Source organism: Perca fluviatilis, chromosome 1 (assembly GCF_010015445.1).
Source record: "Perca fluviatilis chromosome 1, GENO_Pfluv_1.0, whole genome shotgun sequence".
Lineage (NCBI taxonomy): Eukaryota > Metazoa > Chordata > Actinopteri > Perciformes > Percidae > Perca > Perca fluviatilis.
This window is the reverse complement of record NC_053112.1, coordinates 36,311,977-36,430,670: the sequence shown is the minus strand read 5'-3', so window position 1 is coordinate 36,430,670 and position 118,694 is coordinate 36,311,977. Positions and strand designations below refer to the sequence as shown.

Below are 118,694 nucleotides of genomic sequence, written 5' to 3'. Positions count from 1 at the left end.
TATACCAACTAGGCAGAGTGAATAAAAAGCAGAATAGGCATCTTTAACGTCTTAAAATAGAGCTGAACCTCAACTACTGTTCATTTTTCTGGGGGCTCCGTCCAATTCCCTAAAGGCCCACTGGCAGTCCCTGGATCCCACTTTGGGAACTAATATTACAACTAGTTTACAGTATGTCAAAGCAAACAGCTTACAGGGAGCACTAGTCTTAAATGCTCTCCTGTTAATTTTTTTTATCATCAATATATGGCCTCCAAACAATTTTCTGGAGATGTTTTGTTTAATGTTTACACTCCTTAAAAACCAGTCCTGCAGTAGGAGCATCGAGAGGCTAATACTCACTACATGCTGGAAAACAAATTTGGAGGCATTAAAAATAGACAGACAACTTTGCTATTCTTAGGCCCTACTAGCGGGGCAAAACATTTAAATGTGCTGTGTTGGAGGAAAAGCCATGTTGTTACCTAAATTAAAAGGCTTCATCCTCTGTGCAGTGGCCATTTTCGGACATCTCATATGATCTCAATCTGATCAGGAAAACGGGAGAGAGACTGAAGGATATTAACCGAGATACCTGAGGTTGTTGTTGAGTTTCGAGATCGGAGCCACTCAAAAAGACCCAATCCACGCACATGGTCAGTGCTTGTGTTGCTAGTTAGCTCCAGCTAGCAGAGGATAATTTTGCACAAATATTGCTTCATGTTCCATGAATTTGCATCACTTTACAGCCTCAGCTGTACTAAATATTACGTGCAATATCATGGACATAATCATTGAACATTTTGAATTTACCATGTACACTTACCTGCATTGGAAATGTAATATTGTACACACATAGCTATACGCCATTTCTCATACATATTATAGTAACTTAGCACAAAAAGTAAGGAAATTTGTGTTTGGTAGATTATTTCTCTGTGGTAACAATGCTTTTTGGCAATAAATCTTATACCGTTGGAAAGCCTGTTTAGCATGCATTTGTGGGATGAGCAGCAGCGCTGAGTATGTGGGTTGCGCCCATGAAAAATTTGCCAAATCTTCTCTGCCAATGCCAAACTGCTTATTCTGCCATTGACTCGTTTTGGTGGATTGGATGATTGAAGTTTGAAGAAACAAGACATATTGGCAATTTAACAATTTATTCATTTCACAAACAGGAGCCTCAGTAGCGTGTGGAAGAACCATACACAGCCACAACAGCCTGGCACCTCCTCCTCATGCTGGTCACCAGCCTGGTCACACACTGCTGTGGGATGGCATCCCATTCTTCAACCAGCATTTGTCGCAAGTCAGCCAACGTGGTTGTGTTGGTCACTCTGGCACGAACAGCATGCCCAAGCTGATCCCACAAGTGTTCAATGGGGTTGAGGTCAGGAGTGCTGGCAGGCCATTCCATCCTCCCCACGCCCACATTCTGGAGGTAGTCTCTGATAAACCCCGCTCTGTGGGGGCGAGCATTGTCATCTCTGAGGATAGAGTTCGGTCCCAGACTGTGGAGATATGGGATGGCCACTGGTTGCAGAATCTCATCTCCATATCTCTCTGCATTGAGATTGCCTCCAATGATGACAAGCCTCGTTTTTCCAGTGAGGGAGATGCCGCCCCACACCATCACACTGCCTCCACAAAAAGGTGTTACTCTATCGGTGCAGCAATCAGCATAGCGTGTCTTCTCCACACTTTGACTAATTATATATGTCTCTTTTTCCAATCCCCCAAACACCAAACAAGTCAATGGCAGAATAAGCTGTTTGGCATTGGCAGAGAGGATTTGGCAAATTTTGGCAACCCACATACTCAGCGCTGCTGCTCATCCCACAAATGCATGTCCCTTACAAATGGGGCACCATTTGAAAGGGAACTAAACAGGCTTTTCAACAGTATAAGATTTATTGCCAAAAAGCATTGTTACCACAGAGAAATAATCTGCCAAATACTAATTTCCTTACTTTTTGTGCTAAGTTTATATGTCCAAGAAGCAACCTTACCACTAACCTTGTTTATATCTGTTACTGAGATTCTGTACTTGCACCTTTACTGATATTTTATCTTTGCACTTTTTCCTACTTTGCACTGCAGCTGTTGCACATCAATTTCTCTTGGGATAAAAAAAAAAGCTTTATCTTCTTATCTATCGTATCTTATCTTATCTTTAGTGGACAAGTGGAAATTGTTATCTGTGGAAGGTGTTAGATAGGAAGTCAGGGGATCACCTACAGTAAGTCAATCTGATTAGTGAATGCCTGCACCAAACTGTGGAGCTATTTAGCTGTGGACCAAAGTGTTGGATTTACAGACTGACGGATTTATCACTAGGGTGGCTACAGACCAAGATTAGATTTAGACTCAAAGTAGGGAAACACTGTGCAATACCCAATCAACGCCCACAACAGAAAAGACTCCTCACAGCGATCATAACTGTTACAGTAGCAGCATACATCAGGCAGTCAGTGTATCTCAACAACAGAGTTAAAGACATCTATGAAACATTTAACCACACAAACACACAAATCTCTATGGCAAACGTCATACTCTCCCAGAGAAAATAAATTGATAAGCATTGTTGAAAGCCTTTGTGTTTGTTTGCGAGTGTGTGTATGCGCGTCGGTAGTAATTGGTTGTTATTGGGTCTTTCTGGCTATGTTTCCACTCCCACTCTTATTCGTTTTTTCCTCTCCTTCCAGCTCGTCTCATCCTTCTCACACTTACCGTCTCGTGTAACTCATGCAAGACTCTTTCTGCTCCACAGAATAATTTCATGCATTTTTTACTCCATCTCTGTCACTGTGGTGTGTTCAAATGATGGTTTACATTAGTCACTGAAATACACACACACACACACACACACACACACACACACACACACACACACACACACACACACACACACACACACACACACACACACATACATTTACACACACTCAGGCAGAAATACATTCCCTCTGTTATCAGTTGAGGATGGGTATCTAGGCCAAACATTATTATCAGTGTGTTGTAGGTGCCCCTTGGGTGTGTTTCCATGGTGACCATCACATAACATTATATACGGAGAAGTGTTTTATCCCATGTCATTGTCACAATTACACACACACACACACACACAATGTGGGAATTTGATTACAGATCAGTAATCGTGACCAATCATTGATATTGCCATTGCAACCACCTGAGGCTACATCCTGATATAAAGTCCAAACTCACACATACTGTACATGCACACGTGCAGAAACACATGAGCAGTGTGACACTGAGCCTGCCTACTACTCTACTTGTACTTGTACATAGTGTTAGTACATGAAGAGCATGCACACACACACACACACACACACACACACACAAACAAACAAACACGGCAGGGTCAGCAGCGTCAATGTCAACTTCTTAAAGTTTCAGTTTTCAGAGCAGGGGGACAAAGGTGACAACAGTAATTATATATGTCTCTTCTTCCTCGTTAAGTTGTTACCTTAATGTTTATAGATATACAGTTGTAAGCATTTGAGTATGTCAATGTTACAGCCCACAAATTGCAGTGTAAATATTTTGTTCAGACAAGTTATCAATAAAATATGTATGTGTACTTTATGTGTGAAGCACAGAGAATAGGAGGGTAACAAAATTGCATTTAGGAGGGACCTAGAAAGAAATGACACTGTAAATACTGTATAAAGTTCTTGTCACATATTAAATAATTACAGGCTACATACCAGGGATCAACAGGAAGTGTAGGAAAAACAGGGTGTCAATACTAATATTCTGATAAAGTACTTTTTAGTTCTGGTATAACTACATTGTTCTTGGGTGTCATGTGATGTTTGGGGATCACGTGTTGGTCTGTCGGTAAAATTTTGTACACATATTCTTTGTTCCCAGACAAAATAACCTTAATGACTTTGCAGATCGGCTGACGTTTCCTAGCGCCACCATGAGGTTTACATTTGGAGTTTCAGGTCAAATGTCTCAACAACTACTGGATGGATTACCATGAGACTTGGTGTTGACATTCATGTTCTCCTCAGGATGACTTGTATTAACTTTGGGGATTCCTGAAGTTTTTATCTAGAGCACTATCATCAGGTCAACATAGGGTTAGGGTCTTTGTCTAGTTTGTTTTTTGATCAAATACCTGCCAAACTAATGACATTGCCATCACTCTCATCTGTACTTGCCTGTTAAGTGCTAATTAACAAATGTTAGCACACTAACACACTGAACTAAAATGGTGATGTGTTAAAGGAATACGCCACCGTTTGTTGAAATAGTGCTTATCACGGTCTACCCTGGCTGTAGATAGGTGGGCCAACGCATTTTTTGTCTCAGTGCAAGTAGTTAGGTTGTTTTTTTTGTCTTTTGTTGGCTCACTTTTACTCACAACATGCTAACCGGCAACATGGATTCCATTCACTACGCTAAGCTAAATAGCGGTGGAGCTGCCGGTGTTGCACCGGACTAAAACCATGCATGCACAAAAAATGCGTTGGCCCACCTATCTACAGCCAGGGGAGACCGTGATAAGCCCTATTTCAACAAACGGTGGCGTATCCCTTTAAACATTATACATGCTAAACATCAGCAACTTAGCGATGTCATTGTGAGCTCAAAGCGTTGGTCCCGCCAAAGTACAGACACACAGAGTGCTGTGTTCTCTCAGTCTTGAGAGGTGTTGATTCAACTTGATCATCATTTTGGGACGCTCAAGTTGATGGTAATGGTATTAGGGTTAGTTACTCAATATTTTGACTGCCCATATTAATATAAATGGGGTGTCTGCCATAGTACCCTGTAACAATATTATTATATTACTGGGTTTCCTCCCCCAGGGAAGTTTTGAGCGTCAACAACTTCATTGTATGCATTTGGATACACTTTTATGCACCAATTTGCGGTGGAAATACCTTTATTTAGCCAATGCGAAGAAAAAAACCACAGATGACAGTTCAAAATATATCAAAAATATAATGGAAAGTATGTTGTTGCTAGTCATTGGGCATTTTTAAGTGGGTAATCCTGGAGCTTTCTTAGTGGGTATACCTTGTATACCTGCGTATCACGTAGACTACACCATTGGCTAGGTATTTTATTGATAAATACAAAATATTTACACTGTAATCTGCATCTGTATGACCAAAGTGAGAGCTGTGTCCGGGTTCTCGGCAGTAAGTCGGACTTGTTTCAGGTGAGGGTTGGCCTCCGCCAGGCCTGCGCTTTGTCACCAATCCTGTTTGTTATATTTATGGACAGGATATCGAGGTGTAGTCAGGGTGGGGAGGGGTTGCAGTTCTGTGTTATCTCATTGCTGCTCTTTGCAGATGACGTGGTCCTGATGGCATCATCGGCCTGTGACCTTCAGCACTCACTGGATCGGTTCGCAGCCGAGTGTGAAGCGGCTGGGATGAGGATCAGCACCTCTAAATCTGAGGCCATGGTTCTCAGCAGGAAAACGATGGAGTGCCTACTCCAGGTAGGGAATGAGTCCTTACCCCAAGTGAAGGAGTTCAAGTACCTTGGGACCAGAGATGGGAAGATCTACTTGAGTACAGTAACGAAGTATTTGTACTTCGTTACTGTACTCAAGTAGATTTTTCAGATATTTTTACTTTACTTTACTATTTATTTTTGTGGCGACTTTTTACTTTTACTCATTACATTTTAACACGAATATCGGTACTTTCTACTCCTTACATTTTAGAAAACTGGCTCGTTACTTTAGTTTTGTACAAAAGGTCGTGGATCAGGAGTGATTGTGAGTGCATGTCGGAAAATAGCGCGGACACGCGGCTACTTTTACTTTTATACTTTAAGTAAATTTCCAAGCATGTACTTTGTTACTTTTACTTGAGTAAAGAAGTTAAATCAGTACTTCTGCTTTTACCAGAATATTTTTTAACACAAGTATCTGTACTTCTACTTGAGTACGAGAAGTGAGTACTTTTGCCATCTCTGCTTGGGGCCTTGTTCGCGAGTGAGGGGACAATGGAGCGGGAGATTGGTCGGAGAATCGGTGCAGCGGGTGCGGTATGACGTTCAATTTATCGTACTGTTGTGACGAAAAGAGAGCTGCGCCAGAAGGCAAAGCTCTCTACCGGTCAGTTTCCGTTCCTACCCTCACCTATGGTCACGAAGGCTGGGTCATGACCGAAAGAACGAGATCCAGGGTACAAGCGGCCAAAATGGGTTTCCTCAGGAGCGTGGCTGGCGTCTCCCTTAGAGATAGGGTGAGAAGCTCAGTCATCCGTGAGGAGCTTCGAGTTGGGCCGCGTCGCTCCGCGTCGAAAGAAGCCAGTTGAGGTGGTTCGGGCATCTGGTAAGGATGCCCCCTGGGCGCCTCCCTAGGGAGGTGTTCCAGGCACGTCCAGCTGGGAGGAGGCCTCGGGGAAGACCCAGGACTAGGTGGAGGGATTATATCTCCAACCTGGCCTGGGAACGCCTCGGGATCCCCCAGTCGGAGCTGGTTAATGTGGCTCGGGAAAGGGAAGTTTGGGGTACCCTGCTGGAGCTGCTCCCCCCGCGACCTGACACCGGATAAGCGGACGAAGATGGATGGATGGATGTAATCTGCATTGTGCAAGCTAAAACCTTACTTAACATTTGTAATCACAGTAAGACGTTCGTGTATAAAACAAAGTTAGAGTCACAAATCAAAGATGCAAGCATCCTTTTCACCAGCATAATAGGCTGCTCCGACATTTAGCTGTATTTTAGTATTTAACTGGAGGGATTCTACCTGCACTAACACTACTGACATCCTTTTTATCAGCTCTAGGAATCACAGAAATCTATCAGACAATACATATCGGTATCCTACCCTCCTCTCTCTCTCTCTCTCTCTCTCCCAGCTTTTTCTTGTATCGTGTTTGCAAAGCATAAATGCACAGTGGTCCATACAAACGCATGAGCAATCATGCACACACAGCCAGCATCATCCTCAGACATTACTTTTATGACAGGATAAGGGAGTGATTAGGTTGTGAGCCAGGTAGCGGAGATGCAGCTTTTCTGACTATCGACCAAAGTGAAGTTGCTTAGCAACCTTTGGCCTTGATGACAGGAAATGATGTCATGTCACAAGCAGACGCACGAATACACAGGAAGATAACAGGTGCACACATGGCTACGGACGCAGACACACGTGTGCAGAGTGAACCTGGCAGGACGGCAGATGAGAGGAATGTCAACATGTTGACATGATAATCTGGGCAGGGGTTAAAACAAACAATATAATAATCTTCTCTAATGGTCTCACTGATCTCTGAGTCCATTAAGGATGACCTTAAAGATATACATACACACACACACACACAATATGCATGGACTAAGCTGGGAATGTGCTTTTATGTACTGCTGTTTGTGGAAGAATTCATCTGCTGCTCTCCCATTTCTCAGTGTTCCGTTGACCGTCTGTGAACCCATCTCCTGCTTTCAGCCTGTTTCCTGTGTGATCCAATAGGGACGCCATCTCTCTGACTAGGTACGAATTAACATGCACACACACACACACACACACACACACACACACACACAAACATGAACCTTAATGCTGCGTGCTCTTGGAGAGAGACAGGTGGTGACATGTGGGGTTATATTTTGGAGCTGAGGCATATGAGAGAAGATTCTTTTCCACTCCCATGCTAAACGTTGTAGGACTTACAGCTCCACACAGTGTTCAGTCTGTCTCACTGCACTCCTTTCCTTGAGGGATGCTTTACTTTAATTATTCATGTTTGTAAATTAATGAGCTGCCAAAGACCCTGAGACTCACCATTGTGTTTGAGGAACTGCTTTCGAGGACATACTTCATCCTTATTTCCAAATATATCCGATACTCGATGCGCTGCAGTACATCTCTGTTCCTTCATCGCCTATCGGGGTGGTGTGTGTTTATATTTTCGTCCCACTTGTACTTCGGGATTCTTGTAACAAATATCAACACTACAATATAATTAAAAAATGTGGTTGAGTCGTTATGTCCATATTGCTACTAAACTATTTTATACTTGTACATGCATTTTTATTTTTTGTTTCAGCTTCAGTGTTTTTTTGTAAGCTCAACTTTATGATAATGGTAATTTCAAGTTGGCATTACTTCAATAATAACAAATATGTTAATTTGTTATTCAAATTTTTAATTCAATTCAAAACGGTTGATTGGTCAGTAACTACATCCTTCCAATTACCCCCCCCCCCCACGGTACGGTAACTTACTGAATCTGAATACAACAGACAAACTACTTAATTGACGTGTCGCCTTGTAACAAGCATTCTCATTTTAAGAATACAGAAATGGTGCAATGTACACAAAAAACGACTAGCCAACTGTCATCAGAATAAAACTGCACACAATTTTAAAGGTGATATTGACAGTCAGAGTGCACTATTATATTGAAGTCAAGTGAGTGCCTCAGAAATTGAATTGCTAACATACCTGTATATGAGCACGTTTTTTTTTACCTGGTAATACTATTGTACTACCAATACTTAGTTACTGTAAAAAACTGGATTGTGGTTTACTTAAACAGCCTAACTCATTAATGTGTAATTAAGCTGTTTGATACGCTGGTATATTATATATTTCAGAGAGAATAATTCATTTAGTATAGTTCCACTATATTCAGTTGGACTGTTGCAAAGTAAGCTTTACTTCTGTAGGTATTGTTTCATTATCACTTACATCACTATAACCATTATGTGCAACATTTAAGTTTAAGCACACTGTTTGCATTATCATTTCAACGGACAATATTTTCACTGATATTTTCTTTTTTCATCAGTGTGGGTTGTGATCTCCTTTTGATAGTAACTTAATATAACCGGAAACTTTGCCCTTTTTTTAATCACCTTCTATCCATCCTCATAAAAAAGTTCTTATTACTAACACTTGAAACATTTTTGTGTTGCACTTAATAGTCCAAACTTTGTCAATTTACACAATGCAATTAACCTTCACTTGTGTGGTCATGACACAACTAGGAGTTCAACCATTGATGAAATACAACTCAGACATTTCCATGAGGTCAAAACATTTTAATAAAAAAAAAAAGAAAAAAAAGAAGGAATAACTCATTTATAAGAACACCAGTCCTCCAATTTGTCCCACTTCGGTCACATTTTACTTTCACACCAACACACACACACACAATCACTCCGACGTAAGATGGCTACTGCACCTTTGGAACAAAAACATGCCGACTGATTTGACATTAATTAACACAACCTAGATTTATACAATCCAGTGTAGCATGGATACATAAAGGTTTGTTTTAACTTAAGGAACATATACTGGTGATTCTGCAAGTTTTAGCACATCAATCACAAATACTATAATGCTCATCATTTTCCAAAACAAACTACTGGCTTTCATTCATATTAAGTTTGGTAAAAAAAAAAAAATCACCACTCAGCTATTTAACCTTGCATAGATGGGTAACCTATCCAAGAACATTTGGATGCCTTAATGTTAAATTTACATGAATTTAAAACAAAATTGGCATGATTTGAAACCAATGGCTGAAAAATGAGAATGTTGAGAATGGTTAGCAGTAATGGAAAGCATTAATTCTTTGTACTTAAGTGTGCTAAACATGCAAAACCGCTAGTATAGTCCTTAAAAAAAAAAAAAAAAAAGAGCTTACAACGGCCCTCATAGCAAGGTTATTCAGCATTTAAGCCTTGAACAGCACACAGGGATGTGAGCAAAACAAACGAGCGAAAATTATTATTGTGTGAAGCAACAGTTCATCTCTACTTACAAATGAGTCAGAGGCAGAGAGACAGCAATTATCCTCTACTAAGAAGCAATCACATCCCTGAGTACAGTGTTGGTTATTCCTATCGTTTAGATTCACTGCCACGTGATCAGTTATTATCGTCATCGAGTCCTTCCTGGCCGGCTCTAGGTTGATCACTGGATAGTGCAGCGCAGCATCTCTCCACAGTAGTTCCTGACCCAAAGTCACAAGGAAGAGGCTCACATTGAATATGTAACAAACCGTAGCAGCGGCCATAATGCTGCAATCCAAGCACAACAAAGTACCCTAAGTAAGTTTGAGGACCTGCAGTGACATTAAGTCAATTAACAGCCAGACAGCCCTCCAGTTTCACAGACAGCCAAAGACTTGTTTCATCTATTCCCTGGCACATGAAGCAGCATGCCAGTGTTAGCCAATATTTCTTTTTTTTTTTTTTTTTAGATACACCATTATCTCCTTATTAACAAAGAAGGTTACAGATTTTGGGCAACAGTCTTAACTAAGCCCCTTGTTAGCACGGAGCCCCTTCCTCTGCTTTCTCCATTGTCTCCTCTTCTACCGCCACATCTTTGTCTTTGCTCTTTTTGTGTTTCTTTTTCTTGTGTTTGTGCTTGTGGTCCTTTTGTTCTCCTTCTTTGTCGTGGGTGCTGTGCTTCTTGTGCTTCTTGTGTTTTTTATGTTTCTTGTGTTTCTTCTTCTTCTTGTCCGCCGCGCCACTGTGGTTGCTCTGGCTGGGGCTGGAGGGTTGGCTTTGGGACGGACTGGGGCTGCCGCTTCTTCCTCGGTCCGGCTCCGAGCCCTCGCCTTCGCTGTAGTCGGGCACAAAGGCCGCCTCGTCTGTCTCGCGACCCAGGTCCGAACACAAACGCTGTCTCCTGGGCTCTGGGCCGCGGCTCTCCTCTCGTCCTCCTCCACCTCTGCCTTCTGCACCCCTTTCCTCCTTCCCCATCACTCCTCGCCCCTCATCTCTTCCTCCTCCTCCTCCTCTCCCCTCCTCTCTCACGAGTTTGGATTTGGTTGGTTTGTCAGAATTTGTCTGTGCTGTCCTGCCACCTTTACCCTCTTCCCTGGGTGCTTTCCCTTTTTTCTCTTCTCTCACTACTCCTCTCCTCTCCTCCCTCGTAGCATCCCGGCCTTCGCCCCTGGCAGGTTTAGGTGCTTCAGTCTGCCCCTCCCTGCCTCGGCCCCTCTGTGGCACCGGTGACGGGTCTTTGGGTGCACTGAGTCCGTTTTCCTGGCCTTCTTCGTCATCTTCTCTCTCCCACTTGGAGCGAGGAGGAGGCTGAATGAGCGGCTCCTCCCTGGCCGGGCTGGGCGTCTGGCTGATGCTCGGGCTGCGGCCACGGCTGTTCGCGGGGCTCGATGGGGGCTGCTCTGCGGGTTTGGAGGATACGCTCTTCTGATCTTTGTCTGAGTCTCGCTTTGTTTCTTGAGTTGACCTAGTGCTGAGGGAGAAACAGACATGTCAAAAAAATAAATAAAAGAACTGCACCGACTAGGCATTGCACTACTACAATCACTGGACAGTTTAAAACATAAATGATCAAAATGGATGCAGCAGAACCAGAGAGATCACCTTTTTTATTCCACGCATTCTTCTCCCTTGTGAAAACCTGCCGCTTACATTACCAATAATGCAATTTTGCCGCTGACAGTTCGGTCTGAGATCTGGATGCTTTATGCTAGTAGTAGCTAATGTAGTCTCGAGCCGCTAGTCTCCAGTAAAGAAGAGCGGACTACAAAGCTTTAAACAACCTTTTACACATATTTGACATGGAAAATCAATCCTCTTAACACAATAACCAATAAAGCCGGGTATACAAAAACACTTTTTCCTGGGCTACAAGTAATGATTATATTCATTATTATCAAATAATTGGCTGATTATTTACTTGATTAATTGTTTGATCTATAAAATGTCAGAAAATAGTGAAATCCCAGGTGACTTCTATTAAATTGCTTGTCTGCACTTGCTTAAATTGCTTTTCACAGATATTCAACTCTATTATGACAAGACAAAGTAGAGCAGCAAATCCCCATAACTGAGAAGTTGGAACCAGAGAGCTTTTAATCGATACAAATAGTTGCCGATTTTCTGTTCTGGGATAGCTCGGGTGCCGCTGGAAATTCCGCCAGATGTCCCTCTTTTTGGCCGGATATCCGTTACCTTCCTCTTTCTTTGTGTTGGCGTTCTAACCTCCGGTGGATTTGTGAGGACTATGGTTAACTGCTCCTCAGATCTCTGCAGGGTAAATCCAGACAGCTAGCTAGACTATCTGTCCAATCTGAGTTTTCTGTTGCACGACTAAAACTACTTTGGAAGGTACACATGTTCCACCAAAACAAGTTCCTTGGCGCCATTGCTTTGTACGACGCTAAAGAAATGCCAATTAACCTTAGTATTTCTCCCATCCTGGAATGCTGTGTGGACTAGCCAGACCCTCCTCCGCAGCGCTGTGAAGGAAGGTCTGGTAAAGCGAGACAAATTTTCTGTCAATCAATTAAATTGTTTGAGCCGTAGTTTTTCATTTAACAAAAGAAGCCTACGTTCTCAAATTTCAACATGTTGGAAATGTGCTTATCCGCTTTAGAGTTGGAGACGATAGATACCAGGGACCCAAAAAGTTGGTCCAGCTTCTTTTTTTTTTCCTTTTTCTGGTAACTAATCAACAGCTGACAGATAATAAACTTGGATTCAAAGCTAGTGTATTTCCAAGCAACACCACTCATATAAACTTTGATCCTATTATGATCCTGAAGGAAATTAGTTTTGCAACAAGGGATTTAACAAATAACTCACAGGATGCACCCAATACATTTTTTTTTTTTATTTTTATTTTCTTTAAATGAAGGAATGACATTAACCTAAAACTAAATAAAATAAAAAGGTGAAACAATTAAAAATGAAAAACCAAATGGTCTCAAAAATAGGCACAAGAGACTCACCTGGTGGAGCTCACGGTGTGGCTGGTCAGAGCCTTTCGGCTGATCCTGGGTTTGCTCTTCACAACAGACTCCTCGCCACCTTTCACTGCTGGAACAGGACCAAGGAGAAAAAGGAAACACAGGTTTAATCAAGGCTTCATTAAATGGCACAAGGCAAAATTAAAGTTATCATCTCTTCCCACACACACACACACATACAGTTTATGTTACAATTACCTTCTCTGTGAGCAGCAAGTGGTTTCTCTCCTGAGGGGGCACTCCTCTCTGTTCTGTCCTTGGAAACACTCCTGGGAAATAAGAGTAGGATATAATTACACATATTAACAACTGTGTTTGCTGAACCACACTATATAACCACTATATCATGTTTTCTTTCGATCATGGAAATGGTTGGTGGTTGACAAGCAGCAGGCAAACTAATTGAACAGACCTGTCAGATTTAGCAGATCGTTCTGACCCTTCGCCTCTCTCCTTAGACGACGTGCTTGGCTTCTCCTGAGGGTCTGTCACGCTCCTGGAGATGGCCGTTTTCTCTGCGATGGTCATTTTATCCAGAGAGACCGACCTCCCTCCTGCACTTCCACCGCTGGAGTTTTTTCGCTCTCTCCTCACGGACCGCTCTCCTTCGGGTTCTCTCTCCACTGTAACTGCTATCTTCTGCGAGCCTGAGACCCTGTCCCTCTGTCTGTCGGACGCAACGCCTCGGTCTCGGTCTGATCCTGAAGCCCTGTCTCGCTCTCTGTCCAGTCCTGAGCTTCTGCTCGCTTCTCGGTCGGAGCCCTGCGGTCTCTCTCCAGCACTTCCTGGTCTCTCTCTGGAGACTCCCCTCTCAGCAGATGCTGCCTGCTCTTTTCTTCCAGAACCTTCTGCCGTACTGCTGGGTCGGTCTCCGTCACAGATGTTAGCGGCGGCTGATCGGTCCGACGTGGAGGTCGTCTTTTCAGGACCCGACGGTGCTCTGTCCGAAGGGGCCGCGTCAGTGCTGCCTTTTCTCCCCAGATCTCGGTTCAACTTGATCCTCCTCTGGGCCAGGGGCTTCACCTGGTAATAGACCAAAGTACATACAAAATGTTACGAGGGGGTTAGTCTATATCCACGGCGTTCCACTTCCGGGATAGCTCCGGTGCCGCTGGATATTCCACCGGATGTCACTCTTTTCGACCGGATGTCCGCTACCTTCCGCTTCCTTTGTGTTGGAATTCTAACCTCCGGTGGATTTGTGAGGACTATGGTTAACTGGTCCTCAGATCTCTGCAGGGTAAATCCAGACAGCTAGCTAGACTATCTGTCCAATCTGAGTTCTCTGTTGCACGACTAAAAACTACTTTTGAACGTACACATGTTCCACCGAAAAACAAGATGTGCCGCCCATGACCATTAAAGAAACGCCAACGAAGCAGAGCAGGTTTTTCTCCCATCCCGGAATGCTGTGTGGACTAGCCAGACCCTCCTCCGCAGCGCTGTGGAGGAAGGTCTGGCAAAGCTTGACTACGAGGGGGCTAAATCAGAACTTTTATGGTAAAAAGTTCTAAAATTATAAATTGATTAATGGCTGGGATTATTTAACAGCAATGTGGATTTTCAGAGGGGAAAAAAGCCATTTCAATGTTTACCATTTTTCTTTTGTTTATTTTTTTCGTTTTATAAACTATTACTCATTAACTGGAAAAAAAAAAAAAAAAAAAAAACTTTAATGAATGAATTAGGACTGAACTAAAGATTATTTTCTATATTAATCAATTGGTCTATAAAATGTCATAAATGGTTAAAAATGTCCATCGCTCCAAATCCAATCCAAAATAAAACCCGAAATATACATCCTGACATCCAAACAGCTTGTTTTGTCGAAGCAACAGTCCAAAACTGGAACATATTCCATCTACAACCTAAGAAGACTAAAAAGAACAGAAAATATTCTCATTTTTAGAACCTAAACCATTAGCTGCAGCCCCTGTGATGGTGTGCAGTTACTTGATTAATACAAGAAAAGAACTAAGTGAGTGTGATTTGAACCAATGTAAGAAAAATACCACATTATGAGTGGATAAACACAAGCCACAGACCCACCTGAAGGTCCATCAGAGGTCTGATGGATCCTCGTTCTGCGTCTCCCCGGCCCATCTCGCGGCTCCCTGGCAGAGGAAGAAGACCAGGCCTCTCTGAGGGGGGTGGGAGTCTGTGGAGCGGGGGCTGATGAGACATGTGAGAGTGGGAGAGGAGATCCCCTCCACCCCCTAGCCCATCGATTCTCCTCAGCTTTCCAGGCGGAGGTCCGAGTAAGGAGCGGCCCTCCTCTCCCATCCTCCTCCGACTGTCCGGGGAGGGGGGTCGGTGGAGGAGTGTGTGTTGATGGGGGAGGGGAAGGAGACCACAACCCTGTGGAAGATCTCTTCTCCCCCTCATGTCGTGGCCAGGTCGAGGGCCGTCATGAAGGGAGGCATGATGCAGAGACAGGTTCTGGGAGGACAGCGGGGGGGTCTTAAGCAGGGCAGGCCTCACAGCAGAGCTTTTACCCTTTTCCTTTTTAGGGGTAGTTGAGGTGGGGGCATCTTCAGGTTTGGTTTTAATGGTCTTTAACGGTTTCGTGGCAGAGGAGGAGGAGGAGGATGACGAGTCTTTTTTGGTCACCACTCCCTCCCCAGTCTTCTTCTTCACCCTGTCAGTCTTTACCTTCACAGCCTCCGTCTTCACTCTGGCTTTCACCTTTTGACTCCTCTCTTTCTTCGTCTTATCAGACGGAGTCTTCGATGTTGACTTAGTTGAGGTTTTAACGGGCGCAGCAGTGCTTTTAGAGGCTGGAGCCTTGGAGGTGGCGGCTCCAAGCGAAGCCTTTGAGGACACGGGAGGAGTTGTAACGAGTGAAGGGATTTCGTCCATTGGTTCGTCTCGGACAGGAGTAGCATCACCTCGGTCTACTGACTGATGCGATGACTCCGATTCCTCCCCGGACCTCTTCTTTTTTACTTTCTTTGTCTTCAGGACTTTAGTGCTGGACTTGGTCCCTGACGAAGAGGATGGAGGATGGTGAGGGGGAGCACCTCTTTCCTCTCTCCCTCTTCTCCCTCTCCCCTGGGGGGAGTAATCTCTCGGTAATGGGGACATTCTGTCCCTCTCCCGGTCTCTGCTGCCGTGACCTCTGTGATGAAGTGGGGGATGGGGATGGGGATGCTGGTTGTCATAGTCTTTGTAGTACTTGTTGTACCAGTCTGCATACTCCTTCTCCCACTGCCGATACCTTTCTCTCTCCCAGCGCTCGTTGCCTCCAGGACTTGAGCCCTTCAGTTCATACGGTGGGAGCTCACGAGGAGGCGGCTTTCGTCCACCTGGGCTGCGGGTCCGGAAGCCACCAGGGCCAGGGGAGCGAGACCGGGACCGAGACCTGTAGGGTCCCGCGCCTTCCGCTCCCTCCCAGCCTCCTGGCCGGTAGGGGGGAGGAGACCGCGGTGTGCCAGAACGCCGATACCCATAAGACCTTGAACGAGAGCGGGACCTTGTCCGGGAGCGGCCATAACTGCGTCCGTTGCGTCTAGAATAAGGGGAGCGGGGATAAAACCGGCCATGGGAGCGCGACCGGGAGCGAGATCGACTGGGAGAATAAGAGTAAGACCTGGATCTTGATCTGGATCTAGAGCGTGAGTAAGGAGAGCGGCTGAATGGAGAGCGACTGTATGACCGGGATCTTGAAGAAGGAAGGAAACAAAGGGGAGAAAGAAAGCAGATTATGCAACAACAAAAAAATAAATAAAATCACAAATGGCTTTAAGGATTATGCATATGTAATTAAAAACTCAAACGAATTTCGATATGCTCTCTTCATGAAGTTACCTTGAATAAGACGGTCTTCGTCTCTTTGGTGCATTTCTGTACTTCATAAGCTCTTTGTGGAAGTCTTTAGTGAATTCATCCAGTTTAGATGTAACTCTGTGGATACAAAGACAAAAACAAACTTTTTAAAACTACTTCAGTGTAAAGCTTGAATAGTTTTTATCTTACTGAATTCACAATCCCAAACCTGAGCGATGTTAATATTCTGTGCACATTTTACATAAGCAATTAGTAACCGTTGGTGTTTGAAGACCCAAAATTAAAAAAGAAACCACTCACTTGTCCTGTCGGTGGTGCCGCTGTCTGTAGAAATCTTCCTTAGAGAGGGGGGGCTGAGCAAGCGGGGGTAGAGAGACAAGAGGGGGCTGGGTACCAGGGGCAACCCAGGGAGGGTTGAGCCCTGGTGGACCAGGGGCATAAACCGGCTGGGGTTGGTAACCCATGACAGGAGGCATAAGTCCAGGGCCAGAGGTGTACAGAGGTGGAGGGTAGGACTGTGGTGGGGGCGGGTACATGGACGGCGCCGGGTACACTGGAGGGGCAGGTGCAGGAGGTGGAGCTCGCTGAAGGTGAGTGGAGGGGTGCTCTCCTCTACCTCTGTAAAACCTGGTACAAAGAGAGGGACGCAAACCATTATGAAACTGACATAACAATACAAACTTTTAATAGATCAGATTGTCCACATAGATGGGTCTAACCTGTCCCAGGGTCTGCCCCCACCTCTGTGAGAGGGCTGTGGCTGTGATTGGGGACCTAATAGAGCAGAGAGAGTTAGTTACAGAATGTCTTTCCTTTAAGCTCACTTAATCTCCTTAAATTACCTGAATTTATCCTCTTACCTGGAGGATGAGGTGGCCTTATAGGTGGCGGGTGGCCAATAACCGTTAAATGGTAGTTCTGTGGGAGAAATCACAGTGAGGAAAATGTAGTTACCTCCAAGAGAGGTTACAGTTTCTCATCTTCAGGGATGCACAAGTATGTGCTAAGGATGGTCAAAAGTCTGTAGGTTTTCAGCTCAACTTGGCGCATACTAAATATGATTCCTTTCAACAAATGCAACAGCCTAGGGTAAAATATGGTGTTTGCCATTGCTAAATAGGCCAACATGCAGTGTCCAACCCGGCTAGTTTACAATATACCAGGGTTGCAACTAACGATTATTTTCATAGTCGATTAATCTGTTGATTATTTTCTCGATTATTCGATTAGTTGTTTGGTCTATAAAATGTCAGGAAATGATGAAAAATGTGGATCAGCGTTTCCCAAAAGCCCAAGATAACAGCCTCAAATGTCTTGTTTTGTCCACTACTCAAAGATATTCAGTTGACTGTCACAGAGGAGAGAAGAAACTAGAAAATATTCACATTTAAGAGGCTGGGAGCAAAGAATTTTTACTTCTGTCTTAAAAAATTACTCAAACCGACTAATCGATTATCAACATAGTTGGCGATCAATTTAAGAGTTGACAACTAATCGATAAATCTTTGCAGCTCTACGATATACTCATGTATTCTTTATTTTAGGGATGGTGAAGGCTCTCTAAATAGAACTGTTGTATTAGAAAAAATATACTTGTCAATTTTTGCATTTGTAAGATTAATATTATCGGTTATCATCATTATCAAAAATTTGATAAGGTGAATAAATAAATAAAAAAAGTAAGAAACCGCAGGTAATCTGTACGGCCATGTTAAATCTCTTGCTGTAGTAAATGCTGCTAAAAGTCAGTGAGGTGTTATCAAGCAGTAGCTTCTAGGCGGACTCACCTGTAATCCACTTTCTGAGGTTCCTGATGAGTCTGGTGTCACAGTAGGTTCTGGATCGGTCTCACTAAAGCATAAACAAACAGACACATTAGGATTAGTGACAATGGCTCTTCACTTCAAACGTCACTTCTTGAGTATGTGGTTTGACGTTGGTGTATAAATCATATCTTAGAGTAAACGTACCCTGGTGGGGGGGGTTCACCGTGGCTGTTGGATTGCATAGGGGAATGGTGGTCAGCAGCAGGTGCAGGGGCTGGTGAATCAACTTTTTCTTCAACAGCAGCAGCATGAGGAGGGGTAGAAGCAGAAGGAGCAGCAGGAGCTTGCGGAGGAGCGGGGGCAGGAGTAGGGGCAGGGGCAGGGGCAAGAGCAGGAGCGGGAGCAGGGGGCGGGACCTGTGCTTGAGGGGCAGGAGAGGGTGCACTTGTAGGAGGAGGTTGAGTGATATTGGCCAGCAGTGGGTCCTGCTGTCTTGAGTGCAGTGGCCTGACCAACTGAGGACGCGGTGGAGGCGGGGCCGCATTTTGGACTTGCTTGCGCACGTGTTTGGTGTATCCCGTCTCATTCTTAAAGTTGTTCACAGCCTGCATGAAGAAAAGCAGATACACAGTTTTAAATATAAAAAAAAATAAAAGTAAAGTAAAATGACCAAAAGATGCACTACATCAAAATGCATTTGAAGGGTGTTACCTGTCGAAGAAACTTGTTGGCAATGAGATTGTCAGGTGAAACATCTGACTGTTTGCATGTGAAGCAGATGTGCTCCTCTGAGTCCAACAAGGTAGTCCTGATACCTGAAAACAAACAGTCCTGAATTAGACAAAAGGTTCACATTCATTTGGCTAACACAAAAAAACTTGTCGTCTCTATGATACGAAAATAACTTCCTCTCAACCTGCCCAGTCTACATATATTTCAGAGCATAGTTTTCTACTTTTTCCAAAAATGACTTTACTTTTCCTGAAATTGAGGGTGAAATCATTCCAAAACAGTGGAACATGAAAATGAGAGTTTCAACAACTACTCAACATTTAGCATGTCCTGGGGCTGCAGTGCTTTAGAGAGGCCACTGTTGATTAAATGGGTATTTCTGCCATTTCCACAGTGGATTTCTTTCCCTAAACATCTGTTGACCGAAACACAGACTAATATGTTTGAGATCATTTGTGTGTGTGACAAACATTAGTTTTGACTCCCTACTTTTATTAGTTTGTTTTACTTTTTTTTTTTTTGTCCTGTGTATATTGAGATTCGTATTACAAACACACAAAACAAGTAAGCACTCACAGTCGTCGCAGTAACTGTTTCCACAGCAGGGTATAACTACAGCATCTGTCATCAGATCATTGCAGATCGGACACAAGAGTTCATCAGGGATTGGGTCTGTATCATCCTCAGATGATGACTGGTCATGTGGAACAAACGGAGGGCGCTCCTTCTTTCCTTGTGCATATGCCTCCCTGTATTAACACAGATTTGTTTTTGTTTTTTTAGTTTTATTAGTTACTAGCAAAAAAGAAAGCAGCTGCAGCAGTTAACCTAAGTTTGTGGAGGACACAGATATAAAATGGGTTATGACGACGACAAATACGACACTACGCCATGTGCTATATGAGTAAACAGTGTGTATTTGTGGGTGTCCTCGGTTGACACATACGCATCTATTGCAGGTATAGCGTATTCTCCAGTGCTGGTTAACATGGCTCCCTTGGTGCCTGGCTCTGCTTTAACCATGAAGCTCTGAGGAATGCCCTTACTAATCCTTACTGGCTTGGGACCCTCTACACTCTTATCCTGGACCTAAAAAGTCAAGAAAAAAAAAAAAAAAAAGCAATCATCCAAAAAGCTTAAATCCTTACTTTATTTGTAGTTACACTGCAATGTAGTAGAAATTCACACCACAGATTATGGAGAGGAAAAAAAAGATGCATGATAATTACCATTAGCAAGGGGCATTGCCGGATGTAGTGACCAGCCTTTCCGCAGCGAAAGCAGGTATAGTGAGCAGGTGGAGGTCCCACTGCTTTCTTGGAGTAACTATAGAGAAAAGTTCAATAAAAAAAAATAAAAAAATTTATAAACTATATACAGCTACATGAGCTAAAAACATGGAACACAAATCTGTCATTAATCAAGTACAAGAACATTGTGTGTGTGTGTGTGTACTAACTATATTGGGTCATATTCATGATTGGACTGAGACATCATGGCTTTAATCTTGTCCTCCTCTGATGCATTTGCGTCAACCAGGTTAGCAGTCTAAAACACATAATGGAGCGAAGGGGAAACCGTTAAGGAGGATATTAACCCCACAAGATAAAAGAAAACACCTATTCAACTTAGGATATATTTCCTGGAAGTACAGCCAGCATGTACAGAAACAGTACCTTGGCGAGTTGGGCGAGGGACATAGATGGAGAAGAGTCAGTCTGCAGGAGAATCAAAGTAGAGATATTAAAGGTTTAAAACATAGTATCTAATAGACATTAAGTGGAAGATAAGAGCCCAGATAGTTCCCCACCACATGTGTCCAGTCCCTTAGAGTCAGTCTCCATTTAAGTCTTTGCACCAAAATTAAAGTCTTTGTTGAGGACTTTAAGCATGAAATAATGCAGGTATCCGAGTGAGCATTTTACTCAAGACATGGTTTACAAGGCTTGTGCGAGATGTTCATCCCTCGGACAGCATTGAGTCATAAGAGTAGTAGTTAAAAAATAAATAAAAATAAATCTAAAAAACAAATTGTCTCTATTCAGAGCTGTTTATATTAAAAATATCTAAATTGTTAGGAGAGAAAAAATTAGGAAATTAACCAAACAAGGGAATGTAATTACAAATAATGAGGTGACTTTTTTTTTTTTTTATAAATGTATCCGTTCTAAAAATGATGTCTATTCACTGGCCAGGTCAAAAGTATAACCACTCATACACAAAATGCATCTTCTGCACATTTCGTGGCAAGTTTTAAAGATTTACCGTTTTGAATTATCAAATCAAAATTGTCACTGTATGGAAATCTACAAACAAAACTACAAAACTGCATTAACATTGAACAAGTAAAGCAAACTTGTACTCCAACAACTCTTACATATTTACAAGTCTAGACCTGTTTCTATTCTGAGTCTTTAAGTCATAACTATGGTTAATTTCCAAGAGCATCTGCTTAAACACTTCAAACTGTCCTCACTATTTGGGCACCATCAGCAAATTCAAAATGTACACTACTGGCACATCCCTCTGTAGAGATCCTAATGCTTCTCTTGCTACGGTAGAGAGAGGGGGATTTTCTCAAAGGAATACTTGACATTTAATTTTAGCATGCAGTTTTTGCACCGACTTGTAAAAAGGAGGTTGTCATAGCTGTTAGAAGCTTTCATCGAAACCAGTCAAAGACTGCTTTCTGTAAACTAATGAGCTTGCAGGGAGTGGCGTCAAGCTGTTTCAATAAAAAAATGCAAACACTTTAAAGTGTCAAATATTTAGAGCTGATAAAATACAACTTTAAAAAAAAAAGAAAAAAAAGATGAAAAAAAGAAAAAAAAGACTACAAGGAGTCGTCAAGTGTTCCTTCAAAATGTTCCCTAAAACAGCTCCTACACCACTACAGAGTGAAGGGTGAAAGCAATTGGAGGGATGTTTCTAGGAGTCAATGAACCACGAGAGTTAATGCCACATTTCCACTACATGGTATGGCACGGCTTGCTTGCTCGGTTTTGGTTTTCCATTAACAAACGTTGTGGATTTGGGACCACCTCAGTCGAGGTTCCAAGCGAGCTGAGTCAATACTAAAAAGGTTGTGGTAAGAGTTAAAAATAATACAGACCACTGATTGATCAGACAGAATGGGACATCCTGCACAAACCTGACATTTTTAAATAGCCAATGTCACTCACCCCAGATTATTATTATTATTATTTTTATTTTATTTTTTTTAAATGGCAGCCGACAAAACGACATCATACACTATGCCTTACATTCCGCCGTACAATTAACGAAGTGCAGACATCGTTGTTGATGAAAGGATCCATGTAGAGTGTCATGTAAAAGATGGCATGGCATTACATGCGCCGTGTAAGCTGAGAATCCCACAAACACTGAGAGGGTACTATCCACAGTAGAAAACGCAATAGAAAAAAGCACTTGCTAATTAAAGTGAGTTGAGTCAAACCATGCAGTGGAAATGAAGCATAAGTCTCATGCACGAACAAAAAAAAGCCATATTCTACAACGACAAACAAACATGCCTGCCCCGCCTAATACTTAAAAAATAAAAAAATAATTAAGTGGGCAGGGCAGGCTGTCCATCATGATATGCAGGGCTCGGAGAAAAGACTGGGTATTGCAGAATGCTGTGGAGGGAACACACAGGGATCTGGTGCAAGCGGTTCTGACACTGAACCACTGAACAACTTTATTGACAGGTTCTGCAGCTTACAGCTTACAGGACACACTACACCAGTATACTTCTCACTGCAGCAACCATGGAAGGCCTCCAGAGATTAACAAGATATTTACTTTACTGATAATGTGTCATAGTACTTTGTGATCACCTCACAACATTATACGTCAGTGGCCAAGGCACAGCATCTCACGCATTAAAACTAGATTCTTACTGATCCCCCAAACCACAGTAAACAATACACCTGTTCCTTTGTAAAACAGACACTGAGGAATCTGTATGAATTCAAAGCATTTAACTCATCAGGATAAAAATTGGTGAGCTTTTAAGGTTTAAGGGTTATGTGCAGTCCATACTCAATGCAGAATAGAACATCTTCATGGTGAAATTGTACAGGACAAAACAACTGACATTGTCAAATGTAACTGAACAACAGATTTAAGTATATTAAAGTTTAGCAGGATAAGCTTAAAATAAAAACACTGGTGAATTTCTTCCACTTTCACTCACACAACTTTAGTCTTGTAATTGTAATCAAAGTTAATTACAATCAATCCCAGCCACACTTTACTTCATTGGGTTCTTAAACCACATAAATATTAAATATGTTCACAGAAAATAAAATGACAATGAATTACCAATACAAAAATACCACATTTTCCGTTTACAAACCCCTTTAAAATACATTTGCCTGGCCTGAAGCAGGCTACAAAACCATTTCATTATGAAATACAGTCATTAACAGTTTAAATGATTTTGCAATCAATTATAAAGTGGCAACAGTTCAACAATTGGTCAGTTCAGAGAATTAAATAAAAACAATGGTGGCTAGTCGGTTGTTTCTCACTTTAACCTCATCTCATTCAGCAATTTTAAACTTTAATCTGCTTATTTCAAAACAGAAACCCTGTTAGAGAGAAACAACAAACTATTTTTTTTTTTTTTTTTAAATGTGGTGACTCCAGGAAACCCTCCCAAAAAGACATCACATAACACATAGAGGTTGAGATCTCAACACAAATGTAGCCAACACACAGTGAACAGAAGATACACACAACTCAATCATTGCTGACAGAATGTTCTCAAGAAAGGTGACTAAAGTCAGAAAGAGGGGGAGAGGGAGAGAGGTAAGAGGAGAGAGTGTTGATTTTGGGTTTGTTTTACATACGGGTCTAGAAGATCCCACCACAGCTGTGTCAGAACGATCTCTGCAGAAACAAACCGCACAGAAAGACGTCAGTTATTGACATGACTCAAGAGCAAACTTAAGAGCGACAGGACAAAGTTTTCAACTTTAACCGTTAACAGAAAGACCACCGATCTCTGCTTAAAATCTAGTTAACTTTAAATGATTAGAGAATGTACTGCTCAAATCATGATTCCAGTGACACTTTTATATATTTTAAGTATACTTACACAATGAACGTCCTGCCAGCAGGTTTTACTCCTCCAAGCGGAGTGCGGCGGACGATCACGGACGAGTGTTTTGGGATGTGGGCCTCATCATCGGTGTATTCTACAAAACATGACACAAATTATCAGAACTCAAACATTGTTCAGTAGAATACGCAGTATAGTAACTTGGGTCTAGAGAACTGAACAGCTGTTCCAAGTTAATTACAGTGTCTAAACACAAAATGGCTTGCATCGTCTCATAATTTCAACTAAGCCTGTGAAAAACAGAACTGTGACAAAAGGTCATATCAATTGATAAACTTTTTGTTTAGTACATTTTTTTATCAATAATTTCAAATTGGGTAGTTGCTGATACCCTAATAATAGAAAATTTGTATTTTGAGAAAAGAAACCTGGCCCAGGAAAAGCTTGATATTGTTAATTTATACAAGTATTATAGAGCTAAAACAATCAACAGAAAATGTATCTGCAACTATTTGGAAAATGTATTTATGAATTTATTTTTTTGCTGGTCTTATGTGATGGTAATCAGATTTTTTGAGGGTTTTGGACTATTGGTAAGACAAAAACAAGCAATCTGATGATGCCAACTTGGGCTCCGGGGGATCGCAATAGGCACGTTCTATTTTATGACTTGTTATACCCCCAAATAATTAATGGAAAACATAACTGGCAGATTCATTAACAATTAAAGTAAGCATTACTTCCAGCCATGTTGTATCACAATATATAGCCTAAATATATATCCTGACCTTTTTTCCCCCCACCAATCCTACTGTTCCACCACCTGTTAGCTACTGTTATTACTCAAAATAATGGATGACATGTTCGTGACACATTTGGTGATGTGTCAGCTGATCATATACCTTCTCGAGTCTGCGCGTTGGTGATCTGCAGGTCGCAGTCTGTGGCCTTGAGGCGCTCTCGGGCCATAATCTGCCTTTTAAGCTCGTTGAGGGTGATATGCAGCCCATCGAAAGTAACTGTGTTGTAGTCCAGTTTGGAAGAAAACTTATAGTGAACACACGACATTTTAACAGGTCTAAGCACTTAGGTCAATCAAGCACAAGGAAAAAAAAAAAAAAAAGAACACAGGCCTGATATGATAACAAAATAAAACAGCGTCAACACTGAACACAGCTAAATCTGGTGACTTTAATAGGTAAACCTTCTTTATATTCGCTGAAACAATGTAGACAAAGAAAGTACTAAAATAGGGAAGGGTTCAGCTCGCAGATGACGAAAGGAGTCCTTGTTATTGCCAAAGAAAAATAATCGAGATGTGAGACAAGAGCGCCATTGAGAGGCGCCGCGTGCCTCGTCAGTTCTTTAAAGTCCAATAGAACATAACAGGGTGCCACCAAATCCAAGAGAGTCCATGCAGCAGCACAAAGTAAATCTACCTCAGGGATTTGAATGAGGCCAAGTCCGTAGTGAATTGTCTTTGGTGGAAAGCCCGGGCCGCCGCGCTAAAAGCCGCTAGTGCAGCTAACAGCGGGCCTGGGATTTCACGAGCATCAGTCCTCGAATGTGTTGCCTTTGGGGACAGTTCTTATTTGTCAAGTCAAGACAAACTCTACCGCGCTCCACAAAAAGTCCACAAATCTCCTTGAAAGCTTCCGCCACGAGTCCACAGATGTTACGTTATCGCTGTTGGACCTAGAAAAGATTATTCCGAAAACGTGATCTACCGTGTAAATGTCATATTAGCTAGTTAGCTAATGCCAAGGCTAACATGCTACACCTCGCCACACTCAACATGAAAACACTACTTCCCTAACAAAAGCTAACGGCGCTAGGCTAATAATGTTGCCCACGTTAGCTAGCTGTCGAATAATCAAACAAATCCACCAGTTAGGCAGTCAGTGCGCAAAGGTTCCTCTTCAGTACGAGCTTATCTTTCATCACGAAACATTGAAAGCTGTGTATCCACATTCAATCTTCAATTTAAATCCATAAAATCCATTTCGGTGATCCAAACTGCCCCTGTTCTGGTTCTCTCCTCGCTGTTTCATCAAAATGGCGCAGGGCGGAACCGGATGTATCCAGGGTTCTTCCAAAGAGTACACATGAAGGCAAGATCTATATCAAAATGGAAGCACGATTTCAAAACATTACAATTTTTTTTTCTTCTTCCCCTTTTTGGCAGAAACCGGCTTGGTTGTGATTTAGCACATGCAAAGTGTCCACTGCTATTTCGTATTTATTTATTTCATAAATTAATTGATCCAGCTACAATTTGTAGCTTAGCCAACTCGTTGTACCTTTGTACCAGCACATCCTTTGCGTGGCGTTGGCAGGGCAAGGGGTTTCAAAATACATGTGCTGGTGTTCTTTGGTTGTTCGATGGTGTTGTCCTAGAGGGTTTGTTGTTGTTAACTTTTCTCCGTCAATGAGCCTAGTTTTGACTACAGGGTTGTTATCGGTGGGAAAAGGCGAATACACCGGAAAACACAATTCCTATATGACCTCATACAGTTATTTGCTTTGCCTAGCTCTTAAATATTACTATATTCTACTTAGAATCTGTTTAATACTCCCCTACAGATCAAGTCAAAGGAGTCCTAAAACACTCTATCTAAGGTAGCGTGGCCGAGCGGTCTAAGGCGCTGGATTAAGGCTCCAGTCTCTCCGGAGGCGTGGGTTCAAATCCCACCGCTGCCAGGTTTTTGTCGTGATTACTTCTTAAAACATTATAGAGTTTCTAATCAACAAGCGTGGCTTCTTCTTGTGGATAATATACACTGTGAAAAAGTACATACATATGAACATATTTGAAATGTTTGCTTAAAATGTGTTAGCTACAATTGATATGGCATATGTAGTCTCGCTTTGCCAGTCCATACTGGACACACTGCGGAGGAGGGTCTGGCTAGTCCACACAGCAGGCACGGCGCCAGGATTCCAGTTTTGGATGGGCCAGACCAATTGTGGGTGGGCCTTAAATTAAAAACGTTATCAAATCCCTGTTTAACCTAATACAAATGACTGGCTAATATACTGTTATATATATATTATGTGCTTGTGCTTACATAATAAAGATTGTAATAGCTTGAAGCTATTTATATGTTGTTGCATTGTAAAAAGTTTCGGTGCAAAGGACGGACCTATCCGCGATCGCTCTCCTTGGTTCTGCCCAAAAGAAGAGCGCTTTGGAATCTCCATTACGCACCATACCTGGCTGTGCTATAACGCATCTGTCCTAACCTAAGGCCTGTAGACTGTAAAAGTGGTCAAGAATCTAGTATTTCCCCAAAACATAGTTTAGTTCTGCTCGTATAACATGAGGCCGAATATTTCACAATTCTTTTCAACTGTTTTAAGTTTTCAACAATATACAAATCAACAACACTGCCCGACAGTTTCAATCACTACTCGGCCACAGAACTTGTTCATTGACAACGTCATCTGTCATGTAAAACAAGACTCAAGTTACTTTAGTGTGATGATTCATGTTATAAACATGTTTAACAAAAATAAATAAATCACATTAACAAGCCCTAAAGCATTATTGGCCACAACAAGAGAAAACCATGAGGGAACAACAACTTGATAACAGTAACAGGCTGTTATAGAAATAGAATTGCGCCTGCAGCTCTGTAGCGGGTTATGAATTGATTATTTTAATCCATATATCTCATATGACGACATAATACAATACAGGCAGAGTAGCCACATACCTTACTGTTATCTTATTATCTACTGATACTTTAGCACTGGTTGAGTTGCGGGCTCATCCACGGAAGACCGATCCACAGGGCTATATCCATAGGGGCTATATCATCCACTCGCGAGGCAGAGGCAAAGGCACTAGCACCGGCGCTGCTCGCGCTAACCGCGCCAGCATCCTGCGGTGGCCGAGACAAAGATGTGCTAGGTGTTGTGGATCTCAGCTCTCCTTCATCTCCTGGTTGCAGCGATGACTCTGAGACCGCTCGTGCACGTTTAAGGTAGCCTACCTAAACAACACTGTTGCAACCTTGTCCTTTACTGGAAATGATTTTCACACTCTCATATGGAGCTAGCCTAGCATACCGACAAGCTACATCCGATCCGAACCTCACTGTCTGCTGAACTTGCTTTTTAAATTGTTTTTGAAAACTAAACATTTAGACAATTTTAGCACAAATTATTTGCTGATTTTTAATAATTCTTCACCAAATTATAATATATTTATTAATTAATGTTTTTTGAGGAAATGTTTTGGGTGGGCCTGTTGAAAAGTGGGTGGGCCTAGGCCCGTCAGGCCCACCCATAACGCCGTGCCTGCCACACAGCATTCCAGTATGGGAGAAAAACGTGCTCTGGTTTATTGGCATTTCTTTAAACCAATCACAATCGTCATGAGTAGCACTAAGCTTCGCACGGAGCCGCTGCAAAATAGCATCGGGAAGGAACTTGTTTTGGTGGAACATGTGTACGTTCAAAAGTTTTTTTAGTCGTGCAACAGAAAACTGAGATTGGACAGATAGTCTGACTAGCTGTCTGGATTTACCCTGCAGAGATCTGAGGAGCAGTTAACCATAGTCCTCATACATCCACCGGAGTTTAAAATTCCAACACAAAGAAAGCGGAAGGAGAGAAAATACATGCATCTGGCGGAATTTCCTGCGGCACCGGAGCAATCCCTGAAGTGGAACGTCGAGGATATAGACTATGGCATCTGTAGCCTAGTATATGTGATGACAATGATATTATTGTGTGGTCAGGTCAGTATATGATGGCACTGAGCGTATTCATCAAAACCGCCTTGAATGGTCGCCTGCATGATGCTGCTGCTGCCATGGTAACGCCATGGTATTCAGTATGCTTGCTGTTATGCTGTTATAGACCTTTGAAGCTGTTAATACTGTCCTATCATCGTCTCTAACACAGCATACTCATGCACGTTCACACATACGAAGGCCTTAATAATTTTCAGCATGGCTGGGTGGGGAAAAACAGTTTTTTTAAATATTTGTTCTTTGCGTGGACATTTGCTTCTGTACCCACTTATGCAAGGGCAGATATTTGAATGTTCGCACACACACACCTAAGATGTGCCCTGTACAGCACAAAAGCACCAATACAAAACCATGAACCGCAATTATGTCTCTCCAACGGACATTTTGTGTTGATTTATAAGCTTTAATTTATGTAAACAGAGACTCAGTGAACCATAAGGGCAGAACGTTTTGTCACACTTATGCTCAATACACACTCAAACACACAAACAGACACAGCAAGAGGCAGATGGAGAGATATCTAATGCATTTAATGGGGTTTCGATGTTGAGCTTAGGTCCACAAAAAGGAGAACAGGAACTGGACATAGTTAGTTACATTATGTCAAACGGGTGGTTTATGTGTGTCTTGTATTTCTGTTATAGTTTCTTATTTTCACGAACAGCTCCTCCTTTCTGTCTTTCTCTGCATGACTGTCTGTCTCATACACACATTCCTATTATTGTACACACTCATTCGCACACACACTACAGATATACTGTGAATATAGCTACTCTAATGGCATAGCAGAATGGCATACAAAGAGCACAAAATAGGTATTTTTCAGGCAAAAGTCCACATTCTCCAGATTCCAGCTTCTCAAACATAAGGTTTAACTTAATTTCTCTGTTTTGTATCATTGTAAATTGACTATATGTGTGTTTTGGACTGTTGGTCAGACAAAACAAGCAATTTGGAGGCGTCACACTCTGGGAAATTGTCATTGTGATTTATTTCACTATTTTCTGACTGATTAGTTGATGCAGGCCTATTCCGGTCTCTGAAGTCTTTCCTCTTTCTTTACCAAGAGTTTTGAGAGGACTTCCTTTCATTTAATGTTCTCCTCTCACAGAAGTTCCTCTTGTGTTTAATCTCTGAACATCCTCCTCTCAGACAGGCGTGGTCCTTCTGTTGCCAGCACAGTTTCCAGGCAGCATCTCTGTGTTGTCGTGCGCAGCTTCAGTAGTTAAATCATCCACAGCCATGTCCATCTTACCGTCTTTGAAAGGTGAGGTTAAGGTGTAGAGCATGAACTCTGAGCCCACTGTCACTGGTGTTGGCAAACTTTCCATGGCTTTGGATTCAGCTGAGAGCGACGGCTCTCTATCTCGCACCAAGGATGATCGAAAGGACTGTGAGATCGAGTCCCCTGCACTGTTGCCCCTGTAACTGTATCGGCGTGAGCGGTTCTGGTAGCTACGGTTCCGGTAGTAAGATGAGCTGCGAGAGATGGGCGGCTTAATGAGGGACGGCCGGCCTTTAGTGCGCAGCTGTCGGTGTTTTTCTATGAACACATGAACTGCAAGGACGCCCACCATCTCAGCGAGCACAAAGGACAGAGCTCCAAAATAAAAAGACCAGCCATAGGAGTAGCTCTTCTTATGGTCGCTCTGGCTGGGGTCCCCTGAGTTTGCTGATATGTACACGATGATGCCAATAATGTTACTGAGACCTGGAAGAGTTTAGAGAGACGGAGAGGGTCAGATGCATGATGAATACTGTAAATACTTGCATGCACATTAGCTTTGTGTGTGTCCTGACCTGCAGAGACAAAGAGTATACCCGCACTGAGGATGACATTGTAACGTGACTTGTAGAACTCGCTGGCAGCTACACACACACCTCCGAGAAATAATAATCCCACACTGAGGATGGGGAAGAGGCTGGAGGCTCGTACTGCTCCTGAGGAGAGGAGAGTAGAATGGGCTATTTATAACATTTGAGTACCTGAGAGTTCGGTGTTAGATCTCACAGTTGTGCACATTTGTTACCCACGTAGTAAATACTCTGCAGCATCCTGCTCATAGTCTCCATCCTCAGCAAAATGATCAATGTCTTTGCAAACGCCCCGAAATGTCCCTGCAGGAAAGACAAAGAATTACAGTACATCCATTTGATAACTGCTTTGGCTCTGTGTCATTTTGCTCTGTATTATTTTATAACTTGACATACAAACTTTAGCCCATAATATATAGAAGTCACTTGTGTCTTTAGTCTGGATCAATGGAAGTACATTTCCAGGATAATTGCCGGATGTCCCTCGCCTTCCGCTCTGTGTGTAGCTGTTTGCTTCAGGAAACAGCAACAATCTTCGAGCTGGCAAGCTACGTGGTGTAAATGGTTTTGAAGAAAATTTAGCTAATTTAGCTAATTTAAATAGCTGACGTTACTGTATTGTGCGAACAGTTAACTTCATTTTATATTGCACGGGGCGTTTTCTTTTGCGAATGCAAATGTTCCACGAAAACAAGTTCCTCCCCGAGACTTTTGTTTTGCAGAGCCACTGTCGCTGCGTCCGGCCCTTTAGCGTCCGCCCAAGACGATTGTGATTGGTTTAAGGAACTGCAAACAACCCAGAGCGTTTTCATTTTATTTTAAAAGATTAAAAAATCTGCTGCACATGTTTTGTGCTCTCAGTAACCTCTGGCCCAGAAGTGCCCTTTCACATTTGCACACACAGGGATATATTGATAAATGTGCCGCTATGCGCTGCACTGATTGACCAGTATTGATGATGTGACTCGGTCGCCATGGTTACCAAAACAAAACTCATTCAGTAAGCTACAACTCAGCTGCGGTGAACAGGTCAGAGATGAAAGCTACTGAGAGAGCATTTATTCAAATCATTGTCAGGAGACAAAGAGAGATGAGGTAACATGTTGTTTTGCATAATTTTTCTCACTCTTAGCAAGAATAGATATTTTCTGACCACTTGTATAATGCAGCACATTTGTCTGCCAGCTTAGCACCAGTAGTCTTCACTCAAAGTGTTAACTTTGAAGCCAGGACAGTTTTTGTAGCTTGACATGAAAATAACCTCGACTCTGGAAGATACTATCCCACTATTATTGTCTGTAGTGCTGAGTTTGATGAGTGCACACAACCATACGTCAACCTTGTCTGTCCTTGTGCATTTTTATTTTGTATCACATCTTTGTTATGCCTGTCATGTCACTATTTATTGTTTATTTATCAACACTGCCGCCTCATCCTATAATTATTTATTGTGTATATACACAGAAAGCCTTTAGCTTCCCGTCTGTCTGTCTGTCTGATTCTGGCCTTTTGTGACGCGCGCACGCACACACACACACACACACACACACACACACACACACACACACACACACACACACACACACACACACACACACACACACACACACACAAACAGGATGGTTGAAGCATTGATGTCCTCTGCATGCTTTGTTACCTTTCCATTAAACCATTTTGGAGCTTAGAGATAGAGGGGCAGCGGCAGACGGAGGGAGGGAGGGAGGTAGGTAGGGAGGGAGAGAGAGATAGAGAGAGAGAGCTGAGCATTTCCATTTCATTCAGAAAATTAGCAAAGCAAAGCAAACAGAGGATATAGGTTATAGTTATAGAGGAAGAGGGGTGCTATTAAAAAGCAATGAATAATTGAAAATGTCATTTCCATTCCATCCACATATGCCAAGCCTAGACAACTCCTCTCCTCTCCTCTCCCTCCTCAAGATGCGAACATTAATCTATATCAAACCATAAATCCATCTGAACTTAAGCTCTGATGGTTTACCATGCTCAACTAAACAGTTTTTCATGAAAAGGTAAAAACAAAGACGTAGCCACAAATCTATTTTTTATATTACAGCTTTTGGCTCAAAAGGCTGCTACAGGCTAGTTAATGTCTGTTGAGCTCAACAATTGAGGAACTAGCTCTCCCTCACTATCAGTGCTTTTAAAAAGCTTTTAAAAAGCCACCTTTATGTACATTTCTGCAACTAGCCCAATGTTGTTTTTTTATTGTTTTGTCTTCATTTTGTTTTCATTCTCATGTTTGACCATCAGCCCCAAATTCTATTATTCTGTGGTAGTCGTTACACACTTTGTAACTCTAGTTTTCAAAGCTAGTAAGGAAATGCATTTCACTTACTTACTTATTACATTATTTAATGCAATAATTTGTGAACTTTTTTTGTCTTTTGTTTGTAAAAAAAAATTCTTTATCACCACACTTTGTGTGCTAAAAGTGGTTTCCTTAAGTACTAAGTACTTTACTTGAGTATTTCTCTTTCATACTTCTACTGCACTACGGTTCAGAGGAAAATATGGCACCTTTTATTTGACAACTATCATTAGGCTACTGGTTACTTACTGGTTAACAACTCAACAGTATATAAAATAGAATAAAATACTATTCACACATCAAATAATAATAACCCAATGATATACTTTATAATACTATAACACTCCTAGGGGTCATTTGTCTGCATGTAGTTGCAAGTAGTTTTACTTTTGATACTACTACTAGTAGCCTACATTTTGCCAATAATACTTACACACTTGTTGTAATGGAGTATTCTTACATTATGGTATTACTACTTTTACCTACAGTAAGTTAAGGATCTGAAAACTTCCTCCACAACTGGGTGTTATAAATAATGTTTAACAATATTATTATTTATAGTCAATTCTGCAAGATCCTAAATTTGGCTGTGATGACAGAACAGGGTTCTCCCATGATGCATAATAACAATAATAAGCTGTTATAATTGGCTATCATTATAATGTAGGCTGTATTTTCTATCTATATTCATATAAATGTTCAATATGTTTGTTTACCAGCCACCAAGGCAAATTCCTAGCAAGTGTTACTTATTTTGCAATAAACCCGGCCTTTTCAGATTTTCAGATTTTCAGATTCTGATTTCTGAATTAGCATTCATCACCCAGTATAGAGACACGGTGTACGTTCTCTCTCCTGTGGGAACCTGTAAACCCATACAGTTGTGACAGTACAGCTCAGACAGGAGTCATGTCCTACCCTCGGTGCAGCAGGTCCTCCACAGACCGGAGTGGGTCAGGACCTCCTCGTTCTTGCGGACGGTCTCGTTGTCGTTCAGGTTCTTGGAGCGGCACACCCCGCGGGAGTACAGCCAGTAGTCCGTGCCCACTGCGATGGTCATGAGGCTGAAGGCGCAGAAAGCCCCCGCCGTGGTCAGCAACATCTGCATACCCCGGTTACACAGCCTCATGTCGGCCCAGGCTCTTCCGCGTCCTCCGCACCGAGGAGTCCCCCAGTGGACGAAGGCCAGCGGGGTTTAGAAACTGTTAGAAACTTCCCCCCCTGTGCCTGAACTTTGTGTGGATCCAGTCAGCTGAAGATAACTCCGATTCTGTGCACATCTTCTGTAACCGGATACTCTGTATTCTAGTTGGATTAGTGCAGGTTTCAGGACGGGTCATAGCCTACATGCATCAGGCTTGGTTCACTGAGTCGGGATGTTTCCATGTCAATGCAGGAGAGAAGTCAGTAGGCTGGTAGTAGTAGGCTACAACTGATGAATCAGAGAGGAAAAACAGACCGAGGGGCGAAAAGTGGAAAAAGCCACAAATCCTTGGTGAAACAAAAAGTTGGTCAGAGAAAACAGCAGCAGCAGCTCCAGTGGACGCAATCTAGTTTGTTGTAGCTTCTGCATGGCACAAACTGCAGGGTAATCCTACCCTCCAGTGTGTGTGTGTGTGTGTGTGTGTGTGTGTGTCTGTGTGTCACTAAGCATAATAGATCAGTCTGGGTCAGTAGTCTAAACCAGTTCAGTTCAGCACCGTGGACAGCAGCACAGTGGTCAGAGCATGTTATTGTCTTCATTTATAGACATGTATATATATATATATATATATATATATATATATATATATATATATATATATATATATATATATAAATTATGATTAATTTGGTTATCATGCTATCCATTATCATAAAAATGCCACATACATTTCTGCATTAATTAACTAATCACCTAGAATTTCTTTGATAGAAACCTGATACTGTGTTTTACTGCATTATTTTTGATTATTAATCACTACTAGCGTCTTTTTAGGAGAATTAGGCCTATCTCTGAATAAAACCAACTAGGCCTAAAATATGTTTTTACCCAAAAGTGCAAAGGGAATTATTACACTTTTCCCCCCCAGACTTTATTCATTTTCAATTTCAGTTAAAATGATCTGTTTTCATATTCCACACTATGCTCATTTATCTATATTTCCAATATCGTAAATTGTATTACTTTTTTTATTATTAGAATTAAAATTGAGGGTTACTACAAATATTTAATGATACCAGCAAAATATGAAGTGTGAGCAACACTGGATGTTGATTAGATATTTCTGACTTAACTGAACTGTGATGGCTGTGATCACTTGGACCCCTTTTCATTTAATTGTATTTAAACTTGTATTTTTCTTGATACTTTCATACGCATACCAAAACTCAACCACTGATTGAGACCAATGAATAATAAACCTTCATTTTGATGAATTGTCAAAGTCAATTGTCAAGCAAAAATGCCAAACATTTGTTACGCTTCTGCTTAGGTTGCTGCTTTCCCCTATTTTATATAATTGGAAACTGATTAAGTATAGTTTTGATCTGTTTATTGGACAAAAAAAGACATTTGAAACCTGACCATAAGATATAGGCCGTCAATTTCACTATATTCTGACATTTTACAGACTCAACAATTAATCAAAACCTTATTAAATACAGTAATGATATAATGAAAACATGAGTTACAGACAATTTTGTCTTTTTTTGTGTGTCAAACACCGGTCACTTTATGCCTTGAAAGTTATTTTTTCGAAGCAGTCTGCCAATCTCTTTGATGATCTGACAGGGATTATATTTATTTTTTTACCCAGTATATATAATGTACAACAGAGTAAAACACAAGAGCCACAGTTACTGAAATGGTATTATGATAATTCACTTTAATGTAGGTATCATACTGTAAGTGTCTCTCACGCGCAGGTAAAGGTGGCGCATGCAACACACGTACACTGTCCTGTTACACAATTTCTTCAGATTGCTTTATAAAAGTTGCCCTCTTCTCCTGATCCTCTTCTTCTCCTGCCTTTTGCATAGTAAACACTTTATTCCCCCCTCTTTTCCCCTCTCCCTCTTGTCCTACTTATCTCATTTCCCAGTTCATTTACTCCTTAAATCGTATCGATGTGAATGAGAGTTGGGGACAGGTGAGGAGAAGGAGGAGAAAGGGGAGATATAAAAATGGGGAAACAAAGTAAAAAGTGACAGCTGAGTGTTGGCAGGGATAGAGACCAGGGAGAGAAAGTGAGATGGGGCTGTGAAGTAGTATATTATAACATGAAAACAACTTCTAGCTCTAGATCCCATTCTTATTAACACATACACTGAAACACAAGTCATACAGAATTATTACATCTATATATATATATATATATATATATATATATATATATATATATATATATATATATATATATATATATTCATTTCACAGAATCTCATATTATTCTTGTCAAGGACAGCAAAACGGTGTTTGCTTCGTGCTTTTTAAAGCAAACTTTTTAGCATATTTCGACATTATTAGAGAAGGCGTACACAGCATTCGGAGTGGAAACTCAAATTTGAGCATGGGTATTTCAAAACTGACTTGCATTGATAAACTCAAGACATCAGGCTTTCCCTCTTCCACAATGAGAAATGCAAATCTTAAGGGAACTACTGTACCAACAAATATGGCATGCATAGAGGAGCTGCACCACAAAGACTCTATAGGCCTACACAGCACTTAGTACCCACCGTGTACACAGCGCCAGAGAGAAAAGAGAAAGAGAGAGATTAAGCAAGAGAAAAAGACAGAGACATTTTTACATATCCGCATTTTGGTGGGGGGGGGGGGTTACTCTTCTTTTTTTTTTCATCAAGTTTGGAAGACGAGACGTGCTTAAGACTAAGTTCAGAACTAACTTAGACATGAGGTTATAAATCAGGACTTTTAAAACCATTCCTTCCCTCCAAATGGCAGCCTGTCTGCAGCGACGTGTGTGTGTGTGTGTGTGTGTGTGTGTGTGTGTGTGTGTGTGTGTGTGTGTGTGTGTGCATGTGCATGTGTACATATGACATATTGATCATGGAATGTTTATGACGCAACTTTTACAGGCCGAAGAGAAGAAAATCAAGTACACAAACGCACACTGTTGTTGATCGATAAGAGCACATACGCACGGTTTCACATTCACTGTGACTCTTTGCATTGACCTGGTCCCCACGAGGTCCTGTGAATACTACACATGCCCTGGAGATTTCTGGAAACTGGCCTGTGTTTACTGGTCAAACTCAGTCCCAGTGCGACCAACCAGCAGCTAAAGCCAGTGTGTGGCGGTTTATCCTATTTGTGGGTTGAGATGTGTGTAAATGAGAGGTTGTGGCTCTAGATGCTGGATGAGTCCTCGATGGATGTAACTGGGCGGTACGGGTTGGATTAAAGTCTTATTTGGGCTGCGTCTAACCAACAGGAACTCCTCAGACTTCTATTATGAATTCAGGGTTGGTGTAGGAGAAGCCTTGAAATTCATTCTGGTCCAGATTCATAATGAAGAGCTTGTCCGTGGGCGTCAACTCCACCGCCATCTTGGTGAACTCCTTGTCGAAGTTGCCGACGTCACGGCGAGATTTCTGCAACAGAGAGAGAGAAAAGTGGGGAGAGAGAACATGTTAGAAAAATAAAGTTGAAAACAAGCAAAAAGAACAACTTGCCCATAGAAGCACAAAGATGGAGGGTAGAGAAAGAGGCATGGGAGGTTAATTATTTCAGCACACGGAAAGACAATAACCTGTAGAGTTGGGATAAAGTCTTGGTCATTGAAGTCACAACTCTATGAATCGCAGGCTCAAGTCAAAGTCCTATATGTGTTTAGAGTCCTAAACATGTCACTATGTGCCCTTTTACCAGATTTAATACCATTTTAAATATATAAGCCGTTGTGTACAAACCTCATCAATTTGAATGCCTTTTAAAATGTGCATTCACTACTTTCAATGAAAGCTTTCCAATATTAAAAAGCCAAATGATCAGATATATATTTGGCATGTTATTTTGTCCAGCATTCAGGCTGTGGACAGGACTTTTGAAATACGGAGGTCAATGGACCAAAGTCCTCCCATGCAACCCACCCTTCACCAAAAAATAAAGCTCATAAAATGTTCGGTAACACTTTATTGTCATGACACATGAACCCTAATCCCAACCCTAACTTGTCATGACAAAAACCGAATGACACTTACTAAAAGAAGCGTTATGTCATAAAAGTCTATGACACGTTCATGACAGTGTCATGTCACGCTTATGTAGATACCTTCAAGTAAAGTTTAACCAAATGTTCACTATATTTTACATTAAATAAAAAAACCTTCTGCTAACCGTAGCTGTGAGCTTTAGCTAGAGTCTTTAGTCTTTTTAATAAGTCCATATTCCAGTCTTTTGGATTGCTTTGCAGTGTAGGCACTTGTTTCCCATGCTGGAATAGCAACTTTTTCTCCAGGATTTTCCGCCATTGAATCAGGGTTCCACCATCTGACGGGATGTGCAAGTGCATCTGCATTTGTAGAACAGCCAATAAGAACGCCCTCTCTCTGAAATGACCTGTGATTGGCCAAAGTCTTCCGTCACAGGCTAGATTTTCTAAAGCCTAAAAACAGATCATGGTGGTGCAGAAGTCTAGTTTTCTCTCAGACCACTTGAATTACAATATGCTGAAAGGTTATTATGGAATTTTGGGATGCAAAAAAACTGCCTTATCCCAGCTTTAAATCTGAGTGAAGTCATGAGTCATTGGTGTGAAATTGTGAGTCGTGTTGCATGTGTATTTTGCTATGGTTGAGTCTAAGTGCAGTCTAACCCACACCTCTGATCATCTGTAAACGGTGGCACCACAAGGAGTCTAGACTCAGCAGAACACACTACAAAAGTCGACAAAAACACAAACACCCTGCCGACGAAACCCAGAGACACAGTCAAAAGATGAATAAAGACCCACCGAAACATTTCAACAGCACAAATGCAGAAAGATCTAAGACAAACTTCCAAAGCCAGAGAGAGGAAACGTTTTAGTACAGACAAGGATCGATAAAATAGACCAGCTGCAGACCAAACCACAACCGGAAAGGATTTCACACAGGAAAGGGAAGCAGTGAGCCCCAGGCAAGACACATGACACACACACACACACACACACACACACGACACACACACACTTTAGTTTCCTACCTCCTCCTTTTGTCTCATCTCACAGGGCTTCCAGCTGAAATGAGGAGAGTTTGAAACTTTCCCACCTCTATCACCGGTCCAAGAACTCATCACTAAGTCAGCTCATTTTTGTGTATGAGGCAGGTGTGATGCTGCATATTTTAATCTTTGTTTTGTGGACATTTTATGTTACCCTCTAATGCAGCTTTTATAAATAGTATATGTGACAATTAGTTGATATATAGTTATATATCAGGTATAGTTGAACACATTGTTATGTAGTAATCTCGACGAAGATTGACACTATAACATGGTTGTAATATTATGAAATATAGATTCATGTTTTACATACATTTAAAATATGAAGTCTTTATTGTGTGAACACATATACATTTTTTAATCATTTATAAATAATTCTTCTTACTCCATGGCAAACACCATCCATTGATGAAGGCCATGAGATGCAACTGAATACTCCGGGAGAAATTTAGTAAGTGGACCTTGAATTTTGAACAAAACTTTGAAAACCTTTAGATTTGGTTTTAAGGCTAAATGGTTTGTAGATGTTTGTAAACAGTTGGTACACCGTAAGGATTTGTTCATGTGTGCAATAAAATATCATTAAATATGACTGTGATATTGTGTCATTCATAAAAGAGGAACTCCACATTCAATCATTATTATTATTCCTTTTAACTAGCTAACAAAAAAAAATCCATCCTTGGAAGAGATCCTGTCTCAACAGTAGGTCGTGTGGCTTAACTTCCTATGTTTAGATAAGGACTGTTTTTGAAAAGTGACTCATTACCATCATTTATCTAATATTTCTGTATTTCATAGGTCTTTAAAAAAAAAACATTTCCCCATTAGTCCTAAACCTTTGCCAGCTAAACATCATGGTTCGACAAAAACTGAGTCGCTTTTAGTTTTTTTTCCTGTGCTCACTAAGTAGTAGTAGAAGAAACAAAGGTCAATTTCTAACAGCAAGTGCTGCAGTTTGATGTAGAATATGAAGAGTGTTTACTCTTCATATTCTACATGGTAGAATAGGAACATGCTTCATTTTTTCAGAACGACCAATGAATGAAATGTTGAATGAGAAATTGCAATAAGTTACAAAAGCCTAGTGGAACAGAGGCTGAGGTTGAATGGAAAATTTGTTTTTACGCTTCCGTTTTTGTACATATTAAACAAATAAAACACAATGTCTTTCCCCGTTTCCAGTTTTTATGCTAAGCTAAGCTAAGATAGTCGTCTCTCCTGGCTTCAGCTTAGCTTCCACATAGCAGAGTGGAACTGATCTTCTCAGCCAAACCAAATAACCACATTTTGGGTGTAGCAGCAGTAACAAGGCAAACACAGCAGAAGTAGTCTGGTAGGCACCAGTGAGTATATTATCAGTTTCCAGTCATACAGGACAATTACACAATCCACAGAAGCATCTCTCTCATCCAGAACAATTTATCCAAATATATCTTTGATATAGAACTCCATATATAATAATTTTTTTCTCCGTCATATCTCTCGTTATGTCACGATTGATTCGTCACCATCATCACAATAAACGTTTACTTTTTCCACCTGGCAGAATCAATCGTCTTTATCAGTGAGCATCATTGTGTATCTGTGACGTCACCATGATGCCGCCCGCCTCCACTTCTCGATACGAGCTCAAAGAACAAGATTTGACACATTGTTACAACCCTGCAGTGTTACACAGTTACAAAAAAAAAGATAATACAACCTGCCTCACAATGAACACACGTCTTCATTCATTTTATATATGAAAATTACTTTCCGAAGGTATTGTATTGTTGGAGAACAGATAAGCTATAATGCATATTCTAATAATTATACATGTACTGCAAAATGGCACAAGATGGCTGCGCTTCATCACAGTTGTTGAGGACAATATTTTTCCAACTCCTCATGATTCTGAATCCTATTTTGGCACTTTTGGACATCCTAACAAACTACCAGCTTCACAAGACTCGGCATATGTGAAATTCTCCCAAAACAAATGGTTGTTTACAAGCTTAGATATGTCTTTAAAAAAACACAGTGTAATGTGGTGAAGCTATCAGTGATGAATCAGGAGAAAAGTAATGAGATTTCAATTAAAAAAATCACTACCTTGACGCAGACCTACACTCTTGCTGACCACATGTATAAAGACTTCTATCCTCTGACTGGTTACAAAATTAAATCAGCAAAAAAACAAAAACAATTAAGCTCACCACAATACTGACTGAACAGAAAGTGTAGAATATTTGGTCCTATAGACAAAATAAAGTCAACATTAGGAAACTGATTAGTAATCAAATAATCATAGCAAAGCAATTGGTCAATTTTTACTTACTTACTTACTTACACTGTATGAATATTACCAAATATGTGCTCATAGTACACTCATCAATATTACTGATAGGTCAATATGCAATCACAGGGAGGGTGACACGAAGACAGAGCAGGTTCGAGTCGGCCCTGACGTGGGCCCCCAACATGAACCTGCTGGTGTTGAGCAGCCGGGCGGCGTTCAGGAGCGAGCAACATTTGTGCACTAAAGATTGAAATACAACCAGTAGAGCTAATATGGGAGCAGCCAGTGTCACATGACGTGCTTAACCACAGTAAACTGAAAAAAATGTCACAGCTGGAAACAAGACTAGTCTGCTACTGGCAACTTGACACGTGAATATCTGATTAATTCTCCTGATTGTTTGCGTTTGAGCAGCGGTCCTCATTTCCATCGGAACTTTCTGTTAAGAAATAGTATTGGTATATTTAGGGAAATACGCTTATTCGATTTCCTTTCTGAGAGTTAGATGAGAGGATTGATAACAGTCTTATGTCTGTACCGGAGACAGGAGGCGATTAGCCTAGCTTAGCATAAATATTGGAAGCTGGGGGGGCGGGGGGGGGGGGGAAGAGACATCTCACCTGGCTCTTCTCAAAAATACAACTCCCAGAACTAAAGTTTACTAATTAAGAGGTTTGATTTGATTTGTTTAATCTGTACACACAGAAAACAACGACAATGTGTTTTTTACGGTGAAAACTCTTGAGTGACCACAACAGCCTTGCAGGTAATGAGCTTTAGAGGTGCTAGTAGGCATACGGTTTTATTTTGGAGAAAGAGAGAGAGCCAGGCTAGCTGCTTCCCCCCCCTGCTTCCAGTCTTTATGCTAAGCTAGGCTAATTTCCTCCTGGCTCCAGCTCCTTACTTTATGCAAAGACATGAGATCGATATGGGTCTTCCCTTCTACGTCTCGGGGGAAAAAAAGCGTACTTCCCAAAATGTTGAACTATTCCGTTCACCCTGCCTGGATATGACATCATAGGGATTGTTTTTTTGTTGTTGTTTTATTTTTTTAAATGTGCGTTTCCGGAGGTGTAGGGGGTTACTAGTGCAAGCCCAGTGATATGTGGCATGGTCAGTGAGTTGTGGGAGGGTACTCAGGGTTAACAAATGAGAAGCCGTGGAATTCTTCCTGGTCCAGGTTGGCTATAAGCTCCTGATCTGGGGGGGTCAGCTCGGGGGGGTGGCGTGTGAAAAAGCGATCAAAGTTCTCCGCATCACGCCCACACTGCCGTGGAGAGGAGAGAGGTGGAGAGAGAGAGAGAGAGAGAGAGAGAGAGAGAGTTGGGGGGGATGGAGTGAGTTTGATGACGGATGGAAGGAAAAAAAGGACAACGACAACAAACAGAGAAAAAAGAGAAATACAACTAAAACATGGCATCAACCAATCAAATCACTCACAGCCGAAACTGTGGATTTCCATTGGTCCGCATGTGATCCAGTGACATCTCAGCTTCATCATTGGTGACTACACTACACAAATCTTAGCTCAGCATTTGTCAGAGTAGTGACCAATGGCAGGCAATGGTTTGGTTTGGTGCATGAGCGATCTAATCTATAACTTACCTTGAAAGTTTGACTAGTTGGAGGTTATTTCCTTCCTTACGGTTACGTATTTCTGAGCTAATCAGTGAAGTTGAGGTATTATTCAACAGCTGAAGAGAGTGTGTGTGTAATATACTCACAGCTTTAGGTTTGAAAGGAGGCTGGACCTCTTTATTCTCCAGTTTTTCCCAGTCTATGTAGCGAAAGAAGGCGTGTTCCTTGATGTCTCTCTCCCCCTCTGGACCGCAGCCCAGACGCTTACCTGGGTGCTTTGTCATCAGCTAAATTCACACAGATAGACAAGGATAAGAACAGTTTATGTGTGTTTGTGTGTTTGTGTGTGTGTGTGTGTGTGTGTGTGTGTACTGTATACTGTGACTGATCACTACACACTAGCTCCCCTTCACTGCATTAAGGGGGAAGGGGCAAAGAAGCAGGTAAACTCCGTTAAGGATGCCAAAAAACTGAATTTATGTAATTACCAAAATTATGAATCTTTTACTGACCTACATCACAATTTTCAATAAATGTATATAAACTGGCAATAGCTACACCAAATCACAACTTTAACCAGTCGATCAACTAATAGCCCAATATGTTTAAAAGTAACTCCACAGATTCTACACGTCAAAGTCTGTATGTGGAAAAAGTTGTGTAAAGCCTTTTGTGGCTGTGTAAAGTCTGATAAATGGCCTCAAGTGAAGTCAGTTGGTGTTACAACAGGTTGAATTTTTAAACAGCCTAGGGCGTGACACGCTGGCTTAAAAGCAGTTAAAATACTGACAGCTAAAAGGTGTAGTGTGACAGTATTTCACTGGAAAGGAGTCTGCAGCTAAAGACACAGAGGAGACTCTCTGCACTTTGAGACAGCATGGATACTGCTGCTGTCTGATAAACAGTGTTAGTGTTGCGTTTATGTCCGGCTCCATAAGCTTGTGTTGCGTTCAATCTTGTTGTAAAATATCCTTCTGCCATCTAGTGTTTCTTCTTTTTGTTGTTTAACAGCAAATGACTGGTAAAACAATTCTTGTTATAAGTTATTGTTATTACATTTTAAATTAATCATTTAAATTTAACCATATTGCCTTAGAAATAAACAAGCCTTTCTTTAATCTTTATTTTTTTATATTTAAAGATAAAATACTAATTCAGTTGCACTTGTGATAAGAAGACACAACTGCTGTTTTGCACAGTTTATATAAATATAGGAATATTTTTCAGACATTTCATTCTGTTAAAAACAATCGTGAGAAAATCGTATTGTGAACTTAAAATTGTGTATCGAATCATGAGTTGAGTGTATCATTACATCCCTACTATCCATGGTGAGACTGACAGAATTCTAGGAGTGCAATGTTAATTTGGCGGAGTAATCCTTTTAAATAATAAAACTGCTCAGTTGGCAGAAAATACAGTGTGTGACATCTAATAAAAATATTGAGAAAAATATGCCACACATTGGTTACACTGAATGCTTTAGAAGTGCAATGCTGAATCAGTGGAGTACTCTTTTAACTGGTCCTACTGCACTACCTTGTTATTCTTACGCACTTTGACTCCAAACTGAGAGCCCTTAACATGGCGCACTCTCCAGTGTTCAGAGTGGATATGGAGAGAGGTTAGGGGCCACATTAAGACTGACTCTCTCTATGTATGTGCATTTGAAAATGTGCCCTCACCCCCTTGCATATAGCAACAGCCTCTTTGGACATGGATTTCGGGTAAGAGACGTGATGCTCCATGATCGACTGAAACAGCTCATCTTCATCCTCCCCGTCAAAAGGCGGCTGGATAGGCACAAATATACATCATCATTTTACTTGTCACAATTGTTCTCGATAAAAAAAAAAAGTAACTATAGTGATTGGATACAAACCTGTCCAGCAAGCATTTCATAGAGCAGTACTCCAAAAGCCCACCAGTCCACAGACTTCCCATAAGGCTGATAAGCTATGATCTACAAGACACAATGGTGGAGTCCTGAGTACCATTCAGGAGTAAAAACTTAATAAAAAAGAAAGTGCACCATCAACTATCTCACAGCATGTAAACACACCTCTGGAGCGATGTAGTCTGGGGTTCCACAAAAGGTCTTTGTGGTGATTCCATCTAACATGTTCTCTTTGCACATGCCAAAGTCGGCTATCTTTATATGGCCTTCAGCGTCCAGCATCACGTTGTCCAGCTTCAGATCCCTGACACACACACACACACACACACACACACACACACACACACACACACACACACACACACACACACACACACACACACACACACACACACACACACACACACACACACACACACACACACACACACACACACACACACACACACACACACACACACACACACTTTTATTCTGAAGTGATTTTAAACTGTACATGCAGACTCGAGCTGATGCACAGAAGGACTCACCGGTACACGATGCCTTTTGAGTGAAGGAAGAAGATTCCAATGGCAATCTCTGCAGCATAGAACCTGAAACATAAAACAAACACTAGCTTTTTTTGCATTTTGTTGTTTCGGTATCTCTACTCAACTGTGCAATGACAATAAAGGTGAATCCACTAAAAGGCAGCTGCAAGCATGTGACAAACACGTATACGAGTGCTCATGTTAACAGCTAACTACAACAACAACAACTCATTCTTTCATAAAGGTTCATCTTAAACTGAATTAGTACATCCTTTAACATTTTAGGTTATCAGATCAGCCCAAATGGCTTTCCATATGGAAAGGGTACATACATCTATCAATAAAATTGAATAGAATCAACTGACAAAGCAAACAGAAGCAGAGTAGATAGGGTGGGGGGAGGGGGGGATTAATTAGCAGTAAGAAGAGAAAAGGGTGCACAACAAACTGTGTGTGTGTATATATGCTTGTGTGCTTGCATGCGTGTGTGCGTACTCACACAGCATGAGGCTCCTTGAACTTGCCAACCTGCTGGATCTGGTACATAAGGTCTCCTCCATTTATATACTCCATGACGAAATACAATCGGTCCTAGAAGACAAAGAAGAAGAGGAGAATATATGATCAGTGTTGAGTTTGCGTGCTGCCATGTTTCTGCATGTGCTTATCTTTGTTAATACAAGATGTTGTGGACCCATACCATGGTTTGGAAACAGGAGTGCAGCTGAGTGAGGAAAGGTGGTTTCCCAGCCAGAGCGAGCACTCTCTTCTCCACCATGGTGCACTCCACGTCATCGTCCTGGATCACCACGTCCTTCTTCAGGATTTTGATGGCGTACAACTCATCGGTGCCCTTTCGCTCAGCCAGCATCACCTGAAGAGCAAAAAGCAAATAAATGATCTATACAGTGATTTCATTTTGTTTTAAAGCCACTGGCTTCCATATCTCACCATAACAAAAACACTACCAATTTGCATCACCTTGCCAAAGCTGCCCTTGCCCAAAACCATGATGAAGTTGAAGTCCGAGAGCTTGACCCGGTCCTGATTACCATTGCTGTCATACTTGCACACCGAGGAGGAGGAAGAAGAGTCTGTGGGCTTCCCTGGCCCCACCCTCGCCCTCTGGAGAGAGAAGGAATAACAGGTAAAGAACAAGATTATGAGGGAAGAATAAATACGCCTCATATAAATAAATAAAAACAAGGATAACGCAAATTAAATCTGTCAATTTGTTTCTCTGTTTCTGTGCGTCTCACCTCAAACTTTTGCCGTAGCTCCTCATTACCGTCTTCTCCATCTGGCTGAACGGGAACATTGAAGTATTCCCCTTCTTCCTGAGACAGCATCTTAAACCTAAACCCCAAAATAAAAACAGAGAAATAATATCCAGGATTATCACTAGACTATGACAAATAGCTCTTAAACATTCACACCCCTGTTCCCTCTGCCTTTGTTATTTCTGTCTACATCTGTGTAATTTTTCCAGTTATACACCATATCCTGACACCTTACCATCCATCTACCCCTTGTTTCTGTAGCTCTGAGATCCCAAAGGACAGAGATCCCATGAAGTCATTCCTGCTGGTCAAATCCCAGTCCCAGATCTCCACTGACAGACGGCGGTCCTTGTCGGTTTCTTTTAGGTGGCTAAGAAATGAGAGACAAAAGGGGGTGGGGGCAGTCAGATGAAGGGTGTTCTAAAAAAAAAAAATAGGTAAAGAAATGGAGACAGGGTCACTTTTTCATGAGCTCCAGTTAGCTTTGTGCTTTTGTGACTGAAAATGGGGCCGAGAGAACCTAAACAAGTCAAGTTCAAATGATGCCGAATATAAGCTGAAGCCTCAAAACTCATCTGCGATATGACTCACAAAATGAAGGTCTCGTTCCAGGTGGGGTTTAGGCAACATTTGATGGTCTTGGTCTTCTGCTTGCTCTCACTCTTGGGATCTGGAATCAGCTTGAGCTTCACATAGGGGTCTGACAGGCCGTTGGGGTCCATGGGCACCAGGTTCCTGGCCTCTTTGACTGCAAGGGGTTGACGAGGACATGGTTACAAAAAGTGTCCGATAAAGAAAACATCCCAAGATAATACACACTTTAGTGCAACGGTTTAGTCTGGAATTTGTCCTTTCCAGAGGTGTTGGTGATGAGAGTCCTGCCCTAAATAACTCTGGCTACATTTGACAACACTTAACAACTGTTTAGTTTCTGTTCCATAATCAATACATAGCTGTCTGTGAGAGGATGAGCCAGCACGTGGACGCATGTTCCAGCGGCCATTTGGGTCAATCGTTGTATCATTGATCGACTAATGGACTTTCCAGTTCTGGTCTTAGGCTGATAGAAAGCTTTGAGAGGCAATCAGAGTGTGTGTGTGTGTGTGTGTGTGTGTGTGTGTGTGTGTGTGTGTGTGTGTGTGTGTGTGTGTGTGTGTGTGTGTGTGTGTGTGTGTGTATATAAAGAGACAGAGTGCACTCACTGGTGACAGTGAGAGTGTTGTCAGCGATCTGGGCAGAGATTTGGAGGCGTCCTCTCCTCTCGGTGTGATCTGTCCCACACAGGCTCGGGACGTTGGTCACACACCGCTTGTGGATGTTCATCATACAGTCTGAACACAGACACACAGAAATGCATGAGTTAATTATATTTATATAGCCCCAAACAGTACACAGTACACAGTACAACCCTCAATCCTTAAACTCTCAAGTCATTATCACAATGCTTTCAGTACTATATAACCAGATTAAAGACTCTTCAGTAATTCAGTGTTACACTTTGATAAAATGGGGGACTCAAAAGAGAGAGATTGAAAAAAAAAAGGTCAAAAATGAAGAGCAAAGGCTGAGAAACCTGAACTTTAAGTCCCAGAAATGTTGGATCCCACACTTCCCATAATGCAACTTAATAGCAATGTTTCATTAGACCCTCCCCGCCTGATAAACACAATTTTATTTTCATCTTAGATTGCTGTTGATTCATTTGCATTGAGTAAAGCTACACAGGAAAACCTAAAAACACTTTAAATAGCGCATGTCTTAATGATGAGCACTTAATAAAAAATACCCCAACACTCTTTATGTAATTTCTCACTCAGTCCACCAGATGTCAGACTGCTCTGATGTACACAGCTCCACAGTTTACTCCACTCAGAGGTGGAGAGTGAGAAGGTGCCTGCCTCTCCATGATGACCTTTCTTATGATAACGTCTTTTGATTAATTGTATTTTATATTTCCATCAGACAGAAGAAATAAGAAATATATATGCATGTAACTTATACATTTCTATCTGGCTCCACTCAGCTCCACTGTCCATTAAAACTTTATAGAGGAAAAAAAACAAGTGTGTGATGGTGTGTGATGTTGCAGAACAACACATCTCATCATGTAAGCAAATCTAAAATATATATGAATCCCTTGCTTGTGTATAGAGAGTCTTGGGACATTGTTTTAGGTCCCTCCAGTATAAAGCCTGCAGACCAAAAGTTGTTAGGGACTTGATCTTAGTTGGTGACAAGTGAGAAAACCGCTGTGGCTTCCTACAACTCAGAAACTTAAAATAAATATTGATGCTTCAAAGAGGCAACTCCTGTCAGCCATCAAGAGGCGTGTCTCGGTTTGTTTTCCAAGTTAAAATTTAGCCAAATCATGATCATAACCAAACTTCTCTCATCTCTAATCAGTGATGTACTGTAAATATCGAAAATATCCAAACAACCCGAAGAATATTGAGAAAAGAAACAGAAAAAGTTCCAATATTTTGTTTGTTTGTTTGTTAATATGAATACAATTTACAAGAAGCACAGAGCTCCTAGTCAAATGTTGTTTGTTTACGTGATTAATATATAACCTAATAACCCCTTTGAGAACAGTATTATATAAGCTACCACAGTATTTTCAGTACCAAACACTTTAACACCAACCTATTTCCTTTTCCTTTTCGCGTACATCTGGTGACTAAATATAAATGAATAAAAACTGCTTCTAAGGCCAAGTCAAAGTCCATCAAACACTGTGTACTACTGCACACAGGTACAATGAGGAACTGTCTACCCGCTAAATAATTGCTGGAGATTGCATTACAGTGATGTAGAACACTTCCTGTTAAGGTTTTTGTTGCCAACAACAGGGAAAAGCTCAGAAATAAGTATAACACAAGAGTATTTACTTACTGTTATGAGAAGCTGATAATATCTATTTAACTGTCTGTCATTAGGACTCATGAGCAGGTTAATTATTGTAAATGATGTATGCAATGTAAAGTCATAATGTGTTTTTCATTGAAAGGTTTTAGCTGAACTACAGTCCACATATCACAAGCAAGGAAAACAGTATTAATTGGAATGACATAAATTACATTTTAAGCAGTCATTACTCTGATTTCTGCCCTATGGCCTAGACACACATTACAGTTTTAAATCTATTGAAGTGTGTCAATATGTGAAAGAGTTCAATGTATTTGTCTAAGAAGTGAATAGTTTGAAATGTATACTTTTGTGCAAAAGGCGGCATACGGGCAATAAAGCAGGTACAATGACAATTTCTGTTTACGGCCCTCTAAAGCACAAGCTTTCATGGGTGTCACATGCTCAAGCTGTGTGATCACACACACATTCATAGATATTTGTATACGTACGGTCACATTTCATGCCCTGGTGTATCAGCCCGTAGAGAAGGGAGCCACAATGATCACAGAACGTCGGGCTGGAGTAAGTGTGGACCTTAAACTTGTGTTTACTACGAGGATCCTGCAGAGGCACAAACACAGAGAGGAGAGAGAAGTAATTAAAGTCATTATTTAAAGTCATTCAGGTCATTTCATTTTGTTTAGCTTAGACCCCACTAAAACGATTAAAAACTGCAGTTTCAGTTGTTCCCAGTCGTGTTGTTTGGCGGTTTTCAAAAGTATGGTTCACCAAAGTTGCAAAAATAAGCATGTCCTCCATTACCTCTAGTGGTATCTAACCATGCAGATAGTTGAGGTTTTATTTGCACAGGTTTTGAGATTCCCTATATGGTCAAAAGTATGTGGACACCAAAAGATTACGATACTAAACAATAATCAAACTGTATAACGTCCATTCTTCTGGAAAGGCTTTTCACAACATTGTGGAACCTGGCTGCAGGGATTTGCTTCCATTCAGCTAGATGTGCATTAGTGAGGTCGGCTACTGATGATGAGTGAGATAAGGCTCAAATTCATCCCAAAATGTGCTGGATGGGGTAGAGGTCAGGGACGTTTTTCCACACCAAAGTGGGAAAAAATGTCTTTATGGACCTGGATTTTACACATGGGCATTGTCACGTTGAAACAGGAAACCGTTTTCCCCAAACTATTGCCATAAAATCGGAACCTCTTCATTGTCTAAAAAAATTGTATTTTGCATCATTATAATTTTCAAACTTTTGACCTAGTTGTCACTCTGACACACCTGTCTCATGTTTTTTTCTGTTCTGCATCATTATGATTTACCTAAGGGCACCAGAAGTACACTCGTACTATACCTTTGACCATGTAGTGTATGATAATGAAATAACTTTGGTGATATAAGAGATTGGAAGGAGTAAGAGATTAATAAACATCAGTTATTCAACTTCAAAATCTATGTTGCTGACTCACAAAAAATGTGCGTGTGTGTAAATGAATGACAGATGTTATCTCATTAACCTGAGGCAGCCAGGCAGCACGTTCTCTCTTTACTGACATTTCTGATGTGGGGCTGACAGCTCAGCAGGAGCACAACTGTCTATGTGTTCATCTAGCCACACACACACACACACACACACACACACACACACACACACACACACACACACACACACACACACACACACACACACACACACACACACACACACACACACACACACACACACACACACACGCTAATGTTATTAATAAACATCACTCAACAGCAAAATAATCACTAACTGTGTGTTTAATAAATATCTAACTTGAACACCAGCGATCTGCTTCACTGTGGACTCCCATTTTCTGTACTTACATCGGAGGCAGGTCCCTTGTCGGCCCCCGGACAGGAAAAGGTGACAAATTCATGACAGCGCTTATGGACCACAAAACAGCACACTGGTGGAGGGAAAGAGGGGGAAAAAAAGCAAATGTCAAACTCAGGTTTACTTGCAACGCCAAATGAGGCGACACAATAGCAACAAAGAGATGAATCAATATGTCAATTATGTGGCATTAGTCATTGCACGACAGGCTACTCATATTTCAGCAGTTCCCATTTGTTCCTTCCTTGCTGCAGACATCTATGTTTAGTTTTATGGCTTCAGTTTAAGATGGTTTTAAATTTAACCACAGCATGGTGGGACATCTCCTGATCACACCTCATAAGATTAAAGCTGCTACAGGAAACGTCTCGCGGAGGCAGCAGGCTCCACACACCTGGTGACTGTTTGTTCCTGCTCTCTGCTTGAAGTTGTGCTAAAATCATTCAGTGTTGTGATGGACTGAAATAAATACCCTGCATTCTATCAGCATAATATAGCACGTGGTTGCTGATTCTGATCCCCTTTGTAAGGAAATCATTTTTATAAGGAAACTAAATAGACAAAAAGAGCTCTGGGTGGGTGCCCTTTTGCTGGCGGTTAAAGGGTAACTACCGTTTTTTTTCAACCTGGACCCGATTTACTATGTTTTCGTGTCTAAATAACTATTGGGAACAACAATCTTTGAAATTGGTCCAGTATTAAGCGAGACTGCTGCAGTCGGCAGCAGAGAAACAAGCTACAATGTAAGTTAATAGGGCAATTGTGCAGTTTGTATTTATGTTCACAAAAGTGCTTGTTTTGCCGCTGACAGGCTCAGATTAATCTTCTAAGTGTCTGACAACATTATGGATAGGATTTCTAAGGAGGTCGACCTTTCCGTTTAAACATAAAAACATCAGTGAAATTGCGTTAAATCCACCAGACTGTAGATGTAAATGTCATTTTAGCATCGTAAAATACACTTGATTCAAAGTCGACCTCAGCAAAATAAAATTATGAAGAGCCGTTTTGGGTCGTCTTTCCACTTTTAAAACCATCACAATTCTAGTTTTGGTTGAAATAAGCACATAGTTTACCAATTTACATGCGAAAATGTTGGCTGTAAACTAGGGCTTTGACTTTTGCCCAAAAAGCATATTTGAAGTTTGTTTGTTTATTAATATTCGAATATTTATTAATAATATTTTGACCATTAAATGCCTTCAGTAAGACCTATATTGTTATCAATATACACTCACCTTAAAGATTATATATTAATATTGATATTGATATTAGGAACACCTGTAATATTTCTCGTTAATGCGATTATCTAATCAACCAATCACATTGCAGCTGCTTCAGTGCATTTAGGGGATTGGTCCAGGTCTAGACAATCTCCTGAACTCCAAACTGAATGTCAGAATGGGAACGAAAGGTGATCTAAGCAGCTTTGTACGTGGCATGGTTGTTGGTGCCAGACGGGCTGGTCTGAGTATTTCACTATCTGCTCAGTTACTGGGATTCTCACCCACAACCATTTCTAGGGTTTACAAAGAATGGTCTGAAAAAGTAAAAACATCCAGGATGCTGCAGTCCTGGGGGGTGAAAATGCCTTGTTGATACTAGAGGTCAGAGGAGAATGAGCCGACTGATTCCAGCTGATAGAAGATCAACTTTGACTCAAATAACCACTCGTTACAACCGAGGTATGCAGCAAATGAGTCAATCAGATGAGTCTCGATTTCTGTTGAGACATTCAGATAGTAGACTCTGAATTTGGCGTAAACAGAATGAGAACATGGATCCGTCATGCCTGGTTACCACTGGGCAGGCTGCTGGTGGTGGTGTAATGGTGTGGGGGATGTTTTCTTGGCACACTTTAGGCCCCTTACTACCAATTGGGCATCGTTTAAATGCCACAGCCTACCTGAGCATTGTTTCTGACCATGTCCATCCTTTTATGACCACCATGTACCCATCCTCCGATGGCTACTTCCAGCAGGATAATGCACCATGTCACAAAGCTCGGATCATTTCAAATTGGTTTCTTGAACATGACAATGAGATCACTGTACTAAAATGGCCCCCATAGTCACCAGATCTCAACCCAATAGAACATCTTTGGGATGTAGTGGAACGGGAGCTTCGTGCCCTGGATGTGCATCCCACAAATCTCCATGAACTGCAAGATGCTATCCTCTCAATATGGGCCAACATTTCTAAAGAATGCTTCCAGCACCTTGTTGAATCAACGCCACCAAGAATTAAGGCAGTTCTGAAGGCAAAAGGGGGTCAAACACGGCATTAGTAGGGTGTTCCTAATAATCCTTTAGGTGAGTGTAGGTCTAAGTTGTAGATGTTCTGTCCACCAGAGGGCAGTGTATCAGTCAATGTCAATAGGCAGGCAATGATGTTTTCAGAAGAAAAACACACTGCCACGACTGTTTTTTCTTTTTTAATTAAAAGTCAGACTCTGGATTAAAAACAAACAGTATGCTTTCGACAGGAAGTTCGGTGCTTTCACCGTAGCCTACGTAAGTGGTCTGATGTTTATACTTGTGCGCTGGTGTGTGCGTCGAGCCGGCGTGTGTGTGTGTGTGTGTGTTAGAGTGACGGTGATTACCGGTAGCTTCAGAGTGAGTAGCGACTCATAGTCATAGTGAGAGGAACAAAGTGTCTCCCCTGTTCTTTCGGACCACGGTGAGATACCTGTAGCAGGAAAAGTTCACCCTCTCCTTGATTTCACGTTGTTTATGGAGAAGGAGAACCAGGAAATGAGTCGGGGGAAATGCAAGCCACGGCCGAGCGATGTGCGTCGCCGCGACGTGTAGTTACATTTTGAAATGCGTGGAAAAAGCCTCGGAATCAAACACATTGACAAAAAATAATGCCCATAACAGGTTTGAATATTAAGGGCTGCCTAATATTCGTTGGAATATAATTATCTTTTTAAATATTCAAATGATATTTGAATAACGAAGTTCAGAGTCAAAGCCCTACTTTATACATGCTAAAAGTATTGTTTTTTTAAAATGGAGTCTGGTTGGTTTAGCGCTATTGACCTCAGAGCTGTTTCTGGTTAAACAGAAAGGTCTTAAAGAGGTTTTAAAAGGCCTATCTCTGTCCATAGTGTTGTCAGACACTTAGAATAGTAATCTGAGCCTTTTAGCGGCAAAAACAGCACTTTTAGTGGACCAAACTGACGCTAAACATTTGCCACATAGGGTTAGATTGCAGCCCAGTCTGTAGCTGCCGGGTTACAGCGTTCACGCTCAATACTGCACCAATTTCAAAGATTGTTGTTCCTATCAGTCACTTACACACAAAAACATAGGAAAGTAAATAGGGTGAAAAATAATGGTAGTTAGCCTTTAAGACAGAAGTTCTGGGACAAGGGAAGTACATTAAATAAGATGGATGGGAACTGAAGCACTGGTGGAATGTAACTACCTAATTAAAATTTACTCAAGTACAATTTTGAGGTACTTGCACTTAACTTGGGTATTTCCATTTTATGCTACTTCATATATACATTCATTTTATAACTTAACTAGTTACTTTGCAGATGTGGATAATTAAAACAAAATATAAATCAACTAATGAATGATGATGTATAGATTAGGCTACCCAGCAGTAATTAGAATTAAAATAAACAGATATTAGGGTGTATTCAGTTCTGCGGCTTTGAATTAACTTTTACTCCTTTTAGTTAAGAACACTAGTGTCAAAGGGCGAGTTGGAGATGATCATTCATGCTTTCATTTCCTCTCACTTAGATTACTGTAACAGTCTTTTCACCTGTTTGAGTAAGAAGGAGCTTTACCGTCTCCAGGCTGTTCAGAACTCTGCTGCAAGGCTTTTAACTCACATTAAAGTGATGGTTCGGAGTAATTCACCCTAGGGTCCTTTACACCATGACCTCGAGCCAAACACCCTCCCAGAAGCTTTTTTCACCTGGGTCGAACATTGGGAGAGTTAGTTAGAGTAGCGTTATCAGCTGAATAGCTTAGCGCAAGGGCTAATGGACCCACGTTTGTATCTTGTAAGTTACCCCACTAATAATGCCCGAAATGATACCAAACGTCTACAAGTAGTACAAATAGGTTATGCTCTCATAAAACGATGGATTGGAAAGTTTGTAAGTACACCAGAAGTTTATGAACACTTGCCTGCTCTCTTCAGCTCTCGGCTGCTGCTGCTGTTGCTGCTACCTGCAGTTAGACGAGTGCTTAGGGCCGTCTACAACACCGAAAAGAGTTACAACAAAAATATTTATTAATTCAATGATTAAATAAGGTAATGTCTCCAAACTTACCTCAATTATTACTTGTCTCCTGCTAGTTATACTACAGCACTTACTTAAAAAAAAAAATTTAATTAATAAATATTTTTGTTGCATCTCTTTTCGGTGTTGTAATTTGTAGACGTCCCTAAGCACTCGTCTTACAGCAGCAACAACAACAGCAGAGAGCAGAAGCCAGCAGGCAAGTGTTATTTACATAAACTTCTGGTGTACTTACAAACTTTACAATCCATCGTTTTATGAGAGCATAACCTATTTGTACTACTTGTAGACGTTTGGTATCATTTCGGGCATTATTAGTGGGGTCATTTACGAGATACAAACGTGGGTCCGTTAGCCCCTGCGCTAAGCTATTCAGCTGATAACGCTACTCTACGCTAACTCTCCCAATGTTAGACCCAGGTGAAAAAAGCTTCTGGGGGGGTGTTTGGCTCGAGGTCATGGTGCAAAGAACCCTAGGGTGAATTACTCCGAACCATCACTTTAACAAAAGAGCACACATCACACCTGTTTTAGCAGCACTTCACTGGTTACCAGTCCATTATAGAATTCAATTTAAAATCCTGGTCGTTACTTTTAGAGCCCTGCACGGTCAAGGTCCTCCCTACACTTCTGACTTGATTCAGCTTCATACACCCACCTGTAGTCGGAGGTCATTAGGTCAGAGGCTATTAGTGGTTCCCCGCACTCCGTTTAAAACTAGAGGGGGTCGATCATTCCAAGCAGTGGCTCCTAGGCTGTGGAATGTCTTGCCTCCCTTTCTACATTGTGTGAATTCTGTCGAATCTTTTAAAAAGCAATTGAAGACTCTGCTATTCAAGCAGGCTTTTAGTTAGTCAAGGTTTTTTTTCCAATGGTTGTTTATGTTTTCTATTTGTATTTAAATGTTCTTGTATTTTAATTTGTTGCATTGTATTACATTTTATTGTGAAGCACTTTGTGATTTTTATCTGTGAAAGGTGCTAAACAAATAAACTTTACCCACTTACTTACTTAGTTGATATTGCGATGATGATAAAAATACAATATATTATGCAGCCCTATTTTACTTGTAACAGAGTTTCTTTACACTGTGGTATTGCTATTTTACTTAAGGATTATTATACCTGCTGCTGTAACACAGTCATTTCCCAGTTTGGGATTAATAAAAAGTCCATCCATGAGATCCAAATACTTCTTCCACCACTGAACTGAAGTACATATAATACATGTTTCTAAAATGGTCTCGGGCTGCATTCTTAAAGTTGATGATTTAAATTGCTGGTCAGGGAGTTTAATCATTTCTTTGCTGAAGCATCAGACTTCTCGCTTGCATCATTGTCCACAGCTAATTTTGTGATAAGAGCTCAGGCAGACTCACGAAGCAATAAAAACCCAAATCTTAATAACAGGAATGTAAAGATAGGATTCACAATTTTAAGTTCTCAATACGATTTTTTTTTAAACAGAATGAGCTGCAGACAAATGACTGGAAATATTCCTGTATTTATATCAACTGTACAAAACAAATGCCACACCCCAACAGCCCTGAGAAGCTGAAATGCAAACTTTGTTATCAAGTAAAGTAAACATTCCAGATGTTTTACATGGGAGCACACAAAAATCCCTGGGTGCTTTCTTCTTTTCTTTTTTTTTTTTTTTTTTAAATAATGGGACAGAAATTTTTCCTGTGAATTTCTGTGAATCATCATTTAACATGGGATACATGTATATGAACATTTCAAACAAGACGGAGATGTTTACAAGACGTGTCTTATGAATGCTGCAGAGATCCAAACTGCTATTGTTGACAGGAGTTGAGTAGGAGAGAGGGACAAGCTGGTCTGATCAATCCCTGTACATTTTACCACGGCTGGAACTAACAAATCAAGCTGACACACTCAAATAGCTTGTTTTGTCCAACCAACAGTGCAAAACCCAACGAGACTCAGTTTGCTGAAGGACAGCAAATATATTCACATTTGAGAAGCTAAAGTCCGTGAATGTTGAAAGGACTCAAATAATTAACGGATTATTAAAAGCATTGTCATTTTCTGTGGCTCAGCTCATCGATTAATCAACAAATAATTTACAGTTGAATGTAGCGTTAAAGGGGAACTACACAGTTTTTTTTAGCTTAATTTACCTTAAGTGAACAGCTTCGGAGTCAATGGAATGGTTACATGACTTTTTTTCGGGTTGAATGGTGGTCGTCTCGCTCCCCACTAGCGCCTGTGAGCGGAAAAACTGCCCTTGCCTCAGCGTCAGGAAGTATCGCGTGACATCAGGTCTCGCGATGTAACGAATTGCTTCACGGCACTGCGCACATGCACACCCCCATCCAGGAAACAGCTAACAAGGTAGCGATGGAGTTTTTCACACTATCGTCACGGCTGAGCCGGCTAAGAACAAGCAGAAAGCTAGAAAAGCATTGTCGGAGGAACAGAGAAAGAGGAAACGGCAGACTGACCGAGCAAGTTTTTACACAGTGTTGCCAAATATCTATTCAGAAGCTGTAGGGCGAGCGCTATAGAGAAACCTGCCAGCAAAAAGCGAAACAGCATAGCGCCGCTTTAAAACTTTAACTTTAAAAAGTTTGGAGACATCAGTAATAACATTAAACTAGAAAGAAAGCCTTGCTGTTGTATGCCTCCGCCAACTAGTGCAATTGTAACAGTTTACATCCATGTCCGTCCAGACGTAATATATAGTACAAAGATATATAGTATAAAGATGCTTTACACTAGGGCTGCAACTATCGATTCTTTTTGTAATCGATTAATCTAGCACTTTATCGATCAATTAATCGGCTAATTTTTACCCAAACTAGGGAAAAAACATTTTCGGAAAAAAAGCAACATTTGTACTGCCTACATTGCTTACGATATCATCTCTCAAAAAACTAAACATATTAAGTGCATTTATACCATGTGTTTATGCCATATTACATTGTTTTTAAAGATTTTTTTTTTCAAATGATATCAACCTCAAACTAAGGCATACATTAACATACACAACATTACATTACGTTGTGCAACTTAACTTTCAGAACTACAAGTTTCAACCTGAGACTGATCTGTATATACAGTAGGCCTATATGTAAATATTAGTTATACTCAACCTATTTTCATTTATATATTTGATTATAATGTCACACAGCTCTGTTACACTTATGTTATTAGGCTTCATCGCTGTTTTCAGACGAGAGAGAGAGAGAGAGAGAGAGAGAGAGAGAGAGAGAGAGAGAGAGAGAGAGAGAGAAAGAGAGAGAGAGAGAATCAGCTCTTTAGATCAGATTGTGGTCACCACTACCTATTTTCTTGTCTTTGATTTTGGTAGTTGTTGCGTTTGGTGTAGTTTCATCGTCCATACGACTCTGTGATTTACTTTTGTCGGGTCCTCTTCGTGGAATGGATGATTAAGTTAGACGTCATGCTATTATCGTGGTAAGCTAGTTTGATTTTGCAGTAGACATACTGTACAGAGTTTTAGTTTTAATTACGTTTGAACGGACACTTTGTCGTTTTCTCCAGCCTCTCTTCTCTTAGCCCCTCGCTATTTACGCTCTGGCATGTGTCGCCAGCAGCAGACTGAGCCGCGTCTGTGCGACAGTAATAATGCTCCGTGCGGAAACACCGTCCGTCAGTGATACAACGTTGGTAACATTGATTTAACGAAGCTTCGAGGCAAGTCATTTTGCATCGAGGATTTTTTGTAATCAAATTATTCGAGTTATTCGAGGAAACGTTTCAGCCCTACTTTACACACATCTTTAAACAGGCAGCATAGAAGATCTACAGTAAACAATCACCAGTTTGGCGCTAAATAATAGTCAGAAAAGCGTTTTTGCTGAACATTATGTCACAGTGAAGTTGACCTTTGGGAAATTAAATGTCATCACTTCATCATTTTATCCTAATAGACATTTGTGTGACATTTTGTCATAATAAGCTAATTAATTCTTGAGTTATGGCCAAAAATGCGTTTTTGTGAGGTCACATTGACCTTTGACCTCCAAAATCTAAATCAGTTCATCCTGAAGTTCAAAAGGGAGGTTTGTGCCAAAGTTGAAGAAATTCCCTCCAGAAAGTCCTGAGATATCACGTTCCCAAACATTAGACCGACAACCCAAACACAATGCCTCCGACTACATCAGAACATTGGACTAATAAGAAATAAAACTACATCAGTTGTCAAATCCACTTCTTGTTTACAGCCACAGCAGAAACTGTTCCAAACTATATGTAAGCTGTTAAGTTATTAGTTAGATTAGTCACAAAATGAATCAATAACTATTTGGATTATCCCTTAAATCAGTGGTTCCCAACCTTTTTTCCTTGGCGCCCCCCTTACTTATGTCTAAGAAAAGCTGCCCCTCCCCCGGAAACCGAAGTTGAGGTAACTCTCAAGATAGAGCCTTACTTTCTTTTTTGCGTTATCAGCACTTTTACGTTTCTCCGCCATGTTTCATTCATAAAATAGTGATGCCGTGGCGGCAGGAAAGACGAGGATGATAACAGCTAGCAGCTGACCTGATGACAGCAAGGGTCCCAGGTTAAGAGGTCCTGGAGGTTTGGCCTACTAAGTAGCTTGCCTACAATTTTAAGCGAGAACAAAAATATATAGTTTTTATACAGACTTTTGTATACATTATATATTCTAGTGTATTATCATAATTTGTTTAACATGTGCAAATATATTTTTTTTACCTCAACCTCAAACCAGATAAAGACTTGCGCCGAACCACTGCCTTAAGTCATTTATCAAAAACACCACACATTTATTGTTCCAGCAACCTAATTCATACGTTTGTAAATTAATTATTTTCGGATTTTGTAGCGTTGGTTGAACAAAAGTAATTTGAAGACATCACATCAGGCTTTAGGAAATTGTGATTGCCATTTTTTAATACATGATCTGATATTTTAGAGATGAATCAATGATGATAATTCCTGTAAGCTGCAGCCCTAATAAAAAAGTGACACTACTGAGTATTAAATGTTCAGAGGTGGAGAAGGTAGGTTTGATATCTTTGAGCAGAGCTGCTACTGATCCGACATCCAGCTGAGCTAAGATCAGATGATCGTCGCTAAACCTTTAAACTGCACACTCTGGGTCAGATGGAAATACAGTGCACTCCATCCCTTTACATTTTGATCAGTCACTTTCTACATAGGAACATAGGACATGAACATGACCAACACCAAAACTCCATTTAGATAAATAAGGCAAATCTTCTGTCTTCTGTACTGTAGCCCAACTTTGTGCGTTACTTTAGCCTCATATCGCTGGTGTAGCAATGCTGATTTAAACCACTTCCACTTTACAATGAATTTAAGTATTAGAAAAAGAATTAAGACATCGATGCGGGTCACATTTCAACACTGCTATGACAAGATTATCCCACGTTGCAACAGCCAGTAAGAACACACACACACACACACACACACACACACACACACACACACACACACACACACACACACACACACACACACACACACACACACACACACACACACACACACACACACACACACACACACACACACAGCTCTAGTTTAATCTTAATTATTCACATTGTCGTTACATTTTCATGAGGCACCGTGGCAACTGGCAGCACTTTCCACGTCTTTCTAGCAGTTAAGCAACAGAGTGCTTATGTTTGTTCATGCGTGTGTTTGTGTGCAGACGAGAGGGTGGGTCACATCCGTGGACACCTAGACTCACTGTAAATTTAGGTTAGTGCAGTTTCAACTCTAAGGCCTCAACATATCAACACAGATAAAACAGAGGCTGATGATAAACTGGGTACAACATGGAACTCTGTCCATCTGTAGTGCTCCACCATGCAAATAAAACGCAAATAGAACGGATGAAGACAAGAGGAAAAGAAAGAGTGAAGAAGAAAATAAAGTCAAACAGAGAAACACACGTGCATGTGTGTGCGTGTGTGGGCAGGAAGGGATGGGGCACAGCTGGGTTTTGAGGCGATGTGAGGGGGTGGAGGATTCATTTGTGTGTTTGCAGTGTGTCAGAAAGACCGAAAGAGAGAACTGGAGTAACAGAAAACACAGTGAAGGACGGTGCAGTCACACTTTATAGCTTTTTGTTCATAAATCTGCTCTGTCACTTACACACACACACACCTGTGCACGTACACACACACTACTGAAAGACAGGCCTAGTGACCTGCCAAGGAGGTCTTGCTCTGTTGCCTAGCAACCACGCTGAGCCCTACAGTCGAACACGCGCGCACACACACACACACACACACACACACACATCCACACACACACATCCACACACACACATCCACACACACACACACACACGTTTTATCTGACTGACAGCGATTACAGCAAATCAGAGCCGATCCAAAAAAAGACTCCTGCGATGGATTGCCAGGATGACAGCGGGCCGACAGTTTCACACCAACAGGAGCATCAGGAAGTTCCTCCATCTTGGATGATTACCAGTCCACAAACCACAGACGGAGACACTTGTAATAATCATCACTCAGGCTTGAGCTTGCCTGAATAAACTGAACCGTAGCGATAAGATCCTGCTACCGAACAGCTCACTGAAGAATAGAACGCTAACGTTCACATCATATCGTTTAGACCAGGGGTTTAACGTTTTTCAAGCCAAGGACCCCCTACTTGATATATTGTATAAAATGAAATTGCATATTAAACTGGGCCTACAATAACCTGTGGGGCCACCTAAAACCGTTATACATACCTTTTTGCATATAATACTAAGCTATTAAAATAGCTAATCATTTTATAAATCATGTTTTAATGTTAAACATACATGTGGCACTGTGAATCCTTATACTGTATCTGTGGATGGCCTTAGTGTCATTCTTACCTATAGGCCAGTAACCCTATCATCAGTGGGGATTCATATTTGATAATAATATGTTGAATTAGGGCTGGATGATTAATCAAAAAATAATCGAAACCGAAATTCAGAGCCTATAACCGACGTAATTTTACCAAGTCGATTATTTCGGTCTTTTAATCCTATTAATATTTCCGTGCCGCCCACTGTGTGTTAATGTACTTTCCCCTTAAAACATATTACGGCCGCCGCGTCTGTAGTCACGTGACTCCGCCCGTTTACATTAAAACTTAATTTACTTTTTTATTTTTATTTCATTTTAAAATCTACAGTTGTAGATTTAAGTTCAGTTGTTTGAAATATTTAATAAATAAGCATTAATTGCTATCTGTGTGTTGTTTCCTTATTTTAGAATCACAAAGATAGGATTATGCACTCTTTCATTAGAAAAAATAACCGTGAAATATTTACAGTAGCCTATAAGAAAAGATTTTTTTTTTTTTAAATAATCGTTCAATAATCGTAATCAAGGTAACTTCTTCGATTAATCGGGATTATGATTTTAGCCAAAATCGTCCAGCCCTATGTTGAATTCATTTTTGAATTCATTTTTGGAAAATAAAAAAAAATAAATAATAATTTGGAGGCCTGTCTGCATTGACTCTGAGGACCCCCTAGGGGTCACGGACCCCCTGTTGAAGATCCCTGGTTTAGACCATAATTACGAGCAACTGAGTCGGACAAAACGTTCACGTCAGCCTTTTAGTCATGATTCTGAGCTGGAGATATTGGGAATTTCTAAACCGTGACGATATCGCCCACTTGGTGAAAAGAACTACGTCAGTGTCAACACACTGTTGGCAAAATCTCTGTCAGTTACATCTAAAAGAAAATCCAATATTAATAGTACAGCAATCGATTTAGTAGATTTAAAAGAAGCTGTATCTGGTTCTACTTCTTAAAGAACTGCTACAAAAATATAGCAGTAAAACAAGGAACCAATCTAAGGTTATTTAAACCACCAATATTAAAAAGGTGCTCTAAGTGATGTTGGGTGACGTTACTTCTTGTTCTTGTGGTCGTTCGAAGTATCATCAAACAAAACGGAGGCTAGCTCGCCCCTCCCTCCTCCTCCTCCTCCTCCTCATCATGTCCCCTCCCCCTCCCTTCCGTGCTTCCTGAAACAGTCATGAACACGCATTATAGAAGTGGCCTACGTGCTAACGCTGCTGCGGTGATGGTTCAACCAGCCCCTTCTTGTCGGTTATTGGCTGGAACACTTATGTTTGGTGGTGCAGGTTGGCCACTTTGTTTTTGTTGCCATTTGTGGAGCCTGGGCTGTCTACAGAGACTGCGTTTTTTTTTACAGTGTGTTCAGGGGACAGGCAGCTAGCGGATAGTGAGGAGATGTTTGCTGTATGGTATAAAAAAATGTTGTAGCCTAACAAACGCTTAGAGCACCTTTAACCAAATTTGTTTGGAACACTTGGGGGCAGCGGAAACAAGCTTTTCTGTGTGCGTTGTGAAGACTTGATTTTCACAATTGAGACTTTTAACACAAATGTGCGAAAACAAAAATTCGAATTGATTTTTTTTTTCGATACATCTCCCAGCCATACTTGGGTATGGGTATCGAAACGCGGTATTAAACGAGCACTGGGGCTAAATTATTAAAGACCGTAGTATTGATAAGCTCTCGCGTTACTGGTTCTGCTATCGGTACTTTTTAACGTTTTGGTGTAATTGATTATCACGCTGCAGCATATCCTTTGCTCTCTGTGGCGGAGCTGAGCTCCTCCAACTATGCTCGGTACTGTAAGTGCAGTAAAACCTTTGACCTATCTACCAGCAGTACCTGCAGGCAGTGAATCACCTCTGCAGAGGGAGGAGGACAGAGGACAGGATGAAGGACTAATACTGACGGATGTCTGTGCTCCCCATTCTTTCTAAACTCAGTATTGGGGTGTCAGTTTGATATTTTTTAAGTGACTTTGCTGTTGTAAACTTTACTGTTGCTGCTCTAGAAACAACATTTTGTTATATTTAAAATAGGAATAAATTCCAATCCTGTTCTGAATGTATTCTTTTTTTAAATATATATATTTTAAAGCAATTATTTAGTTATGAAAAATAACCGTTTAGTAGTATCGATAAGAATAGCAGTATTGATCAAATCTACAATACCCATCCCTAGCCGTACTTTGAGACCGAACAGAAAACACCTGGGCCCTGTTCATATGCGGCTAAACTAATCCCCACCAACATGATTCTTGTCAACGAGACATTTCAAATTAAATATTTTTTTATTACTAATAGGAAGACAAAAAAGGTCTTTGGAGATCCATCAAAAGGGCTGCTTGAGCATTTAAGCATCTGAGTGGATGGACTGGTGAACGTGTTTGATTGACAGCTAAGCATTCAGGCGAATCAGACGGAGATACAATGTGAAAAAACTTGGGCTGATAACTGTAGCTTGCAAGCAATGAACAGACAGTGTATTCATTGTTGTTCCCCCCCCCCGGTGGTGATTAAGAAAACAGGAACATACCCATTATCATACAAAGCTTAATAACCAGGACACACCAGCCAGACGGCCGACCGTCAACAGAAAAGCCAGTCAAAATGATCAGTCTCCCCGTGTTGGTCCAAAAAGTGCCACAGTCGTATAACAGCAGGTGGCGCTAATCTGTATTGTTGCCCAAAAAATGAAAACCGGCAGCTGATTGGATGAACGCGTCACATGGGTTTGTTTTCTCCGGAAATTCAAAGCCAGACTGTCATGGCAACCGATCAGGATACGATCTCATATTGTACTAAAATAGTTCACTGAAACATGTTTCTGAAAACATTTTAAGCGAGACATAGGTCATGCAGTTCCTGAATCTGTCTTCATTTCAGCTCAACAAAGGTCAGTTTAAAAGATTTTCGACACGGGACGACGGCACGGGACACACCGAACAGACTCGAGTCACTGACCTCGCCAGACTGTCCCAATGGCCGATTTTCGGCCCTGTGTGTCCCGGGCTTTAGACACACCTAAAGACTATCTGAAACCTACAGAGACTTTTCAAACGACGCAAGATTGCTTCCACCAACTTGCATGGATGCTTTAGACTTTGATATTCAGTAACGAGCATAAACCTTACGACTGAGTAAGTACATTTCTCTTAACAGAACTATGCTGCATACAGTGAAGAGCATTAACGGCTATATAACATGCACAGTGCTTGTGACATGACGAGGGCCAGTTGAGTTCATATTAACAGTTATCAGCACGTAAATCACTATATACTCTGTGTTGGTAAGACGAATTAAACAAATTGAGGGGAAAAGAAATAAATCTATATAAAGAAATTTAAGTTGCAGCCCTACCGATCAGTAAAAACAATAATCCGTCTATCCCTAATATGGATTCTTTTTTTTCTTTTTTAAAATCATATCCTTAAAATTATCCTGAACCCCAAAAACTGCTGAACATCAATCTGCTGTTTGCTGTGATTTGTTCATTTCATCGTCATCTCACAACATTCTGTGTAGTTCTCCAGACATTTTAACATCCAGTCAGCCCATCCTGACATTTTCAGAGCACTGACACTGGATCTGTCGCCTTTGCATCGTGAAGGAGTATAATGACAAGTAGGCGCTGGGCTGTGGACAGGCATACTCTAAAATATGTGTTTGATTTCTCGGCCACAGTGTCACAAACATATCTTTTTTAATCAATATCTTTAGACTGGCTGGCCTATCATCCAATCAATAACAAATATACTACTTCAGTCCCTGATCAGTCAATGATCAGGATTAAAAGTCAACCGCAACCATGGTCCTAGGGCTGCTCCCTCTTAGTCGATAAGTCAACTAATCGGTCGTTTTGGTCTTAGTCAACTTAGATTTCTTTAGGCGATTAGTCACGTTTTATGCTTTTTTCATGCTGAATGACTTTTTTTCCCAAGAAAAGTACGAGCACATCTCTGGTAAACCCAAGAATTAAAGTGGTGCTTTTGCATTTACAGATCTGTCGAATAAATCAACTAATCGATTAGTCGATACAATTGAATGAGTGTTAGTCGACTAAGAATTTCTTCAATCGAGCACAGCCCTACATGGTCCAATCACTAACAATGACATTTCAAGATGGGGAAACATGCAGCATTTTTTAAGATTACTGTTGGCATTCTTCCTGTATTTGAGCCTTTTCAGTTGTAAAGTGGACACAGAGGCGATATAAACTCTTACACATAGGCTACTCAAGATTTGCACATTTGATCATTCTTATTCTTGTTGAAAAGCAGATTGTATCTGTTGCCAATGACTGGAGGCCAGTGGGGCAAGAAGTGGAAAGATCAGTAAAAATCACAAGCTTCCTCAACAAAACCCCAAAAATGTTTTGCTCTAGCCAGGCAGCTAGGCTACTTGTGCATTTGTTTGATTACATGTTTTTGTTGGCGAACATTGATGTATCAACACGGATTGTGGTTTATATGTCACACAAACTTAAACAGGGCAAATACACCACCAAATAGACCATGACATGAGTCATTTCACAAGCTACAATAGCAACGATAGCTTGCTAGCAAACTACCTGCTAGCTACCTATGCAACCTAGCTTCAACCCTCTCTGCCTGCTGCCTTGCAGCCGGTGTTCTGTTGCGGTCTTGCGTGTTGTTTTTGCGACCACGCCGAGGCAAAATTTCGCTGGCCGAAATTCACAAGGTGTTTCGCTGTGTGGAACCCTACCGTTAAGCTCAATTTGGATTTATTGCTCAGATCCGAGTATTTTGTACTTTGTAAATTCCTATATGCCAGTTAAGACTGAGGCCACATTGCAAAAAAACAAAAATCCGACCTTTAATCTGATTTTAGACCCAAAGTGGCATAAATCAGAATTGAAAAGATCAGATTACATGTGATTTGTGATGTTTACACGGTCATGAAACAAAAATCAGATCAAAGTCACATATAAGCAACAACCACAAAAATCTGATTTAAGCCATTTTTGCCTGTCTGACCACTTTGGTCCAGACTGAAATATTGCAACAAATATTAAATGGATTACCATGAAATTTGGTTCCAACATTCATGGTCCCCAGAGGATGAATCCTACTGACGTTGGTGATCTCCTGACTTTTCTTCTAGCACCATCATCAAGTCAAATTTTTCATTTGTCCAGTACTTTGGTTTTTGATCAAATACCTGCAAAACTAATGGCATTCCCATCATCCTCAGCGCTACTTTGTGGTTAGTGCTAATAAGCAAATGTTAGCATTCTAACATGCCTAAGTACAGCCGCACAGGGAAGCAACATCCACCAGCGAAATGCTGGTAAAATATACAAGTGGCTGGTAGATTTGCTTCACTCACAAGCTCAAAAAACAAGGGTAATCTATTGAGTGGCTGGTAAAATTTGAACATTCACTAGCCATTAGGCTTGTGGACAAAAAAGTTAATTTTGCACCCTGGCGGCTAGGGTGGCTGTAGACATATAGTCATGTTACCAGTGTCAGCTACAGTGCAAACAGAGCCTTAGCTCCATGGTTAGCTCACACTCATTGCACCTCCATGTACACACATTTCATTAATATTGACTATGGCTGCACGATATATGCTATAGCGCTGTTGAATATTGCGATCACGATATTACTTGCAATAAATAAACAGATGATAAAGTGTACTAATTTCTGCATTTCAAATTGCTTGTTGAATTTAAAACAAATTTTATTTAACAAATTGAACACTGAATTGAACTTAAAAAAAAAAAAAAGACATTTAACATTTTAAAGTGCAGTTTTCTACTGATAATCTCTTTCAACTAACACAAAAATAGAAAAAAGAATTGTGATAAGATCGTCAATCGTGATCCTGCCTGTAAAAAATTGTGAAACGATAGTTCCCACCCCAATACAGAGCCATCATTAATGTTATTGTTAACATGTGCAGTTTTCCAACTATAAGAAGTTAAAATGTCTGCTGTGAAAAAAGCGTTTATAGAAACGTAATAACGCTTCTAAAAGCTGTTTTTTTGATGAAATGCTTTTTGTCCGCATCTTTTTCATTCTAAAGACAACCATTTACCATTTGCTGCGTTTTCAATGTGGAGGAAAAAAAGTGGTTTTTACTTTTCAAAAATCAGAAAACTTCTTGTGAAACTTTACCTCAACTCATCTGATATGACAACCGAGAAGTAAATTGACTTGTAAGTCTTTAGTCCAAACTCTGATCAGACATCTGGATTGCTCTTAAGCAGGAAATGACAAGAGAGTAACTTCCCCTTTTTCCTGTCAGTGCACACAGGTGTGCACACACATACAAATGAACACCAATAAAAAGAAAGCTGAAGGCATGAAAGGAAGGATAAATCTTAACCCGCAAAGCAGGTATTCAAAACACACCCAAACAGATACACACAAGTCAGAACAAGTCTCAACCACATGCGTGACATTCCTCCTGACCAAGAAGTGTGTGTTGATGACTTGTATAGGAGTCTGTGCACCTCCCATGCATACTGAACTGCATCTACAACACCCTTCCAGGTTCTCTAGGCTAACTCTCTTTAAGACACCACTGTTCACACAAATCTTCAAACTTTTTTTCTCATGTTAGGTACAATAGAGGGAAAGAAATAAAACACTGGTATATAGATTTCAAATGAACATAATAGTTTTTCACTGTTTCTGGTGGTTCAAAGGCTGGTCCGATGACAAGTTGAAATGTGAACCCTTTGTGATTAAATAGCATTTAAATGACCATATTTCAAGAGAGGTCTGTACTAGTTGAAATATAGTCATTAAATGCCGTTTAAACAACGGCACAACAACTGCCCGGTTTAATTGTGTTATGACCTGCAAGTCACCACATCAAAGCCTCATGCCATAACATGTTCAAACAAACATTACCACTGAGATTGCAAGTACAGTATATTCTTGACCTAGAAAATAGCATGATATGATACCATCGAGATCCAGAACCGCTACTAATGAAATTTGAGGGGAGACCGTTTTGCCAACTGCTGTTTCAAGAGTCAACTTCCAATCTCAACTTTAAAGCAAACACGAGTCATTGGGGTGACACCGGCTCGTTTACACGCAAACCAATCTTCCACTATTATTCCGAATATGACAATATTCCAAATTTGATACAGGTCAAGTAACAGCATACTCCGGTTGGATATTCCAAATAAGGCCTTTTTCCTAATATAGCATTTTCCGTTCAAGACACGTGGGAAATTCAGGTATTATTCAGGTTTTAGAGATATTTCTTTGGACATGTATACAGCACATTCGGAATATGCGTCTCAATCGGGGTTTTTACCGCAGGCTTATGGTCAGCTATGTGCGTTGCTATGGTTGCTGTACACAAACCAACCAGCCAATAGTTTGCAGGTTGCAGACCCGATAAGAAGGACAAACACAGATCCTTTTAAACCTTATCAAAGACTTGGATATCAACAGGTTTTTGGATATAAGCACACATGGCTACGCCGACCTTTTCAAGAAGCTGGTTGAAGAAATGAAAGAGGAAGGCTGTGTTCGCACGGTCCAACAAGTCCACCGCCACTGGTAAACTTTGAAAAAACTAATCGTATTTTGCACAGCTACATGTAAACGGGAATATTCACTTTCATTAGCCACGTAAACAGCTTGGTCAGAATATCGTGTTTTTCGGAATAAGGGCAAAAAAATGGAAATCCTTATAATTTATTTTTTACTAATCTCTCTACCTGACTCTCAAATTAAAAAGGTTCTGTACTCGATATTTAGAACTTTAATATAGCAGCAAACAACTATGGCTTCCTGGGCAGAGAATGAAGTCACACTCTCTCTATGTGTGTTGTAATCAGAGTTTCTTTGTTCTTTGTTTTAATAGCCAGTCGGGCCGAGCATGCATGTTAGCACATGTGACCGTGACAAAACGTTGGTATTTCACAAACTGGGGAACGGTCTGTGAGAGCTGTGTGGAGGCAATCCACACAATTTTCAGTATTTCATATAGTCCTTAGGGAAAGGAAAATCCAATAAAATAGGATTCACAAGCTGTCTCTCATTGTTTCCTACCGGTCATAACAGTAGAATATGATTTGGTGAGGGTCTGAAATTTGCACCCACCACTGATAAAAATTGTCAGGCCATCCAACAGAAAACCATCTTTAGTAAGGTTAGCGTATGATTGGACAGAGCTACACATTTGAAAGACGTTCGCAACTGCTTTATAAAAGCAACAATATCTATTCGTTTGGTTAGTCAAAGTTCACCAAATTCTTACCAATACCCATCAATAAAAAGACGTGCAAACACTCATTACTGTATCAACTTTACCAGCTACATCACATATCAATTTCATCTTGAAGGAATAGCTCAGTATATAGCATGTGTGGTCGAGCGAGAGAGTGACGGTGGTTGCCCTCACAGCAGACAGGAAATTAAAAATAAAGTTGTCTAGTGGTAGTACATTGTTTTGTTTGTTAGCCAAAGTTAAATATTGTCTGTATGAACTAAAATGTATTGATGGTATATTCTTGCGGGCATATTCATGTATGCGCGTGCATGTGTTCAGTACCCTCCAACCCCCTAAAAAAAAATAAACCAGAGGGTTCCCCTGAAAAGCCACAGTGTAATTAAAACACTGCGAAATACCATGCAAGCAATGCTTTTGTGTAAATATATCTAACATTGAACAACAACATGCTTTACATTAAATGATGTCTAAATGACCTAATAAAAATAAAAAGTAGCTTAAATGCTGTTAAAACAGCAGTTAAGTTAGTTCATTTGTTTCTGTGTCATGCCAAACATTTGGGATTATAAGAAACTGCTGTATGTCGGACACAAAAACAGACATCAATCCTCAAAACATTATATTCACATAATCATAACTTCAGGTATTATAATATTGTATATTTATGTACACAATTTCCAATCAACTGTGCACCGAATAGCAGAAGAAAGAAAAACAGCTGTTTTATTCAGGTAAAAAGGTTTTTTCATTATTGCCCAGGATTTCTCCAACTTCAATGTTTCAGTTTCCTAAGTGAACAGCTAACTCAGTCTTTGTGCAGCATCCATGTTCAAAAACTATCCATTTCTGTTTTTATCTAACTGAACAATATACTAATACTACTAAAAGGGATCAAAGCAAACAGAATGGTCCTCATTCATTGAGACTGCACACTGGACAGGTGTGGGTTTTTTACAGTTACAGCATGAAGTGGTACAATAGAGCTCAACAGTGTGGTTCCAGATGTAAAAATCCCATTGATTTTCTCCATAAGCCATAATGTCTAAACCATCCGAGGTAGACTGACCATGACATATGTGGTTGTAAAATTAAAATTTCCACTCCTGTAGAAGCTAGAAGTCTGTATGAATTCAACCTTGTTTTACGAAAAACATGTTTTATCCGCAATCGTATGGAGAAAAACTACACTGCCCACAATCCTAAGTGTAACAGCAACGTCTGTGATTGGTCCAACTCGCTGTTACCATAAAAATGTTTACCATACCCTCGAAACCGCAAATGGGTAGAGCGAGCTTCTGCCATTGTCTTGTACCTTTGCCTTTTTTTGCCGTTTTCAAAATGTTTTTTATTATGGTAACTTCTAGGCAAGTCCCGCTCTACGAAGCAGCCCGGTTGGGGTTAGGCACTGACCTTGAGTGGTTAAGGTTAATATAGCCGATTGGTCAGGGGATAGGACCTGAACAAATCGGGTTACCTTACCTAGTGTAAGCATGGACGCCTGGCCAATCGTAGCGTGTGAATGCTATTGAAGGGCGGGCCTTGCCTCGAAGTTGTGTGGGTTCCATAATAACTAGGGGTGCACCGATCCAACTTTTTCAGTCCCGATACCGATACCAGGGCTTTGTGTATCTGTCGATACCCGATACCGATCCGATACCGTTAATGAATTAATAATAAACTGTATACCTTCCACATCATACCTTCCTTCCACCATGTGGAAGACACTAAAGGCACCAGACCTTCCTAACTAAACATTACTTTCCTAACTAAGACAAAATAACATAGATGTAATGTATTGAATTCTAATTTATTTGTTATTTAAAAAACAATTGTGCATTCAAATCGAAAATATAATGTAATCAAACTTCTTAAAATAAATTTAAATACATAATAATGGGCCATCAATAATGGGCCACCTTTATATAGGTTTATAATGGCTTATTCTACTGTCAGGAGTACATAGAATATCACAAAAACATGTTAATGTCATCATGTTTACTAAAAGCTTTGATTAAGGGTTTGCTTGGCTCCACAACATTATACAATAACTTTGTATGAAGGGGAATCCATGAAACAGTTACAGAAGCTAAACTATTTGTATTATACAAACTGCAAAGTAGTAAAATAAACTCAAATCGTATGAATAGCCTACACATACAAACAACTTTAACACCGTTTCCCTTTCAAAACTAAATAGTTGTAAGCTAGTACTGTATAACCACTACCTTGGCCACAGGTAAGTTAGGTTGTTGTAGTGGGGTTGTAGTGGGGGACTGAACGTAGCTCGCTGTCAGCCTCCTTCGGCTGTTTGAATAACGCAACTAGTGTTGGCGCGACGGTATTTCAGCGCAGGCAAGACATTTTAAATCCAGAGTTTTAATCAGTGTTACTGAACCAGTCTTTCTCAATGGTCTGTAGCGGGACCGGAGGTGGATTGCGTTCATAACGTTGCTCGCTGCATGCTTGAAGTGACAGGTCTTTAACGTTACAGCAACGTTAGCAGCGGCCGAGTAACGTTAGAGCGACGGGCAACAACCGTGGCTAAATTATGTCCGATTTGTTAGAAAGAAAAAAAAATTGAGAACAACAGACGGCTCCTCTCTTGAGCACACGTTGTTCTGGTGTATCTCCGGTCTTTCTTCATCCTCTAGCTAACTTTCTTCTAGGTTCTTGTGCAGTAGCGACCGTAGCCTCTCCCAGCTTAACAGACTGTTCTGCTACCTGGCTAGCTAGGCTAGCAGCTGTAATGTTACCCAGCATGCCATTCGGCGGTGTAGCTACATTTGTGAATGTAAAATTAGTAGTGTTAGAAACTGTTTAAGTCTCAAATTGTTACATGCTTTGGTGTTTTATCCTTTTAAGAGAGTTAGTTGTGGGTTATTAATTGTTGTGTTATAAAGTTACTACCATGAGTGAGAAGGGTACGCAGTTAACAGGGGCCCCGGTGCTGCGACGGAGTGTAAAAAAAAAAAAAACTGGATCGGCCCGTGGATCTGTTAATTTTTCCGATCCAGCTATTTTTGCAATATCGGGGCCGATATCCGATCCAAATATCGGATCGGTGCACCCCTAATAATAACCATTGACATATATAAAATGGACCAACAGAGCCCGTTGCTCTGGACGGAAACCAGTGAAGGATATTAGAAGCACTTTTCCGGTGAGCGCTGAGCGTTACTGCGCAGCCTCCAACTGAGAGAGATGACGTAAATGTGACATGAGCAACGTGTCTGAAAGTTGTAAGTCTTCTGGTAGCTGTGCCAAGAGAAATCTCAATCATTCCCAATCTTACAGAGACGGCGAGTGTAGGTATATGTAAGGAGATAACATGGGCACAAGCTAATTATTGCTAACTAAAATGCTAGTTGACATCAGTAATTAAACCTAAACAGCTAATGTAAGTCGAAACTGCCTGCGAGCTTCTCCTGTGCTATACGGTAATTCCTCTACTGTGCGACAGTAAGTCACTTGGTTATGACACAATCGTTAGCCTATTTTTACAAAAACGTCTACTACGGAGCCATAACGTGAGGTACAAGGTAATGGAGCCTTTTATACATTGTTGTGTTTCTTTAGAAATAAAAAATGGACAAATAGAGTCTTTAAATGCTTTAGATGTAAAGTTATTCGCTGTCAAAGTGACGTCAAAATGAATGGCAGTCAATGGAATGCTAACGGGAGGTGATCGCTTTGTAGCATCAAAATGGCACCATAGGAGGTTCGAGTTCTGAAGCAAAGCTTACCCCCTTGATAATAACGCATCAGCTACAGCCCAGGTTGTTTGGAGTTGCTATGGCAACACGTGACAGCAGCCTGCTAGCATAGCTTTAGCTCAGCAGTACGACCAACAATCACTGATATAATTGCAATTTGGCATCTAAACAAAATCAACAATTAATATCAACAGTCATACCCCTATATATACACACCTTAAATGTAAGCAATTAATTGCGGTTAAACAGCAGAGAAATGTCAATTACGTGAAACAAAATCGTGATTAGGCAATGATGTAATAACTGTTACAGGCCTAGACTAGAAGTGAATCAGTCACACCACAAACAAAGACCAAGTTGGCAACATCAGTGCCGTCCTTTTTGCAGCAGTATCCCACCACAGGGATGCCGTTGTACACTAGGCCTACTCTGACAGTCAATACTCACAGTGACCGGCGTCTGATTTCACGCACGCATTTATGTTGTCAAGGAGGTTTAATAAGAACTGCTACACATAACGTGCACTCAGTTAACACTCGGTGTAGGGGAGCCTTTACGATGAATTGACCGTGACGTTTTAAAGCATGGTTAATAGTGAAATCGGTTAATCGCTGCATCCCTATTATTGTCATAGATTTTGAATATCGTAATATGGCAAAGTGATTTCTTTTCCTGATTTTAAAGGCTGCACTGCAGTCAAGCGAATTTTCTGAACTCCTAAAAAAAGCTAGTAAGAGGACCTGAGTTTTTTTGGGTCAAAATTTAACCCAGCTTAACCATAGATGCCTCTACCTTTGACCTACAAATCACCAAATCAATGCTTACTGGGTAGCTTGATTTATTGATGGATGGATGGATGGGTGGATTAACTCCTCTATACCTTCACTGTGAACAATGATCGCTGACTCACAACATCACATATAGACACATACATAGACCACACATAGACCACTTATAAAAGAGGCTGTCTAGTTATCACTTAACTGTTGGAAACTCACCACGAAACCCAACCTGACAGCAGCTCTACCTGTGCAAGGCTGCGATTGGTCCGTGCTTCCTAAAGTGTGTTTTCAGCTCAGGTTATTTCACCACACTAGCTCACTATAGTCCGGCGGCAGCTCGCACATAAAGTGCTAATTTTCTAACCCCCCAATGCATTTTCTGTAAAAAAACACCAAGCCTGTAGCCTGAAGAGATGAGGGGACTTTTGTTTTTACTGCTAATACAATTACACAACTTTGCACAACTCTTCCCAGTAAATTAAGTCTTAAGTAAGAGCATAGTGTGGAAACTTTGGTTATTTTCTTCATAAACCTCACATGACTAGAGCCAGATGAGTTTAGATGGGTGTCTGAGATCAGTACAGAGGAGGAAGTGATACTGCGACCACAACATTTGCTGCATTACTGTAGCATGCATGTTTTTGAGGGGTGTCACTATATTGTGAGGTTTATAAAACCATTTTGTGCAGAAGTCGGTGTCTAGACTGCCACCCCTCACCACGAGCAGCCGCCCACCCTCGGACACACATCACCACCCACACACAAACCCACCATTTTACAATTCCAATCAGATGTCAGGCTCGGTGTTAGGGGAGAAAAGAAGCTCGAGAAATCTAACTTCCTGGTCTGTCTTCCTCCCATTTCTCCTTAGTCAAAACCAGACACGTCTGCTTTCACCACTCCACGGACTCTTCTACTCTTACAGCTCACTCTCTCTTCAGCCTGAGCCTCTTCACAGTGTTCTCACTCTCATTTATTACTGTTGGCAAGCACCTGCTTTGAGTTTGACACCTGCCTGCCAACACCAACACGCTGTCAACAAAAGAGCCCACAGGTCACTCTAACAGTGTGCAGACCTGCGGCCCTGAACACAACAAACACACAGCAACACTCCTTCAGACAGTGAACATCCGTCCACACACCCACAGCCATATGCAGCAGAGGGATTTGTGAATGAGCCACAGCTCTTACCTTGGCACTGGAATCCCTGTTTCCCAAAGCCCCTGTGGACAGAAGACAGGAATGTGAAATTTGGGGAATTCACAAGACATGCACTGACAATGATGCACGCACACACATACAGATATCGAAGCACACATGGACACACACACACACACACACACACACACAGCTGCAGCAGCAGCAACAGCAGCAACAGTGGGGCCCTGTGTCTCCAGCTGCATTCCGCCACCAGACCCTCCAGTTTCAGAGATGGGTGTCGGGTCGATGCGGTAAACGCCGAGCAGCAGCGACTGCTCTGCGGCTGCCGACAACGCATCCCCCACCTGACAGGCCCGTGGTGTTGTCGCATTGTGGGAAAACTGGGGGAAATGGCGCATCGCAGTGTTTGTGACAACGACAATGACTGAAACACTGCGCTGTCTGAATACTGTCAGTGTGGCAGGAGGCCGTTCAGAGCCGCAGCAAGTGATTCACCTGTGTCCTTTCCCCTCACTCACACACTCACCAGATGAAGTCCGTGCAGTGGCTGCAGAAGGTCGGCTGCTTGAAGAAGCGCGCGATAAACTTGTGGTTCTTCACCTCGTGCACATTCTTCTGGCGGAGAGCTCCCTGACGGGCGAAGCCGCGCGCGCTCTCCGGTGCCTCTCCGTCGCTGCTGGGGTCAGCCATCTTAACGAGGAAGCGGCGGCGGCGGCGGTCCGAGAGGGGCGAGAAGAGCGAAGAGAGAGAGAGAGGGAGGGAGAGACGACGGAGGCAGCGGGGGAGAACCAGTCGAGGTGCAGGTTCCTCCTCCTCTCCGCCCCGCTGACCGCCTCGCTGTCGCTCGTGCTGCCGGTGTTTTCTCGGGCTGTGTCCAGCTCGCGCTGAAGCTGCTGCTGCTGCTTCTTCCGGCGGGTCCCCGTACCGCGCGCCTGCTGCTTCCCTGTTCTCTCTAATGTGTTGCTGCTTACAACTCTCTCTCTCTCTCTCTCTCTCTCTCTCTCTCTCTGTACCTTTTTGACCATACCCTTGTCAAAACTACCACGTGTGCGCGCGCAGTTGTTCACACACCTATGAAGCAATCCTTGTCAACAGCAACACAAGTACTGCATACATTGTGCAGTACTTGTGAATTATGACTATGACACACACACACAAGGCTGGATCACTGACCTGACAGTGGCCCTAAAGCCTCAGCTTCAATTGGTTTTAATAATTTGATAAATCACAAATGTATTTAACTGGGACGTAGGCCCAACACACAGGCAGAATGGAAGTCAGTGTGGTTTCTTTTTTTTAGAGCTACAACTTTAATTAAAGGTGTAAAAGTGTTTGATGCACCAACTCAAACGCATGATTTCTTACGCCATCAAATGTGTAATGCCAAAAAACAAAAAGAATGTCATTAAATGCATCTGTGCAGCTAAAAATTGCTGGTATGATTGCTTGGCATGTGACAAATGATGAACACCTTTTTTAAGCCCCTTTCTCACATTAGACCTGAACATAACAGGTTGGAATATTCGCTTCTGTCATTCACACATAACCTCCTACGCATAACATGACCATTCCAGAGACATTAAAGGCACATTCCGTAACCTAAATGTAATCAACAGGGACACCCCAGCACCTAAATTCATGACATATTGGAAGACCTTTTAATAAAACAGATGAACTAAATAGCTGTTACTGTAAAGCAAAACCACTGAGTGTATTTAAGGTATGAGGTATGTATGAGTTATGTTATCTTGTTAAATGTTTTCATTTTTAGTTTGTAGTTGGTATTGTGTCATTAACCTGGAATTTTTACTTGGCCCTGGTTTTCTGTGTGCTATTTTCAATTAACCACAAATGTATTTAGGAATATGCAACAAGTAAGCATAAAACTTAGAAACAGCAGGTCTTAAAACTTTTGATACAAGGACCCTCTTTACAACAAAGCCTCAAGATTAGAAAATAATGCTGGGCTGACTTTGAAGCCCCTTACGTCATATTCTGCTTTTGTGTTGCATATTCTTATTATTATAAGTTTACTGTCTCAAAACCACATATCAGGTGCCTATATGAACATTGTAACAGGATTTGGTTGCTGCAATCATTCCTCTTTTTCATACAGGCCATAAAGTAAACCCTTTCTAATGCACGTCCAATGTGATGGGGGACAGAAGCCACAGCCCTCATTCTGCACAAAAATACACAAGTTGATATGAGGCTTTACTGAAATTGGGCCTCTTCTGAAGTTATAGTCTTTTTAGTACAAATCCCCCCCCCCCTCAAAAAAAGTCAAAAAAAAATACTTGAGAATGAGATAAAATACACTTGTTAATTATCTCAAGACCACTCTGATTTGTCTTGATACAACTGCGGAGGTCTCGGGGTCGGCCACCAAGCACAGCAAGACAGGGCTACAACATTACTTAGGCATGATATTATACATATTTTATGTTAAGTGGGGCAAATTCCTTAACACACCTACAATTAATAAAGTCACCAAAACTGATTGACTTGCAGATTTATGGACTTTTGGCCTGGAGCAGTTGCCAATTTTGCCCGGTTGGTAATCCAACCTTGTATAGGCCTACATGGCCAGATTAACCTGCTAAATTGGTCCCTACATCTTCCCATCCTACCTGCCTCTATGCAATGTGATTCTGCCATTTTTGCCTCTTTGATACATTTTTAGAAATAGGCTACACTTATGTTTCATTAAAGGGACAAAACACTTTAAATTTGTTTGTATTTCTGACCTATCTTTTTTAGATTAAAATATAATCTACCTATCTAATTCTTTTTTTTCAGAAATTGTAGTAGTATTATCAGATATCCAAATAAAGATTTTTTGTTACACTTTTTTTCTGATAATGTTAGGCTACTTATATTTTACTGATATTTTTTAGATAATTTTTTTTTATCGATAATGAACAGGTAAATTTCCAATACAGTGTTTCCTTTAGGATTTTTTTTTAGCAGTGAGGGCAGGTCTGTCCCTCCCCCACGTCCCTCTGCAAAATGTTTTACGTATGAAACTGAATTGACACTACGCTGTAACACAAACAAATACATTTATTCACCTCTATTCACACACAATGAGGCACATTTTCATGTGATTGAATTGTATTTTTTGAGGAACTATGGGGCACTTAACATCTACAACCGGTCTACACGGACCCACCGCGGTGACGTTTTTGGTGGAGTTGTTTGTTTAATAGTCAACTCGTAAGAAAGCGAACATTTTGACAATAAACCAGTCCTTCCAGAATAGTTTTTTTGTGATTGTTCCGGGCAAAAATCCTTGATTATGCGGCACGTTTTCTTAAAAAGTGGAAGGAATATGCGGGATATTTATGCAATTTTATGTGATGAAATTGCGGGAACTTGCAAAAATTGCGGGAACTTGCAAAAACTGCGGTTTGATGAAAAAGAGAAAAAACACCCTGCCTTTCGATGATGTTCACGTTGCGTAATTACGTCGCGTAATTACGTCACTTCATAACGTTCCCATGGCAACAGGGGAAAATGGCTGCCTTTGTGTGAAGTAAACGTAACATTTTTCAACTTTCTGCTAAGATATATGTGACTTTTTTGCAACGAAAATGTGGGGATTATGAAATCATGCAAGCCCCGCATATTTTGCGCGGAAATCAGCAATTTATGCGGCGAAAGTGCGGCGTATTTGAAAAAAATACGCCCCCCCGCATAAATATGCAGACTTTGGCTGATTATGCAATGATTACGCAATCGCATAATCGCGTTTTTCTGGAGGGACTGATAAACTAGAGGAAACACTGCAATAATAGTACAGGTTTAGACTTTTTTTTTTTTAAATCACAACACCTTATACCTCACAAATACAGAACAAACATCCCCAACCTCCCCCCATCCCATGGTGACCCCTGTCCCTGATATCTCGACCTCCCCAAGAAACAAAAAGGAAACAATAGGCTACAAACGTACAGGTATAATACCCGACATGATAAAAAAAAATAGTCAAATACTTTTATGCTGCATTCTTTCTTTAAGTTTTCTGACTAGCTCCATGTACCCGAGCCACAGATCTCTCCATCATAACTATGTCTAGAAAAGAGTTGGCCCACTGCTGCCACGACAATGTGTGAGGCGTTTGCCATTGCAAAGCCAACATTTTCTTTGCTGCAGTGAGACCAGCCCATAGCATACGCTTCTGCTATAGAGACAATACTAAGGCAGAGTCATCATTAAGTAAAAGCTAGGTCGGTGACAGTGGCATTTTAACTCCAAGCAGATCACTAGAAGTGGGACTATATGTCTCCAAAAGGCAAACACATAACATTTTGGGACACTCCCAAAACATATGTATAAGTAACTCTGAGACATCAAGTGTACATAGTTACATAATTAGGAGATGGGATGATTTTTATAGCATGACGTTTTCTTGGAGTAAGATACATTCTGTTCATAAATTTAAAATGTATTAATTGGTGATCAGGGCTTTTGGAGGTATCCTGTAGATTATAATTATAAATTGTAAATTATAATATTTCTTCCAGATTTTTTCAAATGTATTTTACTACTTTTCTGATATTTTACAAGTGTTAATGCAAGGTATCTGTAGCCGTTTGGCATTTTTCTGAAGAATTTAATTTCCCATTTGTTGAGAAAATGAAGGAGTTCATAGAAAGAAATAAAAGATTCAGGTGAATGCTCTTTGCTAACCAAGAGAGATGCTTTACAGAAATAAGGTGAAATACTAGATAAATAATTAATCTCAACAGTGGTAAAGGTGATCTAGAAATGACCCTGAGAAAGGTTACTTACAACCTTGTTTATCTTTTCAAACCATGAGTATGTTAGGCTGCAGAAATTCAAGGGTTGCATTTACAGGGTGTAGCTGGAAGGGAAACTCTGTGAAGACCTGTCCAGGTTGTCGTTCTGAACATGATCCCAAATTCAGTCTCAGTCACACTCACACAATTTTTCTGTGACTACACACTTTCTCTTTATCGCTGCCAACTGAAGAGGTGACGGTGCAGTGCAGCAGTGAACATGGCCTGTGGTGGCAGAAGAAAAGACTTTGCAAGTCTTCATGTGCTCGCCGGTTTGTAACTTTGGGAAAAACCTCCTTAGTTAAAGTAATGGAAATGAGCTTTCTGCTGCATGTAACAAAGCAGAATCTTCCAGTTTAGATCTTATCTTTACACTTTTAGAACTAAAAGTTTCAAGCTAAGAGTTTCCTCTTTTTCACAAAGCTGCTGAGAGAAACTTTTAGTAAGGTATAAAGAGAATAGCCCGGTCCTACCTACTAGACTCTCGTACATTTCATTTGTACAGAGAGTCTGGCCACTCTCCATTGACAAGTGTTAACTTCCTTGAAGGCGGGTACTCTGTTGAAGTTTAAAGCTATTGGATCTGCCCAGAGCCACTCTGGATCTGCCGTAACCAATCGCTAATGTTTGGTCGTGACGTCGGCTTAGCATTGCTAGCGTTCGCCTTAGCATCGTTAGCGTTCGCCAGCATCATTAGCGTTCGCCAGCATCGCTAGCGTTCGCCTTAGCATCGCCTTGGCATCGCTAGCGTTCGCCTTAGCCGACTCCTTCACCACTAACGGAGCGAGCTGGAAAACCCAACTTTTCCCGAACCCCGTGAGGAGGAGGGCCACAACATCATGGCCACCAACACAACTCAGCAAAGATTGTTCTTGCTCGGGCTTTAACTTCTGGATATTCGGCAGCGTTGCCAAAACGGACCGAATGGCTTCGCTCTCAACTCAAACTAGCGTACGACCTCAACGTCATCGTTCTCAGCCACTCCCTCTGTTCGCTGATTGGACCGGAAGTACGTAGGAGGGCAGAGCCAGGCTACAAAGAGAACTGCTAAACTAAGAAAAGAGACAGGTTGAGCCCGGTGATATATGTATGACATCATATTTCATGAGTGAAATTCCTTACAACTGTGTCCACAGGGATTGGTTGACAGGTGACTGGTCCGTGTCAGTGAAAGCAATATAAAATTGTAATGCCAACTTTAAATCCATCTCAAATAGGCTTTTTTTTAAAGGTTTATTAATGTTGTAACAATACTACAGTGTGAAAATATCCTGTTACAAGTAAAAGTTATGCATTCAAACTATTATTTCAGTAAAAGTAGGGGAGACCGGGGATGGTTGTAACACGGGTCAGTTGTAACACATCCAATTTCTCCAGTCAGGAGGAACACGTCTTGATTCAATCTAAACGTGCTCTGCTTAGTCCTTATTCCACATGTGAAGAAGCAGCACCTTGTGACAGACACTGCACATATTAAAAAGAAAAACGAGCTTTTAGGTAGGAAAGTATTTTTTTTAACCTAATTTATTTTTGTGATAGCCTTGCCATCTTTGTAGTTAAACTCAACAAACCTAAATCTTGTTTAGTGTGTGTCTATATGGATATCTATTAGATATTAAGAGTCCGGGATACAAAATGTTACAACCTCCCCCTACCTTGTATTTATGTGTCTTTCTTTAAATTCCAATCTTGGAAAAGAAAGACGGGTGCCTCTCAACACGTACACTCACAAATATTATGTTAAAAAGTCATTTAGGTGTTGAATAAAAGTTTCAATGTCAAGTTCTTGTCACAATCCTATTTTCATGATGTTACATTTCACCCCAGTGTATATCATAATGTTACATTTTACCTCAGGGTATGGTACAACTAACCCAGACTATGGTCAATTGTCACATCTTACTCTTTGTGTTTGAGAGTAAACCATGCATTTTCTGTAAGGGTTGCAGAGATAGCAGCTACACAATTTAATAGTAGACACATGTAACTAGTTTGTTTCACATTTTCAATGCACTGGCTTAAAAGAGCTCCAACATGCAGACAGAAATGTCAAAAATGTCACCGGTCTCCCCTACAAAAGTATTACCATCTAAATATATTAAAGTAGCAAAAGTAAAAGTACTCATTATGCAGAATGGCCCAGTTGGTTTATACTTTGTATAAAAAATCTTAATCTGTAAAGTTACAAATAGCTAAAGTAGGGGTGTGCAAAAAAATGGAATCACATTTGTATCGCAATTCACGCTTTACCGATTCAAAATTGATTAATTTATTGTAGGTCTACTGAAATCACATGGGAAAAGTAACTACATGTACATACTGTGAATCGTTTTTTTAATTGAGAATCGTTTTTGAATCGAAAATCGATTTTGAATCGAATCTTGCGCCTAAAAATCGATATCGAATCGAGACATTTTCTGAATCGTGCACGCCTAAAGCTGGAAAATAAATGTTGTGGAGTAAAAAGTACAATATATGTAGTGGAGTAGAATTAGAAAATAGCATTAAATGGAAATACTCAAGTAAAGTACAAGTACCTCAAAATTGTACGTAAGTACTGTAGGCCTACTTGAGTAAATGTTACATTCCACCATTGGTAATTATAAGTCATAAAGTTAAATAAATGTAGTGGAGCAAAAAGTACAATATTTTCCTCTGAATGGTAGTAGAGTTGAAGTATAATTTATAGCAGGGGTCTTTGTTTGTTTTTTAGGCCAAGTACCCCTTAGCTGAAAGAGAGACGGAGTAGGGACCCCCTACTACTGTACATATATTGTATAAAATTGAGTTGCATGTTAAACTGGGCCGGATGGATGAAAATGAATAGATATATATTATTTATACATCATGTTTTAATGTTAAACATATATGTGGAAGGCACAGTAAATTCTTAAGCCTAACTGTATGGCTACCTATATTAAGCTTATCTTCAATGTGTAAATGAAATGGTTTTCTTTTCACAAATAGGCCAAATTATCTTTCCTAATAATAGGTTGGATTCATATTATTGTATAATTTCAGACATATTTGAATTTTGAAAAAAGAAACTTTCAAAAACATGTTAGACACAATATGGCGGCCCCCCTGCACTTACTCTGAGGACCCCCTATGGGTCACGGACCCCCTGTTGAATATCTCTGACTTATAGTATAAAATGGAAATACTCAAGTAAAGTAAAAGTAGGCTACCTTAAAATTGTACTTTAATACTTGAGTCAATGTGTTTAGTTACTTCCACCATTACAGTCATTTAAAAAGAATCAATGTTAACACGTAGCCTACTTCGACACACGAAAATACGACGTTTCCAGTGTTGGTGTAAATTACAGGTTATCACAATGACAGTAATAAAGCTACTACAAATGATGATCGTTTCCAATGAACAGTTAAGATGCTGCTCTCTATAAAACAATTACAAACATTTCCAGAAAATGAGTAGGAACTCAGGGTACTCATAAAACAAAGCGTTACTGTATAAAAAAGTAATTTGCTTAAATATTTGACTCAAAGTGTGCGCAGATCAGAAAGACATATAGCTTGTTTTATTAACTTTAATATTGCGCCCTCTTGTGGCTGAGTACAGGAATGACATGTAGAGCTGCGGTTTGTGTAACCAGCTGCAAGGCCCGCCCACCAGACCACGTCCTATTGGTCAGCACAACGCAGAGAAACACATTGATTGGACACCGTGTAAACTTTACGTCAGAGCTCCCGGAACACAATCTCCACTTGGAAATATAAGTAGCCTACTGTCCGTGTTTTGTTTGTCTCCAACTAACAGAGCAGTAAGAACCAGTCCTCACCTTCTACATGTTCATTGAAATGAAGTCTTAGAAGAAGATTAGACTGTGGCGTGAATGTGTGAGGCAGGATAAACAGTGTAACCTAACATTGTCATTCAAACTGCCTCCAGGTATGCCGACGTCTCCTGTTAAAACGCGGATCCCTCTCACCAGTTTCGGTCATCTCATAACAGAGGTGAAGGTGAGAACAGGATTTGACTTTTGCATGTCCAGGCTGCTGTAGTGGGCTGAAATTAAATAGGATAAGATGATTAATAGAATGGAAATGTATCAGTTTTGACAAATCTATTAATTTAGCAAATACTTGCATGTCCCTGTTTTATAGGCTGTAGGCTATATTGTAAATTAGGCTTTAATAGCCTACCTTTTATTTGACTGTGGTTTCGAGAAAATAATCACTATCAATATCACTTTATCTCTCTTTTTCCTTTTTCTTTTCCTCTGATAAATTTACAAATGTGGAGCATCTTTTAGGCTACGTCCTGAAAAAATATAATCTTCATTGATACGATAAATAAGATAAGATAAGGCCTTATCGATCTCCAGAAGTGAAATTGGCTTTGCAGCAGTACAAGACACAGTTTAGAGGTAGGAAACGCACATGCAAACCAAATGTAGCAAATATCTGGGCAAATACATGTGCAGAAGTAAGTAAGGATCCCAAAACAAGTAGCCTATATTAAAAGGAAAAATTGTAGGCTAACATTAGAACGATATGTGCTCTGATAAATACAGGCATTTGTCATATTGTTAAACTTATGAATTACAAAAAATAAACTTAATTGAAAACCCATTTAATAAAACATGAATTGTTAGATGCAGCTGCCCTAGACTGACATTCGGGGTGAGACCACCTGCTAGTGAGTTAATGCAGCCTATTTTTTTTCATGAATTCATGAAATGTAGGCTACACATTTCACTTGCTGAAAAAATACATCTTAAACCTGCCCTAACTTTTTTCCGGCCACTTGAGGGCAGCGGAAACCAGTTGAAACCATGGGTTTAAGCCATTAATGCATTTCCCAAAAGAACCAGTTAGTCTTCAACCTTGAAGTCTTTTCTCTCGTAAAATAGAAAATACATTTATGAAAACCCTTCTGATAAAGTATAAATCTCACCTTTCTGTCAGTTATCCAAATAAGTTTTCTAGTTTGGCTTCTACGTTGCCTCATTTGTGTTGCGCCTGACCGTAATGGGCTCCGTACTGCCCCCCTGAGGCAGAGGCAGAAGGGTGGGCAACACCCACTGCTACTTGACGGTTGGTGAGAACTGCAGTTGTAGAGGATGGATTTATGGTTAGAAATCTGCTGGGTAGCTTGTGAATCAAAGTAAAAAAAAAAATAATAATAATAACAGAAATATGGCATCACAATTTATTTGACTAGCCTATATTTAGTATTATTAATCAGAATCTGCAAAGTAGCCTAACTAGTAGCCAAATTCGTGTTATCGAGTAAATGTAGTGGAGTAAAAAGCAGAATATTTGTCTTGGAGTATAAAGTAGCAGAAAATGGAAGTACAAGTACCTCAAATTTGTCCAGTACTTGAGTAAATGTAGCATACACTTGTTTATAGAGCCTTTTCACTGAAGTAGCTGCCTACTGTGGGCAAAATCAACACTATGAGACCTGGGAGACTTTTCACTTTTGAAATATTTCCCTAAGCAGTCTCAAACACAGAAAAGAAGACTGGAAGTTTTCAGGATACTTGATAAATATTTGTCACTATTTCAAATATTCTGGGTATATCTTAAAGGTGCTCTATAAGCGATCTTGGGTGACAGCACTTCTTGTTGATGTTCAAAGTAATTTCAAACAAAACAAGGCTAGCTCACCCCTCCCTCTTCCTCATCCCGTCCCCTGTCCCTCCCTTCCATGCTTCCGCGCACTACCCCACGCTGGAAGTCTGTTTGTTATGTTTTTGTGGTGCAGGTTGGCACAATTTGTTGCCGTTTGTGAACCCTAGGCTGTCTACAGAGACTGCGTTTTTTTTTTACAGTGTGTTCAGGGGACAGGCAGCTCGCGGATAGTGAGGAGATGTTTGCTGTATGTGACAAAAAATGCTGTAGCCTAAAAAACCGTGTGACATCGCTTTAGAGCACCTTTTTAAACATTGTGATCTGAGACATCGTGACCAAAAAGTCACTGTGCTGAACCCTCATCCAGTGATGATTCAAAGCACTCCACCACAGATGTGGGTGATAAGGATTTGTAACGGAGGTGTTTTGATATGCTCATTTAGAGCGTCTGATTTCAGCTCCATCTAAAAGGAGACTGTCATTGTAGAGTATCCATGGTGATAAGATAGTCAGTTATTAGTAATTTAGAAATAAAGGGTAATTATTACACTCTCATGACTGAACCCTCTCTCCCAGCATATTTAAAAAAAATAAAAAGCCCCCACCCCCGGCTCTAGCCTAATATTTAGCACACAGCCTCGAGTGGCATTGATTTTCCCATCCAACTCTTGACAACAAAGGGGAGCAGCAAATGCATGTGTCTGTTGATAAAAATCTCCTGTGTTAACATCATATGCCACAAAGAAATGTGATTACTTGTACAGTGCAAAATAAACCCGTAATATTAAAAAAAAAAAAATTTGTGTGTAGTTTCTCTGCCATGCAGTTTTTTTTAGCTTTATGTACCTTAAGTGAACAGCTTCGGGGTCATTGGAATGGTTATATGACTTTTTTCGGGTTGAATGGTGGTCGTCTCGCTTCCCCCCTTAGCGCCTGTGAGCGGAAAAACTGCCCTTGCAACTTCTGGCTGGCGAGCCGCCGGCCTCAGCGTCAGGAAGTATCGCGTGACATCAGGTCTCGCGATGTAACGAATTGCTTCACGGCACTGCGCACATGCACACCCCCATCCAGGAACCTGTTAACAAGGTAGCGATGGAGTTTTTCACACTATCGTCACGGCTACGCCGGCTAAGAACAAGCAGAAAGCTAGGAAAGCATTGTCGGAGGAACAGAGAAAGAGGAAACGGCAGACTGACCGAGCAAGGACTCAGACACGAGTAAACATAGGAGCTGCCCAATATCTATTCTGAAGCTGTAGGGGGAGCTCTAAAGAGAAACCTGCGACGAAATGGCCAAAACTGCATAGCGCCCCTTTAAGAAGTGCCCTTGAGCAAGGTGCTGTCAGCTGTAGGGCTGCTGCTCTGCCGCCACTTCCACTTAATGTGGGTGTTCAAGGTTCAGTTTGTCTGCCAAAGTGGGACACAGATTTACATTTTATTAAACTGTTCTCGATAAAAAACGAGCAAAGCTGCTGTTTTCTAAAGGATTCAAACAACCGTCTTCCAGCCCGTCATGCCCCAGTCAACAACGTGGTTTCACGTAGCTGAATCTGTATCGGGCTTGAGGGGAAGAAAAGGGGTTCCTCTCTACTCGGCTAATAACCACTGCAGAATAAATCAGCATTACTGAGCATAGCAACCTCGTCAGCACTCTGCTTTCGCCCATGGCACGCTTCATGCAAGTGTAATGTTCATATTGCAAATTATTCCTCCTCTTCACATGAATCCTTATATTCTGCATTCTCCCCCTCATATATCAGATGTTAGATGAGCACTTCACTTCATGGAATTTAGTGTTCTTAAAGGTCCGGTGTGTAACGTGTTGAGTTGTTCATTATCAAAATCGGTGTTGCCTGTTCACAAACTTTCTTTTTCATGAATATTTACCACCACCATCAATTCCAAGTATTCCTTTTGGCTTGAAATTTTACATTTGCATTCGCATGAGCTGGGGTAGACGCTCCATATTCATGCTCCATCTTGAAATACGTTAGCCAGTAAGGGACATACAGGACATACTGCTCCGCCTTTTGCGTTTTCGCTGTCACATGATAAACTCCCAGGTGCTGCTAATAGGTATCGTAGCTTCCTGGCCCCGGCAACTTTGAAGAAGGAAACATGGAGGACCACACGCGTTCAAAATCCAAATTTCAGGAGCAGGAGTCTTCTTCTTCGCCCAGAAAAAGAAAAAGGAGATTGAAAAGAGCAAGAGACCGGCTTTTTGAAGCGTGAAGGCTACCGTAGCTGTAATACGTACTTTGAGCTGCTTGGTGCGAGAGAGTGGATTGCAGTATATGATCTCAACGCTAGATGGGAGAAATTCCTACACATTGGACCATTTCAATTTAATGGGCAATGTAAGAAGATGACAAGCGTCCAGCTACATTTTTAAAGTGATGATTTTTTTTCACAATCGTCCCGGGCGGCGCTAAGGTCTGGACACAGCGACAGTAGCTCTGCAAAACAGTCTCGGGAAGGAACTTGTTTTAGTGGAACATTTGCACCTCGCAAAAGAAAACGCCTCATACAATATAAAATGAATGAATAAATATAAAATATAAAAGAAATGCCGTAAACTTATTCTTTGTAAATCTTTACAATCATTCCCCGAACGAACCACGTTTACTTAAAATCTTGCCATTTTCAGCGTGTAGCTCGCTAGCTCTAAGGTTGTCGTTGTGTCCCGAAACGAACAGAGTTTGAGAACGGCAACCCACAGAGAGAGCAGAACATGATGCCAGGCAATTATTCTGGAAATATACTTCTGTTCATCCAGACTAACTGTCATGTAGCACACACATAGAGATCCTTTACAGGAATAATATAACATTTTAAGGAATGCACTTTTCCCTTTATTGGTCAGAGTTTGCAGCTAGCCTGGCTAAAAGAAAGCTTTAAACACATTCTTAATTTTTAGTGGCACTGCTACTACATTGCACATATCTGTACATGTTGTTCATACACTGTTCATATTACATAGCCATATTTATTCTAGCTCTTATAACACTGCAATATATTTCTTGTCCTGCCTATGCACCACCTGTCTATACTTGTATATCACATTGCACTTTTCTGCTTTTTTTTTTTGCACTTCTGGTTGGACACAAACTGCATTTCGCTGTCTTTGTACTTGTACTCTGCACAATGACAGTAAAGTTGAATCTAATCTAATTTTTAGTGACAGGATTTAGATAAATATGTGTTCAGCAGTTAGGACAAAAGCCTGACGTTGGAGAATTCAAACATAAAAGATTAAATACTTTATTGCCACACACCTTTGTTAAATATCTCAACACAGAACAAAAAAACAATTCCAGCATAACAGTCAAGACACATAAAAAAAAAAAAAAAAAAACATAAAACATTACATACATCCATGCATGAAAGATTGTAACAGTCCAAGAGGAAAGTCTGGTGCAAAATTTAGATATTTTGTTAATAAACTCAGCATATGCATTAAAAGAAAAAAAACCTTCAAACTCTTCAGTCAAAGGGAATTACAGCTTTAAGCTTTTATCACAAAGCTAAACTCTCATGGCAAAAAAAGACTGTGTAGAGTCTGTGGAGAATGAGCTCTGTGCTGCCAGTCCAGATGATTAGCTGGAGCTGTATGAATAATTCAGTTTATTCTAATTCAAAAGTGTGGGTTGAATGTGACTTGCATGACCACAAACCAGTTTGTCATCCCAGTTCTGCCTGGTCATGCCTCTCAACAAGCAAAAGTATTATTTGTTGTGCTTGCAGCTCAAACTGACTCTGACACTTGTGAAGAAATTGCTCAATTTCTTATCACATAGTTTTCAAATTGAGTTTGTGTTTTTTGCCTTAGTTATTGAGGTTTTATAATGTTTGATAGACTGATTTCCATCATTTTTATGTGTTACTTTTATTCAACGCTAACTTTTTAAAGTGGTTGCTGCCTTGGCAATCAGGCCTCCGCTTTTGGTTGCCGAAATTGACAATACGGTTGCCATCTTCTAACCGTAAACAAACCGGGAACTATATTCTCAGGCGGAAGAATATAGTACTTGGGTGGAGTGATATGCTCGCAGCAAGCCTGTCTGAGAGTATAGTTCCCGATTTGTTTACAGATAGAAGACGGCTGTGTCTCATGTTACGTTGTTTTTTGTACACGCTGTGACTCTACAAATCACAACATGTAAACAGGAACATGTTGGCGTTATTTTGTCAATTTTGTCACAATTTGGAGCAGTAGGCTAGTTGGAACCAGTTACCTACAGGATCTGTGCTAGGCTAAGCTAATGCTGGAGCCGTCAGACAGCGTTACAGCACGCACGGAGATGAGAAGGTTATGTATCGACTTGTCTAACTCTGGGGGTTACGGTGAATAAGCTAAATTCCCAATAAGTCCGTGTGTTCCTTTAAAGCGCCCATATTATGCTAATTTTCAGGTTCATAATTGTATTTTAAGGTTGTACCAGAATAGGTTTACATGGTTTAATTTTAAAAAAACGCCATATTTTTGTTGTACTGCACAGCTCTCTCTCACTGCTGCAGATCCTCTTTTCACCTGGTTTCTGTTTTAGCTACAGAGTGAGACCTCTTTTCTTCTTCTGTACTATCTTTGATTGCACTCGCACATGCGCAGTAGCTCAGATCATAGGTCACGTCAGCTAGCTCCATAGACAGTAAAAGAAAGCCTGTTTCTCCAACTTCAGTCAGTTACAAGGCAGGATTAGCTGGGAGACTTCTTCTAAACGAGGGCGCACATGTAAGTAGTTCTTTTGTAGATTATGGTGAACTTGTGTGTGTTGTAGCAGTGCTTTGCTATTGAGAACGAGGTAGCATGCTAGCGCTAACGCTACGAGCTAACGGTTGCGGTTAGCCAGCTCGTTTCGGCTTGTGACGTCACAAGCCGTGTCGATTTTGAACAGCTCACCAGGAGACTGAAGGCAGGACACATTCAGAAACCGCATCTCACTCAAAACAGCATGGATGGATTTTTTTCAAAGTTTGTTTTTTTTCATAATATGGGCACTTTAACAATAATTACTTCTTTCACCAGTAAATTGCTGTAAAATGCCAAAAACCAATGAGAAAATGGTATTTTACAATAACTTTTGAATGCACCACGAGGTTTACCAGTTTTGAGTAAACGCAACATTTAAGAAACACAAATATTAAACAGGTAGTTGCCAACATATTGAACCGTTACTGTTGCACCCTGTGTGTACAAAAGAAAAAGTCAAGTAGTCTGGTTGCAGTGCTTCCTCTTACAGTGTGTGGGTTGTTGGTTTTTTTTTTTTTTGTGTGTTTCAGAGGCAGCTGCTTGGCATTGAGGCCCCGACTTCTGTGGAACTGATTGGTTGGAGGAAATACTTTAATAGCTACACTCTGCAGGGTCGCAGAAATGTACATACTACACACACGTATACACGCACAGGCTCCATTCACTATATGAACATGTATTATGTTTTTATATATCAAATGCCCTCAGTCAGAAATATGTCTTCCTCTGCTTTCTTACAGTGCGTCTTGGCTACTTATGGGATCTTTGCTGTAACAGCTGCTGCCTACTGGATGCACAGACAAAACAACAAAGAAAAGCAGGCGTCCAGCTCCACGGGCTGAAACATGGACCTCTAACAGTCCCGTTCACTAATGATCAATTATGATGTGAAGAAACCGAAGGAAACGGCGTGACGCTACCGCCGAGTGTGAGAATGTAGCTGCAATCTACTTTGTTAATAAATGCTCAACACTGTCTGATCATTATTCAGTGATATGAGAAGCTGGTTACCATGGCATCAGAGAGAGAGAGAGAGTGAGAGAGTGTGTGTGTGTGTGTGTGTGTGTGTGTGTGTGTGTGTGTGTGTGTGTGTGTGTGTGTGTGTGTGTGTGTGTGTGTGTGTGTGTGTGTGTGTGTGTGTGTGTGTGTGTGTGTGTGTGTGTGTGTGTGTGTGTGTGTGTTATCATTGTGAACCCCACAATGTGTCCATCTGCCATTGAAGAAACTGCAACCAAACCACAATTTTATTTATTTTTAAATAGCCTATTGTTTTATTACATCAACATGTTTAAGGTTAAGGCAGGGTTAATTTCAGCACAGGAAAAGTGTGTGTGTGTAAAAGTAAACTGCATCCTTGTATCCTGCACATGAAATGTATTTTGCATTTAATAGTTTGCATTTAATAATTTAGATAAGTAGGTAAGTAAGCTGCATGCAAAAGTATTTAACTACTTTTGCATCCAGGGCTCAACTGTCACTGACACTTGTAATGCTTGATATACTGAACATGTTCCAATGCATCAATCATTTAGTTTCACATTCATTTTGACGGAAATAAGTATTTTGCATAGGCTATAGTTCATTTCTGTGAAGTTCATTTCTTTGTTTTGCATATAGGCTAGTTCAAAAGTAAAATGCGTGAGAGATCCTTTCATTTTGCACATTGAATGCACTTTGCATTTAATGGTGTAATTAAGTTGGAGTTTGAGAAATATGTAAAGAACTAAAGAGGCTCAAAAACACAAACACACACACACACACACACACACACACACACACACACACACACACACACACACACACACATCTACTTCTACACACGCGCACACACACACACATACCCTCTGCTGGCAGATCACGTGATTTAAGAGAATCCACGGGTTGAAGTGAAAGCGAAAGCAACCGCACCTGAGTATGCGTGCGCGTGCGCGTGTCTAAAAATGAATCCCTCCTTTAAGGGTCGGGTTGATGGGCATTGTATTATGCTACAACTCAGCATATTGTCAGGCTGTTCTAAAGTAGCGGCCCGCCTCCAGCATAGCACTAACATTAACCGAAAGTAAGATGTTTCTTCTCATGAAGAGCTGCGACCTCCGGCAGGAAAGAAGCTGACTGAAGCTCACTGCTGCTCGGACTCCACTAGACTCTGACGGTCAGTCATTGCAAGTAAGTGAGCTGTTTCATGAATACACATTTCACTGTACAAAAGTTTTTTTTTTGTGTGTGCCAGTCATGACACATGTTTCTCCTTCATTCATGTAAAGTCAACAGGTTACCAAACTATAATCCAGAAAACACACACATCTCATATCAGAATCTGACGCTCATTTACTGCAGGCTACATAACTTTAAACAGGGATTGGATTTGACAGAAGCTAATTAACCCGTTTTGATTTCCCTTAGAGGTGGGAAGTTATGACAACCTCTCCCAGTCACAATCAACTCCTAGTTTTAGATGAAACCAGACCGATCCCAGTGTCATTAACACGTCATATATCACCCCATTCAAATTCCATAATGTGTAAAATAATAGTAATAGGCATTAAAATGACCTATTCCTTTGTTTTGTTAGCACTTTTTCTTTGATGTTTGTTTATTTCTGAACTCTGAATTTTTTTGGACACATTATCACACATTGCGAATTTTTTTTTGTGATGGTTTCTAAACTTCAGCACTTTTGAGCCAAGAGTTAGGTTACTTTAGCCAGAGCCATGCACTGCTGGCCAGATTTCAAAAGCTAATGCTGCTATCTATACACTGTTCATTCACCATTGAGTGTAAACCTACTCGTTCAGCTAGAAGTTAAACCACGTAGTCCTAGTTTCCTTTTACATCCAGTGTGATTATGTACAGAACCGAGAAAAAAAAAAGAGTGTGTTATAAATGTTCTAATACTGTCAGGCTGCACTGTGTGAGCTGAGAGAAAAAAAAAATGAAAAAAAGATCCCGGAGTTAGACGACTTACTGGAAACTGATTACAGCTTGATGCAGCCTTCCTCTTCACAAAAGTGACCAATCAAGTTTATGAGATTTAAACTGAGATTGAAATGTTTAGTGAAGCAGCCAGATACATGAGTGGTATGTTCACGTGCACTCTTCAACATGTCAGAAAAGAGGTTAAGTAAAAAGTAAAATAAAACACTGACTTTAAGTATCAAAAGAACAACCAATGACTACCTTTGACGCAGTCTTGCTATGAAGCATTTTAACCTAAATTTGAAATAAAATATTGAATATTAAACTTTATTTATACAGTAAAGCATTTCTTCATGAACGTTGTAAAATGCTTTAAAACGTGCATTATAACAGAAAAAGAGACAACTATACTTATATCCTTATATAGTACTTACACTATTCAGAAAATCTAAGGATTATTAAGTACAAAAACTTAAGTTAGATTTATTGTGTTTTCAGTCTGCTGCTTTTATGTTTTTTTTTTTAAGGCACTCTTTATGACTTTGCTCTGGAAATAAGCTTTTTAATAATGCACTTTTTAAAATTTGACTTACTTTTTATGATAATTGCAGTGTGTGTATACTAACATGTTGGAATATTTGTACACAAATGAATGTAGAGCAAAACAGAGGAAATCCATAGATTTTCTTTCTTCTTTATTCTTGCTTGACTGAGAAAGTGAAAGTGTTTTTGCTATCTCTAATTATTGCATCCGCCCTTCCCTTTGATTATTTATTATAAGTCTCATGGCCTGATTATGCATTGGGCGAGCGCACACACACACACACACACACACACACACACACACACACACACACACACACACACACACACACACACACACACACACACACACAAAAAACACGTACCTGTAATTGATATATTCATAGTAGAAATGTATCAAATGACGTTGTGAAACTGGTTGTTTGTAGTGATGAAGCTACAGAGAATTATCAGCTGAATGAATCTGCAGCTCTTTTGGCTTTACAGAGCGTTATAGTGAGTTCCAGCTCATTGTTGTCCAGACGCAACTTCTTTTTGGTTCACCCACGCCACTCGCACTGTGTCATTTTCTGCTTCAGCAGAGCAAAAAAGCTCTAAAAACCCACTGAACATTATCTGCACCAAACAACAGACAGACACAGTTAGAAAACTAACTGGTAAACATAGTGGAGCATAAAGAACAGATACAATTCCTCCGGAGTTGGTGAAGAAAAAAAACTTAATTTAGATTTAGGGCTATAATCTGGCCAAAGAGTCAGGCCCAACCTGGTCTATATCCACGACCTTCCACTTCCGGGATTTCTCCGGTGCCGTTGGAAATTCCACCGTAAGTCCTTCTTCTCGGCCGGATGTATGTTACCTTCCAGTATCTATCTATTTCTATCTGTCCAATCTGAGTTTTCTCTCGCACGACTAAAAAAACTTTTTAACGTACACGTTCCACCAAAACAAGTTCCTTCCCGTTTTTTTTTTTACCGTGCCTCTGTCCAGCGCATAGCGCCGCCCATGACGATTGTGATTGGTTTAAAGAAATGCCGATAAACCAGAGCACGTTTTTCTCCCAATGTTGTGTGGACTAGCCAGACCCTCCTCCGCAGCGCTGTGGAGGAAGGTCTTGCAATGCGAGACTAGGCCCAACCCTACATGCACCCACATTGTTTCTGTCCAAGCCCAACGCAAGCCCTAAAAACCCCAAATACCACTTTTTTTTTTTTAATCCATGTGTTGATTAGATATCAAGGACACAGTCCCTTTATTATTCATGGCATTACACATACTATAAGTATATACATATAAGGTCTGCATTTAAAAACAAAACGATGGAGCCTTAATAAGGAACTGTTTGCTAACAAGTTTGTCATGTCTAGATTAATCGATTAGTTGTCAACTATTAAATTAATCGCCAACTGTTTAGTTAATTGATTAATCGGTTTGAGTCATTTATTCATAAAAGAATGACATTTTTTTTTTAAATCTATGATTCCAGATTCTTAAATGTGAATTTTTTCTAGTTTCTTCACTCCTGTATGACAGTAAACCGAATATATTTGAGTTGTGGACAAAAACATCATCAAATCATCTGAAGATGTCATCTTAGACTTTGGAAAACACAATCAACAATTTTTATTATTTTCTGAAATTTTATAGAGCAAACAACTAATCGATGAATGGAGAAAATAATCAACAGCTTAATCGACAATGTTAGTTGCAGCCTTATCATGGGATCTTAGAATGTGATATGTCAGTGTTGTGTTAACAACTGGTTTCCACCATCCTCAAAAACATGACTTATTGCAGGTTTAAAAAGCTCATCAGATCCTTCAGTGACAGTCCGTCAAGGACAGATGGCTGAGCAGCTAACCCTCCAGAAGTTTGTGATGATTTTGATAAATCTTGATTAAAAGCAACATGGAGTCTGTAAGAGGACTGAGCCGCAGATGAACAACCAGAAAGGCGTCAGGGATGGAGGATCTGCCAGTGAAAAGTGGAGGAACTGGTGCAACGGGTGGTCAAGAGGAGGATTCTCCTTGGTAGGATGGTCAGAGACAATCACGATAGAACAGTAGTACAAGGCCAAAAGCAGAGCTGCGCAGCTGAGACACAGAACCAAAGTCAACCCGCTGAAGAACCCGCAGGACCAGAACGAGCCCAGAGCCCAGAGAGCCAAGCGCCGACAGAGAGGCAACGAGATTTACTGCACTGGAAAGAACTCAGCGTCGAGGAAGAAGCTGAAACCTGGTGCCAGGTTAGTACTCAATGTTTGCTCACAGTTTGTGAATTGTATTGCTTTGGGATATAGATTTGTAAACTGTGCGCAGATGGCTGGAGAGAGATAAAGTCAGAAATCAAACACCAGGATTTCATTCTTTAACGTTACTTCCAGTTGTGGAAGAAGTACTCAGATCGTTGACTGAAAGTAAAAGTAGCAATACCACAGTGTAGAAATACTCTGTTACAAGTAAATAAAAGTCCTGCATTCACAATCCTACTAAAAATGCACAAGTATTAGCAATACAAATATACTTAAAGTATCAAAAGTAATAATAGTACAAATTATGCAAAATGACCCATTTTAGAGTAATACTTATCACACAAATGGATTATAGTTATTGATGCCTAATGTGAAAGCATCACTTTAATGTTGCAGCTGCTAAAGTTGGAGCTATATTTAACTATCTTAATGGCGTTTTCTATGAATGATATGAATCTGCAAAGTAACTACAGCTGTCAAGTAACTGTATTGGAGTAGAAGGTAGCATAGAATAGAAAGTAAAAGTACCTCAATATTGTACTTACCACAGTGCAGTTTCCACGACTGGTTACATGTTTTCTGTTTATTTTGGGAGGGAAAAATATTTTTAACATCTGGAAACACTTAAAAAAAAAAAAAAATGGTTATGAGATGATTCATTACTTTATCAGTGACATAAATATAATGGACTTTCCATGTTTTGGCTAAGCATTTGTAGGTTTTAGTTCCAGTCAAACACTACATCACAACAGCAATACTGAATGATTTGTTACCATGCAGGTATGCATGTGCAGACTGTTCATATGAATGCAGTGCTTTAATTGAAAAGTCAAATATCTGAGTTTATCTTTGGACTTTGAATGTTGGCATGGAAACTTTGTAGCTTTTTTTGGGAGAAATATGACACCAGCGTCTGAACTTTGTAACAGAAATTTGCAGATTACATAATCTGCAAGTTTCTGTTACAAAGTGTCTAAAACACTTTGCAGAGCATTATTATTGTTATTCATGCAGTACAGCGTCTCTGAAAATAATGGTTAGAAATTATATATATATATATATATATATATGTGTGTATATATATATTTAAAAACAAAACTGTGGTAGGATAACAAAAACTTGCTAAAATCAGTTTAGACACATAATTAACAACTTTATGACAGATTTCATTTTATCTTTATTTGACCGGGACAGTGCATATTCATAAACATATCTGTGAATATGCCAGAATAAGCCAAAAGGCTAGTTTTCATCTGCAGTCTCTGGCTAGATGTTACCATAGACTCCCTGAAAAGCATTGATAGGCATCCTAAGATGAGCATGACATTAAACACAAATATAAATACATGTCCATGCTGTGTCGTTGGCAGTAACTTTATTTATATTTAAACTATTTATTTATAATACCTTCTCTGCTGTAGCCAGTCACTGGAGCTGATGCTGCGAGCTTGCCCACACACCTCCGTCCATTCAGCAGCGCAGCAGAGTACAAACTAGTGAAACAGACTTACCAGCGGCTCCAACACAGTGGTTACTACTGGGGATCCATGACCATGGAGGAGGCACACGAAATACTCTCACGGGCACCCCTGGGTACCTTCCTCATCAGGTAATCTACCAGAAATTATGATTTTTTTTTTTTTTTTTTTTTTTACTAATGGTTAAGATCACAGGATGTTGACAGAATCCCAGACTGGTTTATGTCTAAGTTTAGTCAGGATACTGTTTTGAAGCCATTTAAACTAACTTAAATTTTCAAATGCTATAAATTTGAATAAAACACCCAAAATTCAATTAAAGTAATCATTCATTTTTACCTGCGAAGAAGGTTGTATACATTCCATTACAACGTACATCCATGCATCCATGTTAATTGGGGGGCAATTTGGGTGAAAGAAACCCATATTTATGATATAAAAAACTTTGAAAATGGGTCAAATTTGACTTGAAAATTAAAATTTTAAATTTATTTCTTATTTATTTAAAAAATATATATACAGGTGCTTTATTAAAGTTCACCCAGTGTAGCTCGTTTATGATGTAAAATATCTACAACATACAGTATGTATATGTTGCAGTTACATTCATCACAACCTCTGATGAAGAAGTGTGCACACAGTGATTGCATGTATGCTGCTGTGTTTTTTGCAGAGACAGCGGCCAGCCGGATGTTTTCTTCACTCTGAGTTACCAAAGCGATGACGGCCCGACTAGTGTTCGTGTCCAGCTGAACAACCTGCTCTTCAGTCTGTACGGCAGCCACAGGACTTTTGCTTCACTCTTTGCTCTGCTCACTTATTACACCAGCTCATCCTGTAAGCTGACAGTGCCCTATCGCAAGCAGCGTCCGGAGCGCCTGAAGCAGATGTGCAGGAGGGCTCTCATGGGCTCTTATGGAGCAGAAAATATAAGCACCTTACCTGGACTCAGCACTCAAGTTAAAGACTATGTTAATGCGTACCCTTGTTGTATATAGACATGTGTGGACAGAGTGCCTGTCGTTGGTGATTTAAGTTAAACAAATATTCTGTATTTGTGTTTTTTTTTATTTTATTTTATAAATAACACAGACACAGTTTAAGTATTTGATCTGCAAGTTGTTGACGAGTTATTTGCACACATTGTCATTGTTTTTTTTACAAAGAATTTATGGTACAATTTTCCATGATCCATATCAGTTGTAACGTCCATAAAAATGTAAGATTTGCTGCTGTTTAAAGGGGGGCACAAAAAACATCAAAAGAAGCTGAAATATCACCAACTCAGCATGTTTTGGCTGAAATATTAACAACCGTTTGTTTCTGGCCACATGAGGAATCAAAGTCTAACAGAAGCCACGAGTTGCCCGAGTTCCGAGCTTGGAAATCCGAGTCAGGGGGCATGTTCCCGACTTTGACCTCGGAAAATCCTGGTTCTGAGTTCAAATAGAACACACTATAATTTTCATGAGAGAGCAACAGGTTGTTTTTTTTTAGATTATCACTAAATTAGAGCCCAACGTCTACATATTTTGTAATTAATTTAATCTCAGTATTCTGTTAACAATATCTGCAGTATTATTGAAATATGCACGCCTCATTTGAATGAAGGTATAATAAGTCAAAATAATTAACCTGTTAAAATGAGAAAACTATTTTGTTATTCCAAGACAACGTGATAAAGTAGTGCATCCACATTTGCTCTCAGCTTCTGTAGTTTTGGTCTCCACCACCTCCTAAAAAATATCTGTTTCTTGCTAACTTATTTTCCTAGCTAGTGAGCAGAGGTGTCAAAAGTATTCACATTCATTACTCAAGTAGAAGTATAGATACTAGGGTTTGAAAAGACTTCTGTAGAAGTTGAAGTATCAACTCAAGCTTTTTACTCAAGTAAAAGTGTAAAAGTACTGGTTTCAGAACTACTTAAAGTATAAAAGTAAAAGTAATGTAAGGGGGAAAAAATGCCAAAAAGGACAAACGCTTAGCCCGCCCCACAGAGGCCTAATAGTGCACTACCCCACCTACACAAAAAAACATATTTTCTAAAGGCCATAATGACTCTAATAATGTTATATTAAAATCATACTTGCAAACTCAGAAGGCCTGAAAAAGGTGACACATCTCTTCTGTGTTTTTCAGAAAACAGCAACTACAGTCTGGTGTTAGAATCCTCTCCAGTGAAACACAGACACATTTTTATACCGTTTAGCTGTCAGCATTTTAACCGTGTTTACTCCAGCTGCTAGCTAACGGTAGGCTAACGTTACCTGCTGTCGAGTGTAGCGTTAACTAGCGTCCCGTGCGGCGATGTTTCAGTTCCCTCTAACGTCTGTTTTCGGAGCATCAGAGAGAAGCACAGTCATTTAAGTGGCACCGAAATAAGGCACCGAAATCCGCGTTGCTATTTGGTCTAGTAGATAACGGTCGTTAAGGCACCGGTGCCGTATTAGCACCGGGTCTGTGCAGGTACGATGGATCGCGTACAAACCAATAGGGTGTTGGAATGGTATCTATTTATACTTCTCATCCAACCAAAATCAAATTCACTCTATCTGGATGCCGCGATTTATCTGGATAGGTTGTTTTGTGTGTGTGTGTGAACGATGACAAGTCGGAATGAAAACAAGCTGAACTGAAATAGGAGAAACAAGGCTATTTTTAAAAGGTAAGGAGTAGAAAGTACAGATAATTGCGTGAAACTGTAAGGAGTAGAAGTAAAAAGTCTGCTGTAAAATAATTACTCCAGTAAAGTATAGATACCCAAAATTTCTACTTAAGATAACAAAGTATTTGTACTTCGTTACTTGACACCTCTGCTAGTGAGTTGCTTTAGGTAACTCTGTCTCCTGTCTGCCTGACTGCTAAAGGTGATGAGAGCAGTGGAGACTCAATAATAATACAACCAAAACAATCTGCTAAAAGAGGCTAAAAAGCGCCACAGTAGACACAATAGAGTTGGTGATTATTCTCTTTTGGTTTGTGACTAAGAACAAGGCCTTTCACATGACTTGTACCCATTTGATTTAGTTTTATTAAAGCAATATTGATTAATGCAGTTTTAAAGTTTGGACTCCGATCACCTTTTCATCACCGCTTGAAATAAATCATTAAATAATCAGTCAATCAAATCATCAATATTATTTGTCACATAAAATCTTATCAGGTACAACAGTCAAATGTTATCCCATCAGCTGCTTAACGTGAACACTGAATGTAGCCATCAGATCATGTGTATGTTTGCGAAATGTTGTTCATGTTGAATAAATTTGCGTCTTTACTATGCAACCTATAATGCATGTGAACACAGGCCAGGAGTATTTGTGTCCCTGATTGTGTAGCAAATAATTTGAAGTATTAAGATTAATTGTCTTTTTATTTCTAGTCATGTTAGCGGTGGACAGCAATGTCGGTCTGTCAGTCCCACCACTTTGGTCCAGACCGAAATATTTCAACAATTGGTTGGATTGACATGAATGTTGGTACAGACATTCATGTCTTGACATAACCTCTAGCGCCATCCTTAGGTCAAAAATGTAATTGTCACAATTCTTCCGTTTATGACCAAATACCTGCAAAACGGATGAAATTCATCCGCCTCAGCTGTACTTTTTTCTTTAGTGTTAATTAACAAATGTTGGCACGCTAACACGCTAAACTAAGATGTTGATGAACATTCCTGCTAAACATCAGCCTGTTTATTTTGTCACTATTACCATGTTAGCATGCTTATGTTAGCATTAAGCTCAAAGCACCGCTGTGCCAAAGTACAGCCTCACAGACTTGTTAACATGGCTGTAACCCCAGTCACAATTTTATAGGCCTAGATAGTAATTGTAAAACGGGTGTATAATATACTTATCTGTAAAGTATGTTTTTTGTAGTTAGCGCACAAGAAAACAACACATTTTATTATTTTATACTAACAGGTTAGTGTGCCATTGGAAGTCAATTGAAGTGTGACTTTGGAAAGCCGCTGCATGCCAATTAAACCTCACAAAGACCAAATGTATTTTCAAAGATTTAATACCGATTCATTTTTTTTTCACCTGGATCTTCCCGGTGCTGTCTTTTTTGCAACTCCTCCATTGCAGCACACCTAAAATCAAGCCTTTTTAATGCTTTAGGATACAACTTTCTAATTTTGTTATTCCAAATAGCCTACATTTTGTTTAATCTCATTGTAAACAATGGGTTGGTGTGGGGGACTGAAGACAGGCCCCCATAGTGGGTTATTCCGGCCATGAATGAAGCTGACTCTCAACTGAAGTTTCCCAACACAAATATACACAGCTTAAGCAGTTATTCAGTTTTGATTGAGTACCAGTCTTCTGTCATCTGTTCCACTTCCTGTCCTAAATCTGTGTGTCAGTGGCCCCTTTAGTCTAAATTAGCTCTGCATGAGGGACACACACACACACACACACACACACACACACACACACACACACACACACACACACACACACACACACACACACACACACACACACACACACACGCACACTTTTCCTGTCCTCAAATTACCCTTGCCTTAACCTTAAACAATGTTGATGTAAAACCATCACCACTGTATACAGGCCAGGCCAGTTTATTTGTATAGCACCCTTAAACAACAAAGCAGTTAAAAGTTCTTTACGACATATAAATGGTAGGCTAATTATGAAAAGATATGAGTGTAGGATAATATAAATATAGCCCTAGCCTATATAGCCTATAGGCTAAATGATTTAAAAAATAAAATAATTTGAATACAACTAAATAAAAGGGAGTAACCAGTATGAATGAATAGCAAGATATCAATGAATAATACCAGATTTAGTTAATAAAAGCCAGTTTTTTTAGATGTTAGATGTATCTATCTGAGTGTCATGGGTCCGCGCGATCCCGGACTCCTGACTCCCACTGTCCCGCGCTCTGTGCGCACCTCTTGCACGCGACTGAGTACAATTTTATTCCGATGTCAAACGACCTCTCCTGACTCCAGACACGCGGAATGGGATTACAACCACTGGAGTGGCGCGCGCGCAAGTAGCTCGTGTTTATGTAATGCCATATGTGACTGTGTGTCAGTGTGCGCGCGCGCGTGTGTGTGTGTGTGCGCGTGCGTGCGCGCGCGCTGGAGCTGGTCCACCACCGCGAGAGCGGTCACACGTTAACTATCGGCGACCCGTGCGTTTTATTCTGCGGATTGAGGGCTCGTGAGGTTTCAGGGGTGCGGATTTGACCCAGTTTATAGGAGGGCGCTCGAGCTCTACCGTTTTCACGCACGGTACGCACGTACTGTAGACCCGGTGAAATCGTCACGCGGATAGAATCATTGGAATCTGTCGCGAGTGTGTTCCTGCGCGGCCGGACAGCATCCCGGCAGAGAGCGAGGTCCGGTCGGTCGGTCGGTAGCTGGTCTGTGTGAGCCGGTAGCACCGCTAGGAGGGGAGGTAGAGCGGGACGTGCGCTGGACTCCTGGCCGAATCAGAGCATCCCACTCCCGGCAGCATCCATCCCTCCGCGCCTCAGCTACAGCGGGAGGCCCGGAGCGGCGGCAGGATGTAGCAGCGGATTAACGGAGGAGAGAGGGGCGCTCAGAGGAAGAGAGCGGGACCGAGCGGACCGAGGCGGGACGGAGAGGACATGGGGAAGGACCAGGAGCTGCTCCAGGCCGTGAAGACCGAGGACTTGCTGACAGCTCAGCGGCTTCTACAGAGACCTCGGCCAGGGAAAGCCAGTCAGTATCCCTTCATTCTCCTATCTCCCTCACACACACACACACACACACACACACACACACACACACACACACACACACACACACACACACCCGTCATTATCAGGTCAGAACAGTGCAGGCTAAATCTGATGTGATGCCATTTAGCCTAAATGGTGCACTGTGTGTGTGTGTGTGTGTGTGTGTGTGTGTGTGTGTGTGTGTGTGTGTGTGTGTGTGCGTGTGTGCGTGTGTGCGTGTGTGATGATGTTGCACAAGTATGAGAACAGTCATCAGAATGAAATTTGAAATTAGGAGGAATTGTTGTCACATATTTTCCACTATTGAGCATGTGTGTGTGTGTGTGTGTGTGTGTGTGTGTGTGTGTGTGTGTGTGTGTGTGTGTGTGTGTGTGTGTGAGGTTGAAGAACACGGAGGTCCTACTGCTCTCGGGACAGGGGGATTATTGGTGTGTGAAGATGCCAGATGTTAGCGCTAATAATGTGATGATTGTAAATGTACACATGCAGACATGTGCACAAATGTGGCTTGTGTGTGTGTGTGTGTTGTAAATTTACACATACAGACATGTGCACAAATGTGGCGTGTGCATGTGTGTGTGCGGGTGTTTGACGTTGAGTCAGCTGGGACTTGAGGTGATAATTAGATTTCAATTACAGCCTTGAAACTGCTCCTCTCTCCCATTTCATCACCAGGCCTTTCCTCTTGTTTCCTCTTGTTTTCCGCCTTTTCCCTTCCCTCCTGATGCCTACACTCCTCTTCTCTTCTCTCCGCTCATCTCCTATTTCCTTTCCAATCTCATTTCCTCTCTTATTTCCTTCTCCTCTATCCTTGTGTCCTCTCCCCGTCTCCCCTCTCCTCTATCCTTGTCTCCTCTCCCCTTCTCCTGTCTCCCCTATACTTGTCTCCTATCTTTTCCTCTCCTCTCCTCTACTCTATCCTTGTCTTCTCCCCTCACCTCTCCTGTATCCTTCTATTCTCTCCTCTCCTTTCCTCTCCTCTTGTTTCCTTTCCTCTCCTTTATACTTGTATCTCTTCCCCATCCTCTCCTCCTTTCTTTTCCCCTCCCCTCTATTCTTGTTTCCTCTGCTCTCCTCCCTACTCTCCTCTTCTTTCCTCTACTCATCTCCTCTTGTTTCCTCTGCTCTCCTGCCTCCTCTCCTCCTCTCATGTATTTGTCTCTGAACATTCCAGCAGTGCCATGGAAAAGAAAAATGCTGCTCCTCAAATGCCAGAACAGATCAGGTCTGAGTGCTCAGTCCACTGCACACTGACAAAGAGAAAGGGGGTGGAGGGTGAGGGAGATGAGGGGTGAGGAGGAGGGCTAGAATGGGAGAGAGAAAGAGTGAGAGTGCAAAACAGCAGGAAAACAGCGAGATATGAATGCAGGGATGTAGAGACAGGAAGTGATGGAGAGGTTAAAGGGTGAGTTGTGGAAGGTGTGTGTGTGTGTGTGTGTGTGTGTGTGTGTGTGTGTGTGTGTGTGTGTGTGTGTGTGTGTGTGTGTGTGTGTGTGTGTGTGTGTGTGTGTGTGTGTGTGTGTGTGTGTGTGTGTGTGTGTGTGTGTGTGAATCCAGGTTTATGATTGAATAATTAAACAGGAAGCTGGGTTCCTCTGCTGGAGAATCACACACACACAAAGACCTCTCACACAAACATTTACAGGCAAGCGTGCACAGAAACACACTCGACACATCAGTATGCTAATGATGTTCCAAGCAGCAGGTGAGAGTTGCTGTAGTAGTTGTTTGCTCTGTCAAAAAGTCACAATTTGATGAAGGATGGTTTAAGGAATCGAAGTGGTGACCGAGACGGTGATGTAAGGCCACTTCACTTCACTGTCGGACAGTGGAGCTCCTTCTTCAACTAATTAAAGCAATAGTTTGATATTTTGGGAGATATACTTATTTGCTTTCTAGCCAGGAATTAGATGAGAAGATTGATACCACTCTAATGTCTTTATGGTAAATATGCAGCTGAAGCTTGCAGCCGGTTTGCTTAGCTTAGCTTAGCATAAAGACTGGAAATAGGGGGGAAAAGCTAGCCTAAATGAAATGAAAGTGTACAAAAGACAATGGCCTTCAGGAAATGTGTGCACAAATCTAGTCCATAGAAATCCCCCTCAAAAATGTCAGAATTACAGTCAAAATACTTTCTAAATAGGGCAAATACACAGTAACAATAATGTGAAAATATGCCCAAAAATAGGGTTAAAATAGGGCAGAAATAGCCTACATGATAATACGCTATATATCTAAAATACAGCAGTGACTCCTCTGCAAGAGAAAACATCAAAATGCAAAACACTGCCTGTTAGCGTACAGTATGTAATACATATTCTCTTGGTGACACACTGAAATATGTCCAGATGTTACAAAATATAACAAACACGATTCTTAGCTGGGAACAGTAACTTGCTGGAGACACATAAGTCATAATCCATAATCCCCCTTGTAAAACTGCAAATTGTTGTTTCTACACTTTTGTTTTTATATTTCCCACAATGTTTAGCTTTTTCTTTAAAGTAACAAACGCAGCTCAGTCTAAACTGATATTTCCTTGAGGTGTCTTCAGGATCTCATAACCAACGGAAAGTTGTAGAACAAAATCAACTTGAAACAGCTTCTACTTGCCTTTCTGATGCCAATAATAATATTTTATTAATTTTCATATTAAGACATACTGTGTATTGATAACTAACATGTTTTGGACATTCAGAAGATGTAAGTTATTGAAAGCGCTTTAAAGACAGTGCTGGTGTTATTTGTTCTTACTGTAAACAAATCCCAAAACAAAACAGACAATGTGATAGTCCCTCTCAGTACTTTCCGACATCACTCAAATATATACTTTCTTATTTTGAGCGACAGTAATTACCTAAACAGCTGGGTACAGTAGTTTTTCACAAACGTTACTGAAATGAGAGGAAATGTTGCACCTGTTAGGGACTCACCAGCAGACTAATACACATCTGGGGCACTGGTGAGTACTGCAGCAGAACCGTGTATGTGGGATTGACAGAGCCCATGTTCATCGTAATGAATTCAATGCAACAGAGTGGCTCTTTGGTCAAAAATGGAGCTAGAAAATAAGGTACATTATATACTACTACTTGTTAGAAGCATTAATTCATTGTTCATTTTGGTGTTTTCGTTGGATTTGTTGTCAATAAGAAAAATGTAGAATTTGTCCAGACTTATCCTTTAAGTCTATAGTCTTGCTACAATCACTGAAGTCACTGTTTGCTGTCTGAAGCTTTCACAAGTAAGGCGTATTGCTAAACCATTTGGTAATGGTTTCCCTATCTTTGGCTCAGTTGCAATAAAGCTCTTTATCTTACAGATATGAGAATATCCTTATCATAATTGTATCTCTTTTATGTAGCAAGCAACTGAAATGGGCACTAAGTAATTTATATAATGCATATGCCCCTATCGACGATCAAGGAAGTGCAACAACATTGACCATTACTTTTGGCATAGCCAGTAGTTCATAAAGTATTAAGGTCTGGTATTCCCATCACATCAAGAAAATAACTGTATCTAAACTCAGCGGTACTGTGATAGACCAACAGTAAACCAGCAGAAATATTGAGGGAAAACAAAATACTTTTCATTAGCTTTTTTGACTGGGCAACAACAGGCGTTGTACACAAAGTGTTGATTACCTCCTCAAAATACTGTCCTCCAACTTTAAACATAAAGAAACTAAAATGCACTGAGGGGCGGTCCGAAATAAAGTAAAAGCTGGAAATCTCAGTGAGTTATCAGGGAGTCAGCACTGACATAATTGTTAGTTACAGCCCTTTTACTGAATGCACCATTAATTGTGTTTCGTTCCTTAAAAGGTAGCCACATAGATAGAAATGTGAAGGGTGTAACTAACAAGAAGGTACATTGTCCTTCTCTTGTCCTCTGTTACACATGTTATTTTTTGTGTTTGAGAAACAAATTATTTTAAAAAGCTTTTAAAATGTCAGGGTCCAACAAAGATTATTATTATATATTATGATCCTACTTTACATTCTAACATGTTTGATTATGGCCCTTGCAGCACTCTCATCATGGCATTTTGCACTTTTGATGAAAGCGTGATATAGTTGCTGCACTATTAGCATATTGTGACCCTGAGTCCGGTCACTTTAACATATGTGTGCATCTGTCTGGAAACAGAGAGAGAACAGAGTCAGCGATGGCGTTTGTTTTAGGCTACTTGTAACGCTGAAACTCTAAATGCGTGATGACAGGCGGAAGTCAGAGGGGATAAAAACTGGACTTCAAAACATTTCTGGTAATGAGAACCCTTGAGAAACCCTCCACGTCACCTCTCTGGAGGTTTGGGAATCTGCTCTGTTACAGTGAAGGTTGCTTTGCCAGCAGCTGCAGTACCAGCTTGTTGGTACTCTCTATTAAGACTGAAGGGTTTCACATTAAATTGTGAATGACACAAATTCATGTCAAATAAACTCTTGAATAGCTACAATTTGAGGGAGATGTTGCAAAACAATATCATAGTAATCCCTGCCAAGTGATTGATACTCTGTGAGAATGGCACTTTCAGGGGTTACTATGGTAACCGAGGCTCGGTTGCAGTATTATGCCCTAAAATTATCATAAAAAAGGCAACAAAAAAAGAACCCTGGTCCAAGGACACCATCAGAGACACATTATGGTAGTGATCTTAAACAAACATTTCATGTCAAACGAGGAAAATACATACATCTAAAAATTGAAGGTAGTAATTAATTTAAGTAACTGGTACAATTAGGCAGACGGTCATGAATGTAATAAGTGCGAGTTTCAGGATGAAAATCAGTTTCCAGAGCGATCACAGAGAGCAGAGGGCATCCGAGTATTTTGTATTAAATATACATCGTGGTTTTGGGTCAGAGGGGAAGTGTTATTAAGTAATGCCATGATCTAGACTCCATGTAGTAAACAGTATTGAATAATTCTGGGTGTTGGATGTTGAGGTCCTGCCATAAATTTGTGGTCGGGGGGTCACGTCGCTCGCTGATGGTGACACAGATATCTGCACTCATTGATTCATCTGCTGGGGGTGGGGATGACTTGTATTTTTAATCCGAGATAGATAGGGGAAACCTACACATGCACGTTTACCAACACGCACGCACACATACACACACACACACACATGCAGGAGAATGACGTCAGCTGCAGAGTGTACACTGAAAGAGCAGAACTATCAATCAGCACGCGCTCTTTAGCAAATTACAGTGAAAATTAGAGTGTGAGAGCAGGATGAAGGGATGAAGTGCGGATAGAGCTGCAGGGAGAAGGAGAAGCTTTCCCCCAGATTACAGAACAACTACAGATTACGGCCTGTGGATTATGAGGGTTTGACCAAAAAAAAAAAAAAAGAGTATTTTCATCTGTGTGCTTTCCTTCCTGCTGTCTGGTGTCTTTATCTTTTTGATTCTCCAGTCAGTCAAAGATCAAGGTTATTACATACACACATTTGCACATTCACATAACCACAAGCACAGTGAGGCCCATATATTTACACCCAAACATACTACAAGTAGTCTCGGAGAGAAAGCAAATAAGCGTATTTCCCCAAACGTTGAACTATTCCCTCTAAGTGTAGAAATTTCTGGAGGGCAACATTCAACCTGACTCCACTGAAATGCGTCATTTAATTAAGATACATAAGTCTGGTGCATATAATAATAATGTATTTGATCACATGTAAATGAGATTCAAACGGTAGCCCTAAAACTTAAAGTCCAAACTCTTGATAGAAAATGAGTATCTCTCTCGGGTTGATTGACAGGTCTCAACACTCAACAACAAATAAATCAAAGTTATTCATGTTTCTGGATGAAATAGGTTTGTTTACAAAAGTATAAGATAAGATAAAATATACTTTATTAATCCCACACTGGAGAAATTCCTGTGCTACAGCAGCTCAAAAGAAAAACATGTACACACATCAGAATAACACAAATACACATTAAGTAGACATAGGAGAAAAAATAAATATTATATATAAGTATAAGAAAAAAATAGAATTAGTTATAATAATAATACAAACATATTTACACAATAAACACCCTTTTATAAACGGACAGTATAAATACACAGACATACAGAACACTGAGGGGAAAACAAGACTATATTACAATTATTATCAACTGAGAAAAGCATAAATTGCAGATGTTTCATGTAACTTAGGCTCAAGAATTTAGCATGTGAATATACCTCGAAAAATACAATTCCTGATGAGTTTTCCAGAAGGACTCTTTGTCTTCCTTACCTTGTCACTTCTCCTCGACCTCTGCTGCTGAAACTTGTTTTAGAGCGCTCACAGGTATTAAAGTGTAGCTGTCAACTCTACCTGCAGGGAATAATAATAATAATAATTAGAATATGCACAAAGACAAAGAGAGAGAATGCATTCATCACTGGATTCTGAATAGATTGTAATGAGCTTGTTACTCCACTTCTTTGCTCTCTTTTCTCTGTTTGTTTCAGAGCTTCTCGGAGCAACAAAGCGAGTGAACGTCAACATCCAGGATGCAGATGGGTGAGGGATTACAGCTCATTTTATTCACGTTCTCCGTGCTGTTGTTCCGCATTGTCATCATCTTATTTTTAAAGGTTCATTTCCTTCATCCTCTTTTCCAGTCTTTCTTTCTTTGTTTCCTTCTTTCCTTTCTCTTTGTCTTCTTGCAGGCTATTCTCTTACACTGTTCGTACTTGTACTTATGAAAAGTAATACACTGATTATGCGTATATAACCCACGAAATCTTAAGCCAGGAAGTGCAGGGCTCCCTCTAAGGAGGAAGTCAGGTGCCAACGTAGAAAGAACGACAATGACCGCATAGGGAGGAGGTCGGGGTGGATGGGTCACACAAACAGGACTTTCACCCAGTAGGCCACCGTTTGTCCCCTTTTGTGAAAGCAAAAGACAACGCTGACTTATTTGAACTTTCTTTTGTTACGTAACTTAACTGACTTAACCCTAACCCTAACCCTACGTTAGTAATTAAACAAACTCATTTTAACCCAACAACGCTGATGAGCTTGCATAGGCGCACTGATCGCACGTGTTGCTGGACATTCGTAAGACATGCACATGCATTGTGCATAACTTTTCATAAGATATCATACGAACCGTTGTATAAGGATACGTCGCTTCTTGACATCATATCATGCCATTATGTTTCATGAGAGTGTTATTCATTACAATGCATCGTAGCTACAGAGTTGAATCCCTGACTCGATGCATTAGATTTGCATAGCTTTTTCAACGGTAAAAAATATTAATATTTTATGGTGTTGTGGGACAACACGACCTGTTGCAAACACAACACACTATTTAGAGCATTGGTTCCTAAATTGGAGGACAGAACCCGCCAATGATTATAATATGTGTCTATAATCAATATTTATGATGCATTGAACTAAATGACAACATGAAAACAATGTGAGCATGTGAAAGGGGTCACTCGTATTGCATGTTATTGCTAACAGGTTCACCGTATCTACTTAAAGAGTAACTTAACACCCTCTTTTGTGCTGACCCTACAGTGGTGTAAAGGTCCCATGATATGGTGCTCTTTGGATGCTTTTATATAGACCTTAGTGGTCCCCTAATACTGTATCTGAAGTCTCTTTTATATAGACCTTAGTGGTCCCCTAATACTGTACCTGAAGTCTGTTTTATATAGACCTTAGTGGTCCCCTAATACTGTATCTGAAGTCTCTTTTATATAGACCTTAGTGGTCCCCTAATACTGTATCTGAAGTCTCTTTTATATAGACCTTAGTGGTCCCCTAATACTGTATCTGAAGTCTCTTTTATATAGACCTTAGTGGTCCCCTAATACTGTATCTGAAGTCTCTTTTATATAGACCTTAGTGGTCCCTAATATGTCTTTATTTTATTTTTTATATCAGTCCCTTTAGTTCTCTAATCACTGTATCTGAAGTCTCTTTTATATAGACCTTAGTGGTCCCCTAATACTGTATCTGAAGTCTCTTTTATATAGACCTTAGTGGTCCCTAATACTGTATCTGAAGTCTCTTTTATATAGACCTTAGTGGTCCCCTAATACTGTATCTGAAGTCTCTTTTATATAGGCCTTAGTGGTCCCCTAATACTGTATCTGAAGTCTCTTTTATATAGACCTTAGTGGTCCCCTAATACTGTATCTGAAGTCTCTTTTATATAGACCTTAGTGGTCCCCTAATACTGTATCTGAAGTCTCTTTTATATAAACCTTAGTGGTCCCCTAATACTGTATCTGAAGTCTCTTTCCCAAAATTCAGCCTTGGTGCAGAATTACAGCCACTAGAGCCAGTCCCACAATGAGCTTTCCTTAGGATGTGCCATTTCTGTGTCTGTAGCTATTGAGGAGGAGAGAGGGGGGGCAAGGTGGAGAGGGGGGGTGTGGCCTTGACCAACTGCCACTTTGCTCGTTTGAAAGCCATGATGTCTCTCTCTCTCATGGATGGGCCAAATTCTCTGGGCGGGCAAAGCAGAGAAAGGGGAGGTAACCCCTTATCAGGTCATAAGGAGAAGATTCCAGATCGGCCCATCTGAGCTTTCATTTTCTCAAAGGTAGAGCAGGATACCCAGGGCTCGGTTTACACCTATCGCCATTTCTAGCCACTGGGGGACCATAGGCAGGCTGGGGGAATGCATTGTAATGTTAAAAAGACTTATAAAGTGAAATTTTCATGCCAACATCTCTCAGCTCTTAATTTGCTCAGAAATGTTCTCTTTACAACTCTGAATGTACAACTATGGATTTTGGCTATATTCAGACTCTCTAATGGTTAAGCTCTTTATGTGAACATGCTTGGTTTGCGATTGTGTTCCCTTTGGCTCTATCAGAAAACAAATATCTTTTTATTGTGTTGATTGGAATCAGATAATTGGACTTAACGCATTGTGTAATGACTGATGATTAGTTGATTTGACTCAAGGGCCCGGCCCTTATATTCACCAGGGATCCATTAGACACACACACAGAGGCGCGCTGTGAGTACGCTTGGCTCGGGGGTAGAGAGATTGCTTATTAATGGAAGTAGGTCATTTGCCCCCTCCCGTCGCTCACACAGAGCTGAGGGGCGGAGCTGCTCTACGCTGAAGATTATTTTGGCAAAGTTATGCTCTGGTTTTACACTACGTATACGAATATATGTATTTTTAAACCTAATCTGTGTCTGTGTGAAGGTTGGCACCGCTGCACCATGCTGCTCTGAGTGGTAACAAGGAGCTGATCTCTTTGCTGTTGGAGGCCCAGGCAGCAGTGGATATTAAAGACCATAAAGGTAAAAATACACACAGATTTACTCAGAATACAAGTGTCCTTACTATGTTACCACGAAACAGGTACAAAACAGACACGGCTACCCAGAAAACAATCACAAAAAAACAGGAAAACAAACATTTCTGGCTTCCCCTGCGTGACTGATAATGCCCTCTTGTGCAATAAAAGGTGAGCTTGTTGGAAATGCAATACAATTTATCTCTGTGTAGTACTCTGTATTTATGAGAGGTGACAGATTTGTGTGCACAGCAAACAATAGACAATAAAAGAGCTACATTGCTGCAGGACTGAGAGCCAAATGGAGGCAGAGCAGCAAATATTTCCATCACGTATTGGCAGATTCCAGAAGAAGAAATCTCAGGGCAGATGGGAGATATAATCCCTGCAGGATGTAGGCCTACTGTCTCCACATTCCCAGTCAGCCCAGTATGGCTCTAAATAGAGGGATACAACTGTCAGGCATCCTTACTAGGTGGTCCCGCATCCTCAACTCTCTCTGTGAAGGTGGTAAGGAAATCATTCCTGTGGTGCCCGCTGAGCTCTTGGTAAGGACTGGTAAGCTTGACTTGAGTCAGAAAGTCCCCTTAGGAGTTGGTGGAGACCAAAATAGAGCAAAAAGGAGATAATGCTAATGTTGTCTGTGTGTGCTCAATGTGTAAATGGGCATCTGTTTGCTAATAAGTTAGCCATATCAGTTTAAATATGTCAATTTTGTGTTTTCTCTGCCCCCAAGTGGCCAAGAAATTTGTAATTGCAGATTTAATATTCATCCCTCACTCGTATGGGACAAGAGGAACTGTTTTCTGGGATTCTGAAATTCTGATCCTTACCAGGTCACATCCATCTATAAAATGTTCTTGTGCGAAATGCAAAATTAAGGACATCCTGCAGGGCTTCTGGGCTTGATATCCTGTCCAAAAAATAAACAGAAAGAGGGCAAACAACTGAGTTCAGTAACTCAGTCATGATAGTCCTGAGAACACAGTTGAGGGAATTTACAAAATCTGAAAAAAATATACATTTATTTATTTATTTAACCTTTATTCGACCAGCAGAGCCTCACTTACATTGGCCCTGAGAGCTCAACACACTGTAACTTAAGAGAACACATGCAAAGTGAGAAAACTTGATATCCTGTCCAAAAATAAACAGAAAGGGGGCTGGCAACTATGAGTTCAGCAACTCTGCCAGGATACTCCTTGGGACACAGTTGAGGGTATTTCCAAAATCAGAAAACTCATTTGGAAGGGATTATCAAATTTCTGTGAGACCTTTATTAGTGCAAAAATAAAAAAAGTAGGTCCACTGTTCTATGATCTGCTCATGAGCCACACACTGACCACCGCTGCCTGCATAATAAAACCCTATTCCTGGAATTCACATATGACATATGAATCAAATTATCTCAACAACTGAGCTTTCAGAATTTCAGGATGAGCTACCCCATTGACCACTGGAAAGGAAATGGACTCATATCACTTTCAGCAATCCTTCAAAAGAACCTCCTTAATTGAGGTGGTGTCCATTGCATCAAGAAATTCCTGAGTTCTCCCCCCATCTATAAACAAGTCAAGTCCAGTGTCGCTTTTTCCCTGCGGTCTGAGTAAAATCCTCTCTTCTGCGTTGCATGTAACTCCTGCAGCTGCTGTGTCTCTTTCTCCTGCCAGTACCTTTCTTCTGAGTCAGTACTCCCTCATGCTAGCAGGCCTGGAGGGCCTCTTTATTTAACTTGACGATTGTGGCTCATCGCTGGTATTAAGACTGGGGGTCTTGGGTCGCTGCCATGAAAAACATGCTTCCTGCTTCTTGCAGCCACTACTACAAAGTGGGGTTTAATGTCTTCTGGTTAGAGGCCTTGGCAATGACTCCATGGTGGATTTTTGTGCTGTGCTCAGCTGTACTTTGCATCGCCTTGCATTTCCTGCATGGGTTGCAATGTCCAGTTTCCTGCAAGCTTCTCTGAGATCAGGTTCAGCCACTTATAGGGGATTTCTTGTCTTGCCCTTTTGTCTGAAAGCAGTTTGTCTGCAACGTCCCATGAGGAAAACGCCTGCACAAACAATTCTCCTACGGTCACACAGGGTCACAAGCATGTCAACCACAATAACATTGCATTTCCAGGAGGGGTACTGAGAGTCTTCGCCTGTAAAACAGATACTACAGAAATGTTTGCAAAAATTGCATTCACATTATGGGGCTGAAACTAACGATTGTTGTCATTATTAATGAATCTACTGATTGCTTTTACGATTAATCCATCCATCATTTGGTTTATAGATTGTCAGAAAATGGCAAAAATGCCCATCAGAAGTTACCAGGGACAATACTATCATAGAAGACTATAAAACGAAAATTTTACATTTGAGAAGCTGGAATCAGTAATTATTATTTTTTTGTTTGAAAAAATTACTTAAAGGTCCCATGACATGGTGCTCTTTGGATGATTTTATATAGACCTTAGTGGTCCCCTAATACTGTATCTGAAGTCTCTTTTATATAGACCTTAGTGGTCCCCTAATACTGTATCTGAAGTCTCTTTTATATAGACCTTAGTGGTCCCCTAATACTGTATCTGAAGTCTCTTTTATATAGACCTTAGTGGTCCCCTAATACTGTATCTGAAGTCTCTTTTATATAGACCTTTGTGGTCCCCTAATACTGTATCTGAAGTCTCTTTCCCGAAATTCAGCCTTGGTGCAGAATTACAGCCACTAGAGCCAGTCCCACAATGAGCTTTCCTTAGTATGTGCCATTTCTGTGTCTGTAGCTATTGGAGAGGAAAAAAAAGAAAGAAAAAAGGCAAGGTGGAGGGTGGGGGTGTGGCCTTGACCAACTGCCACTTTGCTCATTTGAAAGCCATGATGTCTCTCTCTCATGGGTGGGCTAAATTCTCTTGGCGGGCAAATCAGAGAAAGGGGAGGTAACCTTGCTCCTTATGACCTCGTAAGGAGAAGATTCCAGATCAGCCCATCTGAGCTTTCATTTTCTCAAAGGCAGAGCAGGATACCCAGGGCTCGGTTTACACCTATCACCATTTCTAGCCACTGGGCGACCATAGGCAGGCTGGGGGAACTCACATTAATGTTAAAAAAGAAATTTTCATGCCATGGGACCTTTAAACAATTAATAGATTATCAGTATGGTTGCTGATTAATTGTCTGTCTATGACTAATTGTTTCAGATGTAATGCATAAAACTATTTCTATATTTATCACATCTTTATTTTCAATATCTGTGGCAATATCATCCTGCTAGATGGCCACGGACAAACTGATCTGTCTATAAAATCACAGAGTGTGTGTGTATTTGCATGCATTTATGTGTCTTTATATTCTCATGTTCTTGTATGTATCCATGTGCATGTCCTTGTGGGGTCTTGTATGTCTGTGTTTTATTGTGCTGTCATTTTTGTGTGTTTTTGTGCGTGTGTGTGTTTTGTGTAGGGATGCGTCCTCTGCATTACGCTGCATGGCAGGGGAAGACTGAACCAATGAAAATGCTGCTGAAGGCAGGCTCATCAATCAACGGACAGTCAGATGAAGGACAGATCCCTCTCCACCTATCAGCTCAGCACGGACACTATGACGGGGTAACTGTGTTTGTGTACTGTAGGTGTTTGTGTGTGTTTTTGTGTATTTAGTGGCCATGTGTGTGTTTTTGTGAGGTGTTTGTCTGTTATGTGTGGCTGATGATTCATGTGTGATTTGTGTTTGTTACAAGCTAGGAAATTCAGAAGCGCCAGTAAGATTTGCGTGTATATCTGTACGTGTGTGTGTGTGTGTGTGTTATAGTCGGAGATGTTGCTACAACACCAGTCCAACCCGTGTATCTCAGACTCAGCTGGGAAAACACCACTGGACCTCGCCTGTGAATTTGGACGTGTTGGAGTAAGTAGAAAACCAGAAACAAAAAGATACATTTTCATTTTGTTTTATTTAACTTTTATTTGACTAGGAAAGCCTCACCTACAGTGGCCCTGAGAGCTTAACGCACTGTATCTTAAGAGAATACATGCAAAGTGAGAAAACACAACCAAATATAGAAACGTGCTGCAACAATGACTTGCTGACATACAGTATAACGTATGACAGATAACACAAGATATGCCTTAGAATTAAACAGAAATGTATTTATAAAATCATGAACAAAAGTCTGCTACAAATCATATAAAAAATTAAAACATAGAAAATAAATAAATGACACCCATACACAGTCTATTAAAACCATTAAAATTATGACCAATTTAGCATTTAGACCATAAGATATCCCAAAACTTCAGCAGCCAAAGGAGAGAGCGCACAGTTTCAGTAGCAATTATTTGAATTCACAGAGAAACCAAATTTTAAATCTAGTTTTGCAGAAGGTTACACAAATTGGGAGAAGCACACATAAAAGCTTGGTTCCGTAGTTCACTGCAGACTTTAACAATTGTTCATATGCATGAATGTATAAGTTATGTGTGTGTGTCTGTGTTTTAGGTGGTCCAGCTCCTGCTCAGCAGTAACATGTGTGCAGCCATGCTGGAACCAAAACCCTCTGACCCCAACGGAGTGTCCCCTCTGCATCTCGCTGCCAAGAACGGACACATTGATGTCATACGGTTTGAAAAACTTGTTCTCTTAGTCTGCCTCTCTTAGTGTGTGTTTGTCTTGATACCTACTTCATGTACCTGTCAGTCTGTCTATCCATCTGATTCACTCATCTAATCTAACCTTAACTCCAGGGTCACAATTATGATCTAAAAATCTGTTGTTGTATTATATGATATAAGCACTTTAATGAAATGATGGTTATGAAAAATGCCATATAGATAAAGGTTAATATTATTTGTATTATTATTTTGTGCTGCAGGTTGCTGATTCAG

General features: G+C 40.6%; 5 protein-coding genes and 1 non-coding gene across 9 annotated transcripts in view; 3 read left to right on the top strand and 3 right to left on the bottom strand.

Annotated features, from left to right (window-relative positions):
- Window positions 1–9,006: 9,006 nt before the first annotated feature.
- LOC120561710 (E3 ubiquitin-protein ligase RBBP6-like) lies at window positions 9,007–26,158 on the bottom strand. 2 transcript variants are annotated; one of them, XM_039804953.1, is made up of 20 exons: window positions 24,965–26,158; window positions 24,099–24,198; window positions 23,851–23,890; window positions 20,671–20,712; window positions 20,454–20,542; window positions 20,224–20,320; window positions 19,941–20,083; window positions 19,571–19,743; window positions 18,974–19,077; window positions 18,467–18,867; window positions 18,284–18,347; window positions 17,357–17,414; window positions 17,216–17,270; window positions 16,797–17,123; window positions 16,518–16,613; window positions 14,760–16,371; window positions 13,123–13,733; window positions 12,909–12,979; window positions 12,693–12,780; window positions 9,007–11,191 (listed from the first exon to the last, which is right to left on the bottom strand). In XM_039804953.1, the coding sequence occupies exons 1-20, from the start codon at window positions 25,128–25,130 to the stop codon at window positions 10,258–10,260; spliced, it is 5,271 nt and encodes a 1,756-aa protein (XP_039660887.1). In that variant the 5' UTR covers window positions 25,131–26,158; the 3' UTR covers window positions 9,007–10,257. The 2 variants fall into 2 exon arrangements, with proteins under 2 accessions (XP_039660887.1, XP_039660958.1); XM_039805024.1 differs by having other exon boundaries at window positions 12,693–12,777.
- Window positions 26,159–26,680: 522 nt separating this feature from the next.
- On the top strand, window positions 26,681–26,762 carry trnal-aag. Its single transcript has one exon. It is a non-coding gene; the product is annotated as a tRNA-Leu (tRNA).
- A 2,569-nt stretch (window positions 26,763–29,331) lies between these two features.
- LOC120556896 (voltage-dependent calcium channel gamma-3 subunit-like) lies at window positions 29,332–34,132 on the bottom strand. Its single transcript, XM_039796718.1, has 4 exons — window positions 33,885–34,132; window positions 30,857–30,940; window positions 30,623–30,763; window positions 29,332–30,533 (listed from the first exon to the last, which is right to left on the bottom strand). The coding sequence occupies exons 1-4, from the start codon at window positions 34,093–34,095 to the stop codon at window positions 29,971–29,973; spliced, it is 999 nt and encodes a 332-aa protein (XP_039652652.1). The 5' UTR covers window positions 34,096–34,132; the 3' UTR covers window positions 29,332–29,970.
- Window positions 34,133–36,383: 2,251 nt separating this feature from the next.
- LOC120556875 (protein kinase C beta type) lies at window positions 36,384–77,479 on the bottom strand. Of its 3 annotated transcripts, none has more exons than XM_039796700.1 (17): window positions 76,994–77,479; window positions 76,498–76,529; window positions 51,463–51,545; window positions 50,094–50,205; window positions 47,940–48,068; window positions 47,329–47,485; window positions 46,973–47,107; window positions 46,717–46,813; window positions 46,439–46,582; window positions 46,158–46,331; window positions 45,957–46,048; window positions 45,458–45,520; window positions 45,093–45,231; window positions 44,913–44,993; window positions 44,716–44,823; window positions 43,177–43,317; window positions 36,384–37,562 (listed from the first exon to the last, which is right to left on the bottom strand). In XM_039796700.1, exons 1-17 carry the CDS (start codon window positions 77,155–77,157, stop codon window positions 37,410–37,412), a joined length of 2,004 nt encoding a protein of 667 aa, XP_039652634.1. In that variant the 5' UTR covers window positions 77,158–77,479; the 3' UTR covers window positions 36,384–37,409. The 3 variants fall into 3 exon arrangements, with proteins under 3 accessions (XP_039652634.1, XP_039652625.1, XP_039652640.1); XM_039796691.1 differs by lacking the exon at window positions 36,384–37,562 and adding an exon at window positions 40,497–42,719 and having other exon boundaries at window positions 76,994–77,474; XM_039796706.1 differs by lacking the exons at window positions 36,384–37,562; window positions 51,463–51,545; window positions 76,498–76,529; window positions 76,994–77,479 and adding exons at window positions 40,497–42,719; window positions 51,126–51,199.
- A 16,043-nt stretch (window positions 77,480–93,522) lies between these two features.
- LOC120561459 (suppressor of cytokine signaling 1-like) lies at window positions 93,523–100,890 on the top strand. Its single transcript, XM_039804642.1, has 4 exons — window positions 93,523–93,784; window positions 96,875–97,322; window positions 98,750–98,937; window positions 99,480–100,890. Exons 2-4 carry the CDS (start codon window positions 97,113–97,115, stop codon window positions 99,802–99,804), a joined length of 723 nt encoding a protein of 240 aa, XP_039660576.1. The 5' UTR covers window positions 93,523–93,784; window positions 96,875–97,112; the 3' UTR covers window positions 99,805–100,890.
- Window positions 100,891–103,824: 2,934 nt separating this feature from the next.
- The window catches only part of LOC120560033 (caskin-1-like), a 37,989-nt gene continuing 23,119 nt past the window's right edge, over window positions 103,825–118,694 (top strand). Inside the window, 7 exon segments of the mRNA XM_039802139.1 lie at window positions 103,825–104,528; window positions 111,023–111,074; window positions 113,734–113,831; window positions 117,274–117,419; window positions 117,622–117,717; window positions 118,309–118,430; window positions 118,682–118,694. The exon segment at window positions 118,682–118,694 is cut by the window's right edge and continues 96 nt beyond it. Coding sequence (XP_039658073.1) covers window positions 104,435–104,528; window positions 111,023–111,074; window positions 113,734–113,831; window positions 117,274–117,419; window positions 117,622–117,717; window positions 118,309–118,430; window positions 118,682–118,694 — 621 coding nt within the window. The 5' untranslated portion in view covers window positions 103,825–104,434.

Coding starts and splice junctions, on each gene's coding strand:
- LOC120556896 (XM_039796718.1), bottom strand. CDS start 34,095: ATGAGGCTGTGTAACCGGGGTATGCAGATGTTGCTGACCACGGCGGGG. Junction 30,941..33,884: donor GAGGACCTGCTGCACCGAGG/GTAGGACATGAC, acceptor TCTTTCCTGCAG/GGACATTTCGGGGCGTTTGC. Junction 30,534..30,622: donor TATACTCTTTGTCTCTGCAG/GTCAGGACACAC, acceptor AAACTCTTCCAG/GTCTCAGTAACATTATTGGC.
- LOC120556875 (XM_039796700.1), bottom strand. CDS start 77,157: ATGGCTGACCCCAGCAGCGACGGAGAGGCACCGGAGAGCGCGCGCGGC. Junction 45,521..45,956: donor TTCAAGGAGCCTCATGCTGT/GTGAGTACGCAC, acceptor TTTATGTTTCAG/GTTCTATGCTGCAGAGATTG. Junction 37,563..43,176: donor CTCCTTTCAAACCTAAAGCT/GTGAGTATATTA, acceptor TCTCTGTTGCAG/AAATCTCGCCGTGACGTCGG.
- LOC120561710 (XM_039804953.1), bottom strand. CDS start 25,130: ATGTCGTGTGTTCACTATAAGTTTTCTTCCAAACTGGACTACAACACA. Junction 20,713..23,850: donor TGGTGGGATCTTCTAGACCC/GTATGTAAAACA, acceptor ATTCTCCTGCAG/ACTGACTCTTCTCCATCTAT. Junction 12,781..12,908: donor ACTTGCTGCTCACAGAGAAG/GTAATTGTAACA, acceptor GTCCTGTTCCAG/CAGTGAAAGGTGGCGAGGAG.
- LOC120561459 (XM_039804642.1), top strand. CDS start 97,113: ATGGTCAGAGACAATCACGATAGAACAGTAGTACAAGGCCAAAAGCAG. Junction 97,323..98,749: donor AAGCTGAAACCTGGTGCCAG/GTTAGTACTCAA, acceptor TCTCTGCTGTAG/CCAGTCACTGGAGCTGATGC. Junction 98,938..99,479: donor CTGGGTACCTTCCTCATCAG/GTAATCTACCAG, acceptor TGTTTTTTGCAG/AGACAGCGGCCAGCCGGATG.